Raw genomic sequence first — 144179 nt, forward strand, 5'->3', positions numbered from 1 at the left:
TTTAAAATTTGATTGTAAAAAATATATATCAATCATACCAGTAAAGGGCACGTTTTGCTATTGAATTGAATATGATTAAACGCCTCTAGGGTGGTAAACGGGTTATTCAGATTGGATTATGGTTGATTATATTTGGTTTAATTTTAGCTATGCTAGTTCGGATTTAGTTGGTGTATGGTAAATTAGGTCGAATCAATTTTTGGGTAGGTCAATTTTCGGGTCAGGTGATTATCGATTGGTTATTTTTTGGTTTAGATCAATATCAGATCGTTGATTTTTGGGTCGGGTTAATACCAGATTGGTTAGATTTCGATCCAGTTCAATATTGAGTCTGGTCAATATCGGATCCGATGATTTTCGGTTTAAGTCAAACTGTACATCAAGTTAATTCAGGTTGAATTGGCTATGGGTCTAATTAAACATATATAGAATTATTAATATATTTTTATAAACAAATATGTCTTCTTATTTGTCAATCTTATCATTTAGACGATTAAACTTAATTTCAATTCTCATTTGTTCAATATTTTGAATAAACCATCATTTTGAGATAATAAATTGATAATTTGACATAAACACGATTTTATAATGTATGTTAGAGCTTGTTACCAAAATTTTATATTGACCTTGTACGGAAAATTTATAATAACAATTATTTGATAAAGAAATAAATTTTTATTTTCAATTATAAATTTAATATGTTTATTAATTTTTTAAAAATAATACATAACTTTACGTCTTTATTTGTTATGTTTTAATTGTAACATAAGTAAATTTTCTATTAATTTTATTATAAATCTAATATTATTTCCTTTGTTTTAGTTGTTTCCTATTATTTTTATTATAATTATAATATTTTTATAATAAGTAACATAAGTAAACTTTATTTGTTAATGTTTTCAATCTTACTTTTATTCCTCTTATTATTTAACATAAGTAAACTTTAGTTGTTGGATTGCTTTCGGTTCGGTTACTTTCGGATATGGTTAAATTTAGTTCGGGTTGCTTTCAATTTGGTTTATTTTTCAGTTCGGATTGTTTTCGGTTCAGGTCACTGTTGGTCCGGGTCAAATTAGATATGAGTCCATATTGGTTCAGTTAAATTTTGAATCGGGTATTTCTGATCAGGTATGGTTCGAGTTTCAAATCAAATTTAATCATCATGTTCGGATTAATATCAGGTATTGAGTCTGATAAATCGGTTCAGATATTCGGGTTCAGGTCAATTTGTCAGGTCTAAAGACCTCTAATTATACTTTTCAATTTGAAAAGGAAAAAAACTAATATAAATATACTCTTCAACAATTTTATAATTATATTGTTTTAAAATTTAAACGCATATAATTACAACTTATACTATAATTTTTTAAGATATATAGCCACTCTCCTAAAACATATATGGATAAATATAATCTTTTATAATTATAGTAATTTGTAGTTAATAAGACATTAATTATATTTTCATATAATTATATAGTGACAGTTAGGGATAGATTCAAGCCCGATAATATCTGACTTAACTTTAATAAATGTTATAATTATTCCTTATATATTTTTTTGGTACTTATTATAATACTCATTTTTATCATACTCAATACCCGATATATATTTTTTGGTACTTGTATATTTTTTTGGGTCCTTATTAGACTTAATTTCAATTATCATTTATTCAATATTTTGAAATTAAACCACCATTTAGAGACGATAAATTGATAATTTGACATAAATACAATTTTATAATGCGTGTTAGAGCTTGTTACCAAAATTTTATATTGATATTGTACAAAAAAAATTATAATGACAACTATTTGATAAAGAAATAAAATTTTATTTTCAATTATCAATTTAATATGTTTATTAAATTTAAAAAAATACATAACTTTACATCTTTATTTGTTATGTTTTAATTGTAACATAAGTAAACTTTTTATTATTTTTATTATACATTTAATATTATTTCCTTTGTTTTAGTTGTTTTCTATTAGTTTTATTATAATTATAATATTTTTATTATAAGTAACATAAGTAAACTTTATTTGTTAATGTTTTCAATCATACTTTTATTCCTCTTATTATGTAACATAAGTAAATTTTAGTTGTTTGGATTGCTTTCGGTTCGGGTTACTTTCGGATCGGGTTAAATTCAGTTTGGGTTGCTTTCGGTTCGGGTTATTTTGGTTCGGGTTAAATTAGATATGGGAATATATCGATTCAGCTAAATTTTGAATCGAGTATAGTTCTAGTCGGGTATGGTTTGAGTTTCTGATCAAATTTAATCATCATGTTCGGGTTAATATCAGGTATTGGGTCTGGTAAATCGATTCAGGTAATCGGGCTCGGGTCAAGTTTACCCGGTCTAAATACCTCTAATTATAATTTTCAATTTGAAAAGGAAAAAAAGCTAATATAAATACACTCTTCAACACTTTTATAATTATATAATTACAATTTATACTATAAAAATAGGATATATAACCACTCTCCTAAAACATATATGGATAAATAGATTTTTTTTATAATTATAATAATTTGTAGTTAATAAGACATTAATTATATTTTCATATAATTATATTGTGATAGTTAGGGATAGACATTTGATTCAAGCGAATAATATCTTACTTGATCTGACTTAACTTTAATAAATGTTATAATTATTCCTTATATATTTATGGGTACTTATAATAATATTCATTTTTATATTATTTTTAATTAAATCTTCATTTTATCTAATGAAAATAATTATATATGTCAGGTCAGGTACAAATTTTTACCTAATAATCATATCAGATTTGGATCATGTATAATCCCCTTCAATACGAATCAAGTCATACGCAAGTAGAAGAGTTGCTTCTCGAATCGAATTTAGATAGATAAAAATCGTCCAAACTCTACCGATGATCGTCCCTAATAATATCTAAAGACATCATAATTACGTATATAATATTTTAATATAATATTTTTATAATAAGTTTGTTATACGTATACCTCATAGGTACTTTTACCTAGTAGTATTAATACCTGTGACCAAAAGCAGAGACGACAATAGCTACCTCACGTGCAATTAATATTTTTTTATATAAATATTATTTATTTTTTGAATAAAGCGACGTTTAAAAAAACATTTTTAATTTTTTCCCTTCATATTCATCGATTACTTTTTTATAGTGATAATATATTATAGGGTAAACTACACGTTTAGTACCCAACTATCACTTTTGTTTTGTTTTAGTCATTTAACTATTTTTTAAAAATCATACATAACCTTTCATTTTTGTCGGATGCCGTTAAAAGATTAATGTTAATGTTAATGTATCACCATAAGAAAATATCACATCATCATTGAAAAAAGGTCACGTCTGTAATTCTGTTAATTTTTTAACGATAAACGATCAAAATGAAACCAAAACATAATGTTAGATATGATTTAAAAAATTAATTGAGTGACCAAAATGGAACAAAAGTGAGTTGGATTACTAAACGTGTAATCTACCCTATATTATAATTGAATTTAATAAAAATATTTATAAATGGTTCGTGATGCATGCACTCTATATCACTGTTATGATCTGGATTCGTAGAAAAAAAATGTAAAAATAAGAAACTCCAAAGCTCCTCTGACTAATTTTATACAGTTTGTCCTTTTTCGAATGAACACATGACAAGTGCAGGCAACGCAACACAACGTATGCATCGTTTTGCATGACAATCACAGCAAATCAAAATCAGAAAACTAGTAATTTAGTGTACAGAAATAATAATATTCGGAAATTGTAGATCAAAACCATTTCTTGTTTAATTCATCTCCCCGTAGTTGTTAATGCAAGCAAAAGTTTTTCTGTTTTCAAAGATTCAATCTGGAAAGTAAATGACGGTGTTTTTAGATTCATCTGAAGCAGTAACCAGTTTTTCCCTTTGCTTTTCTTCATTAATTATTAAACAATTATTCTGTTTCCATAAGAGGTGATAAAAACAAATTTCCCAATAAGTGGCGTCTTTTCATGTATTTCGTAGTACTATTATTCTCCGAGAAAACAAAATCTGGGTTTTCCTCTACGCAAGCAGCAATAAAGGTGAAAACGACGGGAGAGCTGATTATGCCTTTTCTCTGATGGTTATATATTTTGATGTAATCAGAGGAAAGTGAGTGAAGTGGTGGATTTTACAGTGTGATAGATAACGGCAATCGCATACGTGCGATTTGGAGAGCAGCATAAGGAGGGCAGGTGGCAAGGTTCCAAAGGCCAATCCACATACCATCTATTTTCCCTTTTGGATTTTCATTTTTTTTTCTTTTTCAATTTGATTTTCTCTCTGTCCCCCCCCCCCCTTTTCTGTTTGGCATTTCGTTTTTTCTTGTTATTGTGAAGAGAAAAAAATCTCATCAACCCAACGATAATTGCCGTTGGTTTTTTATTTAACGTCAAAGGTGATGGCAATTTGCAGGGAAGTTTGTTATGGATTTTTCTAAATCTGATGATTGTTGAAACTCTTATCAACGGCTTTCTGCTCCTTCCATATTTGCCTTTGCTTCCATAGGTAATGTTAACCATTTTTTTTCCGTTTCATATCGGATTTGGATGTACGCTTCTTTCCATTTCATATTGGATTTGGATGTACACTTCTTAATTTTTTTGGATTTTTTTTGTACTTTTTCTTGTTTGTTTCCATTTTTGTTTCCTTTAAATACGCCGGGAAGTTTTTGTTTTCCTGGTATGAAGTATGAACCGTGTGGTGTGTTTGTACGGGAACTGTGATATGCTGTTTTTTCTACAGATATTAAATCAGGGATTGGTTTGAATGTATTGATTGATCCACGTTCTGGGTTTTCTCGTTTAAATTTCCAGCGTGCTTAGTTCAGTGTCGAAATTTTCGTTTTCCTGCGAAAATGAATGCAGCCGTGCTTATAGCCCTTGCAGCAACCATTGGTAACATGTTGCAAGGATGGGATAATGCCACCATTGCAGGTGATATACTCCTTAGTTATTCACTAGTTTCATGAACATCGAAATATCAGTCTTTTGGACTAAAATGGCCACTTTCATATGTCAAAGATCTATCATAAAAGTTCGAGTCGATCTCTAATTTCATTGATGTAAATGGTTAGTATGTATGTAGAGGTTTTCTTCAGATTCATTAATTATAGATCCTCCTTCTGTAACATGTTGCAGGTGCTGTTTTGTACATAAAGAAAGAGTTTAAATTGGAAACGGAACCGACTATTGAAGGCCTGATTGTAGCCATGTCTCTCATTGGAGCCACCTGCATTACTACATGCTCGGGAGGAATATCGGACTGGCTAGGCCGCCGCCCCATGCTGATAATCTCATCAGTCCTTTATTTTCTTAGCGGTCTTGTAATGGTGTGGTCTCCTAATGTCTACATCTTACTTTTGGCGAGACTTTTGGCTGGATTCGGAATCGGTTTGGCTGTAACTTTGGTCCCAGTTTATATATCCGAGACTGCACCACCTGAAATAAGGGGGTTGCTGAATACCTTTCCACAGTTTACTGGTTCCATGGGAATGTTTTTTTCGTATTGCATGGTTTTTGGAATGTCGTTATCACCATCACCGAATTGGAGATTGATGCTTGGTGTTCTTTCTATTCCTTCGCTCGTATATTTTGTATTAGCTATATTCTTCTTGCCTGAATCACCGAGATGGCTTGTAAGTAAAGGGCGAATGGATGAGGCAAAAAAAGTTTTGCAGAGGCTGCGTGGCAGGGAGGATGTTGCCGGTTAGTTCTTCTATGGTGACTCTTATAATTTATCTTATAATTTATCGGACAATAAAGCCAGTCAAATGTTTTCATTGTGTATATCATATAACTTGATCCTTCTTGGTAATTGATACACACCTTTTGAGACTGTATTTTCTTTTTAGACACAAGTTTTCAAGTAGAAATGACTGCCCACCATGGGATTTACTATGATGAATATGATGCATAATGTGGTTGGTACTGATATTATTTAGATGACAGGTGAGATGGCTTTGTTAGTTGAGGGGCTTGGTGTTGGAGGTGAAACATCGATAGAAGAGTACGTAATTGGCCCGACAACTGATGATGTTGAAGACGATGATATATCTGCTGAGAAAGATCAAATCAAGTTGTATGGACCTGAAGCAGGCCAGTCTTGGGTGGCCAGACCAGTCACTGGACAACATGGTAGTACTATTGGTCTTGCGTCTCGGCATGGAAGCATGCTTAGCCAGACTGGTCAGGTCCTTGTGGATCCTCTTGTCACTCTCTTTGGAAGTGTCCATGAGAAGCTCCCTGAACAAGGAAGTATGCGTGGCACACTTTTTCCGAACTTTGGCAGCATGTTCAGCGTGGGAGGTAATCAAGCTAGACATGAAGAGTGGGATGAAGAGAATGCTTCCATGGAGGGAGAAGATTATGCACATGATGGTGCCGCTAATGATTCCGATGACAATTTGCATAGTCCTTTGATCTCAAGGCAAGCAACCAGCATGGATAAGGACATTCTTCCAACTGTCCATGGAAGCCTTACTAACCTGAGACAAGGTAGTCTATTGCAATCAACTACTGGAGAACCGATTGGTAGCACGGGGATTGGCGGCGGTTGGCAGCTGGCCTATAAATGGTCTGAAAAGGAAACCTCGGATGGGAAAAAGGAAGGGGGATTTAAAAGAATTTATTTGCATCAAGAGAATGTACCCGCATCTAGGCGTGGCTCAATAATTTTTCTGCCTGGTGTTGATGTCCCTGCTGAAAGTGAGTATGTCCAAGCTTCTGCTTTGGTGAGTCAGGCAGCTCTTTATTCCTCGGAGCTTGAGAAGCGGCATCCGGTTGGACCAGCTATGGTTCATCCGGCCGAAACTACAAAAGGACCAAGTTGGCATGATCTATTCGAACCAGGAGTAAAGCATGCTTTATTGGTAGGGGTGGGAATTCAAATACTTCAGCAGGTAATGTGGAGAACCCTTCTAACTTGTGTATGCAGAAATGTCAAGCATTCTCATTTCGCATCGTAAATCGCTTTGCCATTGCTCTGCTTATATAAACATGTATCTCTAGCGATGAAATCAGAATCTTGTTTAAACCTTCAGAAACATCCATGGAATAGAACACATGGCACTGTTAGAAATATCCATTCTTTTTGCTTTTGTAGCAGAATCTTGTCTAAACTTATACACCGCATTCTTTGAAACGGCTCGATACACTGCCATCAATGTGGTATAGTATTCTTGAAAAAACATCTACATTTTGATGACTTGCTTATTGAGGATCCCTGCTTTCTCTGCTTTTAAAATGCAGTTCTCTGGTATAAACGGGGTTCTATACTACACTCCCCAGATTCTCGAACAGGCAGGAGTCGGCGTTCTTCTTTCTAACTTAGGCCTCACTTCAACTTCTGCTTCATTGCTTATCAGCGGCCTTACAACCTTGTTGATGCTTCCAAGTATAGTTATCGCCATGCGGCTTGTGGATTTAGCTGGTAGAAGGTAAATTTCTTCCTTTAGTTGATTTTCTTGGAGAATAAGTCTCACCCATAAGCATATAAACATATGTTTCATTAGACGATATCGTGCCTGCTATGTAACTTTGATTGTTCTCGTCTTTGCTTCTGTTACAGGAGTCTGCTACTCAACACACTTCCTGTCCTGATAATATCTCTCATAGTCTTAGTCATCGGAAGTGCCGTGAAAATGAGTAGCATTGTGCACGCCTCGATCTCAACTGTCAGTGTCGTGCTCTACTTTTGTTTCTTCGTCATGGGATTCGGGCCAATTCCCAACATTCTGTGTTCCGAGATTTTCCCAACACGGGTTCGTGGCATCTGCATTGCTATATGCGCACTTACCTTTTGGATCGGTGATATCATCGTCACTTATTCACTCCCAGTGCTGCTGAAATCAGTTGGTCTCGCGGGTGTCTTCGGCATGTATGCGATTGTATGTGTTATAGCATGGGTGTTTGTCTTCTTAAAAGTTCCGGAAACCAAAGGCATGCCACTTGAAGTCATTACAGAATTCTTTGCACTTGGTGCAAAGCAGGTTGAAGCTACCAAGGAGAACTGAGTTTTGGGTTATTTCTTCAAGTTTCATGGATATTGAAAGTTTTGGTTTTTGTTCAAATTTTCTTCTTTTCATTCAAGTAGGCAGAGTTTCTAAATGACATTTAAATCTTCTGTTTTCGAAAGGTTATTTGGTACCATAATGTTGTTGCAAATCAAAGAGAATCATATCTGTTATTTTTCCTTGAATATTGATTCTGAAATTAAGAAAGGAAGAGGAGACATAACTGGTTCTATATTGTATGCAGTATTACAGTTAAAGTAGTTGACAAAACATGACTTGGGCACTGTTTCTTTAGAATCATACCTAAGTTTATGTTACCCCGATTCAAGTCGACGGAATATTGGGGAAAGTCTTTTACCTGCAAAAGCTGAAGTCGATTCTCTAGAACTGGTACTGGAACGCGACAGTTTCCTTTCTTGGAAGATGACACCCTCTATCCTCCCTCATCTATATGTTTATACATTCTCTTTATGATAACCTTTCGGGGGCGTACCCTCTCGCTTTCTTTTCGAGCTGCTTTGAGATTTCTCAACCTTTTTATCAATGAATGACAGACATGTTCGAAGACGTGAAGAATAGGTTCTGGATCTGTCACGACTTGTGGAACCGGGTTCCTCGGGGCAATGCTGACTGAACTGGTGAAACATCAATAGAAAATACACGAGGAGAGCGAGAATACATGCACTTCCGCAAATAAGGAATAGTCCCCAGAAGCTTTTTAAATCGAGCTCCTCCGATTCATCGTTGGACTCCTCAGAACTACATGCACTTCTTGACAGCCATCTGTCACGAATCTTCTGAAGCTCACCGTTCTCGGATAGAGCAAGAATGGCAGTAGACATGTCAATGGCTAACGGAGAGTCTCGAGGAAATGCCTAAAGAAAACCATTTACCAGAGATCATTTAGAGATAGGGTGTTGAAGATCAAAGCATTATAATCAGTTGAATTTATGTATTTTTATAGCTCAACATCACGCAACACACAACTTGAACAAACTTCTATACATAATTGAATGAAAGCAACTTAAATCGAATCGAATTACCGAAATGTGCAGAGGGGAAAAAAGGAAAGAAAAGCATCAGATAACTTACAAATCCCCAACTGCGTTTGGTGAACTCCTGCCCTCTAACTGAGAATTCACAGTGCTCTGAGAGGAAGAGATCGACATACGGTTGCTCATCGACTATTGCAGCTACAGTTCTCTTCTCAAGGGCTTCTGCATATTCTTCAGGTGAGCCTAGTGCAATAAGTCTAGATCTCGGAATATTCAGTTCCTCGATTAGATAGCTTCGGGCGAAAGACCCGACTTGGAAGCCTATTGGTTCACTGCTACTAATCAAAGAATCAATGCCCTTTATAGGTGATGATAACTGTTGCACCGTGAGGATCGATGTCAGGCTTGCAGTGTAGCTTGAATTGATTATCAGAACTACAAAAAGCCATATGATCAGTACAAGGCGTCCGAGTGTGCTCACTGTATTTTCTCCTGAAATTTCCGAAAACACAAGAGTTGGTACGATATCATGATGTACATAGCTGATTCTAAGCTCTAAATTCTACGGAGAAAGTAGAAAAAAGTGAAATTGTCCAAATGATGAAACAGAAAGAACTTACTATGGGCGAAAAACATCGTCGAGAAGCTAAACCTGCAAGGGGAAATGGAAGGAGGTGCAATATAAGCTAATGCATACATAAAAGTATGAACTTCATATGTTCACTCACGTTAAAATTGTGACAATTTGCTGCCTAGGAGGCCCCCGGAACTCGTCGTTTATTCTATGCTCAAGGATCCACACAACTGATCCGACAATGAGGAAAAATGCTGCTGTGACTGCCCACATGAAAGGAGTAAATGGTCGTGCGAAAGACCAAGGGCTCAAACTTATCCGTTTTACCGGAGCTACCACCACCAGCCCTGATTCTATATATGGCTGAGTGAAATCTACTATTCTTGTACGGTCTGTTACAATGGCAATATCACCTACTGCACCATCAAAGACCTACAATAACAAAATATCAAATTGATAGGAAAAATAACTATCTAACATTTCAAATCATTTAAGAAAGCAGTTGCCTTTTTCATTCCAGTATACTTACACCCGAATTGATTTTACTGACAAGCTCGTAATAGCTAGGGTTCTTAAGGCCATCTCCGAATGGAATGAACCTGTATGGAACAGCATACGGCATCAATTTAATTGCAGCAAGAAATACGTCTATGCAATACCCTTGCACCTTATCTGTGCCATTGACTATCGAGACGAAGTCTCGGAAACTAACTCGATTCGGAACTCCGATTCTTAATTGTCTTCCATTGTTCGGAAAAACCCAACCACGAGGTCTTGTTCCTCCTCCAGGCCATACCACACTACCTAAATGTTGGTTCAAACTAGAACGATTAGGCTTTTTCCCGTAAAATGTCTCAGGTGGCATGATGGAAAGACCAGAGTGGTTAGACCAGAATCCAACTGGTCTATACCCAGATTTAACCACATTAATAACATCATACGAAGGATTTATCCGGGATCTATCTTGATCGAACCGAACAGGGCCTGTCAAACCGGTCACATTTGTCTCTATTATGTTCTTGAGCAACTGCTTCCCGCCATCAAATATACTTAATGCGGAAAGATTCAGATCCATCCCACCAGCATCGGCTAAGTGCGCATAATTTGAAAACGAAATGTTGCCTCCCTGATCAAGTAACAACTTTACTGCACGAGCAATCATCCAGACAGTATCATATGCATAAAGACCATAGGGGTTAAACCCAATAGAACCTCTGCTCAGTTGGTTCCAATGTGAAATAAAGTCCCTTTTCTTTTTCGAATCAGGTGTATGAGGGCGAAGTGTAAGTGCTCCTCGGATCGACTTTGCTGTCTCGGGTTTAAGTGGGGAGGTTGAGTCTAAAACAGTGGATAGCCAAGTAGAAGCTATCCAAACATATCCTTTCCCCATCATTCCAAGGCTCTTGGCAACTTCAAAGACCAAGAGACCGGTTCCCGAGAACGTGTGCAGCACAATAACTCGAGATTCCATCATCTGAATCTTAGTTAATTCTCTCCGAACATCACTACTCGTCGCTGTCGGGTCGGGTGGAAGTACGGCTTTATAAGAAATCCTGCAACGTCTCCCAGCAAGTTCATCGTCTAATGTAATTACACCATTTCGGTTCTGATCATCATCATTGAAAACAGCAATCACTTCAGCCCAGCGGAAATAGCTAATCATCTCCGCAATGGCAGTCATCTGGAACTTGTCATTAGGCGCCGTCTGAACAAAGAACGGGAACTGGAGAGGCGACAGACCGGGATCCAGGGCCGTGAATGACAATAATGGAACATGGAGTTCATTCGCAAGATGCGATAGAACATGTGCCATCCCCGAACTTTGTGGACCGATTATTGCTACCGTATCAGTCTCCATAAACTGCAATGCTGTGAATATCAAAGAAATTGAAAGCACATAACATGAATATCTGTAATGTTACATTAGAAGTACTATTATTCATTCTAATTCGTTGTGAACATAGAGATCTGGTGTTGGATATGAACGAAATGAACCGAACATAATAAGTGGAGATCAAAGAGTATACCTCCGATAATGCCGAGAAACGAGCTGAAGTTCGAATCATGGAGGGTAATCGACAATTTCTTTCCGCCAAGAATGCTCGGATCAGAGTTTATATCATTCTCGGCAGCCTTCATTGCAACCTTTGCAACTCTCCCATTAGTAGTGCTAAATGAGAAAATAGCTCCAACATTCACAACATTAGGCTTCAAAGCCTCTTTTGAAAACACTCCAACAAAGAGATTAAGAATCAAAAGCAGCAAAGCCAGGTTCATGGTGTTAAGCACCGAATCGATAACGACCAAATACCCAAATCAAATGCTCAAATTCTTCGATTAATCAAGAGTCACACTGAAGGAATAATAGATCAAGTCATAACCCAAAATTAATCAAAATTCATATATAACCGACAGACAAGTGAAGGGAATGATTGAGTTCCAAGGCAAGTACCAACACTAACAAAACCATAAGGCAAAGGTCAAAGAGACCAAAAAGCATTCTAAAGATTTCGATTCAGTAAAGTAAAATCTCACCAGAGAATAATCAGACAAACCCAATCTCAAGTTATGGCATGGAGAATTAAATAACAGTTTGTTAGTCCAATAGCAAAAAGCTTTATTGTTTAGAAAACTAAAACATATATAAAAAAAAAGCAACATGAAAAGCACGAAATTTTGAGCTTCGTGGACACCACCAAAAGCAAGCAAAGCAAAGCAGCAAAAAACATTAAGGTAATGCAACTGATCATTAAGGTAAATGCAGAAAGGAGTTATATAAAAAAATATATATATGGGTTTTTTTCTCTATGGAAAAAAGAACAAATCAGGTTCATTGAAAATGAGCATCCACTTTCGTCCCAAAGAAGAAGTTATTGGAATTCTGGAAAGTAGTGGGACTGCTACTTTTGCCTTCATGATATTTTCTTTTTCATTTTTGGAATAGTTTTTATTTGAGCATGTGTTTCATGTAGTATGATGCGGATGGTTTAAGGGAAATGGTTTTGAGATTAGATTAGGGTAAATTACTAATTTAGTCACCACTTATTTCCACGGTTTTGTTTTGGTCAGTTAACTATTTTTTAAATCATATATAATGTTATATTTTGATCATCCATTATTAAAAATTAAATATAATTATTGGCGTGATAATTTTTTATTTTTTAATGGTAATGAAATATTATCTCATGATGACACATCAGCATCACTGTTAATTTTTGAACAACGAATGATCAAAATGAAACTTAAATATAACGATAAGTATGGTTTTAAAAGAAAAATAGACAGTTGGAAAACTAAAACAAAACCTCAAAAATAAGTAGATGATTAATACGTAGTTAACCCTTAGAATTATTTATACAAATATTGATTTAAAAAATTACGATCATTGATTCAGTCGTAACTTTTAAGATTGATATTAAACTCTTATCTTATTATAATATTTTTCTTTATAAAAAAAGAATATATCTTATAAAAAAAAGGAGGGGATTAGGAGCAAGATAGGTCACTTTCAGTCATAGGAGTACCTCTACTCTATCCAGTGCAAAAAAGTCATGGCAGACTCAACAAATTCCATTAAACTCCACAAAACTTTTTAGAATAAAATATATAAATAATCTTTCGTTTATTGGACATTTTTTAATTTTCAATTTACAAAAAATTATAAAATAGTCATCATTTTACTTCTAGACATCTTTCATTTTCTCTTTTAAAAGTTAGTCATATATATTTTTTTTAAAAAACAAATAGTTTTTAGGACTTTTTTTTCAATTAAAAAAACACTATGAGAATTGAACTCAACAAATTTACTAAAATATATTTTAATTTTGCAGTTACTTCTAAATATTTTAATTAAGATTTCTTAATTTTGGTACAATTTTACGACAATTTCAGTTTAGTCTTACAAAATTTAATCTAAAAAATTCAAGTAAAATTGCCGATTCTCCCCATGGAAACAATTCACGAACATTATCAGCATTCTAGCCGCTGTCGTTTTGTTGAAGCAACATTTTCTTTGGATGTTTCCTGCTTCTTATCTTCACTCTCGTTTTCCTTGCTTCCCTCGTGTTTGAAGGTCCAACCACAAAATTCAGACTCGGGAAACAAAGACGTCGGCGTTGCTTTATAGAAGGCTAAAGGAACCTGCTTTACCCGACGTCGAATCTGCATTTATGGGGGGAAAGATCAAAACAATGGATTACTTGAAATTGCATATCAGAACCTATGTTGTCTCAGACTACTTTTTTAAAATATTCGACGTGGGGCACATCATAAGAACGCCGTTAGAGTGGCAGAGCCCGGGTGACGTAGACCGGGATCATGAAAGATTTATTTTGAGAGCTTATAGCCTATCCTAATCTAAAAGGGCATTTCGAAGTTGACAAACTTCTAAATTGCTGCTAGTATATATGGAAATTACAAATTGATTCAGGCAAGCTTTTTTCTAAAATGTCTACTTAACATTTCTGCATATTCATAGAAAAGGATAAAGATGATATTTACCTCGTCTCCAAATATTGTTGCATATGAACCAGAACTAAAATCTTTGATGTCCATTTCAGTGGTTTTGGATCTAACTGTCAAATCATTCTCCAATGACAACACAAACCTAAAAGAATCGAAAACTGAAATCATTAGGTATCGTATGCATATAGTGTTTCAAAGGGTAAAAGCACCATGTTGTTACCTTGAAACTGGTGGGCAGTAATGGTGTCGAAGGGAATCTATTTCCCAAAGAGAACTTCCTGTTCAAGGAAACATTGACATACGGATGAGCTATTGGAAGCAAAACCAAAAATTATAGACTTTAAGGATTGCGTTGTACAGAGGAACAGTGTACATTCAAGATATGTACCATTCACAAAGCCCCACATGGTTAGTAGGAAGCTTGGATGTCTTTATATTATCAAATTAAAGCCAATTCTATTCAGATTTGGATGACAGAAAATACCACAACTTCCCAAGTTAACCCAGCAAAATAAAAAATGAGAATAAAGAACATCTACTTTTCAAATAATATGGTGATGGTAAGAAATTTATGTCCTGCAGTAATGCATTCAACTACAAAAATAATCGATGCCCAAGGACTTAATAGTAAACTGCTAAAAGCTTAACCAATGGGTAACGAGAATTCAAAATCTCCAAGTTGTTAACACTGTCACTAAATAGAAGCTTCCATTTTCGTATAGAATGCACATTAATTCTCTCTGACCATATCTTTTATGCTAAATGTGTTCCATACAGCTTATAGAGGTAAAAAGATGCATAAATTCAACAATTAAAGAACAAGGGGGCATTCAAGTTTTGATTTGTTGTATACTTACTCATGGCATTAGATTTCAGAGGATTGCTCTCCTCACTATTGAAATGATCAATACCAGGTCTTTTGTCAGGTCCAGAATCATTTGCCTTGTTGGCTATATCCTCAGCTTTAGATCTATCTTCTGAACTTTCATCGCCATCTTCCTACAATAGCAAAAAAAAAAAATCATAAACTTTGTTGCATTTATGCAAGGGAGTTTAATTAAATTTGTTAAATATTAAGATTGTAGTAATACCTTGTGGACCAAACAGTTAATTGATGGATGTCGACGTAAAAGGTTGTGAATCAAAGCTATGATAACCAGTGCTCCAGATGGAGGGACAGAAATAGACAGTCTACTTAATTTCTTCGCAAAAGCAGCAGCCAAATATGCAGGAAGAAGTGGCGACTTCAGGCAAGAATCAAGAAGCTGCAAAACAAGGAAAGAAAACATATTAAACTAGAAGATACCAACTGCAGCAGCAGAACTCTTTACTTGATTACAAAATCCTACAATGTTCTACGTGATAATGGATAGACAACTTAGTACCAAAGAGAAAAAGATAAGGTACAGAACCATCTCAGGACCTTAATTGATTAAAACAAGAAATATTTTAAGTGTCTTGTTCTTTTAACACAAGTAGTCTATCGAGCACAACTGAAATATCAGAAAAAAAATTCAAAAATAGAAAGTATAAAAAGTTAACCATCAATGACACAAACAACAAATATGGACGCCGATGCTTTAGCAAAGGCTGGAATAGGCTAATTTTTATGTTGTTTGCTTTTTCAGTTTAGCATTTGATTCCTGTTCGGGTGGGATTTATGGACTGTTGTAAGGGTTATTTCGAAGAGATCTATCTAGGTTGTAATCTTATTTTCTTTAATGAAAATCTAAGGCGCTCTTTTCTTCCTTCCGATGATTAAGGAGCTTCTTTTCAAGATCCATTAATCAAGAAGGAGGTTTTTAATGAGGCCTTCTAATCTTATAAAAAAATGACACAAACAACAAATAACAAGTAGATACACTTACAGTTTCTCAACAGTTTAATATAGTTTCACTGATTAAATTTAGAACCAACGCCAAAGAACAATTAGATGCATTTACAGTTTCTCAACAATTCAATATAGCTTCACTGTTTGCATTAATACCAAAGACTATCAACTTGACAAAAATATTTCCAGTATCAAATCTAAAGCTAAATTTTACAGCATTATGTAGACAGAAGGGTAAACCTATAAAAGTGGAGAGCAATGTTATGTTTAGCAATTTGTATTACCTGAAAAAACTTGGCTCTATGTTTTGCCATAAAGATAGAAGGTGACAGAAGCGCATAAAGCTTTTCATAGAAATTTGGGTACTCTAGACCATGTTGTGTCATTAGGATGAAGAGGCTGCTAAGTGCCATGACACTAACTACACCGCCAATATCATATGATCTTGTTAAGAAGTCACTGCACATTATAGAAAATAAATCAGCTTATTGTGATGATGCATCAACCATCAATAAGTGCTAAAACTACTGGGATTAAATCAATTACCATAAAATTATAGGATTTGACAAATGAGGGATGACTGCCTGATGAAGAGTGCCAAGAACCTGAGAAAGCACATGCAGGACTGAATAATAACAAACATAGTCCATATTTCATATAATCAGAAATAGAAGATACAAGCCTAGCTTAAAAAATAAATGTGAGCCTTAAACCAGCCTACCATCAATGCTGAGGCCGAGGAACAAGCACTTAATATCAGTTCAAAAGAGTAGAACAGCTTTAGTGTTTACCTCCTTGTATACATCTATAGGGATCGGTAGTCTAAGGAATGAAATCCATGCTTTAGTAAACTTCAGTTTCATCTTCTTTGCAATGGTGGCTGGAGACAACACCTGAGTGCTCACATCACATCCCACAAGAGAAAAAAAACAAGGAAGAACTTAATACTGCAAGGTGTCAATTGAAGCAAGCAAAAAAAGGCAGACTATCTACTAATATGCAACTAAATCTAAAAGGAAATTATGGAACCATCTTCCTCAAAAATAATTCATAACTTACATTATTTGTTTGTTTTTCAGTCTTAAGCTTTTTATCTTCTGCCTTCTGACGCTTAGAGGGCTCCTTTTTATCATGTTCTTCCTTAGATGAAAATCCTGTTTAATACAGAACAAATAAATAATTTTGCTTCACCGATAAAGCACATTTACTATGCAATTTAAAAGAGAAGCTTGTGTCTAATTTTCTGCAACTTCCTAAGATCACTCACACTACAAATCAAGCACGGCAAACCTAAAAGGAAAGATAAAATCAGAAAAATTTCCATATTAATAGTTTGATCCAGGAAGAAGTAAAGAATGAATCATAATCTCCCACCAGTCAAGGCTCTAGATGACGATAGCTAGAATAATTCACCTAAAATTAAAATTCGTAATACATATCCAAAGGACAGCTACTTCAAAAATAAAAATAAAAACAGAAAGAAAAGAATCACCTGATCCACTCCACATCTCATACTCAGATTTTCCATCATTGCCTTCCAAAGGGGGGATGTGAGATATGATGTAATGAATCTTGTGAATAGAAAGCTCAATGCTGCAACAAACACAGCAACAATTCAGCAACAATTCAGCAACCTCCTATTCTCGTATTGTAATTATAACAACCATCCAGGCATTATAATATGATATGGGTGAACAAAAGGTGATAGTAAGTTCTTTCATGTCCTTGAATAAATTCATTATAAGTAAAAAAAATAGATATTTAAGCAGATTTAATTTGCAGAGATACACTATAAGAGTAGAAAAAAGAGTATTTAGAAAGATGTTAACAAAATAATGGCCAAATCTAACCTCTCTCTTGATTGACTCCCACTGTCACCGTCTCCACCCACAGTTTTGTCATCTAAGCAAGGAAAATTAACAGAAAGTTAATCAAACAGAGTCCAACAAAATAAAATCTGAAGAGAACAAAGATGTACTTTGAAATAGAGACTGGCTGAAAGGTACCAGGGACATCTGTTGTGTCCAAAGTTTTAGAAAGTTTTTCCATGCTAATGAACGTAAAATACCTGTGAAAGAAAAAAGGCAGTGCACCATTTATCATAGCAAGAAATGAAACTTTCCCAAGAAAATATGAAATCTAACATAAAAATTTCAGCAACTACAAATTTGCTCTGTGGAAGGGAAACCAACAAGAAGAAGATATAGTAAGAGAAACAACTGAAATTATAGCTAGAATACACTATCACCTCTTCCATCAATAACAATGATCTGATTGGTAGCATTAATCCAAAACCGTTAAAGAAAGGAATTGGAACACAGACATTATTCAACTATTTCAAAACAATGAAACTTCACAACAGGTCAGATTTGGGAATTTAATTAATTGCAAAAGAAAGTTTGAACCATACCGGACATCAATATACTTAAAATACTTCGAAGCAAGCAACTCTGATAAAAAATCAACAGGTGTTGCAGATTGAACCTGAAAAAATTATAACTAATTATAAACTGATAATAAAAAAGAAAATGGAAATATTATAAACACCATTGAAGCGTGATTTTAACTAAATAAAACTTACAATGATGCGCAGTAATTTGTGATAAATAGCAGAATAAAAGCTTCCTCCATTTCCGAGCTTCACGAATTCCATAAACGAATCCAACACAATTTCCTACTTAAAAAAGAGCAATCAGAACATCGTCGTCAAGTTCAAATGTATAAGGAAGAAGAAGAAACGGAGTTACTCTCAAAGCGTCCTCAGTATCCGGAGAAACCAAAACTTCAATCAACAATGTAATGAACTCGTCGAATTTTGATCTCAGCCACGTCCTGTAAATAAACTCAGGACCCTCCTTAGCTGAATCGTCGAGACGCGGCCGTTTTTTCGATGAATGAGAGGGAGGGAGGTCGGGGAGCACCGTGGTGAAAAAAGACTGAAGCGAGAGGAGTGATTCGAGAACGTGTTGTGGCGGCGACGACGGCGATATGAAGGTGAGGAGGATAGGGAGATTGTTGATGTGAGCTCGTGAAGAGAGGAGTTGCTGACCTAGGGTTTTCAACTCTTTCAATTTGGTCTTTTTTGGTTTCTTTGTGAGAATTGATGCCATTGTTGATAGCTAGAGAAAGCTTGAAGCGAGATTCAAGCGGCGGGAAGGAACGAACGTAAGGGCGAAACAAGAAAAATAGAAGCATCGCAGTTTTATTAGGTTTCTTTCGAAGAAGCGTTTAGGTTAAACTACATCAACGGTCATAAAGTTTAGATAAGTTTCACATTTCGCCACTAAGTTTAAAAGCTATAAACGGTCCTTAACGTTATCTATTTGTAATGAAAGAATCATTCCACCGTTAAATTAATGTCATGGAACATTAACAAAAAAATTAACTTTTAATTGGCCCATAAAATTAATGTCATGGAATTATAACAAAAATAATAATTTTAAATTAATGTCATGGAACATTAACCAAAAAAAATTAACATTTAATTGTTCCATAAAATATTGCATAAACACCATCTTAGTCCTTTTAACAAATTACCAACTTCTACGTTCCATGCTGAACTTTAGATCCTTGAAGGTCTCAATCTTGCTTGGGAACATGGTTTTGAACGTGTCCAATATCAAACTGACTATGTTGAAGCCCACAAACTCATAACCTCTACGGACTCCCGCTTTAACCCGATCGCCAAAGTGTGCACAATCTCAAGCATGACCTCAAAGGCTTGAATGGTGGACTTTGTCAACGTAAAGCAAATTTGCAACTGATTTATTTATGTTATGTATCGATTACTCCTTAAGATCACAAATTTTATGGAAATAATAATTTCTTAATTAACATATTTTTAATTTTATTTAATACATAAAGATATAGATATGGACTAGCTGTTAAATATTATACTATTACAAATTTACGTAACATATCTCAGAGAATATTATAAAATATAAGTTCTCACTTATCGTCTCCATCTCTTTCCATCAAAAGTGTGCTATTTTGTATTTTCAAGTTAAAATTATATATTTTGTTTTTGTGATTAGTGATTGCACATTTTGCATTCCAATTTTCATATAAAAGAAATCCAAATTCCATCTGCAGACGAACGTTTTTAACCCAAATTTTGTTTTGGTCGAGAAATCAATCAACCATGGTTTCCGTTAAGGAAAAGATCTCGTCCTCATCTTCAAGAAAATCGATGTCCCCTTCGCCAGGAGAAGAAACACCTCTCATAGGCGAGCTGAAGTTGTTATCGTCGCATCCCAAGACATTGACCAATGTATTTATAGCCATAGTTGGTGCCGACGTTATAGGAATGTCTTACACTTTCAAGAGAACCGGATGAATCATTAGCTTATTCATTCTTTTCTTCACTGTTGGTTCCACCACCTAGTGTATGATGCTTTTGGTTCAAATCCGCCGTAAGCTCGATTCAGTTGATAATGGCGTAGCCGAAGTTAATTCTTTTGGCGATCTGAGTTTCGCTGTTTGTGGCACCTCTGGCAGGTTTTGTTGTTGTTTTTAATTACGTTTTGAATCATTTCCTACATTTGGATTGTCTTTAATTTGTTACATAATCTTCTGAAATTTTGACTAATCTTAAAAGCGTTCATAACTAGTTTTGCATTGAATTATGATATGCTTATCATTTGAAGTCCTTCAACAATGACACTGAAATGCACCAATAATTTTCTTTAGGTTCAAATATGTTTTAAGTCCCTGTACCCTTAGTACTTTTGAAATTTAGTCCTTTTACTTTTAATTATAATAATTTAGTCCCTAATCTTCTCAATTTAAAAATTCAAGTTCAATTATCCACATTATTAAAATTCTTATTTTGAAATTAGAAAAAAAAAATACTAGCTTAGCAATTATGTAATGGACTTATATTTAACTAAAGAATTTTAATGGTGTTTAACTATTGGAATTGAACAGGGACTACATTTCAAATGTATGAAAAGTGAAGGGACTTGGAACATATTTTAACCTGTTTTTTTATTGATCATCTGTCCCTTGCTTCACCAGGCTTATAGCTGACTATTGCAAGTTGTCTCTTGTTGATGATTTTATTGCTTTTCTGCGTATATTCTAATGGTCAGACATCCGAATTTGATTATTTTATCCTCTCATTGCTAAAATTATATTGGCAGGCTAGTTGTTGATGTACTTATTACTCTCTCTCAAGCTGGATTTTGTATTGGATATCTTATATTCATTTCCAACACTCTAATCCATCTTTTTCACAATGAACCATCCATGAATTCAAGTTTAAACTCGGGGATGTCCCGTTTTACAGCGAAGAATTTGTATAAATGGGGATTTTTTCCATTCCAGTTGGGGTTGAATTCGATTAAAACATTAACACATTTAGCTCCATTAAGTATTTTTGCTGATGTGGTGGATATTGGGGCAATGGGAGTGATTATGGTTGAGGATTTGAGACTTATTATGAAGCGAAGCCAGGAAGTTAAGGCTTTTGGGGGTGTCTCTGTGTTCTACGGCATGGGTGTGGCGCTTTCGGATACGAAGGGATTGTTATTGTTTTGCCTATAGAATCTGAGATGAAAGACGATACTAAGTTTGGCAAAATATTGGCACTCAGCATGGGTTTGACTACTTTGATGTATGGAGCATTTGGAGCTCTGGGTTACTTTGCTTTTGGTGCTGCAACCAAAGACATTATTACTTATAACTTAGGGCCTGGTTGGATCAGCTTTTTGGTTCAACTTGTTTTTCACTTTCCCATTGATAATGAATCCGGTTGATGAGATTGTTGAGAGGAGATTTTCGGGAGGGAGGTATGCTTGTGGCTAAGATGGCTACTTGTTTTGTCTGTAAGTTTGGTAGCTTTGTTCGTGTCGAATTTCGCGGATTTCTTATCCTTGGTCGGAAGCAGCGTGTGTTGCTGTTTGGGGTTCATATTACCTGGTTCGCTTCATTTGTTGGCATTCAAGGACGAGCAAGGATGGAAGGGATGCGTCTTGGATGCTGGAATTATGACCTTTGGAGCTGTTCTTGCACTTTCAGGGACGTGGTTTTCGGTAATGGAGATTTTATCTGAGAAAGACTAGACGTATAATCTCACAACAAAGGTGAGGTCTCCGAACTACTACTCATTCGAATCGCATTCGTAAAATCCAGATTTATTCTTTAGGTCTCTGAGCTTTGTGTGTTGAAAGTGTTACCTTTGGCCTTGTTCTTGCAGGTTCAGGGACTTGGTTTTCCCTGATGGTGATCTTACCTGCGAAGTCATAGACGTACGATTTCGTATCGAAGGTGAAGTCTCCGAACTACTCGTTCGAATCGTATTCATAAAACCCGATCATATTCTTTAGGCAAGAAACTAGATCGTCAAAATCATAAAGTTGAAGAGGCCTGGTTGTTTACCTCAACTCAAGCTTGAATGTTCCCCATATGTTCTTCATTCGTCCATTTTGTATGATATTACAAATGTTCTTTTTATTTTTCGTGGACTACTATGCCTGTAAATCACTTCCCTTTCCTTCATATTTGTAAGTCTAAATAAAGATTTTGCAGTTATTCTTCGGTTTAGATCATGTTGAAGTTTCTGGAAGAGTACTTCATTGCACGCTGATAATTTTGGTGAATTTTCATGACATGAGAATTCGCAACGATGCATTAAGAAGTTGAACAAGTTTTCTGTTTTCATAGGGTCTTTCGGGAGGGGTGAGCAAAATTCGACTCGCATCAAAAAATTGATATTTTAGATTCAACTTAATTAAAAAAAACTCAATTTGAATTGACTTCAAATTATGATTTCATAAACTCTAATCAACTAAAAAAAATTCAAGTTCAAATCGAGTTATAAAATACAACTCGAATAACTCGAAAAAATATATATATATGAAACAAGGGACAGCCATGTATGAAAAAATATGAAGAAATATATATGTATTGTATATGATTATAAAAAATCATTTAAATTAGAATCAAATACTATCATAATATTGTAAATACTTACAATTCAATTTAAACAGAAACTCGAAAACTCGACTCGAATGTATTAACTTGACTCAACTCAAAAATTTTCTAATTAAGTTTGAGTTATAAAATAGAAATTGTCAACTCGAATAACTCAAAAAAAATTACTCTACTCGATCAAATGCTCACTCCTACCTCTAAAGACAATACGTAGAATTTTATGTTAGGGAATGACTTTATAAAATTTTAAGAAAACAAATATATATATATTAATATAAGTATGAAAAAAATATATATATATGAAACAAGGGACATCCATGTATGAAAAAATATGAAGAAATATATGTATGTATGATTATAAAAAATCATTTAAATAGAATCAAATACTATCATAATATTATAATACTTACAATTCAATTTAAACAGAAACTCGAAAACTCGACTCGAATGTATTAACTTGACTCTACTCAAAAATTTTCTAATTAAGTTTGAGTTATAAAATAGAAATTGTCAACTCGAATAACTCAAAAAAAATTACTCTACTCGATCAAATGCTCACTCCTACCTCTAAAGACAATACATAGAATTTTATGTTAGGGAATGACTTTATAAAATTTTAAGAAAACAAATATAGAATATTAATAGAAAATACAAAAATATCTAAATTATATTAGATTTAAAGTTTTAGAGGACGATTGTCTCTTATCGTCTCCTTCATCCATTTTTTATTGTATTAATACGTTTATTCATGTTATATATATTATAATGTGTATAACTCAAAATTTAATACGTGACATAAAACAAAAGAAAATTGATGTTAAGAAAAAGAAAATATATGATAGAATTCTTTCAATACAATTCTTCTATTTTGTGAAAGGAATAACACTAATATTTATAAAATCCAAAATAATAATAATAATAATAATAATAATAATAATAGAGAGTTGACTTTCTAAGTTGGAGGGTGTCGCAACTGTCTTTCGGTTGTACCCCGGAATTGGGCTTCGACTTGAAAAATGGATTGGGAGTCGCCACCGATCATTTACTTTACGAAAAGTGGGTTGATCGGATACCTTATTTCTTACATGATCTGCGTCTTACCAGTGATATGTCGGATCCGGGAGTCGGTTACGGTCAAGAAAGGATTAGCACCCTTGAACCGCCCTTTTAGTACTATGTAATTTCCAGTTGTCTTTAATTAAGAAAGTTGAAAGTTTAAATTGAAAGGTAAAATAATGATCCAAAACTTACATTTGATTGATTGAAAATGTACCCTTTATTACTTCAAATCGTTACAATAGCCTCGAAATCACTTTCTTTGATCGTATTTTTCTGGCGTTCCTTTTGTGTAACTCCTGTCTGTAAATCGTATGTTACAATAGTGAGTTACAATGGCTATTTATAGTGCTTGTGGATCATATATTTAGGAGTTTAAATCATAGTAGAACTCTATCCTATTTTTAGGAGTTTGAATCATAGCAAAATTCTATCATATTTTTATGAGTTTGAATCCTAGTAGGACGAAAATGTGTGTTGATAGCTGCCCCTCTTTGCCCATAGTCGTGTAACGGGGATAGGGCAAAGATTAAAAGATACACTTTTCGTTCGGTGGAGTTGAAAATTGACTCTGATGTTTCAATAACTCTCTGTCGAATTGAGTTACGGATGACTCATCCGTCGTGAAGCCAAGTTCATCTTGAAATGATATGAAATTAAAGTCGTAGTTCGGAATTTGAATCAGCAGTGGCTTCTCGTTGCCCTTCGGTCTTCTTCTCGGTTTAAAGACCTTGGATCGGAATCGAACTCAGAAATATTCATTGACAGGTAGCTTTTGCTTGAAAATGGTTGCTTGTCACTAAAGCACGGTTAACCCAGGTCTTCTTCTCGACTTGAAAACCTCAACTGCAACCGAAAAGTAGTGTGATTGATGTGTCATCGAGCTGAATGGAATCAAACTCGATAATTTTTATGGCATATAACTCTTTTAGCCTTGAGTTATGCTGTAAATGATGTGCCTTGGAGCTGAGCGTAGTCGAACTCGAAGGTCTTTGTTGACAGATACTCCTTCTTTAAGTTAGATATCCTTCGTCGTGAAGTTGAAATCCAATTTAAAGATGGATGATGTTTGTGTGCACGATTCCCTTCGTCGTGAAGTTGAAACCGCTGGTGGCCCCTTCGTCGTGAAGTTGAGCCTGAAATTGGATATCCTTCGTCGTGAAGTTGAAATCCAAGTAAGTAGCATTGTTCCGAGTCCAATATCCTCCGTCGTGAAGTTGAAATTGGCTCTGGAACCGGGAAATTGTTTGGTGACAACCAATCGTCCCTTCGTTGTGAAGTTGAACTTGTGTTGTCTTGAGTCTGATATCCTTCGCTGTGAAGTTGAAATTGACTCTAAATGAAATTTTGTTGACAATCAGCCGCCCTTTCGTCGTGAAGTTGAGTTTACGTTGTCATGGGTCCAAGATCCTTCGCTGAGAAGTTGAAATTAGCTCTGAAATTGGGAAGTTGTTTATTGACAATCAGCCGCCCTTTCGTCGTGAAGTTGAGTTTGCGTTGTCTTGGGTCCAAGATCCTTCGTTGAGAAGTTGAAATTAGCTCTGAAATTGGGAAGTTGTTTATTGACAACCAGCGGTCCCTTCGTTGTGAAGTTGAACTTGCGTTGTCTTGAGTCCAATATCCTACGCTGTGAAGTTGAAATTGGCTCTGAAATTGGGAAATTGTTTATTGACAACCAGCGGTCCCTTCGTCGTGAAGTTGAACTTGCGTTGTCTGGAGTCCAATATCCTTCGTTGTGAAGTTGAAATTGGTTCTAAAATTGAGAAGTTGTTTGTTGACAACCAGCGGTCCCTTCGTCGTGAAGTTGAACTTGCGTTGTCTTGAGTCCAATATCCTTCGCTGTGAAGTTGAAATTAGCTCTGAAATTAGGAAATTGTTTGTTGACAACCAGCGGTCCCTTCGTCATGAAGTTGAACTTGCGTTGTCTGGAGTCCAATATCCTTCGTTGTGAAGTTGAAATTGGCTCTGAAATTTAGAAGTTGTTTGTTGACAACCAGCAGTCCCTTCGTCGTGAAGTTGAACTTGCGTTGTCTGGAGTCCAATATCCTTCGTTGTGAAGTTGAAATTGGCTCTGAAATTGAGAGTTGTTTGTTGACAACCAGCGGTCCCTTCGTTGTGAAAACTTGCGTCTGGAGTCCAATATCCTTCGCTGTGAAGTTAAGATTGGCTCTGAAATTGGGAAGTTGTTTATTGACAACCAAGGGTCCCTTCGTCGTGAAGTTGAACTTACGTTGTCTGGAGTCCAATATCCTTCGTTGTGAAGTTGAAATGGCTCTGAAATTGAGATTGTTTGTTGACAACAGCGGTCCCTTCGTCGTGAAGTTGAACTTGCGTTGTCTGGAGTCCAATATCCTTCGCTGTGAAGTTGAAATTGGCTCTGAAATTGGAAAGTTTATTGACAACCAGCGGTCCCTTCGTCGTGAGTTGAACTTGTGTTATCTGGAGTCCAATATCTTTCGCTGTGAAGTTGAAATTGGCTCTGAAATTGGGAAATTGTTTATTGACAACCAGCGGTCCCTTCGTCGTGAAGTTGAACTTGCGTTGTCTAGAGTCCAATATCCTTCGCTGTGAAGTTGAAAATTGGCTCCGAAATTGGAAAATTATGTTGTCAACAGCCATCCCTTCGTTGTGAAGTTTGAACTTGTGTTGTCTTGAGTGGCACGATATCCTCTCCGTCGTGGATTTGAAATCGTGGATGTTTGGCTTCGAGCTAGATACCCTTCGTCGTGAAGTTGAAATCCACTCTCGAGCAATTGTGTTGTTTCGAGAGAAACTTCAATCTATCGAGTTGGTCGAAGTGTAGCTTCTTGCTGCTGAGTTAAGCAACCAACATGAATCTTTAAAGGTGCTTTTGAATCGAGTATCCTTCGTCTTGAAGTTGAAACTTGACTCTAAAAGCTGAAAAAAATTATGTATGTGGAAAATGATAATATGATGCTCTAAAATGTATGCATAAGATGCATGTAACATGAATTGGTTATATTTTATCTCCTGAAAAAGGCCTGATAATTTGCATTAGGATGTTGAATCCCCAAATGATGCCCCAATATCCAAAAATGCCCCAATATTTGATGTTGAATCTCCAAAGATGCCCAAATGTTCCTCATTTCTTGCTTCAGCATTGATTCTGAGCATGAGTTTTGTGTCTAAGAGTCATATGTCATTTAACAAGATCCACTCTAGAGAGACTGTATTGTTTGAAAAAAAATGTTTTTCTTTCTCTTTTATTTCAAAGTTCTGAAAATATCAATAAAGAGTTTGAAAAATGTTTAATCAAAAGTTTTGAAAATGTCTCTTTCACGGTTTACAATTGAGACGAATCATAAACTAGAGTTCATTGGATATCAAATGTTTAATTACAATGTTAATCCTTCAATAAATTATAGCTATTTGACACGTGCCAAGATCAAAGCTATCTTTGGGAAATGGTTAAGTAAGGAAAGTATAAAAAGGTCTCAGGTTATTGTGTTTGGTCAAAGGTTTGGCATTTGATGCTCAAAGGTTTAGTATTTGATGTGGTAGCTTGCATACTCATCTACTGGAAGTGTTCTCCGACTCCCAGCTTTCATAGTCATATTTGGATTGTGCGATGCCTTATCAAGGAATTTGTGTGATCGCCTCAGTTGCATAATTTTTATATTCGAGACACCTTTTCAGGTTTTCAACTCGAATCCTCCTTTGGTTTCAAGACGTTATTCAGGATTTACGTCTTGAACCCCCCTTTGTTATTTTTCTCTACCATGCATTAATTACATTGTTTTTTTGCAAACAAAGATTAATCCTGATGGGCGGATGAAATCTGAAGATATCTCTTTTGTTTAGAAATCCATGTATGATTAGAAGGGACTTTTAAGGCACGTAATGTAGTCCAGGGTTCATGGTTATGAAAGAAAAGGATAAATAGGCCCAAACAAGTGTTTCAGGGTGTTGAACCAAGGATCAATTCATTCTGATGCCTTCAATCTTACTCAAAATGTTTCTCTCTCTTGATGCTCTATGATTCGAGTGAAGTGATTCAGTGATTCGGATTGTGCTTGATCAATCTCATAGTTTTGAAGCTTGATGTACCATTTGTCTTTAGGGAATCTTTACATGTGCTTTTTTGTCCATTTTTCTTTTTGATTTTTGTTTTTTTTTCTTTTTTTTCTTTTCTTTTTTGTTTTTGCCCTTTTTGTTCTGATTGAATCTTCGCACTTGGCATATGATTCACCTTTTGGTATCTCATCTGAATCAATGTCTTCACTCATGTGAGCATATTTCTTCCACCTTGCCCCCCAGTGTGGAGGGTGATCCTTGGTTAGGGTTGAATCAGAAGAAAAATACTACAGGCTCAAAAGAGGACACAAGTGATATATTTTTTCTCATGTTGTGAAGGGATAAAGAAAAAAAGCCGTTCATCATTTCATACATGTAAATCTTCACAGAAGAGGTATCCCCAGGGGGGTAAATTTTCAAGATTAATTCTATTCACATGAAAACAGTGTAATTAATGTATGATAGAATTATTTCGAATGAATTCTTCTTCTTTTTTATCAGATGTCTCAATGTTCAGGCTCCCCGCGAGATGCCCCAAGTTGGTTCTTTAGAAGAATCATGTTAAAATGAATAACTCAATGCCTTGAGTTTAATGGTAAGAAAGGTTATTTTTGAGTCTAAAAAGACAGTGGTGTGATCTTATTGACTCAAAGAAAGGTATGAGTGTATCAAAAAGATAAAGGCAATCTTCAAAAATTTTAAAAGGAGGCAATGTCAAATTTTCATCTTTTGGTAATGACCATGAGTTGTTTTGGGCAAAGAATCAAGGTATTTTATTCTGGGGTTTGAGACAGGATAAGAAAGGTCTAATTTCCATGTCAAAATCTATAATTCTTGAAGAATTAAAAGAATCATTAATTCATTTAATATTCGAAGAAGAACTAAAAATTAAAATTTGTTCAATTGCTCCACCTTAGAAAGCAGCATAAATTCAATCATTAAAAGATTAAGCAACATGAAAGAAGACGTGTTCAAACAAAAGAATCCTCTAAGTGCAAATGGTATATATGTCATGCCCCTTTCGCAAGCGCCTTATTTTCAGAGGAATGTTTGGGGCTTCTTATGTGGTAACAACTAACAGCTTCAACATCATAGCCCTTAAGATATAGGGATTCTTTTCTTAGATCATCCTGGTAGGCTTTGTCCTACAATTAGTTGATCAGGCTCCCACTGTATTGTTTTCAGTTTTTTTCTTTTGATGTTACAATCTTGCTTCCATTTGGTGTCATGTGGTTAACCACTTCATCGAATCCTCCATGAAGAAATTTCATGTTTATGAAAATGCTTAAAAATGAAATGTAGATGCACAACGCAAAATGAAAAATTGCATGAAATGTTCGGGCATTGATCCAGAAAAGTGCCCTTATTATAAATAATCCTTATTTCGACAAAAAATGTTTTATCTTGTAGAGACATAAAAACAATCAAAGGTACATTCGGACTAAATTCTCTAGACCCCGAACAGCTTCCAACAGGTTGACAAGTCTTCTGTTTTCATCTGTCACTAGTTGTATGCCTTGTTGGACCACTCCAGCTTCCCTTGCCAGGCCGTGTAGATGGTGAGCTGCCTTCTTTATTTGATCTAGGAAATCTCGGATGACTGCGTCTCTGGCTTTCACCCTTTGTTGTGCTTGCTCCCAACGGAAACGCCACTGTAAACCCCCGTCGAAGGGCACTATCTGAAGCTCACTCGCTTGCTTTTTGAAGCTATTGTTTTACCATCTTTCTCATGTTGTTTCTCCAGATCAACCATTTGGATTCTCAGGTGTTGGATTCTCAGGAGTTATCATTGACTTTATCTTGGTACCCCTTTTTCAAGTCTTCAAGCTCAAAATAGACTCTTTTCTGCTCCCTTTCCAGTTTGTCTGCTCTATCTTTCTGAGAATCGACATCTAGTTTCCATTGATAACGTTCAGCTTCAAGTTCCTTAACTCTCTGTTTCAGCTCATTATTCACAGCTTCAAACTTTGCCTTAACTATCTCAAGTTCAGAATGGACAGGCTTGAAATGTTCCTCCATGGTTCGGGTGTCTTCAAAGTCTGGCATCGGGATGCTATCATTCTTTCTCAATCTTCGCCACTCCATATAATCCGGAGTAAGCATATCTCTGGCAGCCACGACATCCATCCGAGATACTTTCTTCCATGACTCGACTGCCTCTTTGATCCTATTCTTATAACTGTCACCGTGATACACAAACTCTAATGTAGATAATCCGTATGTTGCTGGGATAAACTGACGTGCCCCATACTGTCTAAGTGCCAACAACGGAGCATACCCAACTACACCCTAAATTCCAAGTAAGGTCATAGTGTCATAATCCCCAAATCGGAAAAGAACGTCACTGAGAAACAACTAGGAGGCTCTCCAAGTAATATCCCGGTCCTGAAGATGAGTGAAGACCTTCATCCATTCTTCCTACGAAGCGCCTTCATGCCATTTCATAGTGATGAACTCTCCCAATGGTGAATAGGTAGTGCTGAATCGGTGGTAGGCAACCCCGTTAGTCTTTCAGAAGTGGCTGTGAATCCAGACTTGAAGGAGCTGAACACATCCAATGAACCTTCCTCCACCAGTTCTTCTGCAATGATTAAGAGATCGAAAGGTCTCGGCTAAGATAGTCGGCGGTGGGTTGACTTGCCTTGGAAGTTGTTCAAATAGTTCTATTATGGCTGCGTCGATGCACCCCAAGGTCTTTGGAAAGATAATCAAACCGTACAGACCTAGTGCAAAAAGATCTATAGTCTTCCATTCATCAGGGTGGTTCTTCATTAGTTGCTTTATATGGATCCACTCGATTCATTCCCCGTTACCTTTGTGTCGAAGTCGATCAGTCACCCATTTTTCATCAACCCCTGCAATCTTAGCTAGTCCGTTCTTGAAAGACTGACTCTTGATATGTTTGATATATGCCCTCTCTAGTCTGATATTTTCACAGTGCAGTAGGGTAGTATACTCCTCGATGGTAGGTACCACGTCCTCTTGGTTAAAAGTGAAGCAACTGTATCTCGGGTTCTAGAATTGAACCAAGGCTCTGATTAAGGGCTCGCCGGTCTTAACATGAAGCAAAAGTGCAATGTCACCATACCGCTGACTTCTGTTTTCGATCATTCTTCCAACGTCCCAGATGTCTCGAAGTTCTTGCACATTGTTCTATTTTAGGCTGATAGAGGCATAGCTAACAAGCTCTGACACATAACTTCCTTGAAGACTGTCTCCCTTTTCTTTCTGAGTCTTCTCGGACCATAGTCGTACCTCGGGGTTTTTAATCTCCTGTATTACAACACCTTTGTCCATTAATGCAGATTAATTATGGTTAACGAACACGTTTTTTGGTGGATCAACACCTCTTTTGAATGATGCATATGATGGAAATAAAATAAAAGAGAGGAAAAAAAATGAAAAGAGTTAGTAAGGTAAAGATAATAATCAAAGCAATCATAAAAGTCCTACCCCACATGATATCTACCCCACATGCTTATTATTCCTACCCAGACATGATCTCTATCCCGCAAATTGATTTTGAACAAGTCCTAAACGCATAAATTTCTAGTTCACATGTTTTGAACAGAAAGTAAAGTAGAAAATAATTTCAGCATCCTAGGGTTTAAAATGAAGTTTTGGGGTAGGCTCTAATTCTCCATGGTTTTCCGGTTTAGGTTCTAAAAAAGGTACTCGAGTTCTCCTTGTTGGTGCCCCCTTGGGCTTGCCAGACCCTTAGTCCTAAACCCATCACAGGATTGTGTGGACTAAGTTAAACTCGAGAGGACACATTCCCTTATGCCTGCACGGTGAATAAATTCACACGAATGTGTCGCTTTCACCCCCACTTAAGACAGGGTTTATAGCTAGGGTATAGAGCCTTAAATGAAAAAGATTTGAAGGCTGAAATCACGAGAAAACGATTAGTACAACTATTTACCCTAAAATATAATCAAAAGTAAATAAAAAAAGATCGAAATGTTACCTTAAAATTTAAACTTACCATTTTCGTTAAAAAGACAACTGAAATTACCTTAGCCTGACTCACTTACCTGTCCCTAGTGGAGTCGCCAAGCTATCGCAACCGTCTTTCGGTTGTGCCCCGAAATTGGGCTTCGACTTGAAAAATGGATTGGGAGTCGCCACCGATCATTTATTTTACGAAAAATGGGTTGATCGGATACCTTATTTCTTACATGATCTGCGTCTTATCAGTGATATGTCGGATCCGGGAGTCGGTTACGGTCAAGGAAGGATTAGCACCCTTGAACCGCCCTTTCGGTACTATGTAATTTCCAGTTGTCTTTAATTAAGAAAGTTGAAAGTTTAAATTGAAAGGTAAAATAACGATCCAAAACTTACATTTGATTGATTGAAAATGTACCATTTATTACTTCGAATCGTTTACAATAGCATCGAAATCACTTTTTCTTTGATCGTATTTTTCTGGCGTTCCTTTTGTGTAACTTCTGTCTGTAAATCGTGTGTTACAATAGTGAGTTACAATGGCTATTTATAGTGCTTGTGGATCCTATCTTTAGGAGTTTAAATCATAGTAAAACTCTATCATATTTTTAGGAGTTTGAATCCTAGCAAAATTCTATCCTATTTTTATGAGTTTGAATCCTAGTAGGACGAAAAGGTGTGTTGACAGAGGAATGGCAATGGAGTTAGGAGAGGATTGGAAAAATTCATTTACTCTCGTCTCTTATTTGTGGAGATGCTAGATTAAATTTATTACTATAATTTTTATTATATAAATAGGCGGAAAGACTCAAACCATATCAAATATTATTTTTAGAATTTTTATTTCAGCCATTGAATTAAGTTCGAAATTTTGTGACAATTCTATCAAATTTATTGGCATAGTGACTAAGCAGACTGGCAGAGTAAGCCAATAACAAATTTATTTTTTTATTTATTTGGGTGGGTCAATAAGATTCTGACACATATTATTATCTAATTGATTCAAGTAAAAATATTTAAAAAATAGATTATTTATTAGGAGAGAGAAAATAACATAAAAAATCACATCAATACTTTCATTCATTTTTAACGGTTGATAATTAAAATAAAGAAATACATATTCTCATTGATAGTTTTATAAAAAAAATAATTCGATGATCACAATAAAAAAAGATGTAATAGATTAGTGATTAAATCGATTCTCTTATTTTATACATTTTGTTCGTTTGTAATTCATTTTTTTAATGATTACATCACTAACATAATTAATTAGTTAGTATAAATACAAGTTTTAATTATTTTTTTCATTTGGTCCCATTCCATAATGCTTACCAAAGAAAAGTTGAAACTTCAAACAATAGAATAAATAAACGTGAAGTCCATGAAAATTTTCACTTCAAATTGGAGTTGCTTCAAATTTACTTTTTTTTTTTTGAAAATTGCTTCAAATTTACTTGAACGAATAAATTTAGCACCTTTTTATTTTTAGTTTAATTATAGTTTTAGTCTCTCAGTTATGCTAAATCTGATATTTAATTCATTTATTAAATTTAATATAATTTAGTTATTTTATTTTATATTATTATTAAAGCAGATTAAATCTCAATTTCATCATATTGAAGGGACTAAAACTATAATTAGACTTTTATTTTAGCTGTTTGCCTGACCTCTTGGACATGGCGGTTGACTCAAGATAACGTTACCCGGGAAGGAACTCTCCCTTAACAGTGTCGTACGTTAATATCCAAAGACTCGGTCTTTTAATTTTTTTTTTAAATATTTTGCAGTCTACCCAAAGAACATGCACTGTTAGTTTTTCGTGTGCAATGTATATTTTTATTATTTACTTACATTGTCAAGGTTTATTAGTTGAATTTTCTTTGAATAAGGAAAACCCAGTTTTAGAGAAAAACCAGCAATCGAAGTCAACTGATGTGAAAAATATAGTAAACCCCTTTTTTTGTGATCAAAGCGAATTTTGAGTAATTTTCTTATCATCACCTTGTTGGAATATATTTCCTTTTGTTTTTGGTTTGGAGATAAGAGATAATTTGAAGATGGGAATTTGCTGGTGTTCTCCAGCTGATAATCCAACACCAACCACCACTGCTAATTTCAGTTCAGGTATTATCTTCTTCTTCTTCAAAACATATATTGTTTTGTACTTTGCTAAATAGTGCTTGTTAAGTGGGTTCATTTTATTCTTCGTTTCGTTGAACTTGAAATTGATTGATAACGTTTAAAATCTTTTTGTACTCAGCACCAAAAACCCAGATTTTGATGCTGTTTTGTTGTATTTTGGACATTGGCTTGTGTATTTCTGGAAAATGTACCAATCATGTTCTTTTTGTTCTAAGCATATTTCAATTCTGTGGATTTCCATAGTTATATCTCAGTCAACCAGCAACACAGCATCTACTGCACATCTAGGGCAGTAACATCTCCTGGGACAGCAAGTTCTCGGCTTCGAGTGGGGATGAGCTTTTCAAATGGGCAAATTTTGCCCACCCCGAACCTAAGGACTTCAGTTTTGCAGAGCTGAAGGTTGCAACTAAGAACTTTAGGCCTGACATGGTGCTCGGTGAGGGGGGTTTCGGTAAAGTCTTCAAGGGCTCTCGATGAGAAGGGTTCAGGGAAGAGTGGAATTGGAACTCCCATTGCTGTTAAGAAACTCAGCTCTGAGGGCTGGCAAGGATTTGAGGAATGGCAGGTGATTTCATTTATCCTCTAGACATTGTTACTTGCTTTTCTTCTTTAATTATTCCTGGATTGTCTCTTTAGATAAATGTTCATGTGTGTTACACATAGCTTCTAATTACCAAAATGCCTCATTAAAGAGAACTGAAAGAAAGCAGAAGTTTCTGCTATTTACAGAAGATGGTGTCTTTAGAATTCAAAGCTTGTTATGCAAAGTGAATAATTATTCAAGGCTAAACCATATTATGTGCTTTACATTGCTACTTTTGGAAGTGCCTTTTACAATTTGCGTTTTGAGATAACCTGTTTTCATGCCCCGCTGACGCCCCACAAAATTTGTTTCTAGGATAGATTACGAATGACATATCTCTTATAACATCATAGTATTGTTCCATGCCATCTTGCATAGGCGCTTTTGACTTGTACATGTTATAGAACTTCAAATCTCTCTTTATGATGTACATCCATAGCTCACATATCCACACCTGCATTTGGGAATTGGTTACCGCTTGTTTTACTGATTTTCTTCAAATATTTAAAATGTATAGACATCCGTGGTTGCTCAGATAGTTTTACGAATGACATATCTCGTAAAACATCATAATATCGTTCCATGTCATCTTGCATAGGCGCTTTTGATTTGTACATGTTATAAACCTTCAACATCTCTCTTTATGATGTACATCCATAGCTCACATATCCACACCTGCATTTTGGGAATTGGTTACTTCTTGTTTTACTGATTTTCTTCAAGTATTTAAAACGTATAGACATCCACGGTTGCTAAAGCTTTTGTTCTGTCATTTATGGGTGCAGTCAGAGGTAAATTTCTTAGGGAGGTTATCTCATCCTCACCTTGTACGGCTTCTTGGATACTGTTGGGAGGATAAAGAGCTTCTACTCGTTTACGAGTTTATGCAGAAGGGTAGCCTGGAAAACCATCTATTTGGAAGTAAGAGTTTAGAAATTAGTTGTTTATATCTCCGGTTTTCTCATGTGAGCATATTTTATGTGTGCACACTTTCAATCTCTTATTTCCGGCGAGTTAACTTTGTTAATCGCACGCTTCATGGTTTTTGTTACCAGGGGGCTCTACTGTCCAATCACTTGATTGGAAAATACGGCTTACAATTGTGATTGGAGCTGCTAAGGGCCTATCGTTCTTACACTCATCAGACAAGAAAGTAATTTACAGAGATTTCAAAGCATCAAATATACTACTTGAAGGGGTAACTTTCGATACAACTTGTGTTTCGTATAGAGATTAAAGACTTGAATAATATGAATTATAGAGCATTCTCCTTGAATGCATACGAAGGAGACATGGATTTTAATGTGGTTTGGCTATTGGTAACATTGCAGTCCTATACTGCCAAGTTATCAGATTTCGGGTTGGCCAAATTGGGTCCTTCAGCTAGTCAATCGCATATTACAACAAGGGTAATGGGCACAAATGGTTATGCAGCTCCGGAATATGTTGCCACAGGTAATACTCCGAAAACCTTTCCATTCGGGTGTTTTCACATGTGATGCCTTGCATTGCTGCATATTGTTGCATTTTCGAGACAATCGAGCAAAACCCCACGTTGCACTTCTCATGACATAATATTCTGTGGTTGAACAGGACATCTATATGTAAAGAGTGTGTATACGGTTCGGTGTCGTTTAGTTGAAATATTAACAGGGTTGCGAGCACTCGATACAAATCGCCCCAGTGGGCAACATAGTCTGGTGGACTGGGTAAAACCATATTTATCCAATAGAAGAAATTGAATAACATAATGGACCATCGGTTGGAGGGCAAATATCCTACCAAAGCCGCAGTTCGAGTAGCCCTGCTTGCTTTAAAATGTCTGGAATCCGAACCGAAGTACCCGACCATCGATGAAAGAAGTTGTACTTTGGAACAGATCGAGTCGATAAATGAAAACCCAAAAGAGCCAAGAAAGCACTCTGCCCATCAAACAAATCGTAGGCATCACCAGCAGCAGCCATTGCACCATCGATCTCCACTTGCTCCAAAACATGAAACAAAACGAGCCGACTCGAATCGTCCACAGCCGAGGTGAGTTGGAACATCTGCCGGATTTGTTGCAGGTCTCAATATTAACATGCTACTTGTTTTCCACAAACATTTCCGTTTCCCTTTGCTTTATTTTGTATTTATGTAGAATCTGAGCTCTCAATTTTTCAGTGTGACTTATGTTGGATATATGGCTACTGTAATAGTTAAACTGTATATTTCAGTAAGTGCGAGTTGTGCTTGGTTTCTTGTTAGAATTGTTTATCCATTCTATTTTGCTGTATGAACAATCAAAATCAAGTGAAAATTTAATGGATTCAGTTAATAAATTTATTTTTCAAATATTTAGATCTTTTATAAAATGATTTACATAATATAAATCACTTTTTCTAAAAATTATTCTATAGTGTTTTAGTAAAGAATTTAAAATTATTATAAATATCTAATGCACTAATAATGTTATTTATGATAAAATAGTATTAATATATTAATTTGAAGTGAATCAAATAAGTCAAAAATAATATTTTTTATTTTCTGAATTAGATCTAGTTTTTACTCCTAATTAATTCGATAGACAATTCAATAAATTAAATCCATATACAAATTCAAATAATAATCTTTAAGATTTAATGTAGATAATAAATAAATTTATAAAATTAAATTATATTTCACAAAATTATAAATCGATCAAGATTCAAATCGGTTAAATTTAATCGTCTAATTTGTAAGTGGTAAATATAAAAATCGTTATTATTATTATTATTATTTAAAAAAAACCCATCTCTTTCACAGGCAAATTTATATTATTTAAAACAACAATATAATAATAATAATAATAATAAAAGGTAGCACCGCTGTTTTGGGATCTGGAATCTCACTAACTCCAGTCCCGTGCTACACTTTCTCAAAATTCCCGGGTTTAAAGAAAAGCAACGCGGAGTCGAAAAAACAAAGGAAGACAAAAAAAAGATAAAGGCGGAAAATTCCGATCGCGATTCATATCATGGCAATCCTGTTCGTCACGCTCCCGCTCGACTTCAAGTAAAATCCAAAATCTAATCTCTCTCTCTCTCTCTCATCTCTCTGTATCTCCATGGAAGCTGCTTCCAGCATTTTCTCTAGCTTCATTTCCATGATACTCACATGTTTTATACTCGTATATCTTTCCTCCTTTCTCGATGTTTTAGATCATTATGTAACTGATTTGATTCAAGTTAATTCTAACTAACCGTTGAGTTCAAAATGAAATAAAAATGCCGGCAATTATTAGATAACCATTTGTTTAATTTGATCTTTTTCTAAGATGTTAATTATTAATTTATTATTATTATTGAGCTTCATTTCCATGCTACTCGCATGTTTCATGCTCGTAGATAATATTTGTTAATCCGATCTTGTCTATTCTATTTATTAGCTAATTCTTATTTTTTAAAGCAGTTAAGTTGATTTTTCTTTCAGGTTATTTTCACTATAACCATTGTGATGCAGAGATAACAGATAGCAAACAATGTGAGATTATTATTTTTTGGGTTCTATTTTCAGAAAATTTCCCCTTAATTTAATTGATCTTGATTATCTGTTTATGCCATGTCTTCAGTGGAAGAGGACTCAAAGCATATCAGCAGCTGTATGACAAAGGTTCCTGTATATTTGTAGATTTGAATCATTTTCTAAATTGATCTATCAAAATTATAGTTTTCATAATTGTGATGTACGATGCCTATGTACAAATTCACAGTTTCTTGTGGTTCACGATCATTGTTTCTTTAATATGTTGCACAAACTAACCATTGGTTCAAATGTTGACTGAGCAGGAACCGGCAGCTTCCTCTGCTCCTCTAGTTTTCAATGACAATGAGATGGTGATGAATGGATTTTTTTTTTTTTTTATTCTTAGCTGCAAATAAGACTGATTCTCATGTAAACTGTTTCATTCAGGATATTGACATAATTGCAACTTACAGTGATGCTTCTGGGACTATTAGAACTAGTAGGGTGAAAAGAAGGACCTTTCTGCTTCTTGGGTTCTGGAAACCCTATTGATGGAGATCCTTACAAACAAAATGGCTCACAGGTACTTCCATTTGATGTTGTAAAACTGGTTTTAGTTATCATGGTCCTATACTAAAAAACTTAAGATACCAATATTATTGTCAAAAGCAAGTATAGTGAAATTAAGGGTATTAGCTAAGCATTTAGTTTTATCAGCTTATACATTTTTCATCCGTTATGTGATCTATTTGGTAAGGAAAAGGAAGGTTTTTATGACACTTGTCTAACTCCTTTTCCTTGCCCAAACTTGACACCTTGTGTAATATTTCCTAGGTATTTAAACTGAAGATTCTACCAACCTATAACAACATCTGAAGAAAATGCTGAACACTTTATTGGTAATAATCATTTCCAAGAAGTTGAAACTGGAAACCGTCACCAGGCATCATGGAGCCTGTCAAGTTCAAGCGCCAGGTAAATTGTCCGACACTGCTGTGTATTTACTTTGTGTGTCTCTTATGGTTGAAATTGTAATAGTATCATCTTTAGATGTTGCGGCAAAAAAGGAGGGATCTCGTACTGCAGAACTTGTCCGCCAAGTTAAAGAGGCTGACAAGCAGATGGAAGCAACAGCAGCTATTGAGAACTTGAAAAATAGGATCCCGTTGTCAAGGGAAAATAAGTATAGAAGAGATTTTGAAAATCCCAACTCTGATTCTACCTTGAAGCTTATGCGTGACCAGGTATTATGGCAAAAGCCTACGCAAACATGCCAGGTCTAAGAACCAAAATGATCTTACCATTCTCTCTTGAAACATGTTGGTCAAAGTCTCCGTGTTATTGGAGACGCTAATTTGATTCGGAGCTTCATCCTAGGTATAACAAATTTATGCAACTATACCGATTTTCAGATACATGTTTCTTGTTTTTCATGCAAAAGTGTGTTCTATTCCAGTTCACTTGATCGGCAAAAGCAATGGGCCATGCTATCTTTAGCAAAGGATCAACTCTATGATTGCCGTACTCTTGCAAGGAAGCTTCGAGCCATGCTTCAGTCAGCAGAGGATAATATAGATTCTTTAAAGAAAAGAAGTGCCTTCTTGATTCAGCTAGCTGCAAAAACTGTCCCGAACCATTGCATTGCCTACCTCTGCAGCTAGCTGCAGACTACTACTTTCATGGATCAGAACAGAAGGGATTGAACTTAGAAAAGATTGAAGATCCTTCGATTTCCATTATGCCATCTTTTCTGATAACGTACTTGCAACATCTGTGGTAGTCAATTCTACAGTGATGCATGCAAATGAGCCTGAGAAACATGTTTTCCATATAGTGACCGATAAACTTAATTTTGCTGCAATGAGAATGTGGTTTATCTTAATGCTCCTGAAAAGTCAACAGTTCAGGTTGAGAACATAGACGATTTTAAGTGGTTGAATTCCTCTTACTGTACCGTTCTACGACAACTTGAATCTGCCAGAGTTAAAGAATATTATTTCAAGAACCACCCATCTCTCTCTTTGGGTCTGACAATCTCAAGTACAGGAACCCAAAATACTTATCGATGCTAAATCATCTTCGTTCTATCTTCCCGAAGTGTATCCGAAACTCCACAAGATCTTATTTTTGGATGATGATAGTAGTTCAGAAGGATTTGACACCTCTTTGGGACGTGGATCTGAAAGGAATGGTGAATGGTGCAGTGGAGACTTGTAAAGGGAGCTTTCATAGATTCGACAAGTATCTCAACTTCAGCAACCCGAAAATCTTTGAGAACTTGACTCTGATGCTTGTGGTTGGGCATTTGGTATGAATATTTTGATTTGAAGGAGTGGAGAAACCGAAACATCACACAATTTATCATTATTGGCAAGATATGGTAACAGTTCCCTAATGCTTTTCACGTTTCAATCCTCTTATGGGGAAGTTCTGATATCTCCACTGTCTTGCATTCTGACATTATCTTCTAAAACCATTTGAATTATCATTAGTTTTAAACACCATTTTGTCACTAATGAAACCTATTTTGCAGAACGAGGATCGAACACTTTGGAAGCTTGGCACATTGCCACCAGGACTGATCACTTTTATAACTTGACCTATCCACTGGATCGGACATGGCACGTAGGACTCGGGTACGACCCTGCCCTCAACCAAACAGAGATAGAAAATGCAGCAGTCATCCATTACAATGGGAACTATAAGCCATGGTTGGATCTGGCTGTCGCCAAGTACAAATCATACTGGTCCAAATATGTAAGGTTAGATAACTATTACCTTAAACTCTGCAACTTTGGCAATAACAATATGTCCTCTCTCCTTCTGCATTCACTCTTGTAATTTTTTATTGAGGTAAAGAAAATTTAAAGAGGAAATAATTTAGACTTCTTTGTTGCTTTCATTGGATTAACCCTTTTTTATTAGCTTAGAGATATGCAGCATTGGTTAAAGGGTTAATTTTAATTTTAGTTGTTAGAATTTTTATAAGAAATATTTTTAATGCGTGTATGTAGCATTTTTTTCAAAATAATTTTTAAAATAAAAGCAATGTGTTTGTTCATAACTTGTGTATGTAGCTTTATTCACTTATTCTTATCTGCATACATTTCATATGCTTATATAAACATGTCCATTTTTTAAAGTAAAATTTTATATTGTCAAATTTATACAATTTATGTAGTTTGATTCGCACTAATTATATATTATGGTCCTAAGAAAAGTTTTGAAACTCCAGTTTTAATAATTTGGTGCGTCAAGTTGATTCAACAATCACGAAAAATTTAAGAAAAAAGTTTAAATTGGAAAAAGAGGAAGAATTGGAAGCCAGTTTGAATTTATCAAAAGCGATGCTCTCCTCGACTGTAAGGAGATGTTTGGACTGTCCATTCCAACATTTCCTTGGAATCCATTCCTTTTGTATTGCCCACATTGTCACTTCATCTCTAAAAACCTCTGCTTCTTCTCCATGTCCGACATTTGCACGTACGTTGGTGGTGCCACTACCAAAGATGCTGCGAATGGATCACCTTCTCCACTAGCTCCTGTTCTTCCATCTGACGAAAGTGGTGCCGATAACACCAACACTTCCGGTCTGCAGGCTGATCCAAACACGATGCTACTCGCACTTCCAGTTGCCGTCGCACCTTGTGAAGCCATGGCCTTCATTGATTGGCTATGTTGATCCATCCATCGAGCATCAATAATCCGCCTTCGAGATTTGCACCTTGTGAAGCCATGACCTTCATTGATTGGCCACGTTGATCCATTCCATCGAGCATCAATAATCCACCGCCGAGATTTGCTTTCTGATGGTTGAAATTGCTCCCCCATTGAATTGAGGTCGGTCCCCAATCAACTTCGTCCTCAAAAGATTCCCAACCAGAACTCGGTGGAGGCCTGGCCGGCACACCATCTTCAAACAAAGCCAGCGCGAATTTCTCCGCTTGCTCTTCACTCGACATGGCATCCTTTCCTAGGTTAAAATAATCAAACTCTCTTCGAACTATAGCTTTCGAGTCATCTCCTTCCTTTCCTTTCTCTGGTTCTTTCTCAACAGGTCCTCTCGCACTTTCTCCTCCGGTGCCAGCAACACCTTAACGACATTCACTCCTTTTTCAACCGCTTCCAATTCAGCCTTAGGTAAACCATCCTCAATTTGTTGCGCTGCAGATTTCTTGTCACGCACAAGTTCATCGATAAGATCAAGTTTCTTCTGCGTGATTTTCTCGATTTCAGGATACGCTGAAGTTTGTCCAATGCCAGCGGTCTTGCACCATGAATAGAAATTATCGAGCTCATCTAATTGCTTCCCTTGACGGCAGAAAATATCGTAAGCATTGAGGGATTCAGCAAGATCTAGCTCTGTGAAACGATCGATGTAAATCGACAATATTTCCGTTATATCGTAATATAACTGGAAACTTTCTTTCACTATTTGGTAAAGCGCCACCGTCACCACCCTGTGGCACTTCGCCGCCCCTTTTCAATTAACAAAAACAGCCACAAATTATGTAAATTTTGTCAAATGATATAAATTCTAGGGTTTGGTTAATGTTTTAAAAAGAAGTCATGCTGTAAGTGTCGAAGATATGTATTTGTAAGAGCATAATCTTTTAGAAAGAAATTAACCTGTGGTCGACAAGCTAAAAAGCGTTCAAGCAGCTGTTGCAAATGCTGCAATGTCGTAAATATCTGCTCCGTCTTCATGTCATGAAAGTGCGAGGTTTTACCGACGTTATCCTTGTCGTTGCTCTCTTCCTCTTTCTCTTCATCATTTCCCGACATCATTTTATAAGGCTTTTCTCCACGTCTATCTTGAATTTTGTATTCCAATCTCTCGTCGAGGTACAATGCGTAAGTACGCACAAAGGCTGAGAAATCCCACGATTCGTTCCGTGTAGCATCGCGAAAATCCGACAGGTTGAGAATCGAGTCCCACGCCGTGTGGAAAAGAAAAACTCTTGCTGGTATGCAGGATCGCCTTCGGCCAACAACCTTTGGATCAGCATCAAAGATTTCAGCGCAACGGTCCAACTTTTGGTCTTGTTGAGGCGCTTCGACAGGGTGTTAACGCATGCGATGACGTAGGCCCGTGAATACGACGTTATGTATATGATTTCTCGAAAGTATCGATCGTCGGCCGGATGCTCTTCATGCTTCGTCGCCTTAACAATGGCGACATCGAGGTCTGATAGCGAGGTGCTGCCGCTAACCTTGGCTATACTAATCTTGGTTTGGTCCTTGACGCGCCCAATGGCCTTTTTGAGTTTGCTTGGAGCCATTGGTACTTACTTAGGGTACCAGATTTGGCCAAGGAAAATACAAAATTCCAAACAACAATCGTTGTTGATTGGGGAGAAAGAAAATGAAAGAAAGTAAAGGAAAAGAGAAATTTTGGCGTCTCTCCTCTCTTTCAGTATCATTACATTTTGTTAATCGTTTCTAAATCGCATGTATATTCGCTCTGAATCAGCCATGGGTCGGTGTTTTTATTTTTGGCATGGACGAATGAAGTTTCAACGGGCTATTTAGTCACGTGTCGACCTTTTACTAAAGAAAAATAAAACATAATTGTTGAAAGCAAATTTAGGTTTAATAGTTGAAGCCTTTGACTTCGTCAGATTTTGCTGTTTGCATTGGACCGTTCAAAAATAACAAATCAATGCTTTTCAGCTCAATCGACATCAAAGAGGATGCTCATAAAAGGACTTCTTAAAGTCCATACTCTTTTGGGCTCTCATATTACTAACGACGATATTCTATTAACAATCGGCTTGATCATAATTCTACAAGTATTTTTTTAATCGAATAGAATTTCAACCAAAAGATGCAGTATCTATTTGATTGTCCAATAATACATACAAAGTAAACAATTATGGGGACAGAATATAACATTATAGCAGCCATGCATTATTGTCCAATGCTGTAAACAATACTGTGACAATGATACCACTATTAAGCAACACAAGACTAAATATTTACCCTCTCCCTAAAGCAACCAAATCTTATAAACAGTTCCATAGTTGAAAATAACCTTAAACCTTCATTCATTTCAACTAAACTTTGACTTCAGATTCCGTCACTGGGGTTCTTCAGATTTCCATTAAGCAATGACATGAGACCTCCACCATGGACCCTCCCCTCTGGAATCAAGAAGTCGAAGCTCTTTCTGCCGACATCGCCAACAATGTGATTGCCGTACCTGTTTATTCCTTCCTTTTGCTGCTCGGAACTCGGGAGACTCGAGTATGAGGATGGGGACTTCATGGATAATGGAACCAATACCTGTGGAGGTATGAGTTGTTGCCTTTTCGTTGGCTTGTTCGGTGAATCAATGCAGTCGGAAATGACACTGTTCCCCGAGGAGGAGTGATTGTTGTTGAAGCTGCTTCCTGAGGTCGACATTGCCGATACAAGACCATGGAAAACTCCAGGGGCAATGAGCCCTCCCTTGCTTGCCTCCCTCTCTTGCAACATGCTGCTATGAGCTGCACACAGACCACTCCTGCCCCTTGCAAATTTCTCACATTTGCTTTCTCCCCAGGAGCATCTTTTGCCCCCACCATGGGCCTTACACAAATCTGCGCTTCCTTGGGCACTCTTGCCGCAGTTCTCGAACTTGCAGCGCTTTCCACCACCATGCCTAACACAACATCGGTGCGAGCGTGCACTCTTTGTACAGCCTGGCACTACACCTCTTCCACCACCATGTGCAACAAAAAGTTGGTGCCTCCATGCACACTCTTGGGACAAATGCCGCCACCATTGTAGAGGCAACGCTTTCCCCCACCATGTCCTTTGCACAATGGAGTGCTCCCTTCAGCGCCTTTGGTACACCAGCAAATATACAACGTTTTCCACCACCATGAGCCTTGCAAAACATGGTACTCCCCTGAGCACCCTTAGTGCATGCTGGGAACTGGCAACGACGCCCACCGCCATGAGATATGCACAAACCAGCTTGTCCTTCAGCACTGCGTTTGCAACCTTCAACCTTACACCTTTTTCCCCCACCATGTCTAATGCAAAGCCCGGATTTACCTCGTGCGGCCTTTGTGCACCCTCCAGAGAACCTGCATCGTCTGCCTCCACCATGTGCTATGCAAAAATCTGTCTTACCCTCGGCACTTTTAGTGCAGCCCAAGTGCTGGCACCTCCTCCCTCCACCATGAGCCTTACAGAAGACGGTACGGCTCTCAGCACCTTTATTACACCCTGCTTTTTGGCATCTTTGTCCGCCTCCATGACCAATACATAGACCAGTTGCCCCTCTCGCACCTTTAAAGCAACCGGCAAACTTGCATTTCTTTGAATTGCTAGTTTGGTTATCTGAAAAAGTCATAGTGGTAGTTTGCTCAGAGAGTGTGTCTACCGAGAAATTCGTCTGACTAGAGGGCTGACAACTTTGATGTAATTGATGACAATGAGATTTAGCTCCAAACTGGAAAAGATCATGTGTCTGCACCAAGGCTTTCCCACTATCCATTCTTGGCGCCAAAAGGAGTGATGGCATATAGCCACCAGATTTCTTGGCCGAAGACGAACCCTCATCTACAACAGGTAGTATTTTGTTTGAAAGAGGCATACTAACATCAGTGTCTGTCAACAATGAACATTCCAACGGATTCATACTTTCCTTGGTCCCTCCAGAAAGGCCAAGTTTTAGGATAGAGTTATCGTCAGGTGGCAAACCCGGTATGAATGAAGTTGCTGATGATTTGTTCTTGTTGAGGCCAATATTGTGATAATCATCGCAGCACGCACTTGAAGTTGGACCCAACCCCAGAACCAACCTGCAGCCATCATCAGGGGCAGTAGAAAGACCGACATGAAGATCGCTTTGAGTACTTCCAAATCTTGCTTTGTTGCTTCTTTCATAGCCAAGAAAGTTAAGGCATAAAGTGGTATCACCGAAATTTTCGTTTTTCAGGAGTTCAGACAAATGAGAAAACTGCACATTCTTATTCAAATCCATAGATGCTGTGAACTGTAACACTAATTAAGGAAGAAGAGGCAGGCCAAATTTACAGAAAAATCTTAACACATGCTACTGACTGGTATATCATTAAAAAAACTAGGAAAACAAAAGAAATTCCGACGATATTCCTCCACCGCTTACAAACCCCGATGTATCTGCTCGGTCCTTTTATCAAGCGTGGACAATAACAGCACAGACTTCAACTATGTAAAGGCTTAGTAGCAGCTGATGTATCTGACAACTTTTCTAGGACAAAATCCTTTTATAAGAACGTTCAAAGTAGATTCAAACCAATATATGGAGCTGCTTGTGCTCCTGATTGACAGACGGATCAGCTTCATTAACCCTGAAAAGCAAAAACAATTTAAGCAACACGATCGGGTCCAAATTAAAAACCATCTAAATACATGTACTTGAGTAATAACAATTTCAGTTGCATTTATTAGATACTAATATCAAAACTTAAACGAGGGAAAGTTATACATTATTAGATGGTATAGACATAAGATTCAATATAACAGATTCATTATTATACGGTAAATTTTGGCGAACAGCAACACGTTTATCGACTACAACCCAATCCCTTAAGATTAGAAATTATTACCATCTTATACTCTGTGAAAGGACAAAGAAGACGCTCATATGGACCAAGAAACAAATAACATGATGAAAAAGAACAGAGTTAACTTAAACAAATCTTTTTTTTTAAAAAAATCTTCCATCTTAAACAGTAGATCTGAAACTACACAAATAACTTAAGAACGAAAATTCAAAAACAAACGGAATCACTCAAACAAAACACATAAATATGAAGAAAAAAGACTCGAGGATCCTTTCAAAATAGTAAGTGAGCTAAATAGTTTGTAAAAGAAAAGAAATTCAGATTAGTTTCACTTCAGCAGCGTATTTGACTTTCGATCAAGACTAAAACTGTGCATGAAGAGCAAAACAAGGAAAATTCACCATAGTTCCTTCTTTGAATGATTAATATACCCTCCAAGGCTCCAAAAAAAAAAAAAATATGAATATATCCTGAGACTCTGAAACATGTAAGAGGTAAAGTTACCCTAAAAAAACAAGTTCGGCAATCAAAACTGAGAGAAAAATCAATGGAACAAAAATAAGCAGCAGTTAAGCAACTCCAGTGAATAAAACGATTAAAGTTGAAGGAAATGAAAAGAAAATTGTAGATATACCGTGAGGAAATCCAAATTTGGAGCAAACTGAAGGATCTGAGAAGCCGCTAAAGGCATGTTGAGAAAGCTGGAGAATCTTTAAAACAGAGACGATAAAAGTTTGGTACGAACAAAAGAAGCAGAGAACTCTAACAAAGCGTGAAAACAGAAGGAGAGAAGAAACAGAGAAACTACAGAAAGTGAACAAATAAAATAAAAATGAGAGAAGGAGATGGAGATAGAAACTTAAGCGTGGATCTGATAATTCATAATATGACAAAAAAAACAATTATATAGTATTAAAAATAATACAAATAGCATTTAATGCACAATATATAAATTTACACGTGTAACTGTTTAAATGTAAGATTTTAGAGAATAATAATATTATTTTATTATTGAGGGGAATTCTCTTAAAATAAATTAAGATGACGTTTAGTTTACTATAATTTTATGAGAGAATTAGAATCGGAAACTGAAATTGAAACTGAATCTGAAACCTGTTTGGTTGACAGGAAATTGAATTGGAATTCAATTTCATATTATGTTTGATTCGCAAAACATATAAGATGAATTTGATTTCAGTAATGTAAAATGACATAATTGCACTTCTTGTTTTTTTTATTTAATTTTAGTTTGTTTTATAATTTACATGTAGCAATATATTATAAAAAATTTAAAAATATTAAAATTTTATTTTATTGAATGATTATTCGTTTCAATAAATTATAGAAAAATATACTAATAAACATCATAAGTTAAAATCATCCCAATTAGGGATGCCCATTGGTCTGGTTGGATTGGGTTTTTGGTTCACCCATCCCGAACCAAGAACAAGGGAACCTCCACTCGACCCGACCCGAATATATGAATTAGAAACCCGACCCGAATATATAAATTAGAAACTCGAACCGACCAGAAAAATAAAAAAATATATATATATATATATTTTTATTCAATAAAAACAATGACTTAATTGAAAAAAATTATATATAGAGGGGTATTATTGTAATTATTCCTAAATATATAAGGAAAATTCTATATTTTTTCGGGTCGGGTCGGGTATTTTTCACCCTAAACCCGAACCCGACCCGAAATCACACTTTAAAAAACCCGACCCGAATATCACACTTAAAAAACTCGATCCGACCTGATTATTTTAAAAAAAACCCTACCCGACCCAATTTTTTTTTTTTAAAAATCTAACCCGAACACCAAAAGAGATTAATGAGGGTAATATGGTCAAATTTCATATTCTCTTATCCAAATAATTTTAATTTCATCATGTTATGGATGAAATTTACTTTCCCTCTCTTGATGAAAATAGATTCCAATTCCCCTTTTGAAAACTTGAACCAAACATGAGAAAGTGATGGAATTGGATTCCAATTCCCCATAATTCCAAGAGATTCAAGCGAACCAAACGTCACCTACCTAAATGTTCAATAATCCAACACTTTATTAATAAATAAATCTTTTATTTATGATATTTTTAATCTTTATTGAATATAAGACATAATTTAGTGTATATATGTGACGCTGAATGTTTATTTATTTTCTAATTACTTTTTAAGAGATAATATTAAAACATCAAATGTAGATACAGACACTAAGAACATCAAATATAAATATTAAATCATAAATAGTAAAAAATAAATAAATAAATAAATAAATGAGAAATAATTGAAGGGAGATGCTTCTCTTGCTCTGCGACAGTCGAGCAGCTGGCTCTAGCTTTTCTCGTTACTAATGACGTCCTATTTTGTCTTTTTATGAAAGTTAGTATTTATAAAAATAAAGTTTGTTGAAAAAAATTAAATGCCAAAAATAACCTCGATGGTCAGTAAGGAAGCGTCTAGTAGAGCCTTGGAGGACTCGAACACTCCCAGATTTAGACAATACATTCTTTCCGTGGAAAGCGACGCTGTCTTAAAACTTAAAAGTATAATATGGGGTAAAAATGTAAATATAAGTCTCCCCTCGGCCTCAACGGCTGATAAGAAGAAAACGAGTGGCCGAGGTGAAAAGGCTGTCGTGTGGCGTGGCCTTATCACTTATCAAACCGCCAAAATGTTTCGACTACGCTATTTTACTACTCGTACAGTAGTTTCCCGGCTTCGACTGACGTTCATATCGACTTACTTCACTTCCTTTTGTCAAATATATACTATTTGCGTTAGACCGCGGTAAAAACAATATGTTTAAAATAAAGTAATATTTTTTTATTTTAATTTTCAAAGTAATTAAAATTTAAAATAATAATAAAATTGTTCATTTTGAAAATAACTTTCAAATTGTACCAGTTTAATTTATTTTAGGTTTTTAAATCGCATCTCTTATACATGAAGATTTTTTTATTAAACTTAAATTATTGTAAAGTAATATATATTTTAAAAAATAATCAATAATAATAAATAAAGTCTTAAAAATAATTATTTGAGTCTAAAACTGTAAAATTATTTTTTACCACAAAATCCTTTAATAAATTTTTATACATCAAAAAATTAAATTTATACCAACCGACAAATTCGATGGACCACAAGCCACATGAGCGGGAGTTACCAACATCACATTTCACGCTCATGCCAGGTCATGGAGCCGGCCGATCTCGCCTGGCTATTTTACCTTCATTCTCTCCAACTGAAGAATAACAAACTATCTACACGTGTTCTCCTACTATTGGTTCGCACCACAATTATTGGGGGATTCGCTGAATCTGAAACCTGTTCGTTCCGTTTATACTTTTAAGTACTAATTTGGCACTTGTGAGTTGTAACCTGTCTATTGAGATTTAAAATCCCTCTTTTCACCCATAGCTTTGCCACGCTTCGAGCATGCGCGCGTATATTTCACGATGCCGACTACTTGATGAATAATTTTGCTTTTTTTTTCCCAATCTAATCAAATTGATCAATTCAATTTTAATAATAGATAATAATCAAAATCAATTTTAGTTATTATATTTTTATGGGAAGATATAACGAAGTACGATGAAATTATTTAAATATTAAATATAAAAAATAAATAAAAAATAAATAAATGAATGTCACATATCATATATTCATTTAATAAAAAATTATAAAATTTATAAAATAAAACATTTTTTTATTAATCTAAGGTGATTATAAAATAATATATATTCTAAATATCCTCAAATATTTGACAATATCCTTCTATCTATTCTAAACAAATTGTCTAAATATGTTCTCCATCTATTTTACTGTTATATAAAGGTTTAATGTAAAAATAAGTATATAAACTATACTCAAAATTAATTTTTGGTGTATAAATAATTTTTTGTCAAAATTAGGTGCCTAATATTTTATCCGTTACACTTTTAGGTGCACGCCGTTAATAAAAGCAATTAAGTAACGCATATTACGTTTATTTTTTTATTTTTAAATAAAATATTATTTAAAATATATATTTAAAAAAAATCTAAATGTGGCATATATCACTTAATGCTTTTTTTAACGGTAGATACCTAAAAGTGTAACGAAAATATTATACACACATTTTTAACAAAAAAATTAGACAATAAAAATTAATTTTGAATGTAGTTTAAACATTTATTTTTATATTAATCTTTTTATAAACAACTATAAAATTGTATATTTATGCTTTCGTGTGCTTCTCACGTGTTGTTGACAACTTTTGATTCGTCACGTGTTGGCCACCATCCAACTAAAAGACAATACACTTTTAGTTACTAAATTCTAATTATTATTTTTGATTAATACTAAATTTTAATTATTTAATATATATGAGCTTATGGAAGGTATAATGGGATGTTCACACGACCATAAATTTATATTATGTGATAAATTTATAAACTTTAAAGGTGAGATAAGTTTATAAAATTTTAATAGATAAAAATAGATTTTTAATAAAAAATACAAAAACTATTTGAATTATACAGGACTTTGAAATTTACAGGGAGTGACTTTACCACTTCAGTTTATCCCACTGTGATGTTATGAATTAACAGTATTTTTTAAATAAAAAATAGTAATATTATATTTATATAATTTTTAAAAATAAAATACTATTATTTCTTATTAGTTGGTAGTGTAAATAGAACTTTTCTTCTGTTACAAAAATGCATTTGTGAATAGTTTTTTTCTTGTCGGAAATAATTATGTTAATAATTCATCTAATTTATCATTCTTTATATTTGTTTTAAAATACGTTTGTGTATTTGTTTTTTTTATGTTATTTAATTAAATCATATAGTTTATAATCAAAATATTAATATTATGTTATTTCAACATACAGGAAAAAGAATAATGCTAGTGTTGTATACAACAGTAATTGACCTTTGGATGGATCTTTGGGGTTAAAGAAAGTGGAAAATCATTACAAGTGGGGATCGGTTTTGGGAGACGAGAACAAAGGGTGCCACGTGGAAAAAAGATAGCGCGAGACGCAACTTAGCAAATAAAATGTGTGACGCCCCAACAACGCCACGGAGCCCTCTAGGGAAAATCTCCGTTGCTATCAACTACTTTTTCGAGGTTATTATCACGTACACTCACGGATATCGAGAGCGGAATCATTGTTGGATTTTTATTGGCTCCTGCTTTGTCAAAGTAGACTTTGTTTTGTTTACTATCGCTGTACAACTCAGAGTCAAAGCAATACCATAGTGACACGTGGATACTAGATCAAAGGATTTTGATCTTGCTGCTAGCTGGTGTCTGAATTACAAAACTACCTCTTTAAAAAATAATTAATTATTTAACAATATTTTTTGTGTCGACGTATTTCATGTAGGCATGTCACATCAAACATCCTCAATACCCTCATCTCACTGATAGAGGTCGATCGGTTTATACAGGAACACCATGATAGAGGACGGTTCTCGGTCAAATTAGGATATAACTGGCCGCTCACAAGAAAGGCTCCATCTGAGATTCTTCGAAGATTTGGAGTACGCTTAACAAGCTCCACACTCTCCCTAAAATTAAGATTTTTGGTTGGGGAGTGTGTCACAATGTCTTTCCAACAGGAGAGAAACTATTGCACGTTAATATTGGCGATGGTATCTACCCAATGTATAAATAAGCCGTTGAAACTTCGTTACATGCGCTTAAGGACTGCAATCAAACCAGAAAGATCCTCACGTACGCTTTCGAGGCTGAGGAACTCGCTCACCACTACCCTGCTCTGTCTTGCAAGGAATGGTTTGAAAGAGATTCTTCCTCTCTTGATCAAAAGGATTCACTCTTTTTCTCATTCTTATTTGAAATATCTAGAATAAATAAAATGGTACACGAGAGTATACTTTAAAACGATAGAGAAATTATTTATGTAGCCTGGGATATGGGGACTATGTTCAAGATCTCGTCAACTTCGCCTTCCTCCGGTTCTAACGTGAAGCTTGATCCTCCAAAGACGAACTGATGCAGACCCCTCGAAGGATTTATTAAAATCAATGTTGACGGAGTTTATCGACCTCAATCTCAGGAGGCGATAGTGGGGTTGTTGCTCGGGACCACCACGAGATGGTCGTAGGAGGTTGTCGCGGAAATTCGACCCCCCCCCCCAAACTCATGAATCAGTTGAGGCTATGGCCTTTATTTTAGGTATTCAATAGCAGTTCAACATGGTTAAGATCAGACAATTATCGAAGGGGATGCCATTTTAATTGTCAACAGACTCTCTAACCCTAAGAAAACATTTTCGATGACTGAATTGATTCTCAACAAGACTCGGATTAAAACTGCAAGCCATCCCAACCTCAAAGTCTAGTACACTAACAAGAGGGCGAACCAAGTTGCACACTCACTGGCGAAGTAGGCCTTGTCGATCACCAATCCCTTCTGATTTATTTGGACGAATCCAGTTGTTTTAAGAATGATGCACTTCTTGACACCATTGATATCTAATGTACTTAAAAAAAAATGTAGGTATGCCACAGTATTATTCAGTCTACATGAACATGGTACAAGCAACAAATAACGTTGATAGTTAAATAGTTGTTTTCATCCAATTAATGGATAATTTACCTAAAAAATGAAAAGTTTGGATTAAAGTGCTTAAAAAAAGAATAAAAGTAATTATTTTATCAAAAGTTAAAAAATAATTTTATAATTATATCATTTTTATTTTAAAGTTTTTTTTTTACATTTTAAGAGTTTTTTTAATTTCTTTAGAAACAAGAAACTCATAAAAATGAAAAATAAAAAAAATCCAAATTTTATTATATAAATTCATATATATTATGGATTTTTTCCACATTTATGATCTCCTACATTTTTAACAATTTTATAGATTTGTATTTTTAAAATTAAGAACAATTATATATAAAATCACAACATAAATTTTGAAAAAAATATATATTTTTTATTTGTTTTACTTTTTTATGATTTTTTTAATTTTAATTTTATAATAAATAATACGTTCTATTTTGATTAAATATATTTTAACAAAAATGTATCAAATAATATATAAATAAATAAATATACAGTGGAAAAATGAAAAATATAGTAAACTACAAAGATGATGAAAAATATTTATATTTTTTATTTGTTTTACTTTTTAATTTTAATTTTATAATAAATAATACGTTCTAATTTGATTAAATATATTTTAACAAAAATGTATCAAATAATATATAAATAAATAAATATACAGTGGAAAAATGAAAAATATAGTAAACTACAAAGATGATGACATATTAAGCCGAAATAATATTCCCATGGGCTCTTGGAAGATGTTTCCAGGCGAGATTGAGATTAGAAATTTAGGGGGGAAAATGTAGAAAGGGGGTAATTTAGTCATTAAAAAATTGGCTCGCGTGGCACCTTACATTTGGTCTATGATTCAAGTTAAGTGTATGATTGGGTGATTCTAAGTCAAGTTGAAGAATATTCAAAACACCAACTTGGTTGCTTTCTTGTTTTAGTTAGCAACGTCACTATGCAATTTATTTTCCTTTCATTTGAAATAATAATTATTATTAATTTAAGAGCGTTGTTTTTTCTTCGCTCCACCTAACCACATTTGACAATCATAGCTCCAACGTTACATTTCTTTAAAGGGTAAAGTATAGTAATGGTCACTGAACGTTTCTAAAGCTTGCATTTAGGTCCCTCAACTTTTAAAAAATGCAATACAATCCTCTAATATTTTATTCGTTTGCAATATGGTCCCCGAAGTAACCGGCCGTTTAACTCCGTTACACTGTCGTTAGTACGTTTGCAATATGATCAATGAACTTTCCAGGCACTTGCATTTAGGTCCCCCAACTTTTAAAACTTGTAACACAATCCTCAATTTCATTCTAAACCCCAAATTTCTTTTCGATCTTGAATTTCCTTTTTCGTTTCTCTCTTCTCATTTTCAACGTAATTTTTCAGTCGGGGATGCATGGGAAATTCTAATCTAACCTAACTTTGAATTAGGTGGAGGTGTTGACTTGAATAAGGGTCCATTGAGAGAAGACCCGACAAGGGACTATCGGACCATCACGATTCAAGGTGTAATGTTAGATACAAGTCATCTTAGGCGAAACAAAGATGTTCGATGAAATGCTTGTGACAAAAAAATGGGGTTAGAAATGCAGAGTTGACAAATATACTAAGATGACTAAGTATCATTGTTGAAAGTCACCAACAAAGCTGGAATTATTTTGTATCAATGACATATAATAATTTCTTCGTTTAATCATTGTGGTTAAAGATTTTCCAACAGATGATCAAATATAATAAAATCCCAAACAACAGCTTTGTAACACCCCAATCATTAGGTCAGTGACCAAAAGGTAAGAATTTAAAACTCAGTGGTTTAATTAGAATAATTTGAAATTTTAAGGATTTATTGTAGAAATTTTCGGTCAGGACTTGATACTAATTTGGGATTAATGGAAGGGCAATATGGTCTTTTCACCTGAAAATTTTATATTCTCTCTTTTAAGGGAGGTAACACGTGGAATAGGGGAAAAGTCTGGAAACATTTATTTCTTCTTTCTCCTTGCCCGTGGAAGCCATTACAAAGGTAAGTTTCCATGATTTTTGTTGGTTTCTAAATATTTAGGTTGGTGTTGGTAGCTTGGGTGTTATAAAAGCTTAAGGAAAGCTTGCAATAGATTAACATAACAAGATGAGAAAATTAGAAAAGGATTTGTAAAATGGGTTTTGAAATGAATTTTTGATATGGTGTAGTTTTGTTGTTTTATGGCTAAATTTGACTTGTCAATGGGCTATTGAAAGAGATAGAAAATTCAGAATGGATTAAGAGTATGATTGGAAAACATGGTATGATTCTTAGATGTAAGTGTTCTAATGAGATTTGTATGTTAGGAAGTAGTAAATGAAGACAAGTTGGTTTGGATGCATAAGTTTGAGTTTAAAGGCTTTATGAGGGATAAAAGTAAGAGATTTAGAAAGATTTTGGTTGATTTTTGAATTGAAAATAGCAATTATGGGCACGGAGTATCGGTACCTGTAGACAATACCGATACTTCAAGGCTAAATCTATGGAATTCTAAGGGTGGTATCGATACTGGTTGAAGAGGGTATCGATACTGAGTTGGTATTATCGATACCATGGGTATTTATCGATACCATGTGTATAGTATTGATACCATTTTCAAGATAAATTTCCAGAACGTCAGAATTGTATCGATACCGTATGAAGGTATCGATACCCCTGAAGGGTAGTATCGGTACTGTAATGATAGTACCGATACTTCTAGGCATGAAATGAAAAGTTAAGTGTTTATTTCATCATAAGTTATTATGATTGGATATAAGTGATTCAAAGTACGATATTGATTGTTGATTGTTTTGTGTAGTGGTTGAACATAGACAATTTTTGGTCAACTCGACATTATAGTACCAATCCAAAAGTGTTAAGGACTTCAGTGAGGCAAAGGTGAGTGCAACTTCTTTGTTTTGTATTACAATGAGGAAGGCCACCTCAGTGTTTCGATCGAAAACCTTTCACTTTCTTATATGTTATAATTTATAATGTTTATTCACATTATATTATATAAGTTATGTTTTATAATTATGTGTATATGATTATGGAAATGTGACATTTGAACATATGTATTTGAAATGGACCAATATGAAAGCGCATATGTGGACAAGAGATACTTCGAATAATGAATTGCAAATAATTATGTGGTTAAGAGCCCAAGGTATATGTATGAGGATTAGAGGTATAGTTGGCATGCCAAGAGTCGAGGGTCTATGTGGTAATTCGGGACAATTATATGGCACTTCGATGCAAATACGAGCTGTGGTGACAGCATCAGTGCACAACCTCAATGTACTCAAATACCTAGAGTTTTTAGAAGTATACGTTGGGCATTTGAAAACAAATCTCTATCAAACGAATAAAATACCTAAGTATACCTTCTTGTTATGGAGAATAAATTTGGAATTCTTATGAAATATTTTGATAAATAAATAAAGACTTTTTCTATAAAGTTAGTACTCTTTAGTTTTTGCCTCACTAAGTCATCGACTTAGCGTGTGATTTCCTCACGCATAGGTTTGAAGAAAGTTAAAGATTGATTGGTTGAGGATAGCATACCCCGTAAAGATCAGATCAAGATAAATTAAATGTAGGTTTTTGTTAATTTTGTAAACTGTGGCAGGTACTATACGTTTAATTTGAAATGCTCTGATCTATTTTGTAAACTCATATATTTTGTATCTATGTAAATTATTAAAGCTTTAATGTAAGTATGAAGGTGAAATTGTTATCTTATTTTTAATTAAGGATTTCTACCTATTTATTTTTATTAAAAATTTAATTTGTCTTTATCTGTTAATTATCTATGTTTTGATAAGTCAGTGTGACACATCAGATTCGTATATGTGTCGGGTACGGGTTAGGGGTGTTGCAGGCTTCACCTTTCAATCTCTTTCGCTCACATGCACTCTCGTTTTGTGTAACACCTCAACCCGTACCCGACCCGGATACGAGTCCGAGGAGTCATATTGACCAGTCAAAGCATATACTTTTATAAAAACCATAGAAAATTTAAAATGCTATTCTATAAAGTAATTATGTTACATAAACATGTTTAAAACCTTAACATACTCTATTAGAGCGTACATATATAATGACTTAGTTATATGCCAACATACTAAATTATATGACAAGACATATTTTACAAAATATTTCTGATATGAACTTTGCGCGAAGATATACTATTTTTCGGATCCGAAGCTTGATCTTCTGACTTATCCACACTTACGTGTAAGACACTTACACGCTAGGTTATAAACTTAGTGAGACATGTAAATACATAAAGTAAACTAACAAATACATGAACATCTTATGTAATACACATTATACTTATATTCCTATTGAACTCATCATTAACATGTTTATCCTTACTTATTTCCTTGTCATTAATTCAATTCCATCATATGAGCATATATTGAACATAAACATATAATATAATTTCAAAACACAACAATACATGAATAATTACTATGATCATATCATACATAACCATATAACATCTCATATCACCATTACACATATGCACTTGATACCATTATTATCATATGATCATAACTTATCACTTATACATATCACATATACCATTTCACGAGAAACAAACATATTATTATATCAAATTATGTTTTCTTTTCAAAGCCCATGCACACTATTGAGAACTTAAGGTATGTGAGTACATAGAGGTTATGCAAAATGTTGTCACCACAGCTCGTATAAATCCCACAAGGGGCGCATAGAATTTGTCCCGTAGGACCACTATGTTCCGAAGGACCACTGTGTCCCGAAGGACCACTATGTCCCGAAGGACCACTGATAATCCCTCGACTCTTGGCATGCAAACTATACCTATAGCTCTCATAACACATGACATGGACATTATTTTTTTATATCTTTTCACATATTTACGCAGGCACATAGTTCACTTTCACATAGCATATTTCCATGTAATTCACATTCACTTATCATATAGTTTTTCACTTTTACTTGTATTCCTTTTCACATTGTTCATAGTCATGATTCTTATCTCATAACACATGTTCACATATACATGTTCTCATACAATCCCTTCATTCGATTATAACATTTAATCTAGCTTATTATACTAACATGTATTCATATCATTCATGTCACATACATAACGTATCATATAACATTCTAATAGAAACACATATGAATCATATTACTTTCACATATATTTTATCATATATCTCATGATCACATGACCTATTTCATAAATACATGCATTACATAGTTCACACATAAAGATGCATTCAACAATTAGATATATGCATTTACTTATTGACATACATCTAACACCATATCATTATATGTTTATGCTTTAGTACTCATATCATATAATATCGGAATTAGACTCATTGCAAGTCTTAATTCCTTAACATAACATACACTTACTATCATGTACTCACCTGGTCTCAATGAACACTCTTAAGCTCTTGTTTTCTTTGCGTATCTTACTCTACCGACCTATCCGAACTTTGCTTTCGAACAATGTCTACACAAATATATTTATACTATCAGTATCCCATTGATATACTATAATCTATACTTTCTTAAACTGAAAGAAATATTATTCCATTTCCCATTGAAGTGCATCGGTACATTCTACAGTGTATCGATGCATCCCTAACATGTGCATCGATGCACTACCCATGTACGATACACAATTCACCTTCGATGTTTTCATTTTAAGGGGTGCATCGATGCACTCCTTATGCATCGATGCACTAATAGCATTCGATGTTCATTTATTTGAGAGTGCATCGATACACATTAAAGATGCATCGATGCGCACAACCCAAAAATTACATTTTAAGCCCGAAAATTCTTACTTTATCCTCAATTTATACTTATTAACCCCTATTTATACCATAAAACTTATCTATACATGTAACCCTTCTTATAACACTATAACACTTCATTATCTCTCATAATTCACCATAATTCTTGAATCAAAGAATTTCATCAAATTTTCCATGTTCCTAGTTCAATTCTATCACCTCTAACTCTTAATTAACCCTTTGACTAGTCAATCCATCCTTAGAACTTCAAAACCTTTCTATAACAAAATTTCATTCTGAACTCTTAATAGAAATTCCTTTATATTTCTCTTTCTTGGTGTTTTAAGCTTATATAAGCTTTACTTAAGCTTATATACATAACACCCAAATAATCAAAACCTACTTAATATTCAAGAAATCAACAACTAAAATCAAACTTACCCTTAACAATGGAAGCCAACGTGAAGAAGGAAGAAGAAGAAATAAGCTTTCCAGAAAACTCTCCCCATTCCCACATGTTGTCTTTCTAAATAAGGGAGATAAAAATATCCTCCAAGCCAAATTACCATAATAACCTAAATCCTTTCATATTTACCCTTTATCCAATATTGAAATATTCTTATAAAATCCTTAAACTTTTTAATTTCCTAAATTAATCCCCAAATTTCAAAAATTCTTATTTTAGTCACTGACCAGGATTTCAGGATATTACATTTGGATTTGTTCTTCAGTTTTCCGCTATGTAAAATTGTAAACCCAAGCAGTGCTTTGTCTTTAAGCTTTTTATTTACAAAGGAAAATTGAGGAAGAATTGTTGGAACGCAACCCTATTGCGTTTATTTCTTAGCCTCTCCTCACTCTGCAATGGGTATTATTTTCTCTTTTGGGCTATTCAGAAGTAAGCTTTTCTTTTTCGCACTTTCTCATTTTTAGCTCACATTGTGTGTTTTTGTTGAAATTTTTATGTTTTTGGAATTACATGTCAAGGATATGGATATTCAATGTTAGTTTTGAACCAAAACTATCTAATTTTATTTCTTTATTCTTATCAAACTTTTAGTACTCCTTATGAAAGATATTCAGTCCATCAGATAAAATGAAAGAGGGTTCTAGGCTAATTTTTTTGATATTATTTTTGGTTTTTCTTTAATCAGGGAATTGGTTGTGTATTGACATAGTGAAATCGCCAGGCTCAATCCGAGATACTGCTGGTACTAGTTTACTCGGAATTGTATGATCCGACCTGTGGTTTTCGGCATCTTGTGAACTCGTATTCTTTTTAATAAGTTCATGTTGATTATGGGACTGATATATGCATGCACGCAACTCGAAAGGCATCATGACATGGTAATATTTTGGAGCAACTACTTGATATGTTGCCCGGTCATTGCACATTTTCACCTTCATTTCTGGCATATATATGTTTGTTGCAGTGTCCTCTATGTTTACAATGTCTTTTATTGCTGACATGCCATGAATTTACAAGAATATGGAGTCTTATGGATTTTAGTTCTGCTATATGCTTTAGATTCTCATCATTTTTGGCTATTGAGGAACATTAAACATGGAGCATTAGAAGCAATTATATTAAAAGGGTAGGCCATTAATGCATTTGCAACTGGTAATGTTGTATTTGGCATCTAATGTCTATCTTAAACAACCCATTTGACGCCTTAGCTTTTGGAGTGACTATGACCGAACCTCTGTCCCTTTATTTATTAAGTCCTCATTTTGAATGAGTTATTAATTGATATTCTTGGTTTTTTAGTTATTGCTTTTGTATGATGTAGTTCTATGAACTAAAACTCTTTACAATTTTCGCAGCCGTTGGATGCATGCTCAAGTTCCATCCAAACCTATTAGATTGTCATACCAAAGTGCGACAGCTACGAACAAGACAATTGGCCTGTTACTTTACTTCAACGGTTTATGCAATATCCGTGATAGGTGCACTTTTCATGTTCAAAGTGCAACAGCCGTTGGATGTGCATACAATAAACCTCAAATTTATATTGAAGTAAACATGTCAAATAACAAATTCATGTTCAAAATTCCAAACACTTCAATACATTTTAAACCCCAAATTCCAAAATATTTTAATTGCATTCTAAACCCTAAATTAAAGTATTTTAGAATTTAGGGTTTAAAATGTAATTAAATTATTTTAGAATTTGGGGTTTAAAATGTAATTAAATTATTTTAAATTTGGGTTTAAAATAAAATTGAGGATTGTGTTGTAAGTTTTAAAAGTTGGGGACCTAAATGCAAGCGCTTGAAAAATTTAGTGACCATATTGCAAACGTACTAATGGTAGTAACGACGTCATACGGCAGGTTACGTCGGGGACCATATTGCAAACGGACTAAATGTTGGAGAACTGTACTGTAAGTTTTAAAAGTTGGGGGACCTAATGCAAGTTTTAGAAAAGTTCAGTGCCCATTACTATACTTACTCTTCTTTTAATTAGGCATGATATCAGAAAATTATGTAACATTTTTTTGAATTGGAAAAGAGGCCTAGAAGATTACATTAAACTCTTAATACGAGTGGCCAAAGCGTCACACTCTACCAGCTCGAAAACATCCGGAGGAAAAAGAGCGACGTTCAAAGAGACATGGTCCGCAAGCCTTGTAAGTTTGTCTGCACCTTGTTACATTCCCTTGGGAACCATTTAATTTAGTGGTCCACGATTGCATCTCAAGTTGTACATCGCACGCACCAAAGCCATATTGCTATCGACTCCATCTTTATCCTCGATCATCTTGATTGCATTTAGGCAGTCATTTTGGACAATCACTCGTTCATAACCATTTTCCCATGCAATCTTTAAACCATGAATATTCCCCACAATTCGGCTTGGAGTGATGAGCAGTAACCAGTCGAATGAGTAAAGCCCAAGATCCAATTTCCTTCACAATCTCGAAAGACTCCTGCTGCAGCACTTCTTGATGTATCAGTTGAGGCAGCTCCATCAGTATTAAGACAGAACCATCCAGGTGGGGGTTTTGACCACCAACAGACACAGCAGGGTTCGTTGAATTAGCAGTGGGGTGTAACTTGCAATTATTAGTGTTTTGCCCATCCTAACTTTGGCTGAAAACTGCTCCAGCGAAAGGCATTCAAGAGTGAACGTGTGGTTGCACCTTCGTTTCCATAGATGCCATGCTAAGGAGAGAAAAAGAAAGTGCCATGGAATGTTCCAAACATTTGCAATCGATTTCTGCTCTATGTTACTCAGTAACCAAGTATCAAAATCCATAGCAAAAACTAACCTCCGGTGAGTAGGGATAATGCATGACCATAATTTTCTTACTTTATCGCAATCTCTTAGAACATGTAAGATAGATTCTTGTGGATCCACAAAGGGAGCAAGAAGCATCTAGAGTCAAACTTTCTAAATTCGTCATGAGACGATGATGGAGAGCAGACCAATGAACACCCTAATTCGTTGTGGCACTTGCATCCGCCAAACATTGCTCCATTTGCAGTTTCGGTGGGACCAAGTTTGAGATGCTAAGGATTCATAAGCAGAGCAACATTGAATTCAGGATACATTCCATCTCCACATACATTATTTTGTTCATCACCTGCCATGGGGGTTTAATGGCAATAATGTGGCATATGGCATCCTCATGAAGTAAGGTCCTTAGATAGTCAAGGTTCCAATCACCTTTCGATTACTAATCGCCAAATTGCATTGAGGGATGACTTGAACAGAATCTAAGAAATGTTCACGAAGGGCACCGATTTTTGGCACCCAAACTCGTTCCAAACTTGATTCCAGCACCCGCCCAAAGGACCATGCTACATTGGGTCGAAAGAGATTCCAAATATTTGAAAGGAGAGCCATAAATAAGAGCTTACTGGCCGATAAATAGAGTGAGGGAAAAGATCATGTATCTTGTATTTCTGTCGCAAAAGCCGAATCCAAACTCATCCGGTTTACTAATTACAGCAAAACAGATTTCATTATAAGATTTGGTTATGTAATCGAACACGATGCAACCCCAAGCCACCATTAGGTATTTTTATTTTATTTCTAACATTCTATTTAAAGTCAAAAGATCTATCTATAATAAAATAATTAATTAATAAACAATTAACGTTCTAAATATGAGTTTTTTATCTTAAAATAAATGTAAAGGGTCGAAAAACTAAATAAAATAGAACAAAATGGCTATATAGTCAACGTTAGAGACTTTTACCTTAAAAAAATGTCGAGGTTAAAATATTCCAATCAAACAATATCCCTTATCAAGATGGCGAAGATGGATTAACCCGTGTTTATCGACAACATCTATCTTAGTGCTGGTGAACGGCTCTCCATCGAGTAATTTCAGGATTAAAAGAGGGCTACACATCAAGGTGTTATTGTCTCCGCTTCTATTCACCTTATAGGGGAAGCTTTGAGCGGATGCTTGAGAAAAGCTTCTGAAGTGGGGCTGTTTGAGGGAGTCTTGGTAGGCTCAGAGGGATTGCATCTATCACATATCCAGTTCGCAGATTTGATCGTTTGCTTAGGAGAATTTGGAATTAATGAAAATATTAAAAGGCTTTTGAGAGTGTTCAAAGTAGCTTCGGGTTAAGGCTCAATATGCGGAAGTCAAGAGTTTTGGAGTAAACATCGAAGCGAGGTGGGCAGAAGCAATTCTTTGTGATTGAGGTTCTTTTCCTACCACGTACCTGGGTCTTTCGCTGAGTCGTTGAGCAATTCAGTTGATTTGGAAGCCTGTAAATGGACAAATTCCTGCTAGACTTGAAGAGTAAAAGGAAAGCTTATTTCTTCCGAAGGTTGCCTTATTTGGTAAATATGTTGTAGCTAATATTTGATTTTCTTCGTTGTTTTAGATGCCCGTAGCTGTAGCTTCCAAGCTTTACAAAATGATCGCAGATTTCTTATGGGGTTCGAACAAGGGCAGAGCAATCATGGGTAAAATGGAAGATATTTGTAAACCAAAGCTCTTTGAAGGTTTGGGATGTATCGATATGAGAATAAAAAATGACTCTTTATTGGACAAGTGAATCTGGAGATTTGGGCGAGAACCTGATATATGGAGGAAAATAGTGGTCGCAAAAACGGTCATGATCATTTTGCATTGCTACCTAAACTAGAGTCGTTGAGAAGAGCGTGTTGGATGTGGAGAAACATCACGTCTCCTTGTCTAGGTCCGAAGATTTGTTCTCGAATAAATGCAGATGTGTCATTGAGGATGGTAGTTTTATTGACTTTTGGAAAGATTGGACCGAGGTTTCGTCGCTTAGATTGTCTTTCCCAGAATCTACAATGTGGTTGTTAGAAAAGTTGACAAAATTTCAGATTTTGATTCTAAAGTAATGAGGTGTGGGTTTGGAATATTGCTATTCAAAGGATTTTATTCAAGTGTGAGTTTAGCGTTGGGATGTGTTTATGAAGACGATAACAGAGCAGTTCGCGGTTGTCCAGCTAAGGATCTTTTGAGATGGGTCGGTTCATCGGATGGGTCGTACTCCCCGAGTGTTTTTGGCAAATGAAGCGAGCATTGAGTATGAGAAAGATTGGTATGGAACTTAGTTTTGGGCGAATTAACTCCTCCAAAGGTTGAAGCCTTTGTTTGGAGGATTGTTCGTCAACGTATTCTGACCCTTGTTAATTTAGCTAATCGGGGGGTGATCAGGTTGAATTCTTGTCTCTGTGTTTTTGCCAAAAGGAGCAGGAGACGGTTAACCCTTGTTTGTCACTCGTTTGGAGGATTTGGCAAAGGTGGGTTATGCTTTGGAATATTAACTTTGTTGTCCTGGGCGGGGCAAATGTCTAATTATTCCTGCAGATTAGTTTGGCGTTTGACTATTTGGAATTATCTGGTCTATTGGTTGTGCAGAAATGAAGTGTATTTAGTAACAAAAGTTTTACCGTTGATCAAATATTGATTTGGCTTCATGAGGATTGGTTTTTGGTTAAGAGCTTATGGCCATTATCTTGCCCTTCGGTCCTTGATTTTGTCAGATATCCTTGCCTAGCTGCTGCTAGTGGATAGTCGTCTCGAATCTTTGTTCAGTTGAATGTAGTTGAACTAGCTTTGTATGGCATTTTTGTTGTGTGACCGTGTGGTTGTAGTGGTGTTGTTGCTTGTTTCAGCTGTTTGAGGGTGCAGGTTCTCTTAAGCGTGGAAGCAGTTGGGGTTATGCTCCGTTTGTGGGCTATTGGCTCTGCTGTGTTTCGTTTAGCACTAATTTAGTTTTTGCTGGTAGTTGTGAATTGCAGCTATGCTTTGCTTCGTTTTCTTAATCAGTTTCTGGACATTAAACTGCAAGTAAAGTTCGAAGGACTTAAAATTTGGCTTTTCTCATTCCGTGGTTTGTTTGAAGCTTGGTGTTGTAGCTTGGAGAGTGCTTTCGCCTTTATTTCTTTAAGCCTACTGCGTTGGTGGGTAGATTTTGGGAACTCTTTACTGGTTTCGTTTCTCATTCTGGTGTGTTTGACCTTGGTCTATTTGTTGGTCTATTTGTGGTTGAGTTTTAGTGGTGAAAGAATGATGTGTATTGACATCGATTTAGGACACTTTTTCTTCCACTTAGGTTTAGGGACTTTTATTTGAATCATACAAAACCCCCTTTTCAAAAAAAAAAAAAAAAAACAAGCAATAGCTGGTTCTCGACAATATTACCAAAACTTTATACATTGTATAATGTGAATATGGAGTAGAATTCTCGTTGCAATTTATGACTAACTTTAACGATGCACTCGTCATCCTCTCGATATTACGGTTGTTACTTCTAATCTCTCTGGGTACTTAGAAGCCAATAAAACTCAAGTACAATGATCAAAGCTGTATAATAGAATAGAAATAGAAATGATATTAATAGAAGATCCAATTCACAAATAATCCAAATCATTAAGAACACAGTAGATAACATTCAATGGAGTTCATCAAACCAGAAATTAAATGGAAATAGCTCTCTTTAAACTAATTCGACCAATCTCTCATGGATCCTTGATCACGTGGGTCAACTTTCTGTCGTCAAAAGTTGCTGATCAGTTGACTCCGACGAAACTAATCCCAACAAATGCTGAAGAGAAAAGAAATTATGAAGGTGATTTAGTCTCAACAGTCTGTCCTCATGGAAAGTCATTACTTGATGTGGATAGCGTTATGTCCATTGTGATAATCTTTCAAGTATCCCAATGCGGCAAAATAAGCAGCACACGTCTGATTCTCCTGGACTCGATAGAAGATCTGCATCAGACCTAATGAGTTAGCATTGGTGAAACAAGACCATGGTAAACAATGGTCAACTTACACTCTTCATCTTCAACATTGAAAACAAAAAAAAACTCCATTGTCATAGGTAGCATCTAGTGCCGAATTAAGCCAATCAGAACCATTATTGAACTCAAAAGTCTTACATGCAAAACAAACTTACATAAATTTTGAAGCCACTCATCCATAAAAGAAAGATGACACATTTTGGGAGGTTGCATTCACCTAAAATTCCATAAATGCGACAACTTAAAGGTTCTTGATTAAAAGGAAAGCGAAGCTGTATGGTTGAGAAGGCAAATAAGCCAAGAAACGAGGATAATACAAAAATTTCATGTTTTCAGGAGATATACTGGGCTAACACCGAAAAGAAAAAAAAAATTCCGTTGCCGGGACTTGAACCCGGGTCTCTCGGGTGAGAGCCGAGTATCCTAACCAACTAGACTACAACGGATTGGTTTTAAGTGATGTATAATAATAATACTTATTAGTTTACTGTCAGCGAGTTTGGTTTAGTGTGTTTTCCCTTCCCTATCCGTTGAGTTGGCAATGGATTAGTCTTCTAATTGTTGTTTTGATTGTATACTCTTTAAGGTTTTCTTCAAGCTGCGCTGTTAATTGGGTGCTAAGAAAAGACAATGAAATGTTGAAGGAATGAATTCATTTTAGATTTAACGTCCATGGACTGTAGTGTTTAACAAGAAATAAACTACGTGAGGACCAAATTACAACCAACAACAACAAATACAAAACAGGTTGTCAAAGTTAGAGGAATTTTAAACTAAAAAAAAATATTGTGGATCAAAATACTTTAAAAAAGTAATAAAAATTAAATTAAATATTTAATATAATATTAGAGAATATTTAATCGAATACTATATATATATTATATATATAATATATATATATATATAGGAGCGAAAGGAATGAAACTTTTACGCGCGCATTTATTTCGACTCAGATAGAAACTTCAATGTAGCTACTTTGACTTGGCAAAACAAAGCCAAAAATGAGAAGACCTCTCTCCTGGCTAAATCTACAAGATAATATGTTGGAATTATTTATTTCACGAGATAACGTTCTCTCAAGATTAATTGCTGAAGTAGGGCGAATTGCACAGTGTTGGCCGTAGTCGCCATGCCTTCCGGGCGACCTACGACGTGGCAGCTTCCGACGAGGGAATAATCGTGTGCATGGGACATGCACAACTCAACCCATAGGTCGCCATGCACTCCGGGCGACCAAGCTTTTAACCCTCTGCACGCCCTGCATGTCATAGCTGGGAGATTCCTGCCTGACCCAAGCTTTAACCTCTGCTCCCTCATGCATGCGTTGCATCTATAGAGCGGGACGTGCAGAATATTACATGGCCATGCAAGGAGACAAGGTCACCGGGCGTGCATGGCGACCTCCTTGGTCGCCCGGAGTGCATGGCGACCTATGGGTTGGGTTGTGCATGGGACGTCTGAAGCTGCCACGTCGTAGGTCGCCTGGAAGGCATGGCGACCTACGGCCAACACTGTGCAATTCGCCCTACTTCAGCAATTAATCTTGGGAGAACGTTATCACGTGAAATAAAATTCCAACACATTATCTCGTAGATTTAGCCCCTCTCTCCTTGTATTTTCTCTTCCGCCCTTACCAAACATTACTTAATGATGCAGATTGTTAGAGCTTAATTTAGCACAAATTAATAAAGATATAAAAATAAATATAATTGAGAATATGAAAAGTAAACTATTTTCTTTGTATATTAATAATAGAAGACCCATTTAAATAGGTTTCTACTAAACTAATTAATTATTAGAAATATTCCATCTTTGTTTAATTGCATCCTAGATTACCCTATCTAAGGAGGACGTCTTTAAGAATTACATGTGATTATTGATGGCAAATTGTTATGGAAATCACTATTGGTTTTAACGATTAGCCGACATGGATTTTTCAAATCGAAAAAGGAATATGATTAATTAATTTTGTTAAGTTCACAAAGTAATGTCAAACTTTATTTAAATATAAAAACAAGAAATATTTTGGCATGTTCCGGGGCAAAGAATCTTTATGTTTTATTTTCGTTGTAAAGAAGAAAACCTAAATTGAACTCCGAGTATCCTACTTAGACTGGGAGTGGGTTTTCAAGAAATCGTTGTTAACTCGAACACTGCTAAAGGGTGAACCCTATAAATATAAATTAATCACCTAATTGCTCTTTGTCCGATGTTTTCAGGATAAACAAATCATGAAAAGGTGTAAATTCTCAGCTGAACAAACGGGACAGTGGTGTCATCTTCTTATGATATTTTAGCTACCATCCGTTCATATCTTTGGTAAACATCTTACGAGTTTTCTGGCTGTCTGCCGTTCATAAAGGTTGGCTCAAACTCCACCAAGACCAATCCCTAATCCTTCTTCATCGGGAACATGTCCATATCCATCTCTTTTCCACTTCTCCGGTAACAGCTCGGACTGCAGATTCTATGATCCCTTCTACAATGCCTCGTACGAGGCTCTCATCCCCGACGAGTTGATCGATGCAAGAATTTCTGTTGCGGAAGACGGCTATCGGATAGAGTAAATCGCAACTGATAATTTGAGAAAATAAAATGAAGATAAAAAAGACACAAATTTACGTGGAAACCCCTAAATAAAATAGGGTAAAAACCACGGGCAACGGTAGAAGAATTTCACTATGAGAAAATAGGAATTACAACTTCTCTCGATCTACTAAGGAGAAAACAATGATAATTCCCTCTTGATAAAAAGGAGAAAACAACTCTCAAGAAACTCTCTAAATTCTCTCTAGTATTGGAAGAAAGCTAGAAATGCTTTGGGATGATTTTGAAGCTAAATGAGTTAGGTTATTTATAGTTGAAACCTAAGAACTAATTTGTAAATACCATAAAGTTTAATGACTAAATTATGATTTAGCCATTGTCCAAAAATCAACAATTTGGTGCCAATTAATGCACATGCACCGAAAGATTTTTTGTCCACCGAAAGATTGCCATCAACTTGCATGTTAAGTTGAATTTTCAACAATCTCCCACTGAAGATTTAATTGGAACAATCATATCTTCACACCATTCTTTCTACCTTATACCTTCATGTTGCTTACATTTCTGACATGCCACAAGAGGATCGACACCAAGTAAATTTATCAGAATTGATTGCCTTTGTCATGAAATCTGCTATGTTGTCTTTGGTATGGATCTTCTGCATATCTACTGTCCATTCTTCCACCTTTTCACGAATGAAATGGTACTGAACTCGTATGTGCTTTGTCATTGAATGAAACGCTAGATTCCTTGCTAGATGCAAGGCGCTTTGACTGTCACAAAATAGAGAGACATAATCTTGATTGTGCCCAAGCTCCTCCAATAGCATCTTCAACCAAATTGCTTCTTTACTGGCTTGTAGCTGCTACATATCTGCTTCTGTTGTGGATGTAGCCACAACTGACTGTAATTTTGAGGTCCACCAGCAACTTTGAACACATATCATGTAGTAGATTTGCTTTTATCCAAATCCTCTGCATTGTCAGAATCTACATACCCATTGATTAATAAGTTTGATCCTTCGTAACATAATGCAACATTTGAGGTCCCTTTGATATATCTCAGGATCCTCTTCACAATATTCCAATGCTCTTTGCCTGGATTTGCCATGTACCGACTAACCACTCCCACTGCTTGTGCAATGTCTGGTCTTGTGCATATCATAGCGAACATTAAACTTCCCACTGCCGATGCATACGATACTCGAGACATCTCCATCCTCTCTTCTTCACTGTTAGGACTCATACTGGAGGATAATTTGAAGTTAATAGGAAGAGGAGTAGAAATTGACTTACAATCTTGCATGCTGAATCGTGACAAGATCTTCTTTAAGTAATTCTTTTGTGAAAGTCAAATCTTCCTATTACTTCCGTCTCAGTGAATTTGCATCCCTAGAATCTTGTTTGCTGATCCCAAGTCCTTCATTTCAAATTCCTAGCCAGTTGTGTCTTCAATTCTTCAATACGATCTTGTTAGGTCCTGCAACCAACATGTCATCCACATACAACAACAATATAACAAAATCGTTATCACCAGACCTCTTGAAATAAGCACAAGGGTCAGCATTAAGTCTGTTGTATCCAAGGCACATAATGAAGGAATCAAATCTCTTATACCAACACCTCGGCGCCTGCTTTAGACCGTACAGAGATTTTTTCAACCTGTAAACCAAGTTCTTCTTTTCTTTTTCTTCAAAACCTTCAGGCTGGAGCATATAAATATTTCTTCTTCAAGATTTTCATGAAGAAAAGTTGTTTTAACATCTAGCTGCTCTAAATGTAAGTCCAATGTAGCACACATTGCCAAAACTACTCGAACTGTTGTTAGTCGAACCACAGGAGAAAATATTTCATTGAAAACAATACATTCTTTTTGAGCATATCCTTTGACCACCAGTCTTGCACGATACCTCTCAACTGATCGTCACCATTTCGCTTGATTTTGAAAACCCATTTGTTACCAATTGGCTTCATTCCTTGTGGTAGTGGCACAAGGTCTCATGTATTATTTTTTATGAAGGGCTTCGATTTCTTCTTGCATTGCCATCATCCACAGTGAAGCATCTGAGCTGTTTATTGCCTCCTGGTATGTTGATGGCTCACCGTCCTATGTTAAAAGACAATATGCAATATTACATTCTATAACATAATTTGAGTGCCAATTGGGACGTCTTCTCATACGATCTAATTGACGAGTTGTTGGAGCTTCAGAATTCTCTGGTTCTTGTTCATCTTGTGCTGGTTCTGCTTCAGAAGAATCTCCTTGTTCAACCTCATTTTCCACATGTATATGTGTAGTCTCTGACTTTTCAGCACTATCATCATCTTCTTTTCTTTGTAGCTTATCTTTTACAAAGATAATATCCCTGCTGATGATCACTTTGCGGGCAGTGGGATCCCACAAGCGATACCCCTTTACTCCATCAGCATACCCCAAGAATTTGCATTTCTTGGATTTTGGATCTAACTTTGAAATTTCTTGGGAGTTGTACATCACGTACACAATACTTCCAAATACATGGAGGTTTGAATAATCAGCTGGTTTACCAGTCCACATCTTCATTGGTGTCTTCAACTCTAATGCAGTTGATGAAGCTCGATTCACCAAATAACAGGCGGTATTGACTGCTTCTGCCCAGAATGATTTTTCTAGGCTTGCATCCCTCAACATTGCTCTTGTTCTTTCTAACAAGGTTTTGTTCATCCGCTCTGCCACTCCATTTTGTTGAGGAGTGTTCGCCACTGTGAACTGTCTTTTGATGCCTTCTTTTCTGCAAAAGTCATCAAATTCTTCGCTCGTGTATTCTCCTCCATTATCTGTTCTGAAACACTTGATTTTATTTCCATAATCAAGTTCCACCCCGAGCCTTGAAGTTTTTGAAAGTTGAAAACACATCTGACTTCTTCTTAATTAGGGTACACCCGACATCTCTTGGAGTAATCATCAATAAATGAGATAAAATATTTTGCTCCACCTAGGGATGTAACGGGTGCTTTCCATACGTCAGAATGAACTAATTCTAGAACACTTTTGCCTCTAGAATTTGATGTGTTGAATTTCAACTGGTGATGCTTACTTGTATGCAATGCTCACACAAAGGAAGTGATACCTTGTTAAGCCTGAAAGTAGCTTTTGCTCCACAAGGACTTTTATTCCTTGTTCTGACATGTGTCCAAGTTTCTGATGACATAGCATTGTCGAATCTGAACTACATGAGGCAACAGAGGCTTCTGCTTCTACCAAAGTCTCTCCCTTCAGCATGTACAAGTTTACAACTATCTTTTCACCTTTCAGCACCACAAGCACTCCACGGAACACCTTCATGATCTTTTCCGTGTTTCAATCTTGCTTGCATTATTATCCAACAATCCGTAGGATAATAAATTTTTCTTCAGGCCTTTCACGTGCCGTACATCTCGAACAACTTTAATTGTTCCATCATACATCTTCAATTTGATGGTTCCCACGCCAACGATCTCTAAGGCATGATCATTGCAACTATACACATATCCTTCTGAGACAGGTTCATAATGATGGAACCATTCTTCTTGAGGTCATGTGATATGTTACTCCCGAATCAATGCCTTATATCAACAAATCGTTTTCTTCCTTCCACGATGGTTGACACTTCACAGCATGAGCATCTCCATCATCTGAAGTTGTGAATTGGAGTTTTTATTTAGACTCCAACAATCCTTCTTCAAGTGACCCTTCTTTCCACAGTTGTAACACTTTAAATTCTTCTTACTTCCGACTTCGATCTACCATGTTTGTGACTGCTGCTTTGGCCACGTTCTGTTGATCTCCCTCTCATCGTTGTCAACGCTTCTGCTTGTTGCAGATTTATTATCTGTCTTCCTTGTTCTTGCGCGATTTTCTTCTTGTAGAACAGCCTGCAACGTCATCGAAGACTAGACTGGTGACATTATTGTGTTGTCAAGTGATGATGAGTTGATCATACGAATCAGTAGACTTTGAAGTAGAAGTCAGCACGTTCTTGTTCTCCTATTTACAGCTTAAGGATGTAAGTTGAGAAAATAAAGTGTTCAGTGTATTAAGTGCTCCGTCACTGAAGTAGATTCTGGCATACGGAGAGTGTACAATTTTCTCTTAAGGAAAAATTTTATTGTGCAGCGATGTGGCCTCGTACAGTTGGTGAGATGATCCAATATCTCATTAGCTGTCTTCTCTCCTCGATACTTGACAATACTTCATCTGCTAATGCTAGATGAAAGTTTGCCATAGCATTTCCATCCATTTCGATCCATTTGTTGCCATCTGTGAAATCCACCGGCCTTTCACTGATAGCTGCTAGACAACTGTCTTCCTCATGATGGCCTTCATCTTCAATTTCCACAATGAGAAATTTCTCCCATTGAACTTTTCAATATCAAATTTCGTTGCCATTGTTTCGTTTAAGGATAGCTCCCACTATTTCACTATCGTGAATAGTTCTCTGGAACCTTCAAAGAATGGGTAATAACTTCTACTTCTTATGTTAGAGATCCACCTTTTGGTGACAACCACAAAGACAATAAGCAGATATTACACACTCTAATCTGGCTCGGATACCAATTTTTGCGGAAGACGGCTATCGGATAGAGCAAAATCGCAACTGATAATTTGAGAAAATAAAAAATGAAGATAAAAAGAGACACAAAATTTACGTGGAAACCCCCTAAATAAAATAGGGTAAAAACCACGGGCAACGGTAGAAGAATTTCACTATGAGAAAATAGGAATTACACTTCTCTCGATCTACCAAGAAGAAAACAATGATAATTCTCTCTTGATAAAAAGGAGAAAACAACTCTCAAGAAACTCTCTAAATTCTCTCTAGTATTGGAAGAAGCTAGAAATGCTTTGGGATGATTTTGAAGCTAAATGAGCTAGGGTATTTATAGTTGAAACCTAAGAACTAATTTGTAAATACCCTAAAGTTTAATGACTAAATTATGATTTAGCCATTGTCCAAAAATCAACAATTTGGTGCCAATTAATGCAAATGCACCGAAAGATTTTTGTCCACCGAAAGGTTGGCATCAACTTGCATGTTAAGTTGAATTTTCAACATTGCCACTCCAACTATGGTTGGTTGCTCATGTCCCAGGCTGCTCAACTCTTTTTATACCACCATTCACCAAACAAAGGATCGACCATACCCATTCTAAGCCTTCATACCTTAAACACATTCAATACTGTGCCAGAATGTGCTTCTCATCTCCGCCAACTTCACCTGATTGCTTCTACAAGGGTGCTTTATATTGTTTAAGCATAGATGGGCAATTGGGTGTCTTTGATGCTAACACAAGGGACAACCGTCTTTGGAGAATATTCGACAAGCTAAAACATCCTTGTGAGTCAATCCAAGAGAACTTTTTGGTTGAGTTGAACGGCGAACTGATTTCGATATGCGTCGGCCGTATCGGAAAGTATGTCATGGTTTTTCGACTTAATTGTGACCGTCAATTCAGATGGGAAGAAGTTGAGAGTTTAAGAGATACGATGATTTTGCCAGTAGAACAGGGTGTGTTTCCATGCAATCTCGTACAATGGGGAATAACATATGTTTTCCAATCTTTGACAGTGGAGGCAATGGCTTGTTTATTCCCTTGCATCACGCAAATTTCACTCACTCGCGTTATCATCGGCTAGAAAGATTTGTACGATACGAAACAGATGCTACATTGTGGTTGGGTTACACCAACCGCATCTACGTATATGGAAGACAAGCTAAGATGGCCTCCAAATCCTTAAAACTTCATTCCTTCGACCGCAAGAGTGATCGTTATGCCGGCCCCTCCCGCACATCCATCATACGTTCTCATGACGAATCTCAAAGACTCGAACAAGCAAGTGTTCTTTAATATGTTCGATAGTTATTACAACGTTGCAGGGATGCCTGAAGTTTGCAAAATGCGAACGGCAGCATGTTCTTTTGGTTGGTTATTCCGAGTCGGTCGGGATTGTTCAGATTGTTTGTTGCTTAATCTGAATACCATGGAGAAGATTCACTTACCTCGACTAACTGAAACATTCGATGAATGTGCAATTTCATCAGCTCCTAATGATCCCAATTGTGTTGTCTGTCTTTACCAATACTGTTTGAACAGCTTTTCGGAACAAGTTTGTTTATTGTAGGCCAGATGAGAGTGCATGGACGATAGTGAGAATGAAGAAACTGATAATGGTGAATTTTAAGCGGGACGATCTAAATGAACAGAAGAGCCGATTTAAAGGTAGAATCACTAATGTAACAGGCTACAAAGGTAAGATTTACGGGTAAATATTGCAGGAAAATTTTGTGGAAATAAATTTCGATCCGATTTTAAATGTAAAGCTTGTCAAAAGAGATGATGGGGATAAGGTTTGCTTACCCTCATCCACCTCATCCGTTGGACCAAACAAGAATATGATTTACATGGTTGGTGAACTATTCACGATTCAAGTGAATTTTTATGGCAGCGCTATGAAAAGATGGCCGAGCAAAATCACAGAAGTTGAAGTTTTCAAGTTGAATTCGACAAGAAAGATGTGGGATAGGGTGGGGAGGCTATCGGAATATGCCTTCTTCTGTTACAGAGATGGAGTTGTGTTCATGCTCATCAATGGAAGGATCTAAAAGAAAATGAAACTGCGTTTCTTGGTGGGTTGTTTTTCAAGAGGTGAAAACATGTATGCATTTAACCTTGAAGATGGGAGTATTTCGGTTTCTTTACCGTTTGAACAAGTAAACATGTATGATCGGAATTGAATTAGAGTCGTGCATCGTTCACATTTGCGTATATATTCTTTTTTTTTTCGTAATGCATTGTTCATTCGATTTAGATTGAGGACGATTCAATTTTGCGTAATCACTGTATTTGAACTCCTTGCTTCTTGTGAATTTAACACTAAAATTATTTGTGCTTTTGATATATCGAATCATTCTCTTGACAGTCTTGAGATGCAATTCACGGGCACCGTGAAATGCTAACGTGCGACAGCCTTAATATATGGTTAAAAAAGGCGCTATCGATTTTGTTATTTAAACAATAACAAAACCGGTAAAAAATGACCGGAAACATTATTAGGCGCTAAAAATGACCGATTTTGTTATTATTGAGGTTTTAATCGGATTTTTTGAAAAAATGACCGAAAATATTATTAGACGCTAAAAAATGACCGGAAACACGGGCACCATGTATAAACCTAGACAAGATACTTAAAATTATAGTATGAGTTGCCTGTGCCTAAAATTTATTAGGTAAATTTTTCTCATGCAACATAAGAGTGAGTGGGTATTCGATCGAGTTGAGTAAAATATTTTGAATTAATCGAGTTGAAAAGTCTTATTTTATAACTTAAACTTTATTTAGTTTTTTTTAGTTAAATCATGTAGAATTGTCATATTTATAATGTTATGGTACTATTTGATTTCAATTTAAATATTTTTTAATTATATAAATATACATATACATTTTTCATATATTTTTATATGCGATATACATATATCATATAAAGTTGAGAGACTCTACTCGACTCGTAATTAACAATCAATTCACTAATTATTAAAAAGTTTGAATTATTCAAATCTTATTTTATAATCTTTTATTTTTAAAAGTTTATTCAAATTTCATAAACACCAGAGGTAATGCAAAAAATGTATGACAACATGTAGGGTTGTAAACGAGTCGAGTTGAGTTCAAATAGTATTTATCTCTATTCAACTTGAAAAATATAAAACTGAACTCGAATCGACTCGAAAATTAACGAGGTTAAAATTGTCAAGCTTGACAAGAACATGAAAAAAAAATTGAAGTTAGACTCAACTCGAAAGCTCGCGAGCTTACAGTTTTCAAGCTCAACTCAAAATAAAAAATTGGAGCTTAACTCAAGCTCGAAAAAAACTAACTCGAAATATTCTCAGACTTAGCTCGATTGAAGCTTAAATTCGAATTCGAACATATATTCAATACACAAAAGGCTTACATTGTATTTTTTAAAAATAACATATAAATGGTAACGTTAATAATAATTTAATTTAAAATTTAATATATTATTTTCTGGAGTTGTTCATGAGCTTTCCAAGTCGGGTATTAAGAAGCTCTTTCGGCTCATGTTGGAGCTCGAGCTCGAGTTTGAGTCGAGTCTATTTGATTTGAAAATTGATTAACTTTGACCGAATCAATATCAAGTAGCTAATAATTTATCTAGTCTCATTTACAACCCTAACAACATGGTCTAATGGCTACACTGCACTGTTTTTTCAGGACTGCATGGGAGATTACAGGAGTTGATTTCATCATAGTTGCAGTATGGTAATGTTTTTTCATGAGACATTTATCCTTCCAGCATTCAAATCAACAACAGTAGTATTGGTCCCTAAAACTGTTACTCCTTCTCAAGTTAAGGATAATAGACCTATTGGGAAAAAAAATTGACCTTCGTTGTCATCACTGTTCTTTCCCAATCAAGTCAATGACGTTTACTTTGAGTTCGACTTGGCAAAACAAAGCGAAAAATGGAAAAGAAAAAAAGTGCCTCCCTCTAAGCCTCTCTCTCACTTGTCACCTCCATAGTTTCCTCGTATTTTCTCTCTTCTTTTCCTCACCAACATTACTTCTCTCTGAATCAATTTTTTAGCTTTAGTTCGGATCAAAGTACTCAAGACAAAGAAAGGATAAAAAACGGTGAAATTGATGGAGCGACGCATCTCTGTTTGTTTATGGTTGATTCTGGCGTTGAATTTGGTTTCCAGAGTTGCAGGCAATGCTGAAGGTCTTTCCCTTATTTCCTTATTTCTCTCTTCTGTTTTGGTTTAGTTTTAGTAGTGGTCAACCTAATTGACTTGTCTGTAGAGATACTTGCGCGCTTGTATCCATTAATTGAAGGTTTGTGTAATGAGTCCTTTATGTGGTCCCCTTTCTCGTAAATTGAGAAGTACGCTTCTCGAACTCATTGGGTAGGATCAGTGGCAGAAATGTTGTTTTTCTTAAAGATCCAAGTTAGAGCAGCTATATCTATTCTCTTATCTGCAAGAGTGCTAGAAAAAATTCCGTATATGTAATATGGAATAGTTTTCTTCGAATCCTCACAAAACGGATTTGACGTAGTGAGATTAATAATTGAAGATGTGTATGCTGAGATTGATGGTTTTGGATTACCAATAATAGATCGCTTTGTCTTGGTGTTTAAACAGGTGATGCTTTGAATGCATTGAAGATCAATTTGGCTGACCCCAATAACGTGTTTCAAGTGGGATCCAACCCATTTCAACCCTTGCCTATGGCAGAATATTACTTGCAACAATGAAAATAGTGTGATCAAAGTGTAAGTTCACTTATACATCTTTTTGCCATTTCAGTTGGTGTTTCAGTTTCTTCGGATTTGCTAGTTTGATGTGATAAATGCTTTCCCTTTGTCAATTTAGTGATCTTAGGAATGCAAATCTATCGGTCAGCTTGTTCCAGAACTCGGGCAGCTTTCGAATTTGCAGTACTTGTAAGTCGATGGTGATTACGTTTGCACATTCATCCAATATACTTAGTCGATTGTTTATGACAGGGAGCTATGTAGTAATTACATATCTGGGACAATCCCGGAGGAACTTGGAAATTCGACGAGCTTAGTGAACTTGGAACTTTACTTGAATGCTTTAACAGGACCCATTCCAACTTCTCTGGGCAAGCTAAGAAAGTTGAGCGTCCTGTAAGAATACATTCTTCTTCCTTTCATGGAGCTTGGAAATCAAAATGCAATGTAGTTGATGCTTTCCTTTTTATATATGGAACAGGCGTCTCAACAACAACTCCTTGACAGGTCAAATTCCAATGTCCTTAACTACTATTGATACACTGCAAGTGCTGTGAGTGTTGCTATCAGAAATTTCTTCTTCTTTTCAAATTAGCTGTTTACCTTAGCTTGAAGAACAATATATAATGGAGTGGGATGTTTTACCATGTGATGCAGGGATCTTTCAAACAATCGGCTAGTAGGAGATATTCCAGTTAATGGCTCCTTTTCATTTTCAATCCTATCAGGTCTTCCTCTTATGCTATCTCACTGCCACTACTTGTTCCCATTTGTTCATGAATATAAATAGTCTTAGTGTAGTCTCCTAAGTTGGTGCACCTCTTTTTCCACAGTTTTGTTAATCCACTCAATTATCTTCCTCCTGCTCCACCTCCCCTATCCAAACTACAGCTTCAACTCATCAGGTTTGATCTCCATTTCATTCTTATTAATCTGTATCAATATTTTTTAGGGGAAATTTCAAACTTACACAAGAACTTGATCAAATATGCAATTTGATCTATAAATTTTGATTTGATATATTATAGGGAGCACAAACTTTAATTTGATTCAACTGTACACATTCTAAAAACATAGGCGCATCTCCAACAAATGCAATGATAAGGACTTAGGTTTCATAACCTTCGAATATATAAAGAGAAAATAATCTCAGTGACAAAAAATGTCTTATAATATACGATTTTAACCAACTTTTTTGGATTTGCCAAAATGACCAACTAAATCGCAATGCGATCGATAATTCGCAACGCGATCTCCGGTATCGCAAATCAGTTTCCAGATTCGCAACGCGAACTTTGACTATCGCATTGCGATTTACATATTCGCATTGCAATAGTCCAAGTTCGCGTTGCAATAGTCGAAGTTCGCGTTGCGATTTTCCAAATTCGTTGCGATAGTCGAAGTTCGCGTTGCGATTTATTCCAAGTTCATTGCGATAGTCGAAGTTCGCGTTGCGATTTATTCAAAATTCGTTGCGATAGTCCAAAATCGCAACGACTGGTGGTATTGCATTTGTTTCTTAAGAATTTTCTCTAAAAATATAGTATTCGCGCTAACGTGTCGAAGGACACGTATTACCATTACACGACCACGACAGACGACGAGACGGGTCGTGGTAATACGTGTCTTCGACACGTCCGCGCGAATACTATCTTTTTAGAGAAAATCTTAAGAAACAAAGCAATACCACCAGTCGTTGCGAATTTGGAATAAATCGCAACGCGAACTTACTATCGCAACGAATTTGGAATAAATTGCAACGCGAACTTCGATTATCGCAACGAATTGGAATAAATCGCAACGCGGACTTCGACTATTGCAACGAATTTGGAATAAATCGCAACGCAACTTCGACTATCGCAACGAATTTGGAAAATCGCAACGCGAACTTTGACTATCGCAACGAATTTGGAAAATCGCAACGCGAACTTCGACTATTGCAACGCGAACTTGGACTATCGCAATGCGATTATGCGAATATGTAAATCGCATTGCGATAGTCCAAGTTCGCGTTGCGATAGTCGAAGTTCGTGTTGCGAATCTGGAAACTGATTTACGATACGGATATCGCGTTGCGAATTAGTTGGTCATTTTGGCAAATCCAAAAAAAAGATATTAAAATCGTATATTATAAGGCATTTTTGGTCACTGAGGTATTTCTCATATAAAGACATGAAAGTGCCGGAATTTTTTTTTGTTTCCGTGTATCGAATATAATTACAATCAAAATTCATGTATTATATGATATGTTAATGATACTGGGGTAGTAAGAATAGGTTAAAATCGTATATTATAAGGCATTTTTGGTCACTGAGGTTATTTTCTCATATATAAAAGACATGAAAGATGCCGGAATTTTTTTTTTTGTTTCCGTGTATCGAATATAATTACAAAAAATCAAAATTCATGTATATGATATGTTAATGATACTGGGGTAGTAAGAATAGTATATTTTATCTGACTTTGTAGTTTGTACTGACAGGTAATACCGCCATTGGTGCTATTTTTGGAGCTATTCTGCTGTTCTTTGTCTCTGTAGTTATATTTGCTTAAAGTGATGGGATCTTTCCTTTAACGCACTTGGCTAGTAATTTTTATCCCTAATGTTTTAAATGCCACAAAATGTGTTCTTGGCAGACACTAAACTCACCTTAAAATAAAGCAAATTACTTTTAATATATTCCATTTTATAAATTTAAATTACTGTTTTGCGTGATGATATCCAAATATTATTGTAATTAGAAAATGTTAATACGTTTTACAGAATATTATTAATTACATATCAAATCAATTGCACAAAAGTTCAAAGGTAAATCTTTAATAATTGTAGTTTTTAGTTCAATATTTCCCATGGAGTTGAGAAGAAGAGGAAAGAATTAAAATCTGCTCAGGTTGTTGTTCTGTCAAATGCTCTGATTATTTAAAGTTGCCGTATAGGGTTACCCTGCAATGTTTTTTCAGGACTGCATGGGAGATTACCGGTGTTGATTTCATAGCTGCATTAAGATATTTTTTTCCATGATACATTTAACCTTCCAGCATTCAATTCAACAATAGTATTGGTCCCTAAAAACTGTTAATCCTTCTCAAGTTAAGGATAATAGACCTATTGTTTGCTGTTCAGTGGTCTATTAAGCTATCACAATGATTATGGTTAAGAGGTTAACTAGTATCTGGTCGGGTCGGTTTTTAATTTTGAAAATTCATGTTATGGTCGAATTTGAATTTGGGGTGAAAAAGCTCGACCTCATATGATTTTATAATCATCCGTAATATATTTAGGGATAATTGCAATACTATCCCTTTCCATTTTATTTCCAATTATGTCCTTATTTTGCCAAATAAAAATGATATATATACGGGTTGGATAAATTTAGATCAGATTTGGGGTCGGGTGAGACCTTATTTCCAGGTCCGATCGAGTGCAGGTGGATAGATTTAATTTTCGGGTTGGGTTTGGGTGAGCCAAAAACTACCCAACGCATGACCATCCCTGGCCTGGTTGCAAGCATATGTCTTGAGGGTTACTTCCTTTCGTATATAATGAAATTAAAAGCTTACACAAAAATAGAGAAAGAAAAATCACAGTAAAAACTCAAAAGTCAAAAACAGAGACATTGCTCGTTTTTGAAGCAACGTCTCCTCAACAAGGTACACTTTAAAATAAAACATAAAGAATGAGAAAAGAATTGAAAGAAGGAAAAACAGTAGAGTAGATAGAAATGGTAAGTATGAGACTAGAAAACAAGCAATTCACGAAAACAAGGTCGAAAGATAATTTGAGCTATATATCTTGCCTTACAGTTTAGGAAAAATCCATTTTTTTACATCATACAAGGATACTGGATAAAGGTTATAATATAAACACACAAGTTTTCAACGTGCTGCTTCTAAAATCAGCATTTCTTGGAAAAAATAAATAAATGCAACTAACATACAATGGGATATTGAATATTCAGAAGGTTAACGCCACAATTTAGGTTCCTAAGTACCCTTATGAAGGCACTAAATATTAAGGGCTTGACAACTTACTATTTCTGAAGATCCCGCAGTCCTTGTGGCAATAACCCTCCAAGGATTTGTTTGGAATGCTGCTGCAGATTCCGAAGGCTCAGCATGAACATCAGAGGAGTTATCTGATGATGATGATGAAGCTGAAGGCAGGGAAGTTAAATGGTTTTGCACATCAGTTTGCATGACCGAGATATTGTTGTTTGAATCTTTAGTAATTACATGAAGCTTTCCTATTAAACCGACAAGTAAATATGGAGTCTCTGAATCCGTGAAGTTAGGAATGGGGACCTCTCCTACGACAACCTTCCATGCATCATCTTGGTGATCATATACCTTGATGGTAGCACTTTCAAGAGAACTAGATGGATCAAGTGCATACAACTCCCCACCCACAATGACACTCAATTTTGTTCCTGCCTGTTTTGCCGGCCAACCTTCACCCATGCCTACTGGCATTTCAACCCATGAATCTATGTCAGGGTCGAAAACTTCCCCTCCAACATCAACAAAAAAGGGCCAGCAATATAAACTCTGAGGCACAAACAACCTTCCCTTATATGATGTCATTCCTGTGGCGATGGGTTTGAGTAGATCCGCCAGAAAGGCGGTGGGTAGAATCTGAGCTTTTGAAAATGGCATGCTTGGTATTTGGGACCATATACCAGTTTGAGGATCAAATACTTCAGCAGACTGAAGTGGAGTCAACCCACCACGACCCCTGGTAACCCCTCCAACAACATAGAGCTTATTATTTAAGATACCAGTCTTACAATAGGCTCTACCAGTTAACATCGGACTTACTTCACTCCACGAGTTTAGGACTGGATTATACTGCCAAACACACCTCAGAGCTGAAGCTTTAGAGAATCCTCCTAACACATAGAGGCAACGATCAACAACACCAATGGTGCACCCACAGAATGGCATTCTGTCCAAGGCATCCTTCCTCCCAAGCCAACCCCTTATGACATCCGCAATTTTATGCTCGACCCACTACGTTCCACATCCGAAGGCTAGATAAACCTTTCCTTGTTTCATCTTCAAAAGCGACATTTGGCATCGGAGGTAACCTCTGCCATCTTCTTGACAAAGGGTCCAAACCATGCCACAAAAGCTTGTCACCACCAATCTTTGTCAGTAAATAGAGCCATTCTTCTGTTGTTCCGATTTCTTTCCTTACATTGAAAAGTTCTGTACTCATGATAGCAGCCTTCCAGGCCTGTGACACTAACCTCAGATTTAAGTAATTAATCCTTGGAATTCTAGCAAGTATCTGGTAGGATATCTCATCAGGAAGGCTGGGAATCAATCTAGGGTTCTCCTCACAAAGACAAGATGACATCTTCTGCCTCTTGCATGTTTCATTTTGTGAATCAAAGGGCTCACTCATTCCAGTCCTAGAACTATTTAGGCTTAATAACGCCCCCATTAATATCTTGATATTGCAATATATTAATATATCAATGCCAAAAAGATTTAACCAACCTTTGATGGCTAGAGATTTTAACCAACACCGAAAATATCAACTTTCTACAAGAACCTGATCAAAACCATAAGGGCTCTATTGTATCTGAGGTAAGAACAGAAAAACAGAGTAAAACGATCTATTAGAAGAAAGGTCATCCAAAAATAATCAGATCCGACAAATTGGAAAAGAATAAGCATTTAACTTCATCTACATAGAATGGAAGCGTAAAAGAAGGGAGAGATACAATCCCCTTTACAAATTTTATGACAAGAAAAACTGGAATTATGTACAATTGGAAAGTTATTTAAGAAAACAGATGAGTAAAAAGATATTCGCTTTTCCCTAAAACTGAGAACTGAAACTAGACCATCTTTATCACAATAAATATGGTCTAGTTTCAGTCTCTCTGAGAACATATGCAATTACCACCTATTATATACATAGGTTTATTCATGCCAAAATCAAAGATAACCATTTGAGGTGCACAACAGTGAAAAGAATAAGCAACTATCGGCTTAAACACCCATTACAGTTCCGAGAAACTGTCAAAAATGTGTATCCCATTTCTTAATTTGCCCAAATATAGCCAATTCAGGTAAGTGTTTCAGAAAGAAATCTTGATTAAGAAATAAGCATTTTTATATATAAATTATTTTCTTTTAATTCATACGTCAAAACATCTTTCTCCCTACCTATAACTATAAGTGAACCAAAATCAGAATAATACTAAGAAAATATTGTAAATTTTCTATATCAGTCGTCACCCAAAAAAAAAACCAAATTCCCAACTACAACAATCCGACGAGAGTTCAGAAAAATTCAATTAGTTAAAAGAAGGGGGAAACCAGCTTAATTAAGAACAACATCCATCCGGAATCAATTGAATGCCTATGAAACAAATTGAAAAAAATGAAACACTCACAGTAGCTCTTCGAATCAGACACGCCACGATAAAACAGATTCAAAATCCCAAAAAATTGAACTGGAAGATAAAAATTTCTCAAAAAGAAAGAAAGGGGAAAAGCACCTTAATTGTTGCGGAAGAAGAAGGATGGATTTGCAATTGGGTTTTTGTACACAAGCAGAGCTTCCTTCGTTCTGCAAGAACAACAACAACCTATATTCTTTATTTCCCTTTTTCTTTAAGTTATATATTATATAGGATTCAATTCTTTTATTGATAATTTTGCATTCTCGAGACAACCTGTATTCCTTCTTCTGATAATCGGTAGGCTTTTGATAACGTACTTCGGGATCGAAACTCAAACTACTATTTTATTATACTTTTAATTTTTAAAATAAAGGGTAAAGTATATAAAGAATCCGCAAACTTTTAGATATATTCCATTTTGGTCACATAACTTTTGAAACATGTAATATAATTATTAAACATTTAGTTTATTTTCAATAAGGTCACTAACGTTATCTCTGCTAATTTTTGCCGATGTGACACTTAACGTCATTAACCCTCCTCCTCCTCCTCCTCCTTATTCTTCAAGAGCTTAAACACATAGATTCTTCTTCATCAAGAGCATGTTTTCACCTCTTGAAAAACAACCCACCAAGTAAATGCAGCTTCCTTTTCTTTTAGATCCTTCTATTGATGAGCATGAAACACAACCTCCGTATCAGTAACATCATCTAACTAATATTCTTCGATAGCCCCCACCCTCTCCCATATCTTTCTTGTCAAATCCAATTTGAAAACTTCAACATCTATGATTTTGCTTGGCCATCTTTTCAATATGCAGCCACGAAATTTCAATCGAATCGCAAAATATTCACCACATGATTCAACCATGTAAATCATATTCTTGTTTACCAATGGAGGAGGTGGAGGAAGGTAACAAACGTTGTCCCCTACCTCTCTTTGACAAACTTTACATTTAAAATCGGATCGAAATTTATTTCTGTTGAAAGCGTAGGTGGGCACTTAGTAATTTTTATAACTCGCACTTTTATTGATACGAAGCAAAATATGTTACAACGACGTTACCTCAATATTACAACACTACAACATTAGCTGTTGCTAGTTTACAAACACCAAAATTTCCTGCAATATTTGCCCGTAAGAATTCACCATTATCAGTTTCTTCTTTATCACTATAATCCATGCACTCTCACCTGACCTACAATAAATAAAGAGAAAATAACCTTAGTGACTGAAAATTCCTTATAATATACGATTTTGACCAACTTTTTTTCGATTTGCCAAAATGATCAACAAAATCACAATGTGATCTCTAAATCGCAACACGATCTCCAGTATCGCAAATCAGATTCCAGATTCGCAATGCGAATATGTAAATCGCAACGTGATTCTGACTATCGCAACGCGATTCTAACTATCTCAACGCGATTCTGACTATCGCGTTACGATAATACAAAATCGCAATGCGATTTTCAAAGCGCCATTAGTATCGCAACGCGTTTTTTATTTTCAAATTCCAAATACGAATATTAATATATCTCGTATCTCCGGCGACATCCGTCTCCATCTCCGACGAAATTTGTCCCCATCTCCGGCGAAATCCGTCTATCTCCATCTCTCAGAGCCACCCTCACAATCATTCACGATCAGAAATGGAAACTCAACCAAATCAACCACCGAGGGTTAGTTTTTTAATTATTTTTATTTTGAAATTTTTGTATTATTATTAGGTTTTTCATATTGAAATTGATGATAAGTTTACTGGTAATTTCAATAATAGATTAACCATTTCACTTAGATTGCTTATTAAATTCATTCGATTGCTACCAATACTACTAAACTGTTTAGTCTTTAACCATGTAAAGTTAGTATTTGTCTTTGTTTTGTCTTTTGGTTGAAGTAATGTAATTCATTCAAGTTTCAATTTTAGACAATTACTATTTGAAACCGAGGATCGCAATGCGAAATGAAAATCGCAACGCGATTTTAGTTTCGCGTTGCGATAGTCATTTTCGTGTTGCGATTTTAAGTTTCAGAAACTATTATTCTTCTGCAAATTAAAACTTGAATGAATTGCATTACTTCAACCAAAAAATAAAGACAAATACGAAATTCACAGTGTTGCAAATTTAAGTTTGAAGAATAAACTACTACTACTCTTTATGTTTATTATGAATTATCGCATTACGATAGTCAGAATCGCGTTGTGATTTACATATTCACAAATCGCGTTGCGAATCTGGAAACTGATTTACGATACTAGAGATCGCGTTGCGATTTAGAGATCACATTGCGATTTTGTTGGTCATTTTGGCATATCGAAAAAAAATTGGTCAAAATCTTATATTATAAGGAATTTTCGGTCACTGAGGTTATTCTATAAATAAATTATTCGGAAAATCTTGTTCAAAGTAATATTGGTAAAGACAGACAACACAATTAGGATCATTAGGAACTGATGAAATTGCACATTCGTCGAATGTTTCACTCAATCGAGGTAAGTGAATCTTCTCCATATTCAGATTAAGCAACAAACAATACGAACAGTCCCGGTCAACTCGGAATAACCAACCAAAAGCAAATGATGTCGTTCGTATTTTGCAAACTTCTGGCATCCCTGCAATGTTGCGATAACTATCTAACATGTTAAAGAACACTTGCTAGTCCAAGTCTTTGAGCGTGAGAATGCATAGATGTGCGGCAGGGGCTAGCATAACGACTCTTGAAGGAATGAAGTTTTTAAGTGTTGGAGGCCATCTTAGCTCCTCTTCCATGTTGTGAAGTCAACTCCGGTACATTGACCGGATGCTGCCGAGTGACAACAATCTAGGGTGAAATAAAAGATGGTTATTTAGGATTAGCACAGTAGAATTGTTTTGAGAAAGTAAACTTTTTCTTTCACTCAAGGTAAACCAATTGAGTATTACTAAACAACACTCAGCCCATTACAATGATACGGATATTTATAACCCAATATTAACAGCCTAACAAATCTAATAAATTCTTAATTAATTGTCAACTAACATCAAATTACTTAATATCTAACATTCACCCTACTTCTTCTTCTTAATGTAAAGATGAACACTTGAATTGAAGTATAATGCTTCCTTCTATTCGACTTGAATCGAAAGTGTGATACTTCCTTCCGTTCTACTTGAATTGAAAGTGCGATGCTTCTTCCGTTCTACTTAAATCGAAAGTGCGATGCTTTCTTCCGTTCTACTTGAATTATGTGATTCCTTCTGCTCGACTTGAATCGAAAGTGTGATACTTCCTTCTGCTCGACTTGAATCGAAAGTGCGATGATTCTTTCTGTTCGACTGAATCGAAAGTGCGATGCTTCCTTCCGTTCTACTTTATTCACTTTCCTTTTCTCTTTTTTTCCCTTCTTTCATCTGGAATTCCTTCAGGAATCAAAACTGTTTTTTTAGCTTACTCGTTCATATTAAGCTCCCTTTATATCAACCTTTGACAAACAATACGACTTAGAATCAGTCGGGTCTTCTTTGGCCAGTTGCTGATAACTCATCAAAGCTTTATCTAAGTTGTTAATATGAACCCTAGCAAGATCGCCACCAGGAACAACGGTGGGAGGCTGGTAGTTGATGTCACACTTGAATCCGGTGGGGCACCAGTCCACAAACTGAATGGTACGCTTGGTCTTGATGGTGCCAACGACAACGTTGACGTCTTTGGGCATGACATCACCACGGTACATCAAACAACAAGCCATGTACTTGCCATGATGAGGGTTGTACTTGGCTATCGTAGAAGAGGGTTCAAAAGCATTGTTGGTGATTTCAGCAACTGATAGTTGCTCATGGTAAGCCTTCTCGACAGAGATGACTGGAGCATAAGACGAAAATATGAAGTGGATTCTTGGGTAGGGGACCAAGTTGGTCTGAAACTCGGTCACATCGACGTTCAATGCACCATTGAACCTTAGTGAAGCAGTAAAAGAGAAGATCACCTGAGAGACAAGAAGGTTAAGATTGGTGTAAGTGGGTCGCTCGATGTCGAGAGAGCGCCTGCAAATGTCGTAGATGGCCTCATTGTCAAGAAGAACAGATACATCGGTGTGCTCCAAAAGAGAGTGAGCTGAGAGAACACTGTTGTAGGCCTCAACAACAGAAGTAGAGACTTGAAGAGATGGGTAGACAGCGAAACCCAGCTTGGATTTCTTGATGTAATCAACGAACAAACACACCCGATGGAGAGAACCAAGACCAGAACCAGTGCAGTTATCAGCAAACTTTCTGATACATTCTAAGACCATCTCCAGCGCATCGCTAGAGTAAAATCTCTACTTTAGAGATAAATTTTAACTCCAACCCATCTCCATTTTCAATGCTATAGTAGAGAAAAACTATAGTGATACTCTACATTTGGAGTTCCACTGTAGCTCATTACATATTATTCTTTTTGTTATTTTTTTTTATTTTGGGTTTTTTTTTTTGTTATATTATTTTCTCTTTTATATTTTTTATTGTAATTTCTACACAATAAAATAATAATTAAGCATAATATAATAAATTAAAGTAGATTAAATTGCAAGATAGATAAAAATACATTGAAATTAAATAAATAAACATACTAATAGTTAAATATTGTGAATAAAGTAGAGTCAGTGGTAATGTAGAGATAATGCTGTCGATGAATTATTATTTTATCTTTAGAGTAGATATAGAAATAGAGATGATATAGAGTAGTGATGAGGACCGGAGATGGCCTAAGCACAAATTGACCATCTCCTTGCCAATGGTGTAGGTGCCACGAGCAAAGTTTTTGGCAGCATCTTCCTTGCTGCTAATGAGTTGCTCAGGAAGAACGAGGCTGATTGAATGAGAATACCAACAAAACGGAAGATAGATGGCCGCAAGATCATCAGCGAATGATTTCATCCGTTCTACTGAAACAAATCTGACTCTAGCAATATCATTGAAACATTTGGTCGAATAGATTGGAGGCATGCACACCGAAATGTAACAATAGCATATTATCAACACCAACAAACTTAACGAAATCAAAACACTCTATCAACACCAGCAACTACTGATACAACTCCAAAAGTAAGACACGAATCACCAAAACAAATGAAAAATCGAATCCAATGTTAAAGCACACTAAGGTTCCAAGAATGACAACAACCTATGAATTGAGAAGATTCCCAGTAATGATGACGACGACATCGATAAACCACACGCTGTAGCAGATAAATCAATCAAGAACAACGGTTGAGAAGGTCAATCACCGACAAGAAAACGTCACCATGATAGCAAGAAATGAGCATTTGTGACAATGACAACAATATCTATCAGATCAGAAAACATGCGACAAAAAAAATTGTAGCTAAAGAGTTGATTTGAATCAGATCGTCGACTGAGGAAGAGTCGGTGACGACTTCATGTCAACTCCAGCGAGTGAAGAAGCAGTTAGTCCAACAGAAAAACTATGTTGACGACGAGCAAGAACCACTGTAACCACGAAAAAAGTAACAAGATCGATGAGAATGGAAGCAACTAGTAGCGGAAGCAACTAGTAGCAGAAGCAACAGAACAACGATAACAAAACTTGAGGTCGAAAAAACTACAAACTCTGCAGTAGCAACGGCGTAAGAGTAAAGGAACTCAATTGTCGGCAACAGCGGAAGAGAAAACGACGCCAGGATCTTTTAGCGAATGATACCATGTTTGTGAAGTCAACTCCGGCACATTGACCGGATGCTGCCGAGCGACAACAATCTAAGGTGAAACAAAAGATGGTTATTTAGGATTAGCACAATAGAATTGTTTGAGAAAGTGAACTGTTTCTTTCACTCAAGGTAAACCAATTGAGTATTACTAAACAACACTCAGCCCACTCAACCCATTACAATGATATGAATATTTATAACCCAATATTAACAGCCTAACAATCTAATAATTTTTTAATTAATTGTCAACTAACATCAAACTACTTAACTTTCTAACATTCCATATACGTTGATGTGATTGGTGTAACCCAACACAATGTAGCATCTGTTTCGTATCGTACAAATCTTTCTAGCCGATGATAACGCGAGTGAGTGAAATTGCGTGATGCAAGGGAATAAAACAAACCATTGCCTCCACTGTCAAAGATTGGAAAATATATGGTATTCCCCATTGTACGAGATTGCATGGAAACACACCCTGTTCTACTAACAAAAATCATCGTATCTCCTAAACTCTCAACCTCTTCCCATCTGAATTGACGGTCACAATAAAGTTCAAAACCCTGACATACTTTCCGATACGGCCGACGCATATCGAAATTAGTTCGACTCAACCAAAAAGTTCTCTTAGACTGACTTACAAGGATGTTTTAGCTTGTCGAATATTCTCCAAAGACGGTTGTCCCTTGTGTTAGTATCAAAGACACCCAATTGCCCATCTATGCTTAAACAATAGAAAGAACCCTTGTAGAAAACAGGGCTGCCATGTGATAAATTGAACCATTGATTCTCTGCACTGCAATGGAATATTGTTATCCAAACCTGTCCTCGACGAATGAGTGAAATGTTGGCTTCTTTCGGGTTGATGTTGTTGTCGATACCGAAAATCGTGCAATCAGGTGAAGTTGGCGGAGATGAGAAGCACATTCTGGCACAGTATTGAATGTGTTCAAGGTAGGAAGGCCTTAGAATGGGTACGTCGATCCTTTGTTTGGTGAATGGCTGGTAGAAAAAGAGTTGAGCAGCCTGGGACATGAGCAACCAGCCATAGTTGGAGTGGCAAATTCTTGCATCGATCAACTCGTCGGGGATGAGAGCCTCGTACGAGGCATTGTAGAAGGGATCATAGAATCTGCAGTCCGAGCTGTTACCGGAGAAGTGGAAAAGAGATGGATATGGACATGTTCCCGATGAAGAAGGATTAGGGATTGGTCTTGGTGGAGGTGAAGCCAACCTCCATGAACGGCAGACAGCCAGAAAACTCATAAGATGTTTACCAAAAAGATATGAACGGATGGTGGTTAAAATATCATAAGGAAGATTACACCACTGTCCCGTTTGTTCAGCTGAGAATTTACACCTTTTCATGATTTATTTATCCTGAAAACATCGGACAAAGAACAATGAGGTGATTAATTGATATTTATAGGGCTCACCCTTTAGCAGTGTTCAAGTTAATAACGATTTCTTGAAAACACAGTCCCAGTTTAACTACGGTACTTGTAGTTGAATTTAGGTTTTCTTCTTTACAAAAAAACAAAACGATACAGATAAATAAAATATGAAGTTCCTTAATATTTATTTGTCTTATTATTTAAATAAAGTATGACATCTAATTTTTATTTAACCTGATGAGCTCACGTATTTTCTTTATATTCGTGGCTGGGAAGAACTTTCATATATAAAAAAGAAGCGCCGTCTGTGGGAATCGAACCCACGACCACGTGGTTAAAAGCCACGCGCTCTACTGGCTGAGCTAAGACGGCGAGGTTGATATGGTACTATTCAAAAAAGTATTCTCTGAAAATCTCCAAGCTTATTGTACTAGAAGTTGTTAAGAAAGCTGAAAGAAGTTGAGCTGAGTTTATTTATTGCATTAAAACTCTGTTGGAGCTGAAGATAAGGTTTTCAAATTCCAGGAGGCCAAGCAATTTCCTGATCAATCAGCTCTCTACTGTTCTCTGCAAGTACGGTCGGATGAAAAAAACCAAGGCTGACTGACAGGTAGTCTTTTTTTAAGTAAACTTCAACTTGCTTCATTCGTAACCAAATAATATGCAAAGCGTCAACCGGGAAAACTAACCATTAGTGTCAAACTGCTAATCTCCTCCACTGGCATTGCTAACTGCAATTTCCTTTGAGCAACGTAAACCTGGTTCTGATCAGGATAAAATGATTGCAAGCACTATCACAAGAAATGTAATAGGAGGCGAGTCTATTATAAATGGTTTTAGGATAATATTAGTAGGTGATACTATTAAATTTAATGGTTTTTTAAACAGTAGAATGAACATAGCTTTGAGGATTAGCCATATATAGTGTATAGATTATTTTGGTTGTATGTTACTCGAGTTCAATATCAGACTGGTGCAGGAATTATATTTAAAATCAGAGATAAGAATGGGTAAATTATTATCTACTACATAAAAGTTCAAACATAGTTTCAGTTAACCCACCAAAGGGAAAACTAAATAATCACCAATATCCATTGCTAAACATCAAAATGATCTTTCAGTATGATAAAATCATCATTAACATTTTACTGTTACTCCCACAGCCTAAACTAACATAATTATGACTACGAGGAGACGCACAACAAGAGGTCCAATCGAAACCGAGAGCAGTGTTGAGCCTGCTTTACTAGGAGCCGGCGTCGGCGCTGCCTCGCTTGCTCCCGCTGCGCCAGTTGTTGGTGCACCTACTGTTGGTGATCGTTGCACACCTACAAATTTAGCAGAGAATTTTAGAAAATAAGTCTACTTATGAATTTAGGTTAAACCAAAGAAAGTTATCAACATAAAAATATTGATGACAGACAACATTTGGATCAATTTATTTTTCAAGTCATATTATGTTTCAGTCAATATGATTTTCATATCAAATAATCTTTGTTCTACTGAATTACTTATTCGGGTCCTTTTTGGATAATGATCAAATTCATATTATTTTAAATCCAGATCATTCCTGATTAGAATTGACTAAGTTCAAGTTATTACCTTTTTATTATCAAATCAGATTAATCATGTGTTTTTGAATTTGAGTTAGAATAAACAAATCTAAAATAGAGCTGTCTCAAATTAAATATCAAATTTTAACATAATAGAGGGACTAAAAGCATAGTTACACCTTTAAAATAAGACAAAAAAAGAAGTTACGTCTGCGAGGCAATTTAGATTTATTAGAATGTACCTGGAGCAGCAGCAGGTACAAGAGATACTGCCAAAACAAAAACCCACTCATCATTCATCAATTCTAACGTAAACACAGAATGTGTGCTTTTTATTAATCATTTATTTTCATGGTTAATGAATAAATGCATGACACCACTAGTTTCTTTAGAAGAATTGAGAGTCAAGCGTCACTCACAAGCGCATTTAGGAACGGAAGAATCGGAGATTTTGCAAACAGCGGGCAAAGTCGAGGCCTTGGTGAGATTCAGAGTAACACCCAGAGAAGCACTGCTCTTAAAGGCCTCGCACAAGCACTCACCGTTGTTTGAATCATGGTTTTCAACCCAGTACAGCACGTCCCTTCTGGTTTCGGAATCTGACTCCCGCTCGACACGAAAGACAAGCAATCCGCCATGTTCAGGATCAAAGACGAGCAGTCCCCTGTGGGGGAGGAGGAGGGTGACGGCGCCGCCGCCGCAGGGAGATGGTGGGCGGCGTCAACGGCGCAGATTGAGAGGATGGAAAGAGTGAGAGTGAGAGAGTGAGAGATGAGAGTGCCATTGCTTGGAAAGGAGAAAAATGGGGTTTGAGTGATTAGGGAAGGGTGAGCAGAAGGGAGTCTTTTGTTGGATTGTTAATAAAACAAGGGAATTTCGTTAGTAAAAGAGAGGAATAAGCGGGGATTCGATGAGGGAGTGACAAAACGAGACGCATGCCCTGGTGAAATACATAATTAATTCAGTCGATAATAAATTATAAAAAAAATATAAAATATTAAACGAATTTAATGATAAAAAATGATTCTTTCAAAAATCAATTATATTACGAGATACGAGGTTAAAATCAATTATCTTTTATCTGATCAATATCTGTTTTAATTTGTTAATTTAAGTTCAATTGTTATATGTGAATTTTGATTAAAAGTATATTCAATTTAAATTTTACCATAAGTAAACCGTAGTTAATATTATTCTAACATAGATGTATGAAATTTATATTTTTATAATAGTTTAGATGCAAAATAATGTATAAATACGAATTCATATGATTATATTTATACTATTAATTATAGATATAAAGTGAAAATATATGGTCAAATCTTATTTATTTATTTTCAATTTGAGAGTTATAACGTTTGGCAATGAAATCTGCTAATCTAAACTAAGGATGGTTTCACAATTGATTTTTAGATAAGATTAATTTAGGTAAAGGTCAATTAAGTCATTGAGGTCGCATGTTTAACTTGGAATGATGAAATTTTTACTAATTAAATTGTTAAAATTTATTATCGCTTTTCTTATTTTTGTGGGGTGACTATCTTTTACGCCTATTGAGATGAGTTTTCACAAACGTTCCAGTTTTCGTAAAGTTAAATATACTAAAAGATATTAAAACTCTATTAGTCAATTATAATACGTAAACAAGACATAGATAATATCTCTAAAAGGATGTACAAGATATGTCGTAACAAATTTAAGGTCTGATGAGTAAATTTTTATAGTATGTTGACCTGTGAATAGCTATAATAATCATATAGTTGACACACGCTATAACCAGCTATAAATATCCCCAATCAAGATTAAAAAGAGAGATGAACCGTCTATAGTTTGTCGGTCCTCCTTTTTTCTTCTTTATAATCAATTATCTGAAATACAAAAATACTCTCACCGATCATGGTTCTACAACTACATCAAAAGAACTGACACAAAAATCATTTGTTTCTATCAACACTATTAAATTGAAGTGGAAGCTTGTGTATCATATCTGGAAGCTTTATTTGACCAAAGAGTTATGTTCTTTCAACATTATAAGTATATAGCTTTATTTAAAACTTTTTCGAGTCGAGTCAATCGAATTATGTTATTCGAATTTTTATTTAAATTTCATTATCGATAGTTATAATGTTATGATACTTTTTAATTCCAATTTATACGGATGTTCAAACGGTTAATGCAACCACCGACCAAACCGATTTAACTGAATTTTCGAGAATTATTAACTTAACCGAATAAATTTGATTAATTCAGTCAGTTAAGGAATTAACCAAAATTTTTTGAATTTTTTTAGTTATATTAATTTGAATTTATTAGAGGTATTTTTTCATTTGAATTAATTTTGATTGAGTCTTGAAAGTTTAATGGATCTAGTATGGTTAAAAAATAGTTGGACCTTAATTCTTAATGAGTTTGAGTTTAAAATATATAATAGTTTTAATTAATTCAGCTAATTAATCGATTTTGAATTGAATTAATCGTTAACTGAACTTTGAAAATTTTCTTAACCGTTAATCGATCTAGTATCAAATTAACTAACCAATTAATCGAACTAGAATTTGATTAGGTTGGTTTTTTTTTTGAAAGAGGGTACTTTGTATTCAAGATAAACAAAGTACACCACCTCAAGGACCTCGTTAAAAAAACCTAACCCTAAAGAGGAAAAAGAGTGTACCTTGAGGTGGTGAGGAACAAAAACACAAACAACATTCGGACTATACCACCACCCTACCACAATCCCAATCCAACACAAATAGAAACCAACACAGACTACCTGAAAAATTGAGAAGAAACCAACTTGGGAACCTAACGCATACAACAACACCAGTGGAACGAAGCAAAACAACAAAACAATACAACAATGAAGCTCCAGACTGCACCACCGGTCTCTGACATGCCCACTTCAGAAATAAAAACACATAAATTAAAAGGATTTTTCACACTGAAAATCGCAAGCTTCACACCCGAATTCCTTCCACTCTGCCTTGAAAAGCTGGTACTTCAACTTTAGGGACATGAATAAACTAGAGTTAATGGAGCAGGATTGGGACAATACAATAAGGGTTGGCTCTCTATTGAAACCCATTAAACCAATGCTTTCCTCCACCAAACGATAAAAAATGCCCATCAAACAACATTATGGGCACATCGAATAAACAAATACCGACAACCACCTTGTTTCCCACAACAGAACTGCATGCGGGTACCAACTTATAGGACACCATCATCACAATTTCTTTAAAAGAGTTTCATTGAAACAACCTTCAATAAAGTTTACCTCGAATCCAACATCTACAGCAGAACCCTCCTACAAACCAGGAACCATCGCATCACCAAATACTGTTGAAATCGGCGGGCCAAACACCGACCGGAGTGCCACCAATGAATACACAAAGCATTACACACACAAGAGCAGACAGAGGACATCATCTTTAATCACACCCAATAAACAAACTGCAGCAAACACACAAATCAAATGTGGAAGATCACCAAAATATAAGAGCGACACCACCACCACATCACCGGCCACAGGACCACATGAAGAATTCCACCAGAGAAACGCTTGACAACCAAAAGAACTTAGCCACAACAAAACAGACTAACAATAAAAATAAACTACTAAGAACCTTATACTAAAAACTATTCATAAAACTACTCCAGCTCCTCAAAAAGACCTCGACAAAATCCTCAAGACCAAAGCCTTAAACCTCCACAACCCCTGACATACACGCACCAAAACTCAAAACAATTATGGAGACGCTAAACCCATGAGAACATCGCTTTCAGAACCAACGACAAAAGGACCCAAACCTAAGGCCTGCTCGATTCCTCTTCTTTGAAAAAACACACTCATGACCTCACCATAGCAACTCACTTTCTGCCATAAACCTTACCAATAAAAAGTGTTTGCAGGAATAGCCTCAGAACAAAGCAACATACTCCAAACAAAGACCTGAAACACTCTCCCACTAAACTGTAAAAGAACAATCGAGCAATAGACTGGTTCACTCTAGCATTTACACAAACAACTTGTAAACAGATAAAACAGACGCATTCTAACCTCCAGAAACAGACTATTAATCCAAGCAGAGATTCCAAAACATGAGACAGGTTCACATTGACATTTACACAAACAGCTTGCAAACGGATATAACAATCACAATCAGAACTCTAAATCTGACTAGAACCCACGCAAAAACTCCAAACAATGAGACAAATTACTACGAAAACCGAAAAGTGAATACACTCCTACCAATTTAAACGGTTTTCTATGTCCATATACAATATGCATATATATATATATTCATATTTTTAATATATGATATACATATATAATGCAGAGTCGAGAATTCAATTCAAACTTAAAAATCAATTAACTAATTATTAAAAATTTCGAGTTATCCGAGTTCGATATTCATTCAACATTGCAATGTATAAAAACCTCAAATCATTTATTCTCTTTTCATCTCAAATTTTTAGATAATATTTTTTGTTTATTACTAACGTTGACACCATCTTGCTCCTTTTACTATTCTTTGCTTCATCTTTTTTTCTTCTTTGTTTGATTTATTATTTATCTTCCTTTATGTTTACCTATCTCCTTTTTACTTTGTCTCGTATAAATTTTAAACTTATTTTTATAAATTTTTTTGTTTTTATTTTTCACCTTTTGCTCGACAAATTATTTATTGATTTTATTAAACTTGCCTCCTTAAAAACTTCCTTTCCGATTAAAGATGTTTAGTTCTTCTAACTTAGATGCTAATAAAGTAGCTCATTGTCTTGCCAGTAATACGAAAATAGGAGGGATAAAACAGTTCAATTTGGACAAATTGTTAAAATTATTTTTTAAATGTTAGATCATCAATCGACTTGTGATGGATTTTATATGAGATTTAAGCATTTTTAGATCAAGATGTCTCTCTATGAATTATCGATTGTCAGTTGACTGTCAAACGTATCTTAAAAACTTCATAATCAAACACTAGTAACACAAGATACATTCACTTAGCAAAGTCAATACAAATAAAAAATTGATTACATACGAATATTTTTGATTTTTTTTTAAAAAAAAAACATTGATTATTTTCAATTAAATTTAGCCCATGACCATGTATTTTAGATATCAAAATTATCATTTATTTTATTTTTAAGATATTTAGATAAATTAAAGTTTGTTTATAACTCTTTTTAGTTTAATTAAACTATGTTTCTAAGAATTTTAACTACCTTTTAAGATTTTTGAAAAATAAACCTTCACGTATATTTTAATGATATTCATTTATCGAGGTTTTACTCTTTTTAATTGACTGATTTCATGTTGAGCATCTTAGTGGGTGAGATAGACAAGGTAAAAAATTATGATGGTGGCTCGTGTCGAGGGCATCACGAGATCGGGTAGGATAAAATAACACATTTTATAAAGGTGGAGAGGTTAATCCCACGTAAGAAAAAAATATAGATATCCTAAGACTTAACATATCTTTTTGGAAAGAGGGTAATGATCATGTGACATTAAGAGAAGGCCCGCGTATATTTGGGAGGATGCTATTTTAACTGAATAAAAAATATAATGACCATTTTATAATTTTTTAAATTTTAATAATAAAAGATATCATTCAATATAACTTAGTAGTCATTGATATGAGGTAACTCGTAAAAAACAGAAGAAAAAAAAACATAATTTGATCAAACTTATAAAATGTAAGAGCCATCGAGGTTTTCTAAGCAATGAAATCCAAAGGGAAACAGTTGAAACTTTGTCCTAGTTTTTGCCTTCATAGCTGTAATGGCATTTGTCGAGGGCATAATATTATGGTTTTTAATGAAGAAACCAAAGATATACATTAATTATGTACCTCTTAAGACTAAACAAACACAAATTTCACCTCACTTCTCAGCTATGGGGTCGCTTCTGTTTCCGAAATATCTCCTTCTCGCTACTCTTTTTTCACTGTACCGCACTTCCATTTCTCAATACGAACAAGAAAGAGATGTTCTGTACACTCTCAAGCACACCTTCAACGACCCATTCTTAAACGACAACTGGAACGGCCTTCAGTGCTATGGAAACACCTCGTACTGGTTCGGCATTCAGTGCATCAATGGCCGTGTCACTTCAATATTACTGGAAAATAGGGGCTTATCGGGAAAACCAAGTACTAATTCATTCGTCGTGCTTTCGGAATTGATCAGCGTCGTCTTCAAGAACAATTCATTGTCGGGGAACATAATGGATTTCTCTTTCAATCTCAAGTTGAAGCACATTGATCTGTCGGAAAACATGTTTGATGGGCCAATCCCACGTTCACTCCTCGAGCTTGAGTTGTTGGAGTCATTGCAGCTTCAAGAGAACAATTTGAGCGGCACGATCCCGGAGTTCAACCAAGATAGTTTAACAATTTTCAATGTCTCCAACAACCATATCAGTGGTCCGATCCCCGGAACTCGCACCTTGAAATCATTCGGCTTTGCTTCGTACTTCAACAATGGCCCCGACATGTGCGATTCTTCGAGCTCCGGTTCTTGTCATTTTAGTGACGCACACACAGGTCGAGACTCCAAAGGGAAATCTATTGCAACTATAGCTATGGTTTTCGTTATCATCGGCTTAGCTACCGTGATTTTGCTACTGATTCTTTACGGTAAGAAATCAAGGAGAATCAAGGATCTGATGAAGAGTTACCCTTTTGAAGAAAGAGATGATTTAAAGCTGGAAGATGACGACGTTCATGGTGATGAAAAGAAACTCGTGTTCATGGCGGATGAAGAATGTTGTTTTGACCTAAAGGATTTGCTGAGGGCTTCGGCAGAAGGGTTAGGGAAAGGGGTTTGTGGCCATACTTATAAAGCAACAATGGAAAACAGGAAACCAGTTGTTGTGAAACACTTTAGGGAATTGAAACCACTCAGCAACGAGGAGTTCTTGAAGCTGGTGCGAAAAATTGCAGATCAAAAGCATCCGAATTTGCTTCCTTTAATGGCCTACTATTGTTCCAAGGATGAGAAGTTGTTCGTCTATAGATATGTCAGAAATGGAAATCTCTTCAACTGCCTTCATGGTAATCATATACCTATGCATGCAATATGCATACATACATGCATATCAATTAGAAACTGATGATATTGTTCATTGATGGAAAATGCAGGAGGGAGGCGTAGCAAGGACCGGATTCGTTTCAGTTGGAGCTCTAGATTGACCGTCGCTCGAAGCGTGGCACGAGCGCTTGACTATCTTCACCTCAATTCAAACCATTCCCAAAACACCGTTCCTCACGGAAACCTGAAATCATCCAATATTCTTCTCGACGACGACGACACCGTTCTCGTTTCCGATCACGGTCTCACTTCCTTCATGACCTTTCCCATGGCAGCTCAACTTATGGTCTCATATAATTCACCAGAATACCAATTCTCGGAAAGGGTTTCAAGGAAATCCGACGTATGGAGCTACGGCTGTCTTCTTCTGGAATTATTAACGGGGAGAGTCTCGGTTCACTCAGCTCCTCCGGGCATCGATGGCGTGGATCTTTCCAAATGGGTTCAACGAGCTGTTAGAGAAGGATGGGTTGCTGAGATATTTGATACGGAGATATCTGTGGAGAAAAATGCTGGTCCGGGGATGATGAAGCTGTTTGAGATTGCTCTACGTTGCTGCGACGAGTCGCCGGAAAACGGCCTGAGATGACGGAGATCGTGAGAGAGATCGATGATATGAAGTGTGCTGAATCGGTTAATGACGCTGAATTGTCGGCGGATCGATTATTGACCGACGGGTCTTTCTCTACGCATGCTTCGACGGTGTTAGTAGTTGGTAGTACCGGAAGTTGGTAAGATTTCTCTAAAACGGTCCAACTCTTTGGCTCTTGTATTGTACTATGCTCAAAATCGAGGTTCAATTTCTGTACTTTTATTTAACATAATTTTATCTCTAATTTTATACTATTATAAGTTAATTCAAATACTTAATAGTGTTAATTATTCTAATTAAAATATCCGTGCAATTTTTTTCTTAAAATACCCTTCTAATTTATCATGCTAACATAATACTTTTACAAAAATACACGTTGATTATTTATTCAAAATAGTTAATATCACAAATATTTTGATATATCATTAATTATAAGGTGGGTACTTGAATTCACATTAAGTTTGAATTTTATTTTGTATAATAATGCAAAGTATAGTAATTTTCGTTTCCTTTTTAAGAAATAGAAAGAAACGTGTATAGGAGTATCAGATAAAGCACTTACAAACAACAATTATAGGAGACTATACCAAAGCTTCTTCAAACAAATGAAAGCATTCACTTAATTGAAAAAAATAAGTATATATGGATGATAAGATCAGATTCTAAAAGAGTCATATATTTAGAGTTAAAATTGAATTACACTGTTAAATAAACTTATTAATTTTATGAACTTGATTTAGCACCATAAATTGAATTACATGTTTGATTTTTATGTCAGTGAATCTTCGAATAATGCTTCTCATGTGTGGAAGCCCACTCAAAGAACGTGATGACTTGGGGACAAGCACAACAGTGGAGGAGCGAGGGCTTGCAGTTAACAACAAAGGGGAAATACGCAAAAACAGGCATTAGAAGAGAATCAGACAGCATAGCAATGGTTCCTGAAGAATCTACATTCATCTAGGTCTTTATTTAGGACTTCAAAACTGCACTGAGCAGCGAAGACAAGACTAATGACTGACATTGTTGTCGGTATCTTGGTCGGTGGGGCTGACCGAAGGATGTTACAAAGACAATTTAGTGAAATATATTGCAGGATCATGGCATGCCATTGCCAGATTTATTTCATAAAAATATATTGGCCAAGTAAATGAACCTACCGACTAGCGGGTTAATTTAGAATATAATTATACAAGGAAAACAATACAAATATTGTACCCTTTTAACATGCCGTGTAAAACCGTAAATGTTAAATGCCTGGTTCACTTTCCATAGAACCATGCATCAAACCTAGCATAGAAGTAAACGATGAGAATAGAAGGGGAAATTACTCATATCATGAAGATTAATGTTCCATGTTAGAAAAGCCTTGGAACAATAGACATTTTCAGTTCCCACAACTCCCAAACTGCATAAATGTTGTTACTTGTCGAACTTAAAAAAAATCGAAGCATCTTTCACCGAGTTTTATTCATGGAAACAGTTGAAAATTATTCTTTACCTATTATCTAGGTATTCGAATAACAATCCATAGTCCTCACAAGATCGGAAGATTAAGGGTAATTCCTCAATTCATTGGCAGTCCCACCCTCAGGTTGAGCACTCCCTCCATCTACATGATAGCATGATCAATAGAATTTGATTAAGCACCATTTCCCCGCCAGAAAAGATAAAAGGAATTTAATGCAAAAAGCCTAGGAGTTTGCCATGTCAATAGCTAGGCATACCTTCACCATCAGCTGGGGCACAAGGAGACTTCCTATATCGTGTTTGTTGTTGTGTGGGCTGAAAATTGAGCAAAAAGAATCATAAGCAGCTCAAGAGTAATAGACAATTGTGTGAAAAGAGATTAACTTGTAGAATTCTAAAGAGGTATGAACTAATATGATTAATCACCAATATGCTTCCAATACATACATCAGAATAAGATTGAACAGGAAGAAAAGGTAATATAAGAGTCTACAACCAACAAATCATCCTAAAACCCTTATAGTTTTGTATTTCCTAAAAGTGAAGGGTTTAACATTTAAAACTTCATTACAACATGATTCTGGATATTATCTTGTATAAGAAATCATAGTTTTCTCTTCATAAAAATCATCAGATAGAAAGTCAGCATGAGATGCAAGTCAAATTAATTATGTAGATGAAACAAAAATTCTCACCATGTCAATCCAGTACCAAATCAAATATATTATTAAGGTATTGGATATATGTTAAAATTTAGGTCATGTTAGTGCAAATGCTAGATTACAAGACTTCTTACAACATTTTCCCTTTCCCAACATAAATACACACTTATAAGGCAAGTAAATCTAAAACCCCAACGAAACCATTTTTATGACTTATTTTAATATGATATTGTGAGACCCGTACAGAAAGAGCACTTTGTTCCAGTAGTTAAAGGCCTAAGGGGATCTACATATAGCAAACTCGTCTGCTCCTCCATACCTGTAAAAGTTCTAGTCACGGTCATTGAACCAATTAAGAGGCCTGGGTGGCCAAATTAAAAAGTCTGAATAAAGTACGCTGGATAGATTTTAATTTTTGGCCAATTAGAGAATCCTATACAAGTGGACCAAATTGATTCAAGCTTTCATTGAACAAACCCATTTTCCGGCACTAGCAAAGGAATAACTACTGGGTTTCTCTCCCTAATCAGATAAATTCACTATAAAATGTATACTTTTCAGTGTAAACCTAGGGTATCCCCAAGCCAACCGGACTTGGGACTAATCACTTTCGGGCCATTGGGGTTTAAGGTAAAGCCCTCCCAGCAAGTACACTCCCGAGGTGCGAATCTTGTGTTCTCACTCGTACGGGGACAAGGCTGCTACCACCTAACCAGTAGCTTATTGGTTTAAAACACATTTATATATACAAGATTTATTCATATGTTTTCCATGTGATTTGGATCAAAGTATCTAGTTCGAGGAAGTCAAAGCCCATTACACGAAATTATTATATTTTTACAAGCATAAAATCAATACCTGCAATTTGGGACGGAGGGCTTGAAGTGGTCCTTTGGGCTTCTCAGCACCTTGCTGTTAGAAATTAGCATCCAAGAAGGCAAGAACATCAAACAATAGTGTAAACTTCAGTTTGTTCTGATTCATTAGCATAGCCGAGCTAAAATAAGAAAACCATAAAAAATATTAGATTCATAAGGGATGGCGGGAATCATAAAGGCTACCTTTCCAAGTGCCCAATCTGCGGAATCAAAGTAGGCACGTTCATGGTCCTGAGATCCAAAATGAAAAATATTGATGAGAAATAGCACAAGCCAGAAACCCAAAACTTATCAACTTTCCAAGAAATCACCTTAGAGATGAGCGGCGGTTTCTTGGGCATAATCCCTCCATATTTTTTCTTTATAGCTTCCTAAAATAGATATACAAGATAAGTAAATCATTGCAAGTACATAACACCAGAGAGAAAACTGTAACCCAGTCCATGGCTTAGATCTTTGATTAACATTCCACAATGAAGTGAGAGAAGAACAAAACCTCCTCTTGAGATGGTGGTGGCACAGAATTTTCGGACTCCTGTGCAATATTTTCATCTATTTGTTTTTGCTCTTTGGAATCCTCCATGCCTGAGATTAGCTACTTGCGACCACCCAACGAATATCACCTACAATAGCACACAAATAATCTGCATAAAGCTTCAGTAATGCTAAAACTTTACCAGAACACAGGCAGCAGCAAAAGGAAGGAAAAACACTTAATTCTCATTAAATAAATGAGGTTGCTAATGTCTACTAAAAATTATGAAACCTTCATAAACCTGAGGAAAACATCATCCAAGACTACGATGCAAGTAAATACAGCTCTAAAAGAATACCCATATCTACTTACTACCAATTATTAACATAACCAAAAAAAGCATTGGACAACTCCTAGTGAATGAGCACCGAATAATAATTGAAGGAATTCACTTTAAACATTCATATTCCAAGAATGAGACAACCAAAATCTAAAGGGAAAAAGAACTTCAAATCCATAGAATATCTACATATAGATGGTGATACTAAATACAAAGCATTAAATTTAATTAATTTGACGCAGATAAAATTAAATCCTTGCTTAAGCTAGAAAACGTAATTGAAAACCTGTGAAGTACATACCCTATCATCCAATCAAACCAAAATATATTCTGCAACTAATTAAAACAAGCCTACATGGAAAAACCAAAACCCTAGGTGCTAATAATTATTTCAGAAATTAATCAAAAAATAAATGAGAATAAATTGGAATTGAAATCAAAGATGAAGGGAAAGAAAATGGTAAATTGAGAATGATCGGGTACCTCAAATGTTCAGCTCTCTGCGGAGATCAGAAATTCAAAGGATTTTTATTTATTTATTTATTTTGAAAAAAGGCGTTTGAAAAATAGAATATGCATTTAAACTCTTTTTTTTTTTGGCGTTGTTGAAATTTTTGATGGAGTTGTTATATTTTCAGTAATTTATGTTAAGGGCATGCCTATTTTAGGAATCTAATTATAAAAAATATTTGATAATTATTGATTAGAATTAATTTTCAATGATTAAATTGATTATTATAAATTTTTTCAATTCAAAAAGTAGAATTATAAATTTAAAATAATTAAATAGAAGTAAAAAAAACAACTGGATAAACCATCTCTACCCTAATTTTTATTGGATGACAATAGTTTATATAATTTTCAATTTTATTTCGCTAATCTATTCTCAAGTTAATTTTGTGGATCTGATTTTGAAAATTATAATTGAATATTTGAACAAATATTTTTCTTTTCAATTCACTCATTACCTTATTTGATATCACCATTTTGGATTTAGTAATAATATGATAAAGATAAGAAGTTTTTTTATATAAAACAAATAATTAAATTAGAAACAAAATATGTAGAAAAATCTTTGGAACATACAAGCATTATCAAAAATATTAATTATAATATTTCCATGTTCGGATTATCATAAATAAAAATTAATTATTATAAAATATGAATGAAACATAAAATAAAATATATATATATTGTACATGGTTATAGAAAACCATGTATATTAGAATCAAATACTAGTATTATAACATCATAAATAACTATAATTAAACTTGAATAAAAACTTAAATAATTCAACTCAAACTTCATAAACTCGACTCGAAATATTTCAAATATAATTTAAGTTATAATATTATTCATCAATTAAAATAATTTAAATTTTTCAACTCGATTCTACTGAATCGAATACTTACCCATAAATGTTAGCCTTCGTTTATAAAACTCCAATTATACGTATGTAAACTGACATCAATAGCTTTTTCAAGTTATGAAATCAAATTATTACTTTGGTATCTATAATTTTATTTTTTAATAATTAAAAAGTATATTTAATAAAACGTATTTTTCACCACGCGGGATATTTTAATGAAAGATACAATGACGTGAAACTGCCTTACTCCACCTCATTCATGTAAGTCGGGTGCTTTCACATATCGATAACGTGTTTCACGTGATATTATTTTTGTCATATGTGATCGAAATGAATTATATTTTTGTAGTTAAAATTTTATTAATGTTATTTTAATAAAAAGAAAATGAGAGAATATTATTTTAATAATTTTGTCTAACTTTGAAATATCTAACGTAATATCTATAATATAATATTTAATATGATATATGAAATGTCATTCTATATATTATCATTATTATAGTACCTAAATTAATAACATTAATAAATATTGTAAAAAAATATTATTTCCTACATTATTATAATATATAAATTAATATAACTAAATGTTTAAAATTTATAACCAACAATTAAAATATAAAAAATGGTATTAAATAATTTTAAAATGCAGATATCAGAGCAGATATTTTAAAAAAGTAAATTGAAAATTGAATAGGGTAAAAACCACTGTTTTTTTTTTGCTGGGTTACATCATACCTGATAATTATCCGTTCAACTCTGGAAAGTAAATGAATAAGGAGGAAAAAGAGGAAAAACCCATAAGTACACCTGTCGAACCAACGGAAAGAGAGGACACCTGTGACATAGAATATCGAGCTTAACAAAGAAAAAGCCATTGCCACTGCCCCCCCTCCTCTGCATCTCTCTGCCTCACTATCTTTGCCTTTTCCGTATCTGAACTTTCATTACTCCCAATCTGTCTAATCTCTTTAACCAAACCAAGAAAGAGAGAAAAAAAAGAGAAATAGGTCATCCATGGTTGGTCTTGGCGATAACAGCAACAAGATTTCCGGTACCAAAGCAATCGACAATAGCAAGAAGAAGAACAAGAAGAAGAAGCGCGGGGGTAGCAAAAGGAAGATGACGGCCGAGCAAGCCTCCGCTTTCAAATCGGTGACCGAATGGGTTTATTTGGATCACTCCAATTCCTCGTCTTCTTCTTCTGCTACGTCGGCTTTATCTTCGTGGGTGGTGGATGATTTTGGGGTTCAAAAGAGTTTGGGGAGAGGGATGGAGAAAGTGGTGTTTGAATTGCATTCCCATTCTAAACACAGTGATGGGTTCTTGTCTCCTTCCAAGCTCGTTGAGAGAGCTCATGGCAGAGGGGTGAGTCTAGATTTCTTTTGTTTTCTCGTTTACCATAAAATCGATTTCTCATATGGGTTTGGCTGTATTTGAATGAATGCTTCGCCGCCCATAGTGGTTTTGATTGAATAGCTGAAATAGAATAGTAAAAATGGTACTTTCTTATGTATCCATTGGGGTTACTGTTCTTTAGGTATATTGACTTTTTTGAACAGTACATTCATATGGTTTTGCTTTTTCGAGGTTTAAAACTAAACCCATTGTTTGACCCCTAAGGCTAAGGGCATTTGTCTGTGTACTGAAGGCTATGGCTATTTCTTCTGCTTCTACAGTTGAGTGAACATGTAAAAACTTGTACTTCCTTCTATGTTGCCTTTCCCCCACCATTCATTACTACTCTTGAAGATTCCTTATCCAACAGTATCACCATATGAATATGGTGATATTAAAAGAACTTTTCAGAAGAAAAAAAAATACTGAAAATGGACTCAAGTTACTTTTAACTTGTTTTTCCCGTTTCTAATTTATTTTTGTCTACTGGTTGTTTTTTTATCTTGCTTGCAAACTTAAGGGCTACTTTCTATTATCTAGTAGTTAATGTATGAGGGTTCATACATTTGTAGCTTGTGGTTTATTAATGGTAAAAGTAGGCTATAAATATACAGGTTTAGATGGTGAATTCCAGCAAAAACTGGGTGTTAAATGCTTTCACCATTCATTTCAAAGGAGGAGATTAGATTTATGGATGTAGGAGGTTGGTCTAACACGCGTGTGATATAACAGTTTATATGTATTTGGGGGAAAATGAAAAGTTGGAGCAACAGGTTTTTAGTAGTTTCTGCTGGTGTTGTCCCTTCTTCCATCTGTCTTTTTTTTTCAGTACAGAAATGTTTTCATATTCTTCTCTTTTGGTTTAAGCGAGATTCGTTTTAACAGACCTTCAACTCGGACATTTTTCTCTTTTTTGGTGTGATGTTTTGATTTTGCATTTGAACAATTCCTCTGCAGATGCATGTCTATATTTGTGTGTTTGTTTTCTGTACTGAAAATATACTATCTGCTTGAGTTTGTAATTATTGGTTATTGTTATAAAGAAGCAGACTGATGATAACAGACTTATCTTCCTTTCTTTGTTTTTTGAACCAAAACAGTCTTATCTTTCTTTGGTTTCTTAACTTTGGCATTATTATATAGTACACACACTATGGAATGGATGAATGGAGCTCAAATTCCCTAATATATCTGAACTTGAGGAATAGAAAGAGACAAATGAGGAAATCGGTTTTGTTTTATGAAGCAAATTTGTATTTTAGGAAGAATTCATGGATCCTTTATGCAGAATTATCTATTTGAATCGTTTTATAAATTTTTTATCTTCATATCTTTTTTCTTTCTCCTGTTTCATTGAATAAATTGGCAACACTTCCACGTTGGTTCTTTCATACCTTTTTAAAGTATTTGGAATATGATTAGTACATTGTGTTCAGAACAGGTGAAAGTTCTTGCTCTGACTGATCATGATACAATGTCTGGCATCACTGAGGCAGTTGAAACAGCACGCAGATTTGGTATCAAGATAATCCCTGGTGTTGAGATCAGCACCATATTTTCTCCAAGGTTCGTGTTTGATTAATAGAATAATCATCATAAAATGATTTTTCTTCTTTTATTTGTATAATCATTCTGCAAAAGTTAGCCGGTAATCGAAAGAAGCAGATTTTCTGGTTTTCTTTCTCTGTACTTCTACACCTCATGTTTCATTTATTGATTCAAAAGCAGAAATCCCGAAATGGAGGAACCAGTGCACATCCTTGCATATTACAGCAGCTGTGGCCCCATGAGGTTTGAGGAGCTGGAAAAATTATTGGCTAACATTAGGGAGGGACGATATTTACGTGCCAAAGACATGGTTTTGAAACTCAATAAACTCAAGCTACCACTTAAGTGGGAGCATGTTACAAAGATTGCAGGCAATGGAGTGGCTCCTGGGAGACTGCATGTGGCTCGAGCTATGGTCGAGGCAGGTTATGTAGAGAATCTAAAACAAGCTTTTTCCAGATATTTATATGATGGAGGCCCTGCTTATTCAACGTAATATTTTCTTTATATCTTTTCCTGCTTAATTATGCCCAATGCTTATTTCTTCACCTTTAGCAATGATACATGAATTTTTTGTTTGGTCCCTGTTATAGAGGAAGGGAGCCTCTTGCAGAAGAAGCAGTGCGGCTTATTTGTGAAACCGGGGGTTTAGCAGTCCTTGCTCATCCGTGGGCTCTAAAAAACCCTATTCCTATCATAAGACAGTTAAAAGAGGCAGGCCTTCATGGAATGGAGGTTTACAGAAGTGATGGAAGACTGGCAGGTATTATGTTTGCTGCTGTATTGAACTGTTAATATTACATGCCTGCATGCGTTTACATGACTTAGCTGTCCATGTACTCGGGTAGGATAAAATACAATTATGCTATGCTTGATTATTTCCTCATGATTGCATAATTGCATATTTTGTTAAATATCTACTTGTTTATATTGAGCTTAGCTTTACACAAGGCTGATAGGAGACGGCTGCTAGTTAAAAGCTTTTCATGTCCTTTTGATTTACAGCATTTAGTGACTTGGCGGATACATATGAACTTCTGAAGCTTGGAGGATCAGACTATCATGGGAGAGGTGGGAATGGTGAGTCCGAACTCGGAAGTGTGAACCTTCCAGTGATGGTTTTGCATGAGTTTCTTAAGGTAGCTCGACCTATCTGGTGTGGTGCCATCAAGGACATCCTAGAGAGTTATGCAGAGGAACCCTCTGCTTTGAATCTAGCTAGGATCGCAGGATTCTCAAGGATGGGCAGTTTAAAGGGAAGTCCTCCCTTGAGTTGTGGTAAGGACTGGATTGATCGATGTTTATCGTCGTGGCTGACTACCGAAGAACGGCAGAATGCCGAATTTGAGGCTATCAGGTTGAAGCTTTCCCTTGCCTCAATTGACCTGGGTGGAGTACAAGTTCCTATAGAGACTAAATAATGTGCTTCTTTCCATTGTTGTTAAGATAACCCCAAGTGGCATATCCTTTAGCTTTTAATAGTTTTGTTGTTGGGGGGGGGGGAATCTAAACTAAAAACTATTCATGTTTTGGTGGTAACTATGCACCATATTGGTCAACAGAAAATGCTTTTTTGTTGTTGTGATCTTTGTTTTCTTTAAAGTTTGATGGACAATTCGAACTCTAGTGTCGAACGCATATCAATATATAAACAAATAGACAGCAGTGCAGTATTTTTGATTGACCAGGCTTTTCCATTTCCTTTTTTTTTTTGGTGTTTCAATTAAAGTGATCATTGTCACTGCGAACTTCCACACTAAATAGAATCAGTAGGGGCACAGTTCAGACATTTCTGCCATGATTTTAGAACTGATTGGGGTTAATAAGAATCAAAACAAGAAAATCCATTACAAATTACAAGTGCAAAGGTGATAGATTCTTTTAGACTGTAAATTGGACAGTTTCAGCAATGATTCAAGAACTAATGTGTTGTCATACAATCTGGGATGTAAACAGCGTCATGGATCCTTATGCAGGCACCATCGGAAAAAACTCAAAAACTGTGTCAAAAGCCAAGGTAATGTATGGGAATAATAGGCAGAAAAATCATCTGAATTTTCCGACTTCGGCCTTCTTGATCTTTCTTTGACCATGATATACAAACGAGTCAATTATCCCCGCAACTGTGAAGATACCTAAATGAGAAGTAACACAATCTTGGTCACTTTAAACGAACAATGACATATCAAGTAAAGCATTGACAAAATGCAGAAGGAAATAAAGGATTCGGGAAAATATAGCGGGAGTTAGAAATGATAGTACCTCCAATTACAGCACATATATTGGTGATGAAGTGCAAAAATGAAATATGTTCCTCCCTAAAAGTCACCTGCACAGGGAAAGATGAAAACCAATGTTATATCATCTTCTTTCTAGATGGTTTCGAGTTAATATCTAAGCTATTCAAAATGGTTTGTGTTTCACTCCATCTTTAGTTTCTTATATCTGATTAGAATAAAAGGAACCTACTTTGATTGGAGAAAAGTCATAAAAGAAGTAAACTCCAGGATGAGCATTAGGGCTAATGAACTCTAAATCCATGAAATGCTCCGTCACGGAATACTGTGCAGTAGGAATCATAGCACATCTCAGAACATGATCCAATAAACATGATAAAATGATTTGATTCTTATTCTCAATGTGTGAATTTTCAAGTAGTACCTGATTTGAGTTAACAGTGCGGCCTCTGATGTCGGTATATATTGTGGGTACTACCTGCAAAATTCAACAGACATCAATTGTGACAGGTCCATAGTTGGTTAAGCGTATGCGGGGTGCACTGAAGAGATCCATACTCCAAAATTATCTTCTTATTTTTTTCAAAGAAAAACGGAGAGCAGTTAATATATATGATCTAGGCATCATGGGCATGAAAATGAAAGCGAAGTCACAGGATGTTCAGCTGTCAATAAAAGAGCTTAAAAACAAGGAACATCCTTAGACACTTTAAAATACCAACCTTGATAAAGTACTGGTACATTCCGTTTGAGGTTTTATGCGTCCATTGTCCCCTGGAATAGCAATATGAAACAACCATTAAAAAGTTTCAGTACTTGCATTTGGTTCTTCACTTTCATCTTAAAAAGAAACATACCAAAGAACAAACAAGTCTTTCAAGAGTTCGAGTGCCGAGGAGAAAAAGAACTATTACCCGTCAAGTGGATTTACCGCACCAGGGAAGTATTCACCAAAAGCTAATCTATTAATTCTGTGACTTATCTGTTTTGTACACCGCAAATGCAAAATATCATTACCATTGAAATTTGTAACAAAAGTAAAGGATATACATACACATATATTAAACATAACAGTTTCATTAGGAAAGGAGCTTAAATATAAAGGTGAGCCTTACATTATAACTGTCCTGAAAAGATATCAAGTCATCAAAGAAAAAGCTTGATTGATGAAAACTTTTGCCTGCTGCAAAATGGAAATTCCCAGCAACCCTATTAACTTCAAGAGATCCATGAATGTTGCATCCTTCACCATCCTCCTCTTTTATCCTTTCAAAGAAGCCTTCTCTTTTGCACTGGAAAGCAAAAAAGGAAAATGTAAAAAAACAGAGAAAATATCAAGCTAGAAAGTAGGATTTGTTTTCCCAATGTAGGGAGCAAGAGGATTAAATTTTTCCAGAAAATACTTGGGTAAAAAACTTGCAATGAAACCTGGTCAATCAAGTCCGCGTTAGTCATTGCCCACCCTTTTCGCCGATACGCCTCACGAACCTCTTCACAGGAGTTACAACAGTCATCATCTGACTGGACCATAGAGAAGAAAAAGAGAAAACCTTTCATAAGTGGCATACAAACAATTAAATAATTAGCTAAGATGTTACATATAGTATAAGTACTCCAATTTAGTTCATACAGCAAGTAGCACCCTTGAGATCATTATATCATGATAACTTCGGCAGTGACTGCCAATAACCTAATAGTAAAGATGTACAAGCTGCTCAGTCATGTAATTCATATTTGTTTCTTTATCAGTTTTGCAGAGAGCACTAATAATTTGTCTTCAAGTACCATGCTTTTTACGGCATAGGCTATCTCTCAAAGAACTTATGAGTTTTGGCTACTTTTCAGAGTTACTTAGAGGACTCCACCACACGGTATTGCCAACATTTAAATGCAAGCTAACAATTGAGAATAAAAAACCTGACAACCGTAGAAATTAATTAATCCAGATCATACGGACCAATCACCACAAAGTTGGAAAGGAGATCCCATTAATCACCACTTTCATCATACACATGAACAACTCTGAAAGAACTCTATTTACTATTAGCCACTTGCAGATCATTGCACAACAATTAACTTAGCGACATTTAAGCTCCTAAGGTTTAAAAAAGGGAACAGAAACTGATATACAACCTATATTTTTCCTTATTATGGTTTGTAGTACTCACCAATTTTCTTAAGAAAAATACTAGGTTGTTTTATTCGACATAGAATGTTCAAGTTTTTTCCAATATCTTTATTTTCAATACAATAGCAATAGATTTGCATATGGAGCTGAGGCGAAATCTAGAGAAATAAACTACACATTAATCACAATGTAATGATCACAAAACAAGTATCCAGGTTTTTAGAGTAATAAATAGATGAATATTTCAGGAAAAATTCCCAGCCATTTACTAATCAACCACTTTCTTAACCTTCTTAGAACTTAAGTGATGCTATTCAAAGTGCTTCAATAACATAGTGAGATAAGGATTTCTTGATATCAAACATACCTGCTCGGCACCAAAGCACGAACCACAATACGTCTCATTTTTTTCAAGCCTGCCACCGTGCCTCTGCAGAGGTTTCTCAATCTAAAAAGAAAAGAAGAAAATTAAGTCAAAAATGAACCAAATTTGGAGGCAAAGACAAAACAAATAAAAAGAAACATGATGAAGACTATTTAATTAAGTGGTGACAACATCTATCAAATGCCATTATGTCAGGAACTTAAGGTAAAAGGAGATTGCGACATCTTAATAATCCGAGAGCAACGCAATCAAACAACTATAACAGGGTCCTCGATGCAAAACTTTACCCATGACAAGTTGTATGGCTAATTATCAACAATTAAACCCTCAATTAATGTTAGCAACCCAAAAGCTGCTATCTTTCTTTCATATCTTCTCTTTTCATGCGTAGAAATAGAATACTTTACTTTCAATTATGGGATCCAGCATACTGCTAACCTTGTACCACACCATTCTATTACATAAGTCATTTCTATTAAAGGAAAACCATCCTTCAAAACCAAGAAACGAAGAGAAAGAAAAAAGAAAATTAGAAGGGCTAGAGAATTATATTTCAACTACCTTTGGAGCTCCAATAGTATCCGGCCTGGATTCTATCACATCACCATGAGCATTGATTCTTTTCTTAATTATATCATGTTTCTGCATGTAAACATAGCAAGGTTAAAAATGCAAGCAAACTAATAAAAATAAATCAAAATAAATCTGAGCATCTGTTGCACTGCACGTACTATGTCATGATGTTGCTCGCCACTGATATCCATAGTGTCAACACTGAGTAGCGTACATGGAATAGCAGGAAAAGTGACATCGAACTGCAAATCCAAAAGAAATGAGGTGTAAATAAAGCATGAAAAATTGTTTACTAAAACAGTTAAACCACCACAACAACAAAAACTGAAAATTTTTAATATAAAATGCTCAATCACATGCTTTGAATATTCAGCATCAGTAGAGCATCAAGTAGAAAGTTCAACAATATTACGCAAACATGCACACGGTACGCAACCTCAAAAACCCTTTTATAGGTAACAAATTTTGAATACGAATCTAGGCAACTCCGTTAACAAGTGAGAGAAAAGATAGTTACATTTATGTGGAAGGTTTCGCCTCTTGAAGTATCCACCAATAGCTTTGTCTCGGTAACGGTATGAATGTATAATGCTGCAAATAAAAGAACAATCAACAAAATAAAAACAATCATCAATCAAGATTTAACACCACAGGGTTCCAATAACAAACATATTTTTGGGAGGAAAAATATATAGTGACAATTTGATTATAGCCTCAGTTGCTTAACTTTTAGCATTAAGTGCTTTGGTTCTCATCTAAGTGGAGACCCAATATGAAAGGCAAACATTCACAATATGCATCTACAAATAGTTCAAGGTTTTATATCTAGAAGTGGAGACCAAATATAAAAGGCAAACAATATGGATTTAAAATAGTGCAAAATTTTCATCAATACTCAACCACTTCCTCAAAGATCTTACCTTTACAAATCTGGTATCTGATTGAGAACACACACACAAAAAAACCCAATTTTCTAAAGCTATCATATACACAAAAATTAACAGAAAAGGAAGAAAAAGTGGGTTGAGAGAAAACTTACTGAATTCGGAGAAGACAAGGAGTAGTATGGCAAGGGAGGAAAGGAGGGTGATAATGCCACCGGAGAGTGTACGGCTGTAGAAGTCTTCATTGACTTTCGGGTATGAGTCCAAATTCCGTAGCTTGTTAAAGACGGTGTTCATCCTGGCCAACCCCTTTTCACCGGCGTTGAAAACAAAAACTAAACACGAACCAAAAGAAACTTGTTTGAATTATATGTTTGCTTGTGTCTTTTTATAAGAACTAAATTAATTAATCAATATGTACAGAGAAATGGATACAGTACTTTTTTGGTGGGACAGCGGCGATTACGAGAAGAAAGAGAGGAGACAAAGAGAGAGAGACGATTGAAGGCCGTGAAAGACTCTGGAGTCAAATTACATAAATGGGCATCAATCATGGAATGCATCAAACGGATAGAAGTCAAATTTGATGTCTTAAAATGCCAGACCGAATTCATATATTTTACAAGGTCTTTCTTCTTTCTTCCTGGAGATTATTTACATTTACTACTTTACCTTCTGAAGCCGATTTCTTTATAAAATGATCAAGCACCCTTCAAAGCGTATTATTTTCTTCAGTTTCTTTTGCGTACTGAATTTATGATGATAAAAACACACACGAATTGTATTGTTTTATTGATGCAAAGTTTACTCTTTTTGCCTTAAAGGAAACGAATTTATGGAACAGAAATCAGTTCCCGGCTGGCATTTTAACAATTTACCTATGATATTGACTCCATTTGTCGTCTGTTGGTACCTGTGGTGTTGTTTTCTTCATCGTTTCCGGTTGGCATAATGGCATTGTTTCTAATTTACCGAAAATATCGACCCTACTTGCAGCTGATTACTACAATGCATTGCAAACACATCGTTTACTCGTTTTCTAAGTTGCTCTTGTACAAAAAAAAGTACACTTTTTCACTTATCTGTGCTGCTTTTAACGGCTTTTCACCTAAATATCACCTAATAAAAAATCATTGTCATTTTAATATTTACATTTGATTAATTCTCGAATTGACACTTTCTTTTGCCATATAGATAAAGTGTGTTTTGCACGTAATGTGTTCTATTCTAAAAATTCGATCGAATTTGGTTGAAATAAAAGAAAAAGGTTACAAATATAAATATATATATATAAATTTTGTTCAAAATAACAAACACAGTATATGTCGAAGACACATAATTACACAAAGCACAAACATTAGCACGCGTATATTAATCTTATATTCAATCATTTAATAAATGTTATATTTAAACACTTATAAATTTTCATATTTACATAATGCACCATTATCATTGTCGACCTAAAACTTCTAAAAAAAACGTTTCCCACAAAATGTATCATCTACCACATCAATAAAAAACGTTTCCTGCAACCACATTAGTATAATATATTTCCTATAAATGCGTCTTTTTTATATAGTTAAAAAGAGTGCCAATCTAAAATTAGTGACTTTAAGTGTCATAATGAAAAATAACTTTTAATTGTATATTTATGTAAAAAATCTATTTTTTTCCTATAATAATAATTTTAAATTCTATATTTATATTTATATTTTGTTTCAAATTTTCTTTATTTTTTTAAAAGTAAATTTTGTCTTTCAATTTTCATAAAAAATGATCATATTACAAAAATTCTATTATTATTTTAATAAAAACTTAGATTCATCATTAACTTCGACATGAGGACCTATATAACAAACACATATGCATGTCCTTAATTTTTTTTAATTTAATTTTAGGGAATTATAAAGGAGTATTTGTTTTAAAAAATTCATAACCATTTGATAATAAAAATTTAAATATCTTGCAAAACCTGAGACTTCTAAAGATAACAACTATCCATTTAATCACTGAAATAGTTTAGTACGTATATTTTGTTTGAAATTTTTAAATTTTCATTTTAAAAATATTTTATTATTTTTATAATATGAAATAATATTATAAGATATGAAATACACATAAATTATAGCATAAACTGTAACATCATTATTAAGATATATAAAAAATTAAAATTATATTTATCATTTCCTTGTGGTAATTACTATCAAAAGTAACACTAATAAATTTCATTATAACAGATCCACTACTTATGGGTCGGTAAGAGTAATTAGCCATCTCACAATGATCAGGGAATCAATTGTAATATATTCATTAGATATCTCGAAAAGATCAACCTGAATCTTTTTGTAATGCTTTTTTTCTTTTTCTTTTTTTTTTAAAAAAAAATCAGTATTTATAAAGAAAAAGAAGCTGCCAAATTGTTTTGGGGGGAAAAACCCAGAAATTTTGAAGTATTACTGAGAGAAAAGGGGACAAGTAGCTTTTCAGTATTCACAAACAATTCTCTAAGAATCAACCCGCATCATCTTTTATGTTTTGAGGCCGCACCCACAATCATCATAAATAAAGATGACATTTTACAAGTGTTCTATCCAATTCCAATGTTACCTGTTATCAGCTCAGTGATTTTTCATCTGTCTCGTCCTGGCCAATGTGTTTTTTGGACATCACGGGTTGAGCAGTGGTGGAGCCGTGAATCTGCCATTTCCAGTCCACAAGCATAAGGCTTTTGTAAAACATGAATTTTCTTCAAGTTCAGCAGGAAACAAACGACGTACAAATGCTTACCATGCCATGAGACTTCAATGATGCGGTCTTGATATCAGGTCTTAGAGATGGATCTGAAGGCCGGTGAAATAGCAAGTGTGCTATGGATCTATCTATAGGATTTGTGTCAGTTTCCATATCCATATATCTAGTGCACCTGCAAAAGAAAAGACAAAATAGGATTGGACAAAACAAACACACACAATACTGAAGGTGTAACAGTTTGTAGTTCGTTACTACAAATGGATTCTTATCATGTTTGCATCTATAAGTTCCTTTCCACAAAAACCTTATAGAAGACAGGCAGAATGTAGCTGAAGAATAGAGCTTCAATCAATATGTTCAAGATTGCTAACTGTTTCTAAATTGTACCTAATGGATTAAAGTTCTAAGTTGAGCACGGTTTTTCAACCCATAACCGGTGCTTTTTAACCTAGAGACATATACTTCAAAATTCAAATTATAAGTGATTCTATTTTAATACTTCGTAACGGTAACAATTTAAAGCAACTAAATTATCCCTAGTGTCTAGGAAAGCCGAAACATTGAAGAACTCAATTTCTACCCATCATGGATTTCAAGTGGTCAAACAGTGACAACATAAATATTACCAAGAAATTCACGTTCAGAGCAACGAAAACATACTTGCTTGATTCTTCAGTCTCCAATGATCTACTGGCATCTTTATAATCTCTACTGCCACTATTCGTATTTGTGCAGTTATGCCTTTGTTCAGCACTCCAAGCCAAACGATACAGACTGTCCCGTATGCACAGTTTTGTCCTGATATCCAACTGGAAATTCAAGCAGTTTTAACTTGATCAATTAGCCAGTTTACTCATTACCTATAAGGAACATGCAAAAATGCACATCACAAAATCTTTTCATCTACTATACCTTTTCCATAACTTGTTGAAGCTGCCGAAAACTAGTTGTTTCTGGTGAGACTTCATCCAAACTTACACAAGAGCTTTCCTGCCCGTTTGAAGAACCTAATTCTGCCTGCTTTCCTACACTATGACCTTCATCCCATTCGGACTGACAGACCTGCTTTTGAGCAATGACTGTATCAGAAACTACAATCTGTCTTTCCACTCTAGCTTGGTCAACAATCCTATTGACTGGGGCTTGTGTATCCTGTTGGTGGTACAGCTTTCCTACCTTCTCATTCATTATAATGTCAGGAACCTCAAATGAATGACCACGGTCTATGGACTGTGCCTGATTTGATGCATAAGATGATCCGTTTGTTGAAAAAGGATGCCCCTTTTTTTCAGATTTGCTACTAGTTAGAGTTGGACATCTTGAAACTTGGTTCGAAGAACTGCTGAAGTTGAGATGCATAAAGGGACCATTTGTCTGTACACAACTTACAGAATCAGGTTCACTGTTTCGCTTGTTCCACTGAAGATCCAGTGGGGAAAAGAGTTGACAGGGTGCATCACTAGAGGGATGCTTCACGTCTACAAACTGCTTGGTGTTACCAATTTGGTTGTAAAAGCCACCATTTTTTATATGATGATCTGTTCTTTCTCCAGATGCACTCAGTTGCTTTGATTGCTTAATTTGTGGACTAATCTGTAATTTGGTATACAATATGACAACATAGTAAAAATTCCATATGGCAACAATATTTCAAAGGAAAATTTACAGCAAACTCTCATCTGAAATCAGCTTAAAAATGGATTTAAAAAGAGAAGAAGAAGAAGATGTGCCTAAAAGATATTATTTCTTCTTATCATCCCAATTTAAAAGATATTATTCAATCATTCCCTGAATCTAGATTGGGGATTTTATATCCACTATCCAAACCCACTATCAAAACAAGGTATTATTTCTATTTATCATCCCAATTTACTGTACCTTGAAATTTATCTTTAGATAGAATGTGCCTAGAAGATACTATGAGGATTACGATTTCTAGGTGCCAAAATTAGATATCGAGATATTCCTAAACAAAATGTGGATTTAAGAAGAAGAAAGATTTACTAACCTGCTCATTAGGCGTCAAGTCATCCTTACTTCCAGATTCATTATTGGATACGTTCAAAGATGACATGTGAGCAAGGCCAGAATTCCTACTGCTCATGCCAAGGGAACTTATTTTGTCACTTATAAGGACACTCTTCTTGTTGGAATCAATAGTTGAAGGATCTGCATCTGGACTAGAAGTTGTACAATTCTCTGGTAAACTATTCAATTTAGCATCAGCCTTCAACACATTGTGTGATCCTTCAGTTGCTTGTGAAGATGAAACCCAATGCAAATCATCTTCATTACTGAGACTCCCCAACCCAAATGTTGAATCACAATTTCTGTGAGAAGAATAAGAAAGGTTAAGTACTGATAGTACTTTTTAAGCACAATATACATAATACATGCATGGATAAAATATGGTACAGGTACATCTATGTTGATACTTACGGATGTTTGAACATAGTTTAAGTTACACTAAAAGTGTAGGTCATAGTGAACTTCAGGTTTTACATAGTAAAGCATAACATGGAAGTTATCAATAATGGGATTTCGATAACTACCTGAACATCCTATCAACATCCTCAAAATTTCCAATGTCTCCCCAACCATAACATAGAAGATCACTGTTTTCTTTGTCTTCATGATTATTATTAAAAAATCTGAGATCCTCATTAGCTTCAGATATGTGATTTAGTGGAAAACTGTAGATGTTATTGTCCTCTGTAGCACAGTTGTCAACCAAGACAGGATCATCAGAACAGAAATCACTGCTAACCGAATCTATATCGCCAGTTTTGAGACCATGGCTGGACATCATTTGATCATCAGAAACCATGCTTGTTACTTCTTTGAGTGAGTCATTATCATCTGAAGTGGGAAATATGCCCACAGGTTTGTCAGACCATGGACCCTTTTCTAACATTCTGTTATTGTTCAAAGTATGAAAACCTTTTTCCTTATCCCCAAAAATACCATATTTAATTGTATTATCTGCATTACTAGCAACTCGAGTCACTTCATGTCGAGGTTTTGTTTGACCATCCCCTTGAACTTTGAATTGAACTCTATATTCACCAACAGCATGAGGAACTATATGATCATCAGTAGCACTAGCACTGAATTCAGGCCAAACATTATCTTCAAGCTGTAACATCAATTACATAAGTTTGGTCATAATCAATCATTCTTCATCAAAGGCTGAATTGAGAAGCGTAAGTTAAAGATACTTCTAGAAGGCTGAATTGAGTTACATCCCTTAACTAGCACAAAGCATTCCTTAAAATGGTAATGAAACAAAAAACAAGATGGTTGCTAAGGTGGCTCCAGGAGAATATGAAGAGCGATCTTCAAAAGAATAGCCATTCAATTATCAATTCCCACCAGCATAAACACTATAACAAAGTAATTTTCTATAAAGCAGTCATCTCGTGCCTGCACCCATGTTCTTGCACACTTCAACCCCGAAGATTTTTTGAACATTGCACTAGATAATGGCTCTATTGCACCAAAATTTGGCATTAGTAAACAAATCTAACATTGGCATATCAAGTCCATAAAGTGAATAAAATCATATATAAAACAACACACCAAGAAAAAGATTGAACAACCACTCTCTAACAAAATCCAATTTGGGAAATCATTGAAAACAACTTAAACAAAAAGAATAAAATCCATTTTGGGGTTAAATTCATGGAAACTTATCAGAATGCCCAATCTCTAATGAAAAGAGGGAAATTGAGAAACCATTCCTAAAGCACAGTTGTAACATGTAATATGATATAACATAACTTGAAAACCGGAACTTAACACAAACACAGAAAGTACCCTCTCAGCCCCTCCATTGTTGACAGAGAAAGAAATCCCAAAATATGACTTAGCTTAGCTTGTTCCAAAAGACAATGGGAAAACGGACCCTAAAATCCTAACTTATCAACAAAGTCCAACAGGAAACAAAAAACCCAACCCACAAATCAATGGAACAAGAAGCGTCAAACTACCTGTACTTGAGGTTTTCTTCAGAACAAAGCCATCAACCTCGAATTCTCAATATACCTCACCATTAATATCATAATAAAAGGGGTGCTATCCGATGCTATACAACTTCAAGTTCTATTGACATGAAAAATCTAGAGAACAACTGGAAGTAAAACCAATGTCATATTGAATTAATAAGCTGACAGTATTCCATCCTGCAAGAACGTTTTTCACATTGCAACACTAGACTACTAGAAAATGGAAGTAAACTGAATTAATAAGGAAGCTTACCTCATACATGAAGTCAGACATTCCTCCAAGATCCTTATCCACCACCACTAAACACAAATCTCATCTTTTGATCGGTTGTCACCTTATTGGAAGAAAGTTATTGTCTGGATAAGCTTTCCGACAGAGAAAACAAAATTTTTGACAAATTAGAAAAATCCTTTAAAAAAAACCCTTCAATTTTTTTTAACAATAATTAAATCTAATACCTAAAAGCTATAATACACATCGAACAAAGAGTTTACTTTTCAGCATCAAAGCACCAAACTCAATCCACATCTTTTAAAAGTAAATAGTAAAAAAGAATCATTATTTTCTAGTGTAAATCTAGTCCAAATCAATTTTTTCTCATCAACCAAACAGCAGAATAATCCTATTAACAGCAAAAATAATATTGTAAGCGCCAATAATAGTATCAGATTTAGCTAAACTTCTAGTCAGCAGTTCATATTTTAAAAAAAGACATCTAAAATACCATTTTATTTCAAACATTTCTCGGCAACTAAATAAAAATATAAATCAACAAAGAAGCCAAATCTAAACAGATCAACTAAAAGAAAAGTTCCAGAGAAAAAAAATAAAAAATTAAACAAAAGGCGATATTCAAACAAAATCTTACCTGAAACTGACAAATTTCACCAGAAAATCAAATACTCCTAATAAAAATAAACATATATTTTTTTCTAGTAAATGCACAACTTCACCAACAAAAGCAAGCTCGGAAATCTGCAGTACAAAGTGGTTCACCAATTAACACCCTCATTCAAAAGATGAGATTTCTGGGAGTTTCTAGAGAGAACAAAAGAGAAAATGAATTTTTATTTTTAAAATATTTTGGTTTTTCATTTGTTTTCTCCTTTCTGGACAATGGGACTAAATATTTTATTTATTTATTAAAAGGTTAAAACTTTAAGCAAGTTGACAAGTGGGATGACACGTGGCCAGGAAGTGAAAAACCAACGGCAGAGCCAAAAGGGATATATCAAAATTCGTGGATGAGAGTGGGGCTATGAGATCCGATCAGTTTCCTTAAACTCATTGGTTCACGTCCTTATATCTTCTGAAATATCGACACGTGCCCAATAATTTTTCAAACAAGGATTTTGATATTGGTTTAGCTTGCTTGCTTGCTGGTGGTTTCATCATTTTTTAATATTTTTATAGAATATTTGAGTAAATTAGATATTTAGTATCTCAATTATTAATTTTGTTCCATTTTTTTTTATCTAAACTTTATTTTTTTTTTCAAAATCATACATAGTATTTAGTTTAGGTTTCATTTTAGTATTCATTGTTCAAAATATAACTGCGATGTTAAAGTATCACCATAAGATAATGTCATGTCATCATTGGAAAAAATAAATATCATATCAGTAGTTCTGTTAAGTTTTTAACAGTTGAAAACCAAATTGAAACCTAAATTAAACATTAAGTGTGATTTTGAAAAAAATAAATTTAGATACTAAAATGAAACAAAAATAATAGTTATGTAGTTTATCTTTTTTTTTCCTTTTTAGGCTTTATATTTTTTATATATTCGAATACACGATCAAAAGTTTAAAATATTAAAATAAAATGCACATTTGTGTCAAGATATAAAATAAAAAATATATATATTTATAAGGTTATAACATTAACTCGATTTTGTTTGTATTAATAAATAAATATTATTAAACAAATTTAAATATTTAAATTTTAAATACTTAAATAATTTTTATAAAGTTTAAATTCACCATCATGTTAGATTGGAATATTATTACCAAAATTCGAATTAATTAACAACTATGATAATAATAAAATTATAATTATTATAAACTTTAAAATAAGTTTAAATGTTAAATACTTTAATTTTAGAGAAAATAACCTCAGTGACCAAAAATGCCTTATAATATACGATTTTAACCAACTTTTTTTAGATTCGCCAAAATGACCAACTAAATCGCAATGCGATCGATAATTCGCAACGCGATCTCCGGTATCGCAAATCAGTTTCCAGATTCGCAATGCGATTCTGACTATCGCATTGCGATTTACCAAATTCGCGTTGCGATTTTCCTAATTCGCATGCGATTTATACGCATTGCGATTTTCCTAATCGCAATGCGAATACGTAAATCGCAATACGCGCAATGCAATTTAGATCGCAATGCGTAAAATCGCAATGAATACGTAAATCGCAATGCTACTATCGTAATGTGATTTACGCACATTCGTATTAACGCATATTTTTTTTCAAATTCCAAACACGAATTTCTTAATATATCGGAAACTGAACAGTCCACAGTATATCCCGTAATCGCAACTCATAACCTAAAACCTAAAATCACAACTCAGTCCCATCTCCATCTCTCACTCTCTACGGCAAATCCGTCCCCATCTCCGAAGATATATCGTCCCCATCGCCGGCGAAATCCCTCACAACCATTCACGTCAGAAATCCCTCACAATGATTCAGAAATGGAAAATCAACCTCCGAGGTTAGTTTTTTTAATTATTTTTATTTTGAAAATTTTACATTATTTTAGGTTTTTCATATTGAAATTGATGATAAGTTTACTGGTAATTTCAATAATAGATTAACCATTTCACTTAGATTTCTTATTAAATTCATTCGATTGCTGCCAATACTGCTAAATTGTTTAGTCTTTAACCCTGTGAAGTTAGTATTTGTCTTTGTTTTGTCTTTTAGTTGAAGTAATGCAGAAGAATAATAGTTTCTAAACTTAAAATCGCAACATGAAAATGAAAATCGCAACACGAAAATGACTATCGCAACGAGAGAAATGAAAACGCAACGAGAGAATCGCAATCGCAACGCGAAATGAAAATCGCAACGCGAAATGAAAATCGCAATACGCGAAACCAAAATCGCATTGCGATTTTCATTTCGTGTTGCGATTCTCTCGTTGCGATTTTCATTTCGCGTTGCGATTCTCTCGTTGCGATAGTCATTTCCGCATTGCGATTTTCATTCTCTCGTTGCGATTTTCATTTCAACCAAAAGACAAAACAGTGTTGCAAATTTTAGTTTCAAGAATAAACTACTATTTATGTTTATTGTTTTTGGTATATCTTCACAGTGTAGTTTTTGTATATCTAACTTGGTATGTTTATTGTTTTGTAGAAATTTTTTTCGGCTTCATTGACATTAAGGAATAAAGTTAGCCTAGCCACTACAATTGCTTCGAAGCTTTCACCTGCACAAAGAAAATTGTTTGAGGAAACCTGCTTCGGGCCATGGCTGAGAGTACAGCATCCGGGTGGAGATGCTAATTTGACCCATTTGTGGCTTCAGACCATGACTAGCGATCTACCCGACAGTATACAACGTGGTGAGGAAGAGATATGGTTTCATTTTCCACCGGCGTATACTTGTTTTGGGCGGAATGAGTTCTGCTTAATCACTGGTCTACGATTCGGACACGATGATGTAGGCCTGTACGCTCGTCATATCACCCGCCCATCATGGTTATCCAGGGTTTTTCCTGATGAGTCAATAGAGAAGCCGAACTTACACGTCGACGACCTGAAGAAATTGTTTAATAAGAAAGATGGTTTTACTCGGATGAATGAACGTCGATGTTGTCCGAGTATGCCTTATACTACTTTTGTATGCCGGCTTTTTAGGCAGAGGGCAGACAACCTATTCCTCAGAGCTAATATTATTGGTAGAGGACCTAAATGCATGGAATCTGTTTCCGTGGGTTCGTATATATGGAAAGCTACCTGGACTAAGTTGTCGTCTGCCTTTGATGACCGCAAAAGTTTGCGTGGCGATGGGTCGAAATACACTTTGTCAGGCTTTGTTTGGGCCTTTAAGGTAATAATTTCTATATAATGTTTTCAAAATTATAATTAATTATTTAACAATTACTAATGTTTGTTATTATATTGTTTGTAGATTTGGATATTCGAGGCTTTCCCCAGCATGCAGACATATGCATTAAAAACTTCAAATGATATTCCTAGGGTTATTTCCTGGAAGAGGAAACGTATGTTGGATTGGGAAGACTTAATACCATATGCGACAATAAATAATGTAAGTTAACACAAATACTATCATATATAAACAAGTTATTAATAGTAGACGTTTAACTTTGTTTGAGTTTTTATATTTTTAGGAGGCCAACACTCAATTAATGAGACTGACACCCACGGAGACTGAGCTTGCCACTGATTGGTGGTAAGCTAGTCAGCGTTTTCTTGATGGCACGAATGATTAGCAGCCTCCACTTCCTCCACTTCGAGAGCCATCACCTCACCCAGAGCCATCACCTGATTGACCCGACTATACATCTCTACAACGAGAGCCATCACCTATCCCGTCACATCATCGAGCCTCTTCTCCACCATCACCTCATGATAGGCGACCGGCAAAGATGCCACGACTTCTATCTCCCTGTTCTCCACCTCCACCTCCACAGGATGAGTCAAGGGAGTTACGTGATGAGGTCAATGCCTTGCGTGAGGATATCGATACTCTACGCGATAACGATGGTGCATGGCCTGTGGAGGTGTCTACTTTACGTGGTGAGGTTGCCGCTCTACGTGAGATGGTAGTATCATTGCAGAATGAGGTTCATACTCTACGCAACGAGGTAAGTTTAAGATTTTCCATATTTAACTTGATGATAAATCTACTCGTAATTTCACTTAGATTAACCATTTCACTTAGATTGCTTAGTAAATTTATTCGGTTGCTGCCAATACTGCTAAATTGTTTATTAACACTGTGAAGTTAGTATTTGTCTTTTGTTTTGTCTTTTGGTTAAAGTAAATTTATTCGGTTGCTGCCAATTCTGCTAAACTGTGTATTCTTTAACACTGTGAAGTTAGTATTTGTTTTTGTTTTGTCTTTTGGTTGAAAGTAAATTTGTTCGGTTGCTGCCAATTCTGCTAAACTGTGTATTCTTTAACACTGTAAGTTAGTATTTGTCTTTGTTTTTCTTTTGGTTAAAAGTAATGTTCGTTTGCTGCCAATTCTGCTAAACTTGTATTCTTTAAGTTTCTTTGTTTTGTCTTTTGGTTGAAGTTGCAGTTTCAAGAAAGAAGAAGAAATAGTTTATTCTTGAAACTATATTTTAGCAACACTGTTTTGTCTTTTGGTTGAAATGAAAATCGCAACGAGAGAATGAAAATCGCAACGCGAAACGAAAATCGCAACGATATAATCGCAACGCGAAACCAAAAATCGTAACGCGAAACCAAAAATCACAATGCGATTTTAATTTCGCATTGCGATTCTCTCGTTGCGCTTTTTATTTCGCGTTGCGATTTTCATTTCGCGTTGCGATAGTCATTTTTCACGTTGCGATTTTAAGTTCCAGAAACTATTCTTCTTCTGCAAATTGAAACTTGAATGAATTGCATTACTTCAACCAATAGACAAAGACAAATACTAAGTTGACAGTGTTGCAAGTTTGAAACATATTTGCCTTTGTTATCTGATGCATTTTGTGAACTATGATAGAATAATGACTTGGGTGAATTCAATGCAAGTTTGAAACATATTTGTCTTTGTTTTCACTGTTTAAATATCATGTCTGTTTATTTCCTGATTTTTGTATTTAATTATTTAGCGGCCCGATAAGGTGGATGCTTTATGTCGGGTTTTTCTTGCACGACAGAGTTCATGCATCAAACGACGTGCACGTGCTATTAAGTCTCCGTACACCCCAATAGTGCGAAGACACTGCAAGAAGAAACCCGACTCGCCTGTCATCCCTCAAGAGTCCACTCCTATCGTTGAAGAGGCCCCTATTATTCCTCGAGAGTCCCCTCCCACCGTTCAAGAGGCCACTATCATCGTTGAAGAGGTCCCTCTCACCATTCAAGAGCCCGATTCACATGGCGTCATATGTAAGATTCTTGAGAAACCCTCTGACGTGTTGGATATGATGGATGAGAGTTGGATCTCGTATGAGTTACCGGCCAGTACCATACCGGTATCTGAAGTGGAGAGGAGACAACTACCAGACACAATTCTGGATAACACCCTTTGAGCTAAGACCGCAGTTGATTTTTATCTATATGAGCGGAGCCAGGGGTGTTTCACTGACATATGGACGCTCAACGATGATATCTATTAGTTGCTTGATCGGTCTTGGTGGGGCGTATTATTAGGAGTCGAAGATAATGGCTATTTCGATGGTGGGGTAAGTCTTATATTTTTCTTATATTTCAATTTGATTATTTTTTTTAAAATTTATGTAAGTTATTAATATATGTCTTTTTTTGTAAAACAGCATATCGATGCGTGGGTTTCACGTCTTCTAATAATTAGAAACTTAAGGAAAATAAAAGAAATACACGATATACAATTATGCCGACGTCTTTTAACGCCGTTCACTTGAAGAATTAACGAGATGAATCATTTGCGTTGAGCAATGGACAAGCTAAACTTTATCCTGCATGGTGGGAGGTCGATAAGGTTAGTATTTATTTTAGATCGAGTTTAAAGGTATTCATAAATAAGTGCGCAAATGAATGAATTATTACTTAAGATTGCAGGCGTTTATCCCTGTTTTGGAACGTAAACATTGGCTTATCGATAAGGCAATAGTATATGACAGCATGATAAATTACATATCATTGTCTGATTTAAGAGATATTACTAAGGGATGGAGCTCTCATTTGGCTAAATTCTTGGATGCGATAAATTATTGGACTCGTTCTGAAACAAGAAGCCAAAGAAGCTCAATATTACAGTTAGCAGAGACGAGACCGCACCACAACAAACGAAAGGACCCATAGGGGATTGTTGTCCTCTCGTATGCTTGGCGTTGGAGCTTTTGATCACAGGAAGTATAAAGTATCTATCTCCAACCGATAGAGATAGAGCTGCAGTAGGCTTGTGGTTTCGGCATTATATGGCTAGATCGATATATACGAGACGCTGCCTACCTGCATCCGCGTTATAAAAATGTCCATAAACAATTGGTAAGTTTATAGGCTTTTGGTTTGAAAATGTTTGGTTAAGTACCTAGAATTCAATAATTTGTGTTTGTAGGTTTTAGATGTGTAGAAAGTGTTGTTTGAGCAAATGTTTGGTTTCTGCAGGTTAATCTCATAAGTGAGCTGCGTTAAAATGATGTATGGCTGCAAAAGTTGATTCAATAGTAGATGAGGAAATAAGAATTATTGCTTATTTTTGATTGTTTAATTGATTTGTAAAAGATGATTTGTAAAAGTTGATTGTTTAATTGATGTGAACATAATTCTTATTTGTGTTTGTTTAATTGATTGAAATGTAATGGTTGATTTTGTTGATTTCAATCTGCATTATGTTGAAGGTAAAAATGACTATCGCAATGCGAAATGAAAATCGCAACGAGAGAATCGCAACGCGAAATGAAAATCGCAACGACAAAATCGCAACGCGAAACTAAATTCGCGTTGCGATTTCGTTGATTTCATTTCGCGTTGCGATTCTCTCGTTGCGATTTTCATTTCGCATTGCGATAGTTGCGATTTCATTTCGCGCGATAGTCATTTCCGCGTTGCGATAGACATTAAGATGATTGCGAACGTCATTTCCGTGTTGCGATAGTCAAATGAATGCCTAAGTGATAACAACTGAATAGTCATAACAATTTTCAAACTCAAGTTACTAATCATGCCTAACTGAAAATGTTAAAAGTTCACACATAAAATCCACATAATACAACGTTTGCATTTAAAAATCACCTAAGTTAACAGTCCCAAAAGTTGAAGCCGGTTGTGATTGAAATTTTAAAGATGATTGCGCTTTTGATTGCCTTTTGCTTGATACCATATGAGCTTTGGATTTTGATGAGGATCCATATTTTGGTAGAGGAAAAGATGATTGTGATGGCACTGGTGATCCACATGTCAACCTTGTATGACCACTTTCCTTGCACCAACTACATGTCGATCTCTTATTCTCTTCACCCTTAGACGGTATACGATCATGACTTTTTGGTCGGCAAGGTAGCCTTCTGTCCATGGCTGGTGGCAAAACTGTTTGTAAGTCATCTGGTATGTCCCACTCAGAAGGATGTGGAATAGGGTAGACAATCTCGCCATAAGTCTGTCGATATACTTCTGTAGTGTAGCAATCCATAGCGTATGCGCTTGAATCATCTTGGTTTAGATGAAGAGAAACTTTTATAACATGGCCACACGGATAACTAGATGTTTGTCATTTCATACAACTACATGTCTTTGCATTTAGATCGACAAGCCCATTTAAGTTATTATCCAGTACTTCAAACAAAGTGTTTGAACATGGTTCAACTCTCCATGACGTTGACTTCACAACACGTTTCATTATCTTTTTTTCTGTCCATGGTGTAACACGATGTTCCAATGTTCCTGTAAATTTAAATAAATAATACTTAGTAAAATATATGATAAGTTACGAATTTAAAGAAATAATACATGCATGGTTTCTTTTCTTGTAGTACCACTGTTGAATAGAGGCTCGAAAAAACTCCATTAACATAGTAATGGGTAATTTCTGGGAATGACGACTTAGAGCGTTGATTGATTCTGCACTATTAGACGTCATGAAACCATATCTTGCTCCAAGTTGATGTACTATTGACCATCTTTCAAACCCGAAATCTTCTAGTGTTTGAGCACACTGAGGCAAAACACGTCTTAAACAGTTTATATGCTTATTAAAATCCACTTCCCGATAAGCTTTTACAGCATTCCAGTATGTCCATTTGTGATTTTTTATACCAGCAGACCTTGATTTTAGATTTCTATACAAATGAACACCACAAAGTCCATGAAAAGCATATGGGAAACACCTTATAATAGCGTTGTCAATTGAGTTTGCCCTATCGGATATGATTGTCAGATTGCTAATAGGACCTATGCAATCCCTAAGATGCCCCATAAACCATGTCCATGAATCAGAGGTTTCAGATTTTCCAACCCCGTAAGCTATTGGCAGTATCCCATTGTTAGCATCCATGGCTACTGCTAATAAGTTTACTCCAAGGTATCGACCTTTTAAATGTGCTCCGTCAACTATAATAACTGGGCGCATGCAATTAATAAACGAACGAATCTACAAAATCATATACACAAGAATATAATCATTTAAATGTGAAATGCATGTAACTAACAAAAATGAGTCAACAAAATTATATTAATTTACTAACCGCAGCACCAATGGCGATAAACAGCAATTCAAAGCGTCAATCTCTATCTGTTTTGATATGAGTTACCGACCTAGGATTTTTCAGCTTTAAATTATGACAATAAGCCGGCAGTTGGGCAAACGATGCTTCTGGTGACCCCCTCAACAATTCCAAGGCATAACATTTGGCTTTCCAAGCTTGAGAATATGAGATACTAATCTTGAACCGAGCATTCATGTCAGTCATAATTTCATGTCCCCGATATACCCTACCATTCAAAAACATTAACTCAGCCAGAAAACCACCCAACACCTTTTTGTTTGCCTGTCTATGGTGAGGAAAAACTTGGGTTCTTGAACATGTATGTTTATCAATAAAAGTCCTAACTTGAAACATTCGCAATCTTTTATCCTCTTTGCAATCATACGCCACATACAGTTTTTGTCAATCATACACCTTGTTTCGAAACGATCTTTGCTTGATTTGTTAACTTTTAGTTGATAGCCATCTTCCACACATTTCGTATACAAAGCTATCTTCAAGTCTTCCTTTGTATCAAAACAATCATCTTTCTTGATACGAATAATTTTTGTGTGACAATCAACTGCTATCTTTACCAACTCTTCTTCCGGTATCTGAAGTAATTCTGGCATATTCCAGTTATACTCCCGTGGCATTTTCTTCGGGGACTTTTCTTTGAGGATTTCTTCTTCTTCTTTTTCTTCTTCAGTGTTATATGAATTACAGAATGGATGTTCAACATGTTCATTTACAGTCGTAACTTCCTCCTCATTATCATCAACAACATCTTCCTCGGCAACGGCTGTTTCATCATCAAAATTCAGGTATTGACCAATATCAAAATCATTACACGCAGGGTCTGTTTCTTCTTCTGAAAAATCATCAAAATCCGAGTATTGACCAAGATCAAAGTCCGGGTATTGACCAAGATCAAATTTCAAATACTGACTAGTACTCACAATTTTTTTTGTTGGCTCATCATCGTCTAACTGGTCAATACGAAAACCAGAATTTGGTGCTGAAAGTTGATTGGGATTTGGATTAGGGAAAGGTTATGGGTTTTGAGATTGTGTTTGGTATTGGAAATGTGGTGAAACAATATTTGCTTGGTGATGAAATTGTGGTGGAACCATTAAATTTTGAGCACCATAAACTGGGGTTGAAAAACTTAGTTGATTACTACCGCTACTGACCCAACTTCACTACTTCTAGGTTCAACAACATACAATGTAACATCACACTTGAAACACTAATGTAAGCAATGAATCGTTCAAATCTTCATTGTCGGTTAACAAATAAACTTTACCATTTCTCTGATAAGATAGCCTAAATCCACTTAGGGGCTCTAAATTCAATTTATTTGCAACACGTAACATTAGAGTTTCATAAGTTAAATTTTTTAATGACAGTTTTAGTTAAAGATTCATTGGTAAAGGCATATATTGTAAAACACCATGAACATTCTCCCATGACCCTCCAAAACACAAATCTCCAAACATGATCAACATTAGATGATTTCATTATTGTAAATTAATTTACTAAACAACGAGCTGGAAACTAAAACTGTTGCGGATGGGGAAGGATGTCGTTGGATATAGGAACAATGTTCGCCGAAGAGAGTGATAGATGGAGATGAATGAGTTGCAATTTAGGGATTTAGGTTATGATTGCTGTTGTTGCGTATTTATATACCCAAAAAATTTGTGTTGCGAAATTAAAACCTGTTGCGAATTCAGAAATCGAGTTGTGAATTTGAAATTCAGTATTGCGATAGTCAGAATCTCGTTGTGATTTACTAAATCGCAACACGAATTTGGGAAATCGCAATGCGATAGTCAGAATCGCGTTGCGAATCTGGAAACTGATTTGCGATATCGGAGATCGCGTTGCGAATTATCGATCGCATTGCGATTTAGTTGGTCATTTTGGAAAATCCAAAAAAAGTTGGTTAAAATCGTATATTATAAGGCATTTTTGGTCACTGAGGTTATTTTCTCTTAATTTTATTATAATTTTGATAATTATTATTTTCAGGAATTTGTGTTTTTACTTAAAATGAATTAATTATATTGATTTAAATTTTCAACATAAAAGAAATCCATTAAAATACAAATAAAAATATTGAAAAGAGCGCGAACAAAGTGACATATGTGATAAATGAATTCTTAAAAGGAAAAATAAAATAAAAGAAGTACATTTCAAATAATTTAAGTGAACTTTTTTTAAAAAAATAATTAAATGATAGATTCCCGAAAATATGTTATTGAAAAAGTAAATTACATCATTCATCATTTAATTATCTTTTCACTCTTATTTTGATCATTAATGTTTAAATTTTTTAATCTAATCACAATGAACTTTAGAATTGCTCATGTTTTAGTATCGTTTGAATTATAAATATGTGATGCATAAGTTATTTTATTATTTTAATATGATATGGTATTTTGTTATTATTCAATATCAAGTAAGATTTAAAATAAAAAAAAATAACATTATTAAACTCCCAATTCTAAAACTCATCCCCAAATCCCAAGTGACCACCCCCAAACTCTCGTCGACCTCACCACATCATCACAGCCATAATACATCACCGACTACAACTAATTTTATAGGATTATTTTTAAAAGATTCAAGTTTAAGTTGGAAAGGGTGGATGGTTTTTTTTAAGGACGAGTCGATGGAATCAGGTTTAAGGTATACCTACAATGATCCGTCTCGAGATTGGGATGTAATCAGATTACTTTTCGAAGTTCAAATTGAATAAGTTTATATTATTATTAACTTTGTAGGATTAAGTTGGGTGATCAAAGTTCCAATTTGGTAAGAGTTGGCAATCTAGAAGATGCCTTCTAAAATAGAATCTAAATGCATCATACATCCTCATGCATGTTGTTAAAAATGGCATCCACATCGAGGAACCCTAAAAACTTGCACACACTGTACAATTCAATACACTGAGAATTGCTACTTCAAAAAAAATACAATACACTGAGAATTGCAAAAGTAACAAAAGATATTTTGATAATCCAATCAATGCATAGAGACAACAGACTAATACAATGTTCAAAATTTAAAGCAATTCTCAAACAAAATTGCTTTATTTTTTACTCTTTTCAGAGTGCATGGAAGACATCTCCATGAACTTTGAGAAGACGGGCAACAACACATGTTCATCTTGCCTTTTATGGTTAAATCCAGTAGAACAACAAAAAAGAAAGAAAATGCATTGTTTCTTACAGAGAGACGAGGGGAGTTACATCACTTCTCAGAAGCTTCGGAGAGAAAAATCCTCTTTGAATATGGGCTGTGCGCGAGATGCTTTCGGGCTCGATCGCTTCGATGAGTGAGTTTGCAGAGGTCCCTGACATAAAAAATCAAGAATCGGATCATCAACAAAGACGCCAAAAGAAACTGGTGAGAATATAAACCCTGTTTCTAATATGAATGGCTTAGTAAAGATAAAATAACACGGATGAGAGTGAGGGTTTTGGACTAAACGATTCCATCCTAACAACAGGGATCAAGTTTGCGTCCTCATATGAGCATATATTTTCAACCAGAACTATGTTCTGTTCCTGTAGCAGGTACTCGGTACCAAAAAAACCAAGTGTGGTTCTCGTATGAGCATTGATGATTGTTATGCCGAAAAATATCTATGCATGTTCATGCCACAGAGAGCGAGGGAGGGTGTTCACGAGGGATTGGGGGTTGCATTCTTGACCGGTTTTCATCATTTAATACCACGAGACACTTTTCAACCACATGACTGCTGACTTTTGCAACGAGAGGTGCACATAATTCCCTTCAAATTGAGAAACCAAAGTTGAAGTGGCAGATGGGATTTTTAACTCCAAGATAAACTGAACAACATAATTTCTGCAAATGAAAAACATAATCTGCAGTGAAAAGAATGTTATAAATTCTATATCATACAAGAAAAGTATCTATCATAACTTTCATTGCAGGCGCCAGTGGTTCCCAATTATACAGAATGGACAACAATTCTCACGACAATAAAGTATTCCGCAAATGATAAAAGCGACAAATCATATCTCATTTCAACAAATAAAAAGCTTTCACAGTTTCAAAGGCTTATTTTTGACATATTTTGTAATGTTGACAAACAAAAGATGACAACCGTAGACCATACCAACTGTTTTGGACCACTCAAGGTGTAAAAGAACAAATTTTCTTGAGATGTAAAAAAAGGAAAGGAAGAACTGATACTTTAACACTAGTGATCAACATTGATTCATTGAAGGACCTACTGATGACAAACATTTGTTTTTGAACAATATGAACGCTAGACCAGTTGGCAACAGCTTATTCAGCATGCATCAAGCCTGAATTTTAAATACCATAAGTCAGAACTAGCCATTAATTCACTGTATGAAATACCACACAAGGACTACATAGCAAGGCCTAACACCATCCCACATGCCAAGAAGATTTTACTACTTCCATGCCTTTATTTCCAGCGACCAAGTTTGGCTATTCAGCAAACTAGAGATTCTTATATGACATAATGCAATATATCAAGTTTGTAAGTTGATATTTTCTTTTTCTTTTTCCTAGAAAAATTAAAGCTGAGAGCTAAGCCATTAGTAAAACAACATTTCCTTATCACAAAAGCTTCTTTTTCCAGAGTGATGTTGATAATTACTCAATAATCAATATAGACTAGTAATCTAATTAATACTTACCCATATGCATCCTGTGTGAGTAGAAGCCCATTGGCGGATATTTTTCAACCACTTTTCTCGATATTCCCCAGTTGAATGGCTAATGCATCGTTGCAAAACGCAACAGCCATGTTTGATTTGCAATATCAACGCAGTACTTTGCAGCAGCAATAAAGATAAACTGCCAAAACGGTTTGGGAAAAATTGTGAAATATCTGTAGAGGAGTAATGACTCGAAAAAGTTGAACAATAAAAATGCATCATTATCTTAAATGGATCTTCAATAAACCACCAAGTTAAATAAAATGCCACCCTAATAATCAAGCAGTTTGGCACCACGGCAATATCAAAGAAATAGTTAACAGGCAAAGTATATGCAGCAATGATACGAATAAACGCAGCACTATTTTGCATTGAAGTTACATTACTTTTCATTGTTCTAAAGAGACCAGAAGCTGTTATATGGCCGGATTAATTTTCTGCCCACTTGTGACATCTACCCTTCGTCAAAAAAGGAAAGCATAGCAAGATATCAACAAGGACGAATTATTTTGACTTTGAGTTCAGACACCATTAATGATTAATGAAGAATCCGACATCCACTTATGACTAGCAGTTATGAAGCACATGCCATTTAATGCATTGCTTCTAAGGAGGAAGCAAAAGAATGTCCTTGTTTCTGTCAAACTAAGGCTTAAGGTACTACTGATTAAAGAAATGCTTTCCATTGTGACATGTATTCATTTAGACCCCAAAAACAGACATCATGGTCCAAAATTTGTACAAAAATATACATATCATAAATTAATGCTTAGAAATTCAGCAGATGGAAGGCTTACCTTGTTATCTTCACTACTAAGACATTGCAAGCAACGCTGCACAACGATTTCCATTCAGGTCCTGATGAGAGATAGAAACCCAGGCTCAAGTGCTGATATAACAGTGAAATTTGTTGTCTGGTTTTGAGAGTCTCAATCAACTTTTGAACTACACGAGTGCTGAAAGATGAAAACACAGTTAGAACCTATGGATATGAAACATTATACATACATACATACACACACATATATTGTGTGTGTGTGTGTGTGTTTGGCATACCCATGAGTGTTGAGAGATATTTTGACAAGTTGCCCTGGTTCTTCAGTAACCATTAACAGAATCTGCATTCTCTGCTCTTCATTACATACTTCCAATAACTTCTGCATGAGGTAATCCCAAAAGGGTTCATCATAAGTTCAACTACATGATCAATGATCTCCTTAAATATTATTTGCACATCCCTTTGGGAACCCTCATCAAATACCCGCTGTAAGAACCGACAGCCATGTTGATTTTTTTGCATTAAGTATATGTATCCACGAGCTTCTGCCAAAGAGTTACACTTTGGTGGCAAAGAGAATGGCGATATAACTTAGAATTCTTAGCATTTCCACAAGCTGCTGACATTCGAGACCAACCATCAAGCTGTGGCCTCCTTTCTAGAGGCTTACTCGCACCAATCCTGCAGAGAACCCTTGTTTTGCTCCCTTGAACAATCAGTCCCTTATGACCATATAATTTAAATCTCTCCTTGAATAATGAAACCGTCCTCACTAGTAAAAGCCTGGAGTGGATTCTAGCATTTGAATGTGCTCTAGCCATCCCATGGGCTAGTGGCACCTAGAGGCTTACTCGCACCAATCTCCTGCAGAGAACCCTTGTTTTGCTCCCTTGAACAATCAAGTCCCTTATGACCATATAATTTAAATCCTCTCCTTGAATAATGAAACCGTCCTCACTAGTAAAAGCCTGGAGTGGGATTCTAGCATTTGAATGTGCTCTAGCCATCCCATGGGCTAGTGGCAGCCCGCAAACACTTGCGCGAGTGTTGCTTGAATAACCTGGAAGAACCATGACCTTCATTCCAACTCAGACCATTTCCTTGTCTATGGACTAAAGCATCGTTCACCGAAAGCTTACTCAAGAAGCGCTTAAATTCAACACAGAATCTCTTTTCTGGTGGTGATGAATACATGTATGCTCCTGTTTCTGCCAAGCAGATGTCATTGCACCATTCCAACAACTCATTCCCTGATCAGAATTCAAAGCATCATTGGGAAACGCCATATTCATCCCACCATTGAAATTCAATGGAGCACTTGGAAGTGGCTGAATTCCTACAAAACCAGAAAACCCTTCCTTATTTCATCACCGGCTCGTACTTCTCGACATTGATCCAATTATTGAGTTGAACCCCATCGGAATTAAGTGGAAAATCTCTAATCCAGAATCAACCTTCTCTTGATCATTGCTAATATACATTTTACTACGATTTCTACAAAGACCCAATTCACCAATCAAGCTATCACTACTGGCCCTGTTCCGAACAGCTGAATCCATGAGCAGTGCATTAGGCAAGTGCAGCGGCCTAAGGTCTTGTAATGGAGGTGATCCATTGTCAGATAAAGACTGCTGCCCATCGCTAGAAAACAGACTCGAGGAAGAACCGTCTGAGTGTAAAGAGAAACCGCTTACAGGGGAAACACATGTACGCTTATAACAATGACTTGACGTACCATCATATAAGGCTATACATGCCATGTAATGACCATTCACATGATATTATCACGTTTTTGATGCAGATGATGTGATGTTGCACGAGGGATCTCACCCAACAACATTTCAAAACTCCTCCATCCCATATTTCGTCTGTTCTTTTCTTTCTCTCCACGGTCTCAGAAATTGCTTCCAACATTAAAATCAGCAACACATGATTAAAAAAGAGTACACCAAGAAACAAGACACTCACATCAGACACAAATGAAAAACACTTAAATAACAAATACCCAGAGTGAATCTTGCTCAGATTTTGAAAGCAAACATCAAAAAAAGGAAATGGGAAAAAAAGATTGGTGTGGTTTCTTTGAGTGGGGATGGAAAACAAACAGAGAAGAAGAATATGAATTACGAATTGGAGTTCATGATATGAACAAAGATAAATTTGGGTCTTGGGTTTTCTCTTCTAAGAGTTGGTGAAGCATACAAGATTGAAGGAGATGTATGGTTACTTTAAGAAGCGTAGAAATGTATATATATACATACACTCTCCCTTTTATACTCTCTCGCGCCATTAAAGCTGGGCCTATAGAGAAGATCAAAACAAACACTATTTATATTTTTCTCCCGCACCCCTCTCAACTACTATAAATATTCAAGTATAATAAATAATTAGATAAACTAAGTATTTAGCCATCCGATTATTTTTGTGGTTTATTTTATTCACTCAACTTTTTGTGGTTTATTTATTCATTCAACTATTTTTTTTTAAATCATTCACAAATTTATTTTTTGTTCCGTTTTAGTCATCCGTCATTAAAACTAATAGTAATGTTGATGTGTTATCATAAAATAGTATCACGTTATCATTGACAAACAAATAAAAATATCACATCGACAATTCTATTTATTTTTTTAACAATGAATTATCAAAAAAAAACAAAAACATAGTTAAATTATGATTTAGAAAAAGTTAAGTGATCAAAAATGAAACTACATAAATAATTGAATGACCATATACATAAATAATTTTGAAAATCAAACTGATTTATAAAAGTTATCAATAAATAAGGACTAGGGCAGAGGAAGTGATTATTCTTATAATTTCAAATTTTAAAGAAGATAAAAGTTTCAATTTGTATTTATTTTAATCAACTATTAAAATTACATTTAAAAAATATTATATTAAAACGTAAATTTCACGTAATACTTTTTATGATTAGTAAAACTAAAAATACATGGCATATGCTTCTTTTCCCACTTGAGCACCTTTCTCACTACTACTTAAGTAGACGATAAATTATTTATCCTACGCTCTTACCCGTATGCGTGAATTACACGTTCTTCCCAGAATGTGGAGCCTATCCACTGTCGTGCTTCTCACTCCCAATTGAGTAACCATTATTTGATTTTTTATCTAGTAAACTATGTATTTATTCACTCGATTATTCTTATAATCTTATTTTGTTTCTTAAATTATTTTTTTAAATCATCATTAAATGTATATTTTTGTTTCGTTTTAATCATTTATCATTAAAAAATTAATATCAACACTAATGTATTTTCATAAGATAATGTCATATCTTAATTGAATATTTAAAAAAGAAAAATCATGTTAATAGCACTAACGAAGCCAACATACAATGAGAGGTGTCATATGACTCCTCAAATTTTTTTGAAAAATGTATTATTTTTTCTAAATTTAGTATAGAAATTTAAAAAAAATAAAATTAACATATATAAAAACATTAGCATCTTATTGATTTTTTTTAATAAAAAGTCACGTTAATAGCACTGGCGAAGCCAGAATACAATAAGAGGTGTCATATGACACCCCATTAATCATTTTCATTTACTTAAAAAATTCTCAATATAACTTTTAAATTTGACACCACTAAAATAAATTTTCTAATTATGTTCTTGGTCAATAGTTCTGTTATGTTTTTATTGGTGTTGATCAAATCGAAAAAAACCATAAGTTTAATGATGATTTAAAAAATAATTTGATGAACAAAACAAAATTATAAAAATAATTGAGTGAATAAATACATAGTTTTTTTAATTTAATTTAAAAATTATTATTTTTAATTGGAGTGATAGTAATTTTTTCTAACTTTTGAAATATAATTTTTAGAAGAATTTTTTAGAACTGAAAATTCATATTAATTTTTACTGACTTAGGATTTTTTTAAAATTTTTACTTTTACATGAAATTTTTTAACGCAAATTATATCATGATAGAATATTATTTATTGCCTTAATAAGTTTAATTGATTTTATGAGATAATTATGATTCGCTGAAGATTGAAATTAATGACTAAAGATCACTTTTGATTCTATTCATATTCTATCACTATAAGAAAATGTATTTTTAGTGACACTAAGAATGGTCATTAAATATATTAAATTTTATCATTAAATATTTTAGTGACAAAATTTTTATTACTGACTTTGTCACTATTATATCAATGACAAAATACTATGAGTAATTTTTGTCACAAATATTAAATTTTTTGTGACAAAAATTTTGCACGACACTATTAATAAGGATTAATGAAAAAAATATTCAGACTATACCCTAAATTAACTTTAGATATCTAAATAATTTTTCATTAAAAATATGTGATTAAAGTTTCCAAGTGACACTTTTAGGTACATGAACTTTAGTGATTGTTAAGTGACACGGTCAGACTTATAAAATTTTATTTTAAAATAAAAACTTAAAATTAAAATTTATTAAAACAAAAAAACATTTTTCTTAATTTCAAAATAACCCTTAAAATTCCAGAAGCTCTAAGTCCAAACCCCTTTACCTACGTCGACCGTAACTAATGTTGTGTTGTCGTCGCTCTTTGTCGTCGAACACTCCATTGAACTGGAGCAAATTCTTATAATCACTATTTTTTGAACAAAATAATATTTGCATTCGTTTGATCAAAATAATCACCAATTTGTGAAAAAATTGCTCATAATCACTATTTTTGTCATGATATAATAGTGATTGTGTATAGCGACAAAAATAGCGACTATTTCTTTTGTCGAACAAAATAGTATTTACATTCGTTTGATCAATTTGGACAAAGTATTCATTGTAAAACTTTAAAGAGGAAATATTCTTGATAGTTTTGTAGATTTGAATAGTCCTTCCTTCACGATATTAGGGTTGTAGCAGGCTTAACGCATCAGGGGTCCTTCGCGATATGATCGGGTTGCAGCAGGCTCAATGCATCAGGGGTCTTTGTGCTAGTCGTATCAGACTCCTTATTATATTTATTTTATGCGGATGACAGTCTTTTATTCTTATACACTTCGAGGTCAGAATTTCAGCAGGTTCGGGACATGTATGAAGCAACATTCGGGCAAAAGACTTGAAGTACAACATCTACTTCAGCTTCACACTCCTTCTCTAAAACGGACGCGACTCAACAGTCTTCTAGGCGTTACTGAAGTTGCTATATAGAATACCGCTATTGGCCTCGTCGCTCGAGATAGCCATGGATTCGTACTTGGTGGTGGCTTACTTCGCTATTTCAATTTCCAAGCCTTGCGATGCTGGTATTGTCGAGGCGGCTACTATAACTCATTGTATTGATTTAACGATCGAATTGGATTACCCACAGATTCTTATTGAAAGCGATGTAGCAGATGTGGTTCGACAATTGGTCTCTTGATGTCTTTGTGCTTGGGTTCCATCTTGCTGGAACGCGTGGGTTACTCCATAAGTATCTTCACATTCGTGTCTACTGCATCCAACGATCCAACGATCCGCTGCCCATGGCCTTGCCTGTTACGCCTTATCTTCTTATAGACCGATGCGTATGATTATCCTCCATGTATTTTTTTATGTAATTCTTATTGATATATTTATGGTGTGCTATATAATTCCTTCTGTTTCAAAAAGTATATATTACATGATATAAAAATTACTTTTACTTTATATCGTTATAAAGGATCCTTATTTTAAATTGATCTTAAAAATATTTTAATTAAGGTTTTCAGGTCACCTATGTCATATGAATCAGAAAAAGCATTCTAGTATTTTTCAAAAAGTAATTGTTAAATTATTATGTTATAAAATTTACATTTCTACATGAAGTTAAAACAATTTTACACATTATTATCATACTAATTAATTATGTGAAAACTTTATATAGATTTACGAATGCTATGTTTTTTCATGGAAGAATACTGTTTTATTTAATAGTTAAATAAATAATTCTTTTTGTAATAGTTACAAATTGATTTTTATTATTAAAACGTATTTTAAATAATTAAACTCCTTGAAGCACTTGGTGGTACTGATCCACCACGCCCTACCAATGTATGCATCTTTCTCTTCAAGTACTAGTTTGTTTAATTTATAATTTTAATCCACTAAAGAAGGAAATTCACTTTTGAAACTTTGGAGCAACCAAAAAGGAAATTCACTTACATTTATCACCAAGCTAAAATATTCTACACCTTGTAAGCATCTGCAATTGCAAAACTTCATTCTGAATATAACTTCAAAATCATACAAGAAAAAGGATAAGGTAAATTCCCCTTAATCTGAACAGCTCAAAGCTATTTCAAAGGAACTCCACAGATATCTTTACTTGTAAAATAAACAGTACAAAAGAAACGTAAGAATGACTTAATACACCAACTAGGCTAAAGTTTAGAGTTTGATCATTATAGCTACAAACCGTAAAAGGTTAGATCTCAAACCAGTAAGAGATGAGGACCATGAGAATCTTAAACCTCTGACTTTGTAGCCTGTACAACATCCTACACTGAAGCGGCAACTCTATCGATTTATGCGGAGGTGACCTCCTTGACTTCATCATATGTTCCAGTTGCTTCATTAAAGGAATACCTATATCAGCAGAAGAGATAAGAATGATGAGGATCTAAAGCAGCAATGCAAAATGTAATCAGGCAAATCGAAGACCAGCTTATGATGGTCAAATATGCAATTCCTAAAAACTTTTCACTCTTCTATTTTTTTCCAAACAAGAGAAATCAAAATGCTAAAAAAGGGTAATTGAAAAGCATCCATAGTCTAATGGATTCGGTTATTATGTTTACTTACGACTAATTAATGATAATAGATTATCTTATACATTTACTTTCAAACTAATTAAAAGTAGTGTATAATCTAAACCAAAACCCATAATTTTAAAAATAACCTGTTCACATTCTGCTATTTCCTTATGCAATCAAGTAAATCTACCATTTAATCTTCTTTGAGCATAGTTCCAACCAGAAGGAAACGATATGTTCATGCATAATATCACATTATGCACATGATCAAGGAATCACAAGGTTTCTTTGGCCTAATTAAGAAACTCGTTTGCATCGACAAGTGTTCCAATTGCTCACTTTTTCAAACTTACAGTTAAACCGGTATAAATGAATATGCTAAGCACAGTTAGCAAAAATGAAACATTACCATTGCCCTGATACTGCTGAGCAAATAGTCCTGTAGATGGATCATAATGATCCCAAAGTACTACTGTAGTAGTACCTGAACACAAAATTACCAGATAAGATCAAATACCCAACACCAAGATACATATTTATTTATAAGCCATTCTTCCTTCAAATATCTATAACTGCTTCATAAATCACAACAAAATTCTAGAAAGGAACT

General features: G+C 35.2%; 9 protein-coding genes, 2 non-coding genes and 8 pseudogenes across 17 annotated transcripts; 6 read left to right on the plus strand and 13 right to left on the minus strand.

Moving 5' to 3' along the window:
- Positions 1-4332: 4332 nt before the first annotated feature.
- LOC120134020 (monosaccharide-sensing protein 2-like) lies at positions 4333-8112 on the plus strand. The gene is made up of 6 exons (XM_039150502.1): positions 4333-4536; positions 4845-4964; positions 5169-5735; positions 5979-6928; positions 7278-7465; positions 7597-8112. Exons 2-6 carry the CDS (start codon positions 4886-4888, stop codon positions 8039-8041), a joined length of 2229 nt encoding a protein of 742 aa, XP_039006433.1. The 5' UTR covers positions 4333-4536; positions 4845-4885; the 3' UTR covers positions 8042-8112.
- Positions 8113-8234: 122 nt separating this feature from the next.
- Positions 8235-12229, minus strand: LOC120133883 (glutamate receptor 3.2-like). Of its 2 annotated transcripts, none has more exons than XM_039150377.1 (6): positions 11638-12222; positions 10140-11479; positions 9765-10042; positions 9657-9688; positions 9134-9528; positions 8235-8916 (listed from the first exon to the last, which is right to left on the minus strand). In XM_039150377.1, the coding sequence occupies exons 1-6, from the start codon at positions 11885-11887 to the stop codon at positions 8497-8499; spliced, it is 2715 nt and encodes a 904-aa protein (XP_039006308.1). In that variant the 5' UTR covers positions 11888-12222; the 3' UTR covers positions 8235-8496. The 2 variants fall into 2 exon arrangements, with proteins under 2 accessions (XP_039006308.1, XP_039006309.1); XM_039150378.1 differs by having other exon boundaries at positions 8736-8916; positions 9085-9528; positions 11638-12229.
- A 1169-nt stretch (positions 12230-13398) lies between these two features.
- LOC120133884 (protein NUCLEOLAR COMPLEX ASSOCIATED 4-like) lies at positions 13399-19070 on the minus strand. Its single transcript, XM_039150379.1, has 15 exons — positions 18653-19070; positions 18487-18579; positions 18316-18389; positions 17912-17973; positions 17756-17807; positions 17398-17498; positions 16965-17059; positions 16697-16798; positions 16452-16510; positions 16190-16364; positions 15166-15339; positions 14932-15073; positions 14295-14352; positions 14111-14216; positions 13399-13771 (listed from the first exon to the last, which is right to left on the minus strand). Exons 1-15 carry the CDS (start codon positions 19013-19015, stop codon positions 13580-13582), a joined length of 1848 nt encoding a protein of 615 aa, XP_039006310.1. The 5' UTR covers positions 19016-19070; the 3' UTR covers positions 13399-13579.
- An 859-nt stretch (positions 19071-19929) lies between these two features.
- Positions 19930-22299, plus strand: LOC120133885 (annotated as a pseudogene).
- An 11624-nt stretch (positions 22300-33923) lies between these two features.
- LOC120134411 lies at positions 33924-36879 on the plus strand (annotated as a pseudogene).
- Positions 36880-37454: 575 nt separating this feature from the next.
- On the plus strand, positions 37455-41018 carry LOC120134012 (annotated as a pseudogene).
- Positions 41019-41382: 364 nt separating this feature from the next.
- On the minus strand, positions 41383-43390 carry LOC120133829 (annotated as a pseudogene).
- Positions 43391-43959: 569 nt separating this feature from the next.
- LOC120134382 lies at positions 43960-47410 on the minus strand (annotated as a pseudogene).
- Positions 47411-66640: 19230 nt separating this feature from the next.
- TRNAE-CUC lies at positions 66641-66713 on the minus strand. The gene has a single exon. It is a non-coding gene; the product is annotated as a tRNA-Glu (tRNA).
- Positions 66714-73922: 7209 nt separating this feature from the next.
- LOC120134408 lies at positions 73923-104498 on the minus strand. Of its 2 annotated transcripts, XR_005517167.1 has the most exons (8): positions 104354-104498; positions 104169-104228; positions 104041-104088; positions 103838-103891; positions 102575-102632; positions 102349-102459; positions 75073-75075; positions 73923-73933 (listed from the first exon to the last, which is right to left on the minus strand). XR_005517167.1 is itself a non-coding variant. In XM_039150842.1 (6 exons), the coding sequence occupies exons 1-6, from the start codon at positions 104438-104440 to the stop codon at positions 102401-102403; spliced, it is 366 nt and encodes a 121-aa protein (XP_039006773.1). In that variant the 5' UTR covers positions 104441-104498; the 3' UTR covers positions 102160-102400. The 2 variants fall into 2 exon arrangements, 1 of the variants encoding a protein (XP_039006773.1); XM_039150842.1 differs by lacking the exons at positions 73923-73933; positions 75073-75075 and having other exon boundaries at positions 102160-102459.
- On the plus strand, positions 77343-80738 carry LOC120134409 (BRASSINOSTEROID INSENSITIVE 1-associated receptor kinase 1-like). Of its 2 annotated transcripts, XR_005517168.1 has the most exons (8): positions 77343-77574; positions 77996-78126; positions 78227-78297; positions 78361-78504; positions 78590-78661; positions 78766-78836; positions 78942-79013; positions 80591-80738. XR_005517168.1 is itself a non-coding variant. In XM_039150843.1 (4 exons), exons 1-4 carry the CDS (start codon positions 78627-78629, stop codon positions 80659-80661), a joined length of 249 nt encoding a protein of 82 aa, XP_039006774.1. In that variant the 5' UTR covers positions 78520-78626; the 3' UTR covers positions 80662-80738. The 2 variants fall into 2 exon arrangements, 1 of the variants encoding a protein (XP_039006774.1); XM_039150843.1 differs by lacking the exons at positions 77343-77574; positions 77996-78126; positions 78227-78297; positions 78361-78504 and having other exon boundaries at positions 78520-78661.
- On the minus strand, positions 81951-84688 carry LOC120134404 (annotated as a pseudogene).
- On the minus strand, positions 87967-88797 carry LOC120133832 (tubulin alpha-1 chain-like). Its single transcript, XM_039150342.1, has one exon. It carries the CDS (start codon positions 88795-88797, stop codon positions 87967-87969), a length of 831 nt encoding a protein of 276 aa, XP_039006273.1.
- On the minus strand, positions 91907-91979 carry TRNAK-UUU. Its single transcript has one exon. It is a non-coding gene; the product is annotated as a tRNA-Lys (tRNA).
- Positions 92122-101959, minus strand: LOC120133834 (annotated as a pseudogene).
- On the plus strand, positions 96390-110569 carry LOC120134405 (3',5'-nucleoside bisphosphate phosphatase-like). Of its 2 annotated transcripts, none has more exons than XM_039150838.1 (6): positions 96390-96402; positions 107030-107406; positions 108878-109002; positions 109165-109476; positions 109578-109747; positions 109990-110569. In XM_039150838.1, the coding sequence occupies exons 2-6, from the start codon at positions 107056-107058 to the stop codon at positions 110403-110405; spliced, it is 1374 nt and encodes a 457-aa protein (XP_039006769.1). In that variant the 5' UTR covers positions 96390-96402; positions 107030-107055; the 3' UTR covers positions 110406-110569. The 2 variants fall into 2 exon arrangements, with proteins under 2 accessions (XP_039006769.1, XP_039006770.1); XM_039150839.1 differs by lacking the exon at positions 96390-96402 and adding an exon at positions 99900-99908 and having other exon boundaries at positions 107049-107406.
- A 185-nt stretch (positions 110570-110754) lies between these two features.
- LOC120134406 (endoplasmic reticulum-Golgi intermediate compartment protein 3-like) lies at positions 110755-115567 on the minus strand. Of its 2 annotated transcripts, XM_039150840.1 has the most exons (13): positions 115347-115567; positions 114825-114898; positions 114466-114549; positions 114296-114376; positions 113717-113797; positions 112650-112742; positions 112337-112513; positions 112136-112203; positions 111944-111995; positions 111646-111699; positions 111454-111546; positions 111247-111313; positions 110755-111119 (listed from the first exon to the last, which is right to left on the minus strand). In XM_039150840.1, the coding sequence occupies exons 1-13, from the start codon at positions 115486-115488 to the stop codon at positions 111031-111033; spliced, it is 1155 nt and encodes a 384-aa protein (XP_039006771.1). In that variant the 5' UTR covers positions 115489-115567; the 3' UTR covers positions 110755-111030. The 2 variants fall into 2 exon arrangements, with proteins under 2 accessions (XP_039006771.1, XP_039006772.1); XM_039150841.1 differs by lacking the exon at positions 111454-111546.
- A 2043-nt stretch (positions 115568-117610) lies between these two features.
- LOC120134403 (protein LNK1-like) lies at positions 117611-122969 on the minus strand. 2 transcript variants are annotated; one of them, XM_039150837.1, is made up of 8 exons: positions 122816-122969; positions 122200-122312; positions 120495-121078; positions 119951-120272; positions 118855-119535; positions 118603-118751; positions 117979-118114; positions 117611-117888 (listed from the first exon to the last, which is right to left on the minus strand). In XM_039150837.1, the coding sequence occupies exons 2-8, from the start codon at positions 122218-122220 to the stop codon at positions 117805-117807; spliced, it is 1977 nt and encodes a 658-aa protein (XP_039006768.1). In that variant the 5' UTR covers positions 122221-122312; positions 122816-122969; the 3' UTR covers positions 117611-117804. The 2 variants fall into 2 exon arrangements, with proteins under 2 accessions (XP_039006768.1, XP_039006767.1); XM_039150836.1 differs by having other exon boundaries at positions 122200-122315; positions 122815-122969.
- Positions 122970-143113: 20144 nt separating this feature from the next.
- LOC120133837 overlaps positions 143114-144179 on the minus strand; it is a 6908-nt pseudogene continuing 5842 nt past the window's right edge.

Source organism: Hibiscus syriacus, unplaced genomic scaffold (assembly GCF_006381635.1).
Source record: "Hibiscus syriacus cultivar Baekdansim isolate YM2019G1 unplaced genomic scaffold, ASM638163v2 tig00110597_pilon, whole genome shotgun sequence".
Lineage (NCBI taxonomy): Eukaryota > Viridiplantae > Streptophyta > Magnoliopsida > Malvales > Malvaceae > Hibiscus > Hibiscus syriacus.

Coding starts and splice junctions, on each gene's coding strand:
- LOC120134020 (XM_039150502.1), top strand. CDS start 4,886: ATGAATGCAGCCGTGCTTATAGCCCTTGCAGCAACCATTGGTAACATG. Junction 4,965..5,168: donor GGATAATGCCACCATTGCAG/GTGATATACTCC, acceptor AACATGTTGCAG/GTGCTGTTTTGTACATAAAG. Junction 5,736..5,978: donor TGGCAGGGAGGATGTTGCCG/GTTAGTTCTTCT, acceptor TTTAGATGACAG/GTGAGATGGCTTTGTTAGTT.
- LOC120134409 (XM_039150843.1), top strand. CDS start 78,627: ATGTCCTTAACTACTATTGATACACTGCAAGTGCT. Junction 78,662..78,765: donor ATTGATACACTGCAAGTGCT/GTGAGTGTTGCT, acceptor CATGTGATGCAG/GGATCTTTCAAACAATCGGC. Junction 78,837..78,941: donor TTCATTTTCAATCCTATCAG/GTCTTCCTCTTA, acceptor CTTTTTCCACAG/TTTTGTTAATCCACTCAATT.
- LOC120133883 (XM_039150377.1), bottom strand. CDS start 11,887: ATGAACCTGGCTTTGCTGCTTTTGATTCTTAATCTCTTTGTTGGAGTG. Junction 9,689..9,764: donor CAAATTGTCACAATTTTAAC/GTGAGTGAACAT, acceptor TTCCCCTTGCAG/GTTTAGCTTCTCGACGATGT. Junction 8,917..9,133: donor CCAAACGCAGTTGGGGATTT/GTAAGTTATCTG, acceptor GGTTTTCTTTAG/GCATTTCCTCGAGACTCTCC.
- LOC120133832 (XM_039150342.1), bottom strand. CDS start 88,797: ATGGTCTTAGAATGTATCAGAAAGTTTGCTGATAACTGCACTGGTTCT.
- LOC120134405 (XM_039150838.1), top strand. CDS start 107,056: ATGGTTGGTCTTGGCGATAACAGCAACAAGATTTCCGGTACCAAAGCA. Junction 107,407..108,877: donor AGAGAGCTCATGGCAGAGGG/GTGAGTCTAGAT, acceptor TGTTCAGAACAG/GTGAAAGTTCTTGCTCTGAC. Junction 109,748..109,989: donor AAGTGATGGAAGACTGGCAG/GTATTATGTTTG, acceptor TTTGATTTACAG/CATTTAGTGACTTGGCGGAT.
- LOC120133884 (XM_039150379.1), bottom strand. CDS start 19,015: ATGGCATCAATTCTCACAAAGAAACCAAAAAAGACCAAATTGAAAGAG. Junction 15,340..16,189: donor ATAGAGCCAAGTTTTTTCAG/GTAATACAAATT, acceptor CTTGTTTTGCAG/CTTCTTGATTCTTGCCTGAA. Junction 14,353..14,931: donor TCTGAAATCTAATGCCATGA/GTAAGTATACAA, acceptor TTCCTTGAACAG/GAAGTTCTCTTTGGGAAATA.
- LOC120134406 (XM_039150840.1), bottom strand. CDS start 115,488: ATGAACACCGTCTTTAACAAGCTACGGAATTTGGACTCATACCCGAAA. Junction 112,204..112,336: donor CTTTTCAGGACAGTTATAAT/GTAAGGCTCACC, acceptor TGTACAAAACAG/ATAAGTCACAGAATTAATAG. Junction 111,120..111,246: donor TATATGTGCTGTAATTGGAG/GTACTATCATTT, acceptor CTTCTCATTTAG/GTATCTTCACAGTTGCGGGG.
- LOC120134408 (XM_039150842.1), bottom strand. CDS start 104,440: ATGGAGGATTCCAAAGAGCAAAAACAAATAGATGAAAATATTGCACAG. Junction 104,229..104,353: donor CACCACCATCTCAAGAGGAG/GTTTTGTTCTTC, acceptor TATCTATTTTAG/GAAGCTATAAAGAAAAAATA. Junction 102,460..102,574: donor TGCCCCAGCTGATGGTGAAG/GTATGCCTAGCT, acceptor GCTATCATGTAG/ATGGAGGGAGTGCTCAACCT.
- LOC120134403 (XM_039150837.1), bottom strand. CDS start 122,220: ATGTCTGACTTCATGTATGAG. Junction 120,273..120,494: donor GATGTTGATAGGATGTTCAG/GTAGTTATCGAA, acceptor TTCTTCTCACAG/AAATTGTGATTCAACATTTG. Junction 117,889..117,978: donor CATTGAAGTCTCATGGCATG/GTAAGCATTTGT, acceptor TGGAAATGGCAG/ATTCACGGCTCCACCACTGC.